Source organism: Melanotaenia boesemani, chromosome 13, assembly GCF_017639745.1.
Source record: "Melanotaenia boesemani isolate fMelBoe1 chromosome 13, fMelBoe1.pri, whole genome shotgun sequence".
Lineage (NCBI taxonomy): Eukaryota > Metazoa > Chordata > Actinopteri > Atheriniformes > Melanotaeniidae > Melanotaenia > Melanotaenia boesemani.
In genome coordinates, this window is record NC_055694.1 from 4,694,264 (window position 1) to 4,825,622 (window position 131,359).

At 38.8% G+C, this 131,359-nt stretch overlaps 5 protein-coding genes across 9 annotated transcripts; 1 reads left to right on the top strand and 4 right to left on the bottom strand.

Annotated features, from left to right (window-relative positions):
* Positions 1 to 4,686: 4,686 nt before the first annotated feature.
* Positions 4,687 to 10,928, bottom strand: cbln4 (cerebellin 4 precursor). Its single transcript, XM_042005167.1, has 3 exons — positions 9,978 to 10,928; positions 8,542 to 8,658; positions 4,687 to 6,890 (listed from the first exon to the last, which is right to left on the bottom strand). Exons 1-3 carry the CDS (start codon positions 10,242 to 10,244, stop codon positions 6,693 to 6,695), a joined length of 582 nt encoding a protein of 193 aa, XP_041861101.1. The 5' UTR covers positions 10,245 to 10,928; the 3' UTR covers positions 4,687 to 6,692.
* Positions 10,929 to 25,759: 14,831 nt separating this feature from the next.
* On the bottom strand, positions 25,760 to 73,550 carry LOC121652048 (formin-like protein 13). 2 transcript variants are annotated; one of them, XM_042004583.1, is made up of 18 exons: positions 73,349 to 73,550; positions 72,452 to 72,580; positions 70,814 to 70,942; positions 67,088 to 67,162; positions 66,711 to 66,884; positions 66,400 to 66,557; positions 64,833 to 65,015; positions 64,029 to 64,617; positions 62,943 to 63,105; positions 54,172 to 54,283; positions 52,020 to 52,110; positions 44,792 to 44,878; positions 41,350 to 41,502; positions 35,453 to 35,582; positions 35,276 to 35,308; positions 34,855 to 34,952; positions 32,795 to 32,878; positions 25,760 to 27,270 (listed from the first exon to the last, which is right to left on the bottom strand). In XM_042004583.1, the coding sequence occupies exons 1-18, from the start codon at positions 73,412 to 73,414 to the stop codon at positions 27,169 to 27,171; spliced, it is 2,556 nt and encodes an 851-aa protein (XP_041860517.1). In that variant the 5' UTR covers positions 73,415 to 73,550; the 3' UTR covers positions 25,760 to 27,168. The 2 variants fall into 2 exon arrangements, with proteins under 2 accessions (XP_041860517.1, XP_041860518.1); XM_042004584.1 differs by lacking the exon at positions 70,814 to 70,942.
* A 3,818-nt stretch (positions 73,551 to 77,368) lies between these two features.
* Positions 77,369 to 84,060, top strand: cd40 (CD40 molecule, TNF receptor superfamily member 5). Of its 2 annotated transcripts, none has more exons than XM_042004991.1 (9): positions 77,369 to 77,769; positions 78,293 to 78,374; positions 79,530 to 79,652; positions 79,735 to 79,881; positions 80,531 to 80,624; positions 81,981 to 82,039; positions 82,936 to 83,031; positions 83,117 to 83,148; positions 83,258 to 84,060. In XM_042004991.1, the coding sequence occupies exons 1-9, from the start codon at positions 77,725 to 77,727 to the stop codon at positions 83,501 to 83,503; spliced, it is 924 nt and encodes a 307-aa protein (XP_041860925.1). In that variant the 5' UTR covers positions 77,369 to 77,724; the 3' UTR covers positions 83,504 to 84,060. The 2 variants fall into 2 exon arrangements, with proteins under 2 accessions (XP_041860925.1, XP_041860924.1); XM_042004990.1 differs by having other exon boundaries at positions 77,373 to 77,769; positions 83,117 to 83,154.
* Positions 84,061 to 85,200: 1,140 nt separating this feature from the next.
* irx7 (iroquois homeobox 7) lies at positions 85,201 to 86,849 on the bottom strand. Its single transcript, XM_042004052.1, has 2 exons — positions 86,377 to 86,849; positions 85,201 to 86,190 (listed from the first exon to the last, which is right to left on the bottom strand). The coding sequence occupies exons 1-2, from the start codon at positions 86,593 to 86,595 to the stop codon at positions 85,411 to 85,413; spliced, it is 999 nt and encodes a 332-aa protein (XP_041859986.1). The 5' UTR covers positions 86,596 to 86,849; the 3' UTR covers positions 85,201 to 85,410.
* A 7,693-nt stretch (positions 86,850 to 94,542) lies between these two features.
* LOC121651155 (ankyrin repeat domain-containing protein SOWAHA) lies at positions 94,543 to 121,479 on the bottom strand. 3 transcript variants are annotated; one of them, XM_042003100.1, is made up of 14 exons: positions 121,188 to 121,479; positions 116,807 to 116,868; positions 114,007 to 114,219; positions 113,281 to 113,403; positions 106,470 to 106,526; positions 106,038 to 106,139; positions 104,203 to 104,214; positions 103,000 to 103,002; positions 100,403 to 100,489; positions 98,479 to 98,481; positions 98,114 to 98,116; positions 97,864 to 97,936; positions 97,579 to 97,674; positions 94,543 to 95,250 (listed from the first exon to the last, which is right to left on the bottom strand). In XM_042003100.1, exons 1-14 carry the CDS (start codon positions 121,318 to 121,320, stop codon positions 95,078 to 95,080), a joined length of 1,140 nt encoding a protein of 379 aa, XP_041859034.1. In that variant the 5' UTR covers positions 121,321 to 121,479; the 3' UTR covers positions 94,543 to 95,077. The 3 variants fall into 3 exon arrangements, with proteins under 3 accessions (XP_041859034.1, XP_041859033.1, XP_041859035.1); XM_042003099.1 differs by lacking the exon at positions 103,000 to 103,002 and having other exon boundaries at positions 104,191 to 104,214; positions 121,188 to 121,478; XM_042003101.1 differs by lacking the exons at positions 103,000 to 103,002; positions 113,281 to 113,403 and having other exon boundaries at positions 104,191 to 104,214; positions 121,188 to 121,477.
* Between the last annotated feature and the right edge of the window lie 9,880 nt (positions 121,480 to 131,359).

A 131,359-nucleotide genomic window follows, 5' to 3' on the forward strand; every position in this document is an offset into this window, starting at 1 on the left:
GTTTCATCTCGCTACGACCAAGATTCACCGAACCAGAGACAGAAGAAGACCCAATTTATGCTGCACGCTTGGAAAAGTCAGAAAGCATGTCTTACCTTTGCTGTCTTGCATAAATTAAAACCGTATTTATAAAAAAAAAATAATAATACATAAAAAGTTTCCCGTCCAAAAATCACGATGGACGCCATGTTTCTGTCATCAAAGCCAGCGGCCAAAAAAAAAATAAGAAAATTAACGAGCGATTAAAAAAATTAACGGCGTTAATTAAGCGTTAACATGCGATTAACGTGCCCAGCACTAATATATATATATATATATATATGATTAGTGTGTGTGTGAAACTTAACATTTTTATTAATAGATTTTACTCAGAGTATGAGTAAAAATACCAAACATTATTTCCATTAAAGTTGTGATATTTTCTAATATTCAGTCATATGTAATCTGCTCGATTTAAATACATGCAAATTATCAGTGTTTTCACTGGAAAACTTATTTAGATTTAAACAAGTTTAAAACATTTAATGCATGCAGCATAGTTATTTGTATTTGCAATTATTTATATTTGTGATTGCAGCTGTTATTGGTAAGGACTTTGGTCAACTGAAGTTTTTTAAATGTGATCTGTAAATACATTTGAAGATTAAGAAATGTTTGAATGCAGGCAAATTAATTTATGTTAATTATTATTAATTAAACAAAAAAAAACCTGAAGATTACAATGTTAAATCTGGAGATTGTTTGGTGACAGGTGAGGGTGTCAAGATTGGATTTAAAGAAGCATAAACAAACAAGTAGATCATTCCAAGTGAGAATTGGTCATCAGTGTCCATGGTGTGTGTGAAGGCACCACTACTACAAAAGCATTCACTCACCGGCCACTTTATAGGTTCACTTCGTTAGTACAGAATTAGACCCCTTTTTCCTGCAGAACTGCCTTAATTCTTGGTGTCATAGATTCAACAAGGTGGTGGAAACATCCCTCAGAGGTTTCCTCCATATTGACATGACAGCATCACACAGTTGCTGCAGGTTTGTCGGCTGCATCCATGATGAGAATCTCCCGTTCCACCACATCCCAAAGCTGCTCTACTGGACTGAGATCTGGTGGCTGTGGAGGCCGTTGGAGTCCAGTGAACTCATTGTCATGTTTTAGAAAGCAGCTGGAGATGATCTGAGCTTTGTGACATGGTGCATTATCCTGCTGGAAGTAGCATCAGAAGATGCTACACTGTGGTCATAAAGGGATGGACATGGTCAGCAACAATACTCAAGTAAGCTATGGTGCTTAAACCAGGCCACGCTGGTACTAAGGGGCTCTAAGTGGGCCAGATATCCCCCACACCTTTACGCCACTATTTTCCACCAAATTCTGAGCATCTGAATGTGGAGCTGAAATGGAGACTCATCAGACCAGCAACGTTTCTCTATCTTTAATTGTCCAGTGTTGGTGGGTGTGTGTGAATTGTAGCCTCAGTTTCCTGTTCTTAGCTGGCAGGAGGCACCCGGTGTGTCTTCTACTGCTGTAGCCCATCTGCTTCAAGGTTGGACGTGTTGTGTGTTCTGTAGACCTTGGTTGGAGCCAGTGCTGATTGGACTTCCTGTTGCCTTTTTATCATCTCCAACCAGTCTGCCCATTCTCCTCTGACCTCTGACATCAACAAGACATTTTGGTCCAGACAACTGCTGCCGTCTGAACCACTGAGACAAGAGTAGTTTTGCATCAAGGTCTCCGCACATCAGCAGTTTCTGAAATACTCAGACCAGCCATCTGCCACCAACAACCACATTCAGAGTCATTTAAAACCCAACTACTTAATTTTGACAGATGTTAATGCTTGCATCCTGTCTCTTCTATGAGCATTCTCCAGTCAGTAAAAATCAGTCAGTGTTGCTCTTGCTTTGTTACTTTCTTTTTTACTCATCCACTGATAATGTTCTCTGTTTAGCTATTTGTGTTAATAAGCCATTGAACAGTTATACCTAATAAGGTGGCCAGTATCCTGCAAACATTTCACATAATATTTATGGAAGCTGTACACTGCATAGATGTATAAGATCCAAAAAATTACTTCATGAATCCATTTTTTATAAAGCACAATTTTTATTTATCAATGAATGGAATAATTCTTCAGTACGTTAATACATTTATGTTGAACATTAACTAAAAACATTTCACAGTCAAGTTCAAACTTTCAAACCCATAAATGTACATTTTATTATTATCTAAATAAAAAATTACATTAAAAATCATTAACTGCTGAAGCTGTAGTCATTTTATTGGCACTATCCACCTTCAGCACGCATTATGATTGCACCACCGTGAGCAAACAAAAATGTAGTCTTGACACTAAAATAAAGCTTGTTTAAGATCAGCTAAATAAATACATGTGACATTGCAGGGAGATTTGATAGATGCTGCCTGTTTTTACTGATAAAACTTGAACTGTGCTTCATCAGTAAAAATATTTGCAGTTGAAATATCAGCTTTGTTTTCATGTGCAGCTGGAAATCATCAGGAGGCTTTTTGAACTGCAAGTTCACCTCACCTCCGTGTTCCCTCTCTGGTCCCAAAATGTGACAGTGATGCTGTACAAAGGAAAACTTGGTCAATAACAAAAATACTTGCAGATGCATCTGATGTGTGAAAGTGAACGCCTTCAGAGAGTCGAGCTGATGAGGAGGTGGAATATCGTTTCAGGGTGCACACTGCACCGCCAACTCTAACTGCGGTGGGGGCAGTAATTGTGCTTACAACATGAAAAGGAGGCCATCATTATATATTCTGACTACTGAGCTGAAGCTAAACAATTAGGGTATTAATTCATCATTATCCCATGTGGCCCAGAGACAACTGTGTATGCTCATCAGCTGTAACACAAATCTATGTGTTACAGGCATTTTTCACTGATTGAGGTCCTTACAAGCCCCTTAAACTTTATTTAGGTCTTCAGTAGGGGTGTAAGAAAACATGAATCTACATCGATCTAATAGTATGGATGCAAATTGATTGTACTACCTTGGTTACTATAACCAGGCTTTAAAAATATTTCATTTCAAACTCTAAATAGGAGCAGGGTTTACATTATATCCTGCTTTAATGTAGAAAAATAAAAATATATATTTTTTGTTTTTACATTATGTGACCATTTTAAAACTCGACATACAGAATCTGCTACAGTCTATTTTTGTTCAAACAACCGGTTGTTTTTCATATCTGAGCTCAGGAAGAACATGTGATTTTCCTATTTTTTTTTTTGTGATTTGATATTAGTGGAAGTGATTGTGTTAATCAGCAGATCATCTCACCATTTACTGGCACCTGGCTCCAGTCAAAATCGTATCAAGGCAGAATTTGTAATATTGGCAAACATCAAATCATCATCCACTGAATTTATTTACTATTTAATGCTCAACTTGTGATTTACAGCTATATCATCTTCTCCAGGTGTGTCCCAATTCAGGGTCTGCACACTTCATAAAGTGCAGACCACTAGACCACAATTCGAAGTCTGCTTAATGTTTGGGAAATGGGACAGCCTACCTAGCCTACAAGAATTTCCCATAGCAACAACATAGGACGTTGAATCACTTAAACCTCTGAAATTACTCATAGGACACTTCAGTGAACGTTAACACCAACCGGTAACACTAAATCCACGAATATCAAATATTACAGAATTTTAATCCCACCATTTAACAAAGATGTTTTTAATGTACTTGGTTTTGAGACATTTCTACTGAACTGTAGTTTTAAAAAGTACTCTTTTTTTTTTTTAAATAAAACTTTATTGAAACTTAAAACTTACTTGTCTGAACTTGATTGCTCATTCCCCACTGTCCCCAACTGTCTTGTGTGCAATGAATTCTGGGAGAAAAGAGGCCCAGAGGATGCATCACCAGCAGCCTTCGTTTGAGGCCAAACGAAATGCGAATTTGGTATCTTAATACCAAGTACGCTTAGAACATACTTGTGTACTTGTTAGTATGGACTTGTCAGATGTATAAACTTTTGAGGACGGGAGGAAATTTGCTCATTGTGCATTTGGTACGGAAGTGCACTTGATCAAAGACGTTGATAAAAAATAAAAATAAAAAAAAACACAAAACATTTGCTGCCAACGTTAAAAATGGACCGAGCAATTCTCGCAGTTGCTGCTGGACCTCTAGCAAAGCTGAAGAGGAAGCGCCGAGGCTGAGGAGGGATATCCAGGAGAAACGAGCAAGGATGTAGAGACGGAGGAGCAGAAGGCTTTTCCTGGTGAGATGCATGTCAACTTTGGTATGTTTTTTTTTTTTTTCCAGAATGCTCTCTTTCAACATTTAACAGTACAAACTGAATAAATATATTTTAATATGACATGATGTTCATAACAAAAAATAAACATAATATATAAAGTATGTTAAGTATATCTGAATTAGGGCCACTGTCTGAAACTGAAGTCAGAACTCCGAGGTGAAAGCTGAACTCTGCACTGCCCTCTGGGGGATGTATTGCCTAATAACCATGATAACGATGGAAAGGTGGCATAGGGGAACCAGGCAAACGGACATACCAGTCTACGTACACACAGAGAGCATTAATGAGGCTTTAGTCTTTAAACCTGTTTTCTCTAGCATCAGGTCTATTATAAACACAATGGTAGGGTTTTTATTGACGTACTACAAAGTCTTATCACCAAATGAACTTTAGAGGAAATGCAGCTCTGCCTGAATTGTGAATTACTGAACTAAAAACACATTTTTTAAATCAATGTATCCATCAATGTGCAAATTCTGTAATTTTTTGTTTAACTTAAATATCTTCTCTTTCAGTACGATATCATCTGACGTTGCAGCATCTACAGCTTCCTTAACACCATCCATGGTAATGTTGAGGCACTCATGTTAAAGCTGATGTGGTTATTGATCATCCAAAAACATATTCTTTCCTTGAAAATGCCAAATTTTGCTTTTTTTTAACCACCACAAGGCATCAAAAACACCTTAAACAGAAAACTGAGACTTTCTGATAAGTTGAGATGGTGAACTTATTAACACTTTCCTGTTCATTAGCCTGCCAATACTATGTCTCTGTACCTCAAGTGTTGCCAAGAGATATCCAAACAAAAGATATCTGAGCTAAGAATATCTCTTCAGGGGATTGTTTGAAGGCAGACAAATCCTAAGGGGTTATCAAACAGCAAAATTGTCTTCATATTATAGACAACAGATTCAAGATTCAAGTATTTCAGCAAATGTCTCCTATATCTCTTTTCATCTCCATATAATGTTTGCGTGCATGCTACCAAAGTCTACCGAAGGTGACTGGTCAATTCTTATCCAAGTACACAGAGGTTACAAAACAAACAAAAGTAAAGTATCAGAGTCAGCAGATGATAAAACATGAGATTGGATCACAGATGGATATGACACAGATCTCAGATAGTGTGGTTGCTCTTTTTGTCTCTTTGTGATCAGTTTGAGATCTTTAGTTATACTTCTTAAACATATATAGTTTTTTTTCCTATAATTTTGTGTCCATGTAAGTGAGCTGTCAGTGAGGAGCTACAGCCAGTAAGACTGCTGGAGGTAATCTCAGGGGGGCACAAGAGGTGGGATACCCGAAGGGACACAACAAACAGGCAACAACAAACGCTACGATAAGGATGGCAAAGAAACTAAGGCCCGCTCAGGAACCTACAAGAACCTACAAGAACCTACATGTGCCCTTTTATATTTCCAAACCGCTTCAGTAACAAACTGTTTCATTTGAATGAATGAATGAATTACAAGAACCATTTGATATGGATCAGTAAGACGAATCAGTGGTGAAAAAAACTTGCAGTGCTCGACTCCCTCTACCAACCAATCACCTGATTAGTGTGACCTCATAAGGACTTTAAAATCCTGAATATGAGTTAAACAGCAAAGTATGAAATTTATCTGAATTATAAAATCTTGTAGTTTGAACTTTGCTAAAGTGACATATCACGTGTGAACCCCAAAGCCCTTTATACCTCATTCAGCCATTTAGCCATACCTCTGATCCTCAAATGCCTAGCCAGGAAATGATTATTGAATGGGGGAGTGGTAGCCTAGTGGCTACAGAGGTGTGATTGAATCTGGAAAACCTGGGTTTGAATCCCTGGCGTGCCAACTGAGGTGAACTGCTGCTCTCCAGTACATGTGGAGATGGGTTAAAAGCAGAGCTGAATTTTCCAATCAGGATTAATAATGTAAATAATAAATTTCTCCTGTACACAATACTGCCCTCCTTATTTGACCAACTCCAGGAGTGGTCAGTGCTTAGCGATGGCATATATTGGTGGTAAGTAACACAGATTGCACAGGCTAATACTGTTTGCACCCAAAAGGAGATCAATGCAACAGTTGTCATTAAAAAGAAATCTGAAGGGTTCTTCTGGGATCTGTTAGCGTTCCTCTGTGGGGCTGCTTGAGTGACAAGAACATATGGCAGCAATGGGGAACATTTCAAGTCTCCTTCATTTGGACATCCTGACCTTCAGAACACAACCAGTCTCCGAAGCCTTTCTTCCTCTCTTTGCTGTGATTCATTTCAATCTATCGTTTTTCAGCCACTGGGCGAAATCCAGCAGCAGCAGCAATGTTTTGATTATACTTTGACGACATGTTATGAAGAAGTCAGTAAGCATACAGTTGTCTGTTTTCCTTTTTCTTTTTTTCTTATTTTACAGAGGGAACACAAGAAAGCCAGAGAATGTTGAGTATTGCCATCCACCAACTAAATTTCCCTTCTCCAGCTTTAGGTAGACTTTGTCCTCCTTTTCCAGATAAAGCAGAACTCCGTTGGTGGCAGCCTCGCGAGTCACATCTTTGTCGCCTGCAAATGCAGAGATGACTGGCTTCCCATTCAACATCAAGTTCACCTGCATTATCCAAAAGATGATAATTAGTAAACAGTGAAGAACTGGGAGTTCCAGACACGTTGAAGCATGACCTTATGCACCCATTAAGCTGTGTGTAACTCACCCTCATTCCCATCATCTTTCTCCATGCACAGACATTCTTAAACCTGTTTCTGTTTACTTTTGCTCTGTGTCAACTTCTAAAATAGTTCTGATGTAATGATACATCGTAAAAATACCAATAAGCTTGTCTTCGAAAGTTTCTGTAACTTTTCCCACTGTCGACCCTGTGATCGTACAACCAGTTGCATTAGTTCCTCCACTGCCCCTGCTGGTGACTTGCATATTGCAGCTTGCAAACATGCAGTGTTAATTTCTGAGAACGTGCACAAACAACGCTTTAAACAAACACAAAATAAAGAAGGCATCCATGATAAACATGCATACACACATTTAAAAGCAAATATATTCGTAGCCTAAGAGTGTATTAGGAGACAAGGGAAATGTTTGCAGGGTTGGAATCATTCATAATTCAGTTTTTGTTTCCATTTTTGTACGTTTTAGACAAGTTGTATAAAAGTAGGCAAAATCAGAGAAGTAGTCCAATTAAGAGCATTATACTAAGACTATACAGCGAGGAATGTTGTACTTTGTGTGTTTTCAGTGGAGGTAGAGTAGGGGGGGTGCTGAAACATATGCAAGTAGTCATATAAATTTGTGTCCCTGAAAATTATAAAAAAAAGATTATCACCCTTCAGCAGAATCAATCAGAATTATAATTCTTGTTGTTACTGAAAATAAGCGAAGACTTTAGCCTCTGCCAAATTTCATATCAATGAAATAAATTTGGAGCGGAAAAACTGTTCCCATGAAATCTGTTTGAGAGAAAAAACCAAAGAGATCAGCCCAAAACATAATGACACAGCAAGCTATCTTAAAATGTATCTAAATGCTTGTTTGGTTCAATGATGACAGCAGGACAAATATATTGTTTTTCTTCTCTGTCCAGATGATCCCACAGTGCTTCAACAATGTTAAGGTCCAGGCTCTTGGGAGGATCCATCCCTCTGTCAGACCTGTGGCCACCGAGTTTTAGCTCAGTTCTTCTGTCGTATGACACCTCAGCCTTTTCTCCCTGATTCCCTTCCTTAAGAAGGGCTTATTAACAGCCATCCTTACATGGAAACTATTTCTGATGAGGCTTTGGCCTACAGGAGATGCATTTGCATCTCTCAGGTCCTGTGTCAGGTTTTTCATGGATTTCCTCCTATTTCTTAAGGACTTTCAGATTCAGTTGTTCTCCACTTGTCCAGTTTCCTCTGCACTGCATGCTGAGATATGCCAAGTTTTCAGCTAATGGTTGTTTGGAAATTACTTTAGTACTGAAAAAAAAAAAAAAAAATCTGTAGATGGGACTAAAGAAATGGGAACAAATAATATCTTTGTGACAGGCATAAAACATAAAACTGGTATTTTTTCCACACAACTGGCCCTATTCATTTAATTACAACCAAATATCCATGAACAGAAGAAAAAGAAAGAAAGAAAAAAAAAAACATCTAACTCCATAGTTCCTGTTCCCACAACGCTGTGGTTGTCAAGTGCAACAACAAGATGGTTTAACCAAATCAACAGTACAAGAGTGTGAAGTGAGAAATAAAGACATAAATACCTGTATGGTTTGGCTCTGGTACACTTTAATCACATGGAAGTTAAAACTGTAGACTCCTTTTCTTGGGGACAAAAACACTGATTCAAATGTGAAGTAGTTTCCTATATTCACCAGCACCTATGGAGGGAGTAGAAGAAATAATTAAATAAATAAATAGTGCTTATATATTCAGCACTTCAATAAAGGGTTTAATTTCAAAGGGGATTTGGGATTAAATATTAAAATGGGAAATCAGCCATGCACATTCATTGCTGTGGCTACCAGACTCCCTCCACACAAACTGAGTGTGACACACTTCACAAAACATTTCATTTAACTTTTCTTACAATGGACTAGAACCCAGCACCTCATTTTTCAGTCAGGTGGGTTTTTATGTGTGCCTTTTACACATATTCTGATGTTAGGAAACAAAAAAAAATTTTTTTTTTACTTTTCACTGACAGGACTGTAGCTGAAATTAATAAAGCCATTCCTTCATAGTCCCTCCATCAGTAACACAGAATAACCTAATGAAGATTGCAGACTTGATAAATAAATCCATTTCTTGCTATTGCAGCTAAAATGGATCCGACCTGAATATGTCGCACATTCAGCATAGCACTTAGTGCTGTCTCAGGGTGTCACTAAAAGGTTTCTAGCACACTAAAGTCACATTAGAGCAACAGTATTTAAGATAAAATGGAAAGTCAACTTCTTTGGACTTTAATTGATGAAGGCAATAAAGCTGCTGCCTGCAGTCTCTTGCACGCACACACACACACACACACACACACACACACACAGAGAGAGACACCTGTTCAAGCCCATTGCACATTCAGTCAGCACCTCTGTCAAATGTTTTCATAGCAACAGCATCAATCTCATCATCCACATCAGTCAGATCACTTGCAGATGAGCATGATGGTGCCATTCAAATGAGGAGAGGATCATATCACATACACACCCAACACTGCCCCCCCTCCCCGCGCGCATGACTAATCAGATCCTTACTATTCCGGTCACTTTTTCGATTTGTTTGGGCGTCTGTGCGCGTGTACCAGGGTGCGCGCGTGCACAGCAGGGGTATAGCTGGAGGCAAGAAAAAACAAGTGCGTGTACAGGCCCTGCAGGGTGCCCGCCCTCCAACATGATCCAGTCACTTTAGGATCTGCTTGCGTGAAATCTGCGCGCATGAACAGAATTCACGCGCCAACTGCAGCCAACATCAAACTAAGCTCTGGGGATGCAGCGCCACTTAAAATTCCACTGACACTTTAAATGTTCTGCATCACAAAATAAAATTTAGCCACGGGATCAGGGTTTATAACAAAAAAAAACAAACAAAAAAAAAAAAAAGAGGCAGTAAATAATAATTTAAACATGGGACAGAATAACTGCTACTTAAATGTGCATTTAACTACTTTATGACGATGGCGTTCAGAGAAAAGAATTTTAACCTGATCGAAGTAGATTATTCTTGTTTTGTTGCTCATCTCTGATGGCTCGTGGTTGTTGCTCCGGACTGCAGAGAAAGCCACCTTGGAGTTGGCTGCGCGCACTGAGATGCCGAGCGGAGAGGATGAAGCCCTCCAGTCCGTGGCCGGGTTGGAGTCGCACACCACGAGGCATTTACCTTCCAGAACGATCGGTTCAGTGTCATTCTGAGCTCTCGCTACCTGAGAGCTCACAGCCCAGCTGAGCATCAGTATGAGGAAGTTCGCCATGGCGCTCTCTTTTCTTTTGCTCAAGCTGTGGCAGCTTCTGTTCGAAAAGAGACAGTGTTGTGCAGCGCAGCACAAGTTTGGGAGTCCCTCCACTGGTTCCCCCCAGCCACACAAGCGTCTGACGCTGTAAAATCCTCTTATTGGATCCAGAAACGAGCCATATCCGAGCGAAACAGCAACAACAGAAAGAGTCCAAATGCAGACTAATAATTAACAAATCACCGATAGTTTTCAACGCTTCTCATTTTCAGGTGTGATTTGTCGTAAAAGAGATAAAAGAAAACCACGAGGGATTCTGGGAATAGTTCAATAAACCGTCCATAGCCCTTTCTGCCACTCCACATAATGCGTCTGGTAACAGTTGTTCCCGCAGTGATGTGCTGCGTGTGCGCTCAGACATCCACTTTACGCACGCACGTGTGACAGATGTATAATTAACTGTCTCTGACTAAATTGCTCAAAGATTACATTTGTCTGGAAACCGCCGAATATGAATTTATTAACTGTTTCTTAGTTGAGACAAATAAATAGAAAGCTTATAGTTCTGGTTCTTTTGGGGAGATCCAAGAATAAATCCAGGACGAAATAATTCCCAAACGCTTTTCTGAGGTTGTCCCAGCTGGGACTGAATTTGCCTTCCACTAAGAACTTCACCTCCACAGAATCTCCCTGCATGTACACAGTCTCCCCTGTAATGTGGTGACTCATCATAATCTCACTGAACAGGTCGACTGAAAGGTTTGACTTTTGGGACTGTGTAGGAGTTGCGAGGGGACCTTTATATGGCAGTAACAATCATGCAGGCTTATCTTCGCCTTATCTGATAAAAAATAAATGAAAAAATGCAGCTAGGGATTTAAAACTTCATTCTCAAAATTCCTAACCCCATTAAAACATTTTGTCTCTTTTGACTTTGTTTCTTGCTAAGATTTTGATCACTGAATTTAGCCCCATGCAGGACATAACTCATAAAATAAGCATTTCATTTAACTCAAACAAGTCCTCTCCAATTTTAAGGTGTCAAAGATGAAAAATAAATAGATCATTAAATAAATATCAAACCCACCCCATTAATTTGGTCTGGACTTTGTAAAAACCCCAAGCGTTTGAAATACAGTCCAGTTATAAAAGCAACAGTTCACTGTTATCCATTGCAGTTCATTATGATTCTGTCCAATCCAGCTCACTTCAACTAAATTACTATTATTCCAGTACATAAATAGCTACTTAGCCCAGAGATCACACTGAATTTTCAGTTTGATTCAATCCCCCATCTTGAGCATTTGAAGGGGGGTCAGGAAGGGTAAAGAGAACCATCCAGAGAGGGCATCCATCTGCCATGACCACATGGATTGTATTTTATCTGCTCTGTCCACACCAACTTGGGTATTTTACTAAATGGAGATTTTTCCTCCTACATTCTCCAAAATACCTCTATCCATATGGAAACTCAGACACAATTGAGACGCTGTCAGGAGATAAAAAGGTCCTCAGCTTCTAAAGCCATCAAAAAGTGACTTATTCCAGCATGCCCCCAAAATTAGTGCTGCTTTATTAAGCATGTGCTTCTGTTCTTCAATATAATCGGGACTAATATGCAAACATGTATGCTCTTGTAACAAGATTATCAGCAATACAATATTGGCTATGTCTATAATTGCCATGTAGATGCAAACAATACAAATGGTGGTGCACGATCTGAAAATGCCAGCCAACAACGTTGATTATCCTGACTTCATGTAGGCAGCATAGCCAGGTTATCCAAAAATCTTTATCTTCACAAAAAAATGAGTTTGCATGTGGATAAAAGGAGCAAACAAGAAAATCAGCATTTTAGAAAAGGGTCTAAAGTTGGATGTAACCATTACAAAGTCATTTTTATATCTAACCTTGAATAAAATCTAAACACTAACAGGAAGTGATAGAAGTGTTGTGCTGTTGATCAAATTTAACTCAAAAGAGAGAGAGAGAGAGAGAAAGAGAGAGAAAAAACAAACAAACAAAAAACAAAACAGTCGCCACAATTTGGTGACTAAATTTTAGCTAGTGGACATCCTGGGTTATTAAAAAGAAGAAACAGTCGTTACATCAGTAAAAACAAGTTATTTCCTCACATTTTACTTTATTATGTCCCTCTGCAAAGAATAGTTTTTTTTCTGCGTCTCTTCATCACAGATCATTAGATATAAATAAATATTCAGGGAACATATCTTCTTTTTCCTATAAGTAAACTAACATATACTGGTAGATAATCTAAGATAATTAAAATCAAATATTACCCTTCTATATATGTTTATGTATTGATTTATTTTATATTTTTATGTGACACTGAGAATTTATTTTTCATTTTCCAGCGGCATCATTATTAATGCAAAACATAATTAAATTATGTGTTTATATAAAAACATTAAAAGGAATTTGAATCTGCTATAACCTAATTAAAAATGCAGCAGCATAAAATGTAAAATGGCAGTAAACTGACAGCATTAGTATCATCACTGGTGCCAGTATTTCACCATCATTTTACAGTTAAAGTCATTGCAGTTGTCTTTGTATGATGCGTCACATTAAAATGCAGCCTAACAAGTCATGTGAGAATATTGACGGGAGATTAGTGATGTGATCCTTGTCATGTCTGTCCTTGTCTTTTATATGGTCCATAACAAGGCCGATCAATTTTACAGTCCAGAGCGGTAACCATCCATTCTATAGTCCTTCCTCTGACTCTCAAAGTGCTGCGTGGCTCAGATTGCTGGGGTTGAAACTGCAGCTTAGGAATCAGAAACATTTCAGTCAGATTTTTTTATTTATTTAATTTTTTTTTTTTTTTTTTTTTGTTGTTTTTTTTTGAGACAGGGTATCAGTTGCTAATTTGCTTACTTGAAGTTAGTTGCATGGATAGAGTAAAAATGACTTGATTACCAGCTTTGCATTACTGTGACAAGGTGGCCTGTGTGAGCGGCTGGAAACAGTGAAGCAACCAAAGCAGAATCCAAGAAAAGATTATTTTATTTCTGAAAGCATAAATCAGACCAGGGGACTTGCACCATACTGCTGTGGAGCTGCTCAGTCTCCACCAGCAGACACCTCCAGACTAACAAACGGGCACAATATCTACACATATCTACCCTACTTACATAAAGAAGAAAATAAACAAACATTGTAAGCCAACCCTAAAGCCATTTAGCACTTAAATCTCAAGAACAACTAATCTCACCACCTATCTCACGGCCTCTCCCGGGACCTTTAAAGAGTGTTCAGGTCTCCAGTGTCAAGAAGTCGTGGACGTGAGGGCCCAAGTGCAGGCTGATGAGGCTAGAGGCAGACAGGTGCAGGTAAAAGTTTTAATAACCAAACTAAAACTTACAAAACAAAAAGACTCCAGTGGAAAAACTCTGACATGACATGGACTACAAACACTAGACGGCACTAACAGAAATGAATAGAAAGGAATGAACTGGTGAGGAGGAACTGAAACCAATGGACCTAAATACACAGAAGGACAAACTGGACAAATGGAGAGAATGAACAACCAGACCAGGTGAACTAATGGGCATGAACCAAAACACAGAGAACATGACACTAAACACCAAAAACCAAGAACAAAAACCAAAAACAAGAAACCAAAACATAAAACTGTGGCCCATGACATCCAGGGAAGCATTTGCCTGAACACCCTGGAGAGGACACCAGGTAGGTGAGTAGTACACAGACCACTTCTCCATGAACCACATTGCCGACATGTTTACACACATTTACTGTCTTAAACCATGAAAACTTTATCTTTCACAAGCATCTGGATCATTTTTACATTGTTCTAGAAACAATAAAAAATCCAACATTTGTGTTCAACTCTGCATATTTAAAGAGCAAAATGTGGATCAAAGTGCAAATATGCTTAAAAAACCACCGGTACTGCTATACAATTATTTGATTTATCCATTTTATGTAACTAACTGCTACTACTGTATTAATATTACACCACATGTTCAAGACAGCGCTGAATTTAAAGCAGCCTCAACCATAAAAGAATATTTGGTGTTTTAAATGATCTCTCATTAAATTCATGAATTCAGCTGTGTGATATTTAAATATTTAAATATGATAAAACAGGAACCAGACTGTGTGTAATTATCAGATATCAGGTGTCTGTAAAAGAAATAGGTTTATTTTTTGTTTTCACAGTTACGGCATACGTGTGGTTAAAAGAAAATAAACGTATCTCACAGGTGGTTTATTTTAGCAGGGTTAACCGAAGTTTTAAACGCATCATAGCATCACCATATAATGTTTTAGATGCAAATGGCAAAAACGTGATGTTTTATCTCTTTGATGAGATACTGTGGGTCACTTTGTTTTGGGCAGGATTCCATCCACCCAACAGAAAACAACAACCCCAGCTGAAAAGCTTCTGTTCGGTGTCATCACCAGGCTTTGTAAAATGACTGTGCCCGGTTTCATGAATGTCCGTGTGTCACCATGGAAGAGCAGTTTGCAGAGTCGGTACTTAAACAGAGTTCTGAGATTGGATAAAAGGCAGCAAATCTGTCTAAATTTAGTTTTAACTTGAGCAGGGTCTAGATTAGCAAGATTAGACGATGAAGACGCTTCACTTCCTTTCAGGGCTTCTGAACATAAAGTTTACTGAATTCTGGAGGTGCAAACCCAAACTGTGATCAGTTGTTACAGTAAAAAAGAAACAAAACTGTACGTATAAATCAAAGGCTGTCAGCTGTTTTCTTATCTTGTATATGTTCTAAAGTTAAAATTAAATCCTTATTTGCTTTTGTCAGGAATCCAACTGATTTTCAATGATTACTGCTTTTTAATCACAATACAATATGTAGGTGTTTGTATATCTTTAGTGTATTCCTAAATTTGTGCATGTGTCAGAAATTCCTATTTAAGTTCACGCAACCACAAGATTTATTTTTAAAAATCCCATGAATCTACCAGTATAAAGCATGTTTTTAATTAAAAAAATCTTTGTGCTTGTAAAGGTCTATTTAATGTAGAGTAGATCAGAGTTTGGTTAAAAACGTCATTATCGAGTTATTAATATGTCTTTTTATTGACATTATGACACGTTTTTTAATCCTTCATGGCTCTTTAATGGCAGACTCCCGTGTGAATCTTTAAAAGGACCAAATGATGTACGATGTGTGTCTGAATGTTTTTATTGTAGTTTGCTCTGGTTTTTTGTATTTCAGTTGGAAGCAGGCAGAGTCCTGATCTCTGAGTTTTCATTTAGGTTTTTGTAGTCTTGTCATGTTTAGTTCTGTTTTCCTTGTCTTATATTGTACTTCTTTACCATTCTGTTTTGCTTTCTGCTTCCTGTTCACCTGGTTTGATTTGTTCTTTCTCTTCACCTGGTCCTCATTAGTCCATCTGCGTATGTATACCCCTTGGTTTCCTTTTCAGTTTGCCAGTTCATTGTCATGTTTCGTCTGTGTCATAAACCCGTTGTGTTTCCCCTGGTTCATCGTAGGCCTCCTGCCTCATCAGCCTGCAGTTGGGTCCTCTCATCCACACTCTGTGACAGGCAGAGAGTAAGATCAATAAAAACCATCTGTATGATGCTTGGACATTATTTCTCTGGACAGCTACAAGTTAAGCTCTCTAAAGAAGAAATTCACAAGCTAAATAAATAAGAGCTACTGCAAACCTTGCTGGGCTGCATCTTCTGATCATGTCAGAACTAACAGTTCTCCTCCAGTCCATGCTTCACATTGTGTCAAATGTTCTTAATATGACTGCTTTGTGCATGTCTGAATTAAAACTATATATTCAGCTAACTTTATTTCAGACTGCTGCTGTGCTTTTAATGGAAAATCTTTTGGTGAATTTCTGGTTTTCATGTGTTTTGAAGATCTCACTGTGGCCTCTTTCCAGGTGCATTTGGCTTCCATAACTTTGGGAAGTTTGTCTTTCATGTGGGAGGTGCTTAAAAGTAAAGTACACCAGCTGGATGTAGCTTCCCTCCTGAAAGTGTCCTGATTATTCCAAATCTTCCCAAAAGGAACATACAGTATGTCTCTCACTTTAGCATCACTGGAAAAGATAAATGTTTCAGATCAATTCACTTCAGCTTTATTTATATAGTGCAAATTCATGATAAAATTTTAATTTCAATTCAGTTCATTGTAATCCAATTATAACAAATCCATTACATGATCAGAATCACTCTGGCTCATAAAAATTTTGCTCAAATAAATTAATTCATGCAAAATAATTACCTAGCCTAGGAAACCAACACGGGGTAGAATCTTCTCTTTAATTCAGTCCCCCACCCTGAGCTGTATGTGGTGACAGTGGAAATTAAAAACGACCCTTTAACAGGAAGGAAAACCTTCAGCAGAACCAGAACCTGGAAGGAAAACCTCCACCAGAACCAGAACTAGAAAGGATGGCCATCTGCCTCGACCAGTTAGGGGGGGAGAACAGAAAAGATGGGTCAAAAAGTGGCATAACTATAAGCTGGGGATACCAGCTGAGAAAGAAAAAGTTAAACACAGTTTAATGACAATGATAATGTCATATTTCTACATGGAGAAATAAAGAGTCCAGAGAGAAAAGTGCAGGCAGGAGCTCAATGCATTGTGGGATACCTCCCAGCTGTCTAAGCCTACAGTAGCAGTACTAAAAGGATGGCTAAGGGTCACCGAAGCCAGCCCTAACTTCATCAAAATGGAAAGTTTTCCTAGACCTAGAAGGAGGGCTGGTTCCTTAAGAGAAGGATAACCGAGGCTCTGCCTTCCATTCCCCTTTTAGAAATTATTTTAACTGCAAATAAACATAGAGACTGAGAGGGGAGTGCTTTGTTGAGAAAATATGGAATGATGAGGTTTTATTATGATGTGGAAAACAGTTCTAAAGTTGTCCTCTTTTCAAAATCCTTGATGCAGATAAAATGAGCAGTGCAAGCTCAAGTCTCAGCAGACTGCAGTAGTCATGCTTATTTTCTCATTTCAGCCTTGTAAATAAGCACTGTTGGCTCAAAGCATGAAGGTTCCCAGTTCAAACCTCAGATAGACTCTTTGTGGAGTTTACATGTCCTTCCTGTGGTCATGTGTGTTACCTCTGCAGTCCAAAGACCAGCATGTTAGATTAATTGATGTTTCTGAACTGGTTTTAGATTTGAATGAGACCCCAGCCTCACATGACCCTGAACTGGATCAAGCAGAGTGAGTGAAAAGATGAAAGGAGGATTGTAAATATTGCTTTTCCAACTTTCTATTCAACCAGCTTTAGGCAAAATAACCTGAAATTATTATGTTTAATAGCAGTGTAAGACTGTCTGAGATCATTTAATCACTTTCATTTCATTCTTGCCAGACACCGAAGACACAGCTCTGTCTACATCCTGTGGACAAAGCTTAAACGAGATTAAAAACCAATAAAATAACCTTAAAACTGACCGTGAAGTGGACTGGAAGCCAATGCAGAGACATTAGGATCAGTGTGATGTGGACCCGCTTTCTGGTCCCCGTCAGCAGACGTGCTGCAGAGTTCTGCAGTAGCTGCAGTGGTGTTGAGGTTTTGTTGATTTTGCATGTGGCAAATTTGACAGAAAGCAGACTTTTTGTATTGAAATACAACATTTTTTGCATCTAAGCAGGGACTCTTGGAATGCATAAGCCGAGTTTTAAGGGGGGACTGTTCAATATTTAAAGCCTACTTTTAAGTAGAAAAATAAACTCTTGATTAAAAGGCACTAAAATAGTCTCATTCTAATCTTCAGTTTGTTCACATGTTCAGCTCTTCAGGGTACCACCAAACATCCTCAACAATGGGAAATTGTCTCCATCTTTCTTATCTGTTAAGAAACTAATCACAAATTGTTTTGCCTGCTCCATTCTAGTTATTTCCTTTCAATCGTGTGCAGTCTGTCAGGGCTTTGTTTAATTTGCCAGTCAAAGAAGAAATGTCCACATGTGCTTAATGTAATGCTGAATACGTGTTGCATGATGTATCAGCAGCATCACTTACCTTCAAATATGCAGGTACATTTCTATGCAGTCACTGGATAAAGCTTTCCACTGATGAAACACATTCAAAAGTTGTGCATGTGCTTGTTTGAAAGCCAAGAAACAGGCAGAAGGCCTGAGGCAGTGAGAGATATGAGCTGCCAGTCACTGGCAGGGGTAATTGCTATCTGTCAGTGATATTTTAACATTTGTCTGAATAAAAAATTTCAGACACCAATTACTCCTACTACTACTAACTTCACCATTCAACTTATTCGTTTGTGCATTTGCAGCTAAAGTACAAAGCAGCAGCAAAGTGTTTGCAGACCTTATTGAGAAGCTGCGATCAAGCTGGAGTTAAAGTAGTTTTTATGAACACAAAGTCAAACCTGCCCTGCAGCTTTTTCTGCTGTCTGTATGCAGAGTGCAGCTTCTGTCTCAGTCCTTGGTAAACAGCTTTGTTCAGCTCATTAGCAGGCGTTTGTTTAGGGGTGCAGTTCAAGGCCCTTTTGCTCTTTTGCAGGTCAGAACGAATTCTTTAAGCAAAACAAACATCATGATGTAATGACTGTTTTCTGAATCGTGATAGAAATTCAAACCTAAGATTATTGATTTTATGGCTTCTGAGGGCATCACAACAAGCTGTAAACATGGTGCTGACATTGTATTGCAATCATGTGAAGTAGACGTTGTAGCTCATAGCTAACACAACATTTTTAGAATTTATTTGGATGTTACTTGTCATTTTTTAAATTAAGTTATTTACAATTGTTACACATTTTGTGTATTAAGTTACCTCTTATATATAAAATAGGCAATTTGATACATGATCAATGTAATAATATTGACTAGAGCGGCTTGAAAGTGTTTAGCACATAGAAAAGCTGCTGGAATGTGACCCTCTGCGAGTTTACTTTGTTTTATTCCCTCAGCTGCCAATTAAGGAGGCAGTGTACTTGTAAAAAAAAACTTGCCCAAAATAGACATAGCACCATATGCAAATGTGCCTGCAACTTTAAAACATTTTACAGTATGTCAGAGCAAAACAAACATCAGCAAGGTCACTGTCACTTTACAATTATGTCTTCAGTAAAAATAGTCAGCTGAATCTGGCTGATTAGATGCTTAAATAGAAGAATTTAGCTCGAATTTAAGTTTCAAATCAAATTTTATCTATGAGCGCTTTTCATGCACAAAGCAGCACAAAGTGCTTTACATAATAAAAACAAATTGTACATATTAAAGACTAAATTTAAATGTCTTCACACACCAAAGTATATAACAGCAAAAAAAATTTAAAGCACATCTCATAATAGTTCTCACACAATCGCACACAAACTCACACACATACAAAGTGCATGTACACTCCCCCCACCCACCCATCCCTCGTTCTGTACGAACATGAACTTCTATCACTAGTTACTGCCTCTTAACTGAGTGTAAGTATAAAAACAATAAAATGCAAACATCTGGCTCAACATTGCTTTGAGGAAATGATATCTTGAGGATCCAGTCACACCGGAAGCCAGCCCACCCGTGACCACAGAGAGCGCCACCTCAGACCCCGCCCAGGTCAGGGCAGGCCGGGGTCCACACCACAGCCACAAGGCTGCAGTGCAGGACCCCCAGCCAGACAGAGCAGGCAGAGCTACCGGGGTGAAGGGTCCCCAGGTGGAAACACTGGAGTTAAACAGTAAAAACATAAACAATAAGAACCGATAAAAGTGAAAAAAATAAAAATATAGATAAAGGCGTTAAGGAAAATAAAATAAAATAATAGAAAAATATATGATTAATAAGTGAAAATCTAAACAAAATCAAATAAATTTCAGCCATAAGCTAAACTAAAAAGAAAGTTCTTGAACCTGTTTTTAAAAACATCAACAGTCTCTGCAGCCCTGAGGTTCTTTGGCTGTTCCACAGTGGAGGCTAGTAGTGGTAGACCGAGGTCTCACCAGAAGTCTTGGTTCTGACTTTGGGAACAACTGAGAGGCCGGTACCAGAAGCTCTCAGGGTCCGCGAGGGTTCATAATCTAAAAGCAGGTCTGATATATAAGAAGGCCCAAGACCATTAAGACATTTATGAACAACTAAAAGAACCTTAAAATCCATCCTGAAATGCATGTGATTGTAAAACTGGTTTAATGTGTTCCCACCCTCCGGTCCTTGTCAGAACACGGGCTGCTGAGTTCTGGACTAATTGTGGGTTAGAACCAGACTTTTAAGAAGACCAGAGAGCAAGGTATTACAGTAATCTAAATAAAAGCATGCATCAGCACCTTGGTGCTGGCAAAAAAAAAAAAAAAAAAAAAAAAAGGGGGACTCTAGCGATGTTTTTAAGCAGGTAAAATTCTGTCTTTGTGGCATTTCTAATGTGTGGAATAAAATCCAGGCAGACTCGAAAAGGACACCCAGATTTCTCTCACACTGAGAATATTTACAGTTTTAAAGTACATTTTCTTAGTTTGAAAAATGTTTGAAACATGCCGCCAAATAGTTTTTTTTTTTTTTATCCTAAGTGGTCCAAATGGCAGAATATGATGTAAAAAAAAAAAGGAAAGCTTAAAAAAAATAAACCCACTGAACACTTCATAACGCTTATTGGTTAACCTTGTTAAAAGACACAGAGCCATGCTTTTATTCACAGTGCATTATAAGATCTGCACTTGTAACATGTTATATCAGAAAAATTTATTTAATGCATAAACACTCAAACACACTGCTAATAATAATGAATTAGATTTATATAGCGCTTTATCAAGGCACCCAAAGCACTTTACATTGTGCATCCATTATTCATTCACACACACATTCACACACTGATGCCGGAAGCTGCCATGCAAGGCGCTCAACCACGACCATTCTCCCTTCTTGGCTCGATATTGGATACCTGTCAATCAAAAGGACATGCCCCTAATTATGCCGAATTTCAAGATTAAATAACATCCAAACAGATGAGTTAGAAAGAAATTCGCCCCCCTCACAGTTGTCATGAAGGTAAACTTGACCTATTAATCCTAAAATGGAGTTTTGTACCAGGCTTTAAACATGTTTATTTCTGCTGTGAAGTTGGTCTTTTTAACATGGGAGTCCATGGGGATTTGCTCTGTTTTGGAGCCAGCCCCTAGCAGATGAGAGGTGAGCTGCAATTTTTTGCACTTCCGCATAGGCTTCACATTTCACTGCCGGAGGTTGCCGGTTGACCACAACCCATCAGGAGCTGGGGATCAAACTGGCAACCTTTGGACTGCAGGACAACCACTCTACCTACTGAGTCATGCCACCCTTGTAAGATGTTATATCAGAAAAATTTATTTCATGCATAAACACTCAAATACACTATATCACAAGATTAGGTTTAAAGACAGTTTGGCAGAGTTCATTAAAAAGTCTTTTCACTTAAACTGGAGACTCGTCACTTTTAAATGAGCAAAAAATAAAAGAAAAGAAATTCTGAATAAGTTATGCGGCAGAAACAGACTGTGTCAGTGCGGCTGGGCAAAGTTTAAAATCACACTAATGCATTCCATCCAGTTGTTAAGTATTATTTTGTAATATGTAGTAATAACAAATATTAAACTATCAAATCACACACTCTGACCACTTTATTACATGGCAGAAACTCAATACATTTGGTCATGTAGGCATGGTGAAGACAACTTGATAAAGTTCAGCATCAGAATGAGGAAGAAAGAGGATTTATGTGACTTTGAACGTTGCATGATTTGTCTTTTTTATTTCGGAAACTGCTGGTCTACTGGGATGTTCTCTAAGGTTTACAGAGAATGGTCTGAAGAAGAGAAAATATCCAGTGAGCAGCAGTTTTCTGGACCAGAATGTATGCAGAATGAAGCAGATAGGCTACAGCAGCGGAAGACCAAAGAAAAAGATGTTTCTTGGACACACTTTGAGCTCCTCAGTAATTAAGCATTGTTTACTGTAAGTCTCCATCCCTTTATGACCACAGTGCAGCATCTTCTGATGCTACTTCCAGCAGGATAATGCACCATGTCACAAAGCTCAGGTCATCTCCACCTGCTTTCTAGAACATGACGATGAGTTCACTGGACTCCAACGGCCTCCACAGCCACCAGATCTCAGTCCAGTAGAGCAGCTTTGGGATGTGGTGGAACGGGAGATTCTCATCATGGATGCAGCCGACAAACCTGCAGCAACTGTGTGATGCTGTCATGTCAGCATGGAGCAAAACCTCTGAGGAAGGTTTCCACCACCTCGTTGGATTTATGCCACCAAAATTTAAGGCAGTTCTGGAGGAAAAAGGGGATCCAACCGGATACTAGTAAGGTGGACCTGATAAAGTGGACAGTGAGTGTATATGCTTTCCAGATAAATCTTTTTGCAACTCATCAAAGCTGGTGGTGAGGCTCAGTTTTCTATATTAGAACTATATTTTCACATGTCTGTAATACTGGTAATTAGTAGAAAAATAATAAGTAAACGCATAGTAGAATAAATGGGGGGGAGAAGTGATCTGCATGTACACATACTCGCCTCGAACTGTCCTGAGTTTCTGCAGGAAGTCCGGTCAGTTGATACAGACTGAGATGAAAACATTTCATCTTTAACTGTTTTTAATTCTCTACTTTTTATTTTTGTCATGGTCAGTTTTGGTTCTGTTGAGTTATTGTTTGATCTGTTTCTAGTGTTCTAGTATTTTCTGTTCTCAGGTTTTCAGATTAGACTGTTTTTAGTTTCAGGCTGAGTTTTCTGTCAGTCAGGCTCTCTCTTTGTTATTCTGTTGTGTTTATATACAGCTCCAGTTTGTCAGTATGTACATCTAACCATTCATCCTGTGTCTTTACCTGACTTTAGTGTCTTGTTAGTTTAATTTCTGTTCCTGTCTCTGCTGCAGAATTTCTCCTTTAATCCAATCTTATAAAAGAAAAACAAACAACAATAAAAAACACTACACACTCTGCATACTAGCTACCAGGGTTCTACTTTTTATTTATTTTTTACAACAGTAGTGATGTGCATTAACACTCGTTTTCTTTCCAATTTGATACCAAGTAAAATACCAGTCAGTATCAGTGATACCGATCAGATACTGCTACTTTGTGCAGAAACTTAATGTGTGTCACATTTTTATTGAATATGTTGTAACTCAAACTGAAATTACCAATAAAATGCATAAATAAATATGTAAATACCACAATAATTGCATGTTTGTCAACACCTATATATTAAAATATTTAATTAACCATCAGTCTAAATAAATGACAGGGATTGGTGTTATTTATTTTCTATCCTATTAAATATTTTTCCTCCATATTTTTATATTTTAAACCCTACAGTGGCTGTTTTACTGAATATTTAATGACACCAGCCTCTGCAGCATCCTTACCTACTAAACCCTGGCCTGTTGAATATGAGCTGAGCTGAAAACATGCATCAATTTATTGCAGCATTAATGCTGAACATAACAAACCGAATGCAGTAGTCTTTATAACGAGGGGAGCTCCTGCTGTTTGAACAGTAACACAAAAACCTGAAACCTAGAAGACATCGGTGGTCAGCTCCACATGTTTTCCCTCTGAATAGTGGTTAGTACCTGCCAGCAGGATTAAAGGACTCCAAGAATGACGTGTCTAGTTCTTGCAGCACCTGTCCATCTCCTCTCCTCCTCTTCCTCATCATAATTTAATTATATACTGTGTTATGGTCAAGTCTCAGATGTTTATGGGGGATCATGGTGTTGCTACACCTCTGTCTTCTCACACACATCCCATATTGCTGCTACGCCCCTACGCTGTGCCATTTCACATATGATGGAAGAAAAAGTAGTTCCTGCCAAATGGGTATAATTTAGAGAAAACCCTGATATTATAGTTACTTTCCACTGTATTCCAGTTTGTAATAGACTTTTTATTAACCACAAATCAGTAAAATGTTGATATTCTAACATGAAAATCAATTCTAGAACATAAAAAGTGGTATCGGTAGTATAGATATTTGGGTATCGATCCGCACATCACTTTCCAACAGCAAATATGGCTGGTAGATTCTGGTGTAGGTGTAGCTGGAGTACAGCTCATCAGTTTGCTGTGTTAACATTGACCGCTGTGCTACATAGATGCCCAGAAGACTTGAGGCAGCAGCATGCTAACATGTCTGTTGTCAGGAAATATTTCAAAATTGAAAAAATACAAGAATTATTGAGAAAAAGGACTGCATGATTTAAAACACACACACACACACACACACACACACACACACACACACACACACACACACACACACACACACACACAAGGAAGAGCTTAAACAAAGGTCGTTCTAACTGCAGTACAGAGCAAATGCATACATGCATATACATGTAATCCATTTTAATAGCTTAATTCTGCATGTGGTGTGTAGTTTGCATGTATGTTCTGACTTAGACTGGTTAAAATCAGACAAAGAGCATAATCAAGACATCCCTGCTTCTTTTCTATATCAGTATAGTAAAGACACAATAACTACGTTTTCATGTTTTCGATTAAAATCAATCTGATCAGAGATTCTGGCTGTCGTGTTAATAAAGTCATCCAATCAGTTGTATTTACATGATCGACAGTTTAAAAATGATTACAACGCTTTCGACATGCACAATGCCTGCTAGTTTCTTTTGAACCTTTTGACCATCAAAATGCCTAATAATTCTTAACTCTTTCAGTTTCTAACAAAATTGCTGAATCCACCACAGTCCTGTTCTTTTCTGCTGCCTCCTTTTTTCAAGTCTTCTCTGAAACTCGTTCCATCATGTCGCCCCCACGTGGTTCAAGTATGCACAGCAACAACATGGACCACAGAAACCATCAGAATTTTTCCTGCTGATCCGATAAAAGTGGCTCATGAAGAGGTTCAAACCACCCCTCTCAATCAGATCGAAAAATTCTTTCTGATCGAGGCTGATAGATCAGCTGAGATGTTTACATGACGCATTTTAAATCTGATTGACATTCAATCAGATCAAAGGAGCTCCATGTAAATGCTTCTAATATGAAAAGAAAAAAGGAGTCTTACCGATCCAAATCTGCTTTAATGATGAATAATGAAAAAAAAAGAAAAGGAAAGAAAAAGATTTTTGTGTTTCTGCTAATAAAACGCCAGCTTGTGCAAAACTTTTCTGCAGAACTTTTGGTAATTGATTCAAATGTCAGACACACAAAAGGAAATAAATCACTTCTGACCAGAACTAAAATGGCCCGACTGTCTCCTTGAAGGGAAATCATGTGCTGGCCACAATTTAGTGGCTTAATCAAAGGCGGCTTTGGAGCTTCTCCTGAAGTGGGTCACAAGAGAAAATAATGACACTTAAAGTTCAGCCGTCACTGCAGGACTCTGAAGAGTCGGTTTTGTCTCTCTGCCAGTAGACAGCTGAGGGAATGAGCAGCACAATTTGGCATCAGAAGAGTGTTTCATGGTGGAGTTTTCATATCTGCATCATAAATGCATCTGCATTTCTAAAGGTCAGTAGGGGTGTAACAGTACATGGACATAGATTCAGTAAGGAATGATATAACAGTAAACACCAGCACAGATTGATACAGTTCATACAGCCGGCTCTTTATTAGAACTAAGTTCTGAGAATATCTAGTTTGAGACCGTAAATAGGAGTAAGGTTTATATTATATCCTACTTTAATGTAAAAAATAAACAACAGATTGCATTTATATTGTGGAATTTGGTGATTACAAGCACTCATAGATTAAATATACAAACACACACACACAACTTTCCGATATCGCTAGATGTAAGTTGCAAAAAGCACATTTGGGAACTGATTCTACCTTTTATAATTTATTATTACTATAAGAATAACTGTTAAATCATTATAAATGAAAATGATAATGAAACGTATGCATATATAAACTCAAGTAAAAAGCTTGGATGGGAGGGTCTGACTTGCTGTGCTGGTCTGGGGACAGTGTGTATATAAGACGATCGTTCTAAGCTGAAGCCAGTTAATTAACTGCTGACTAAGGCTGGGCTACACCGCAAATGTTGGTATCGATCTGATATCAAGTAAATCCAGGGCAAGTATCGGTGATGCTGATATTAATACCAATATATTTTTTTTCTTAAAAATTTAACGATAATTTAATGACTTTGCCTTTAATTATCTATCATTATCATCATAATCAAACACAGAATAAAGATTACTGTCAAATAAAACATCTTTTATGAATGACAGAAACAAAAAAAATAAATTGAAGCTTTTTTCAATTTGTAGAAAATGTAAAATAAGTTGGTATCGATCATCCCGCTGGTATCGATCATCCCGCTGGTATCGATCGATACCAACGGGATGAGTTTAGACTTAAGATTTGATGCAATTATATGGTTTAGCTTCAGCTTTATTTTTTATAAATTGCCTTATCCGAACACAGCTATTATATATTGGACTAATGTGGATTTGTCTTTAGTGAATTATGTTTGTAAAAGGACTTGAGATGATTTTTTTGTGAATAAACAAAAAAAGAGGAAAAGAATCGATATAGCATTGCACCGTGATTTTTACACCAAGTAACCGCACAGATGAACCAAAACAAGCTGAACTCATTAAACAACTATGTGACAAAGATTATCAATAAAGAATTAATTTCCATTGAGAGAGTCAACATGTAATCCATACTGAGTATTAAAAGTACATCTGCAATAATAAAGAAAATCATAAAACAGAACAAATCAAAAGAATTTTAACTACATTATGATTAATTTCCGTTGCACGCTGATGAAGACATAATTTCACCAGTCGTCCATTGTCTCCTATGTTTTCATGTCTTTTCAGAAATCTGCACATGTAGGCAGATTTCAAGAGTTGCTTCCACCTAATTGACTGGGAAATGGTTCTCGAGCAGCACACAGAGTAATCATGCCTGATGTGTGAGCACCACGAGACAATGGGTTCAGTTTTTCATTTTAACAAGGAGTCTCTGTGCGCGCTGTACCACTCAAACTGTTTCAGCATAGGCCCTTTTGAAGTCATGGAGGAACTGACAGATCACCCCAAAGAACTCCTGGGAGTCTTGATCCGCTGGTTCTCCAAATTTAACCTGCACATAAAAAAAAACAACAAACAAAAAAACATGAATTACTTTTTTTTAATATTTAGTAAGATATCAGTTACACGTTGTGAAATCTTTGAGTTTGCAAAAGCAGTTTAAGAATGAATAAGTGCAGTTAGTTTCATTAGTGAACTTGTGCCGGGGTCATGCATATTCTCTTTAACACTGACTTGTTTGGTGTAATCACCTCATATGCTGCCTTGGCATGCATCTGTGTCCTTGAGTGGAATCCTACAATGAGGCAGACATATACTGCCTAATTAATACTTACACCTCAGTGGCTAAGGGTCAACGGCATAGGAATGTTAGTAATTCTCCAGTCAAACATCAACAGAGAGGGTTACTGCTGCAAAGGGTATTAATAGGCTTATTGCATGCTGTTGACAGCGCAGGCTGAAATTCAGATTCAAGCCCTCACACTGCCTCTCTTCCCATTTCCACCCATCTCTCTCATTTCTGTGTGTGGTTTTAAGTCTTACAAATGAAACAAAATACTTGAGAAATTTTTCTTAATTTTGTTCATATGATTATTATTAAACAAAATACTCTAGAAATCTTATTGCATAAACATTAAAGGTTTTTTGTAAATATACACAGGCAGCATGAGCTAAATATCAAAAAGCCTTCAGCTCAGCTGGATTTCATTAGACTTGAGATGGGTTTCCATTTATTACTGATGGATTCATAAGAGATGAAAATAAACACTTTTCCTAGGACATAATCCCTAATAAATGATCAAATCGTTGCCTTTGCCTCTTTGCATTAAAATTTTTCTATGAACTGGTCAAACTGCGTTTATTTCAAGAACATTGCAAAAGCAAGCAGGCGGTTTGGTTTCCGCTGGACATGGCTAGTTTCTGCTAATTTACCCAATAGAAAAACATGTTGTAGTGATTTTAGTCACACAAAACATTCCCAGAATGTCCAGGTCTTCCTTTTAAAACCTGACTTATGAAAGATTGACCATTTTGGAGACCTCGTCTGACCTGTCTAACCTAAAACCTCTGATTTTATCAGAGTTGGCATTTGCAGAGATAATGTTTCCATATTGTACTATGACCTGATGGAGGATTCGAGCTAGCTGCATCATTCCTAAGGGATTTTTATATTCATCCTTAAAGTGTTTGTTTTTTGTTTAGTTTTTTTTTTAAGGCGAGCACAAAACTTTGTTCATTTTTGCTATGTGCCATCTTCATTTATTCTCTTTACCGTGACGCAAAAATGATTTACATAGTCCTTGTGGGTGCAGAGATATGCTTAATGACCTCCGGCAAGGTGCAGTTCATGTATACTGCATGTGGCATTGGTTTGTGTGTTAGCAACATAAATTTAAAAAGTTACGAATGGATTTTGATTAAATTTTCAGGAAATCTCAGAAATGATTAGATTTTGGGGCTGATCTGGATCACCGCCAGATCCAGGATGTTTTTTAAAGGATTCTTTACTGTGGGGAGATGGGGATCATTTTTCCATTAGAGCTTAAAAATAAAAAAGCACACAATCATCAACAAAAAAAAATGACAATTGCTTGGTGGAGATCTGTGCTCTCTGAGTGCTTCTAGTTTCATTAAAGGTTTGCAATTTTCAAGCAGAGGCCTAGAAATTTGCTCAAAGTAAAAGATTTTATCTTTTCCTACCACAACAACAATGGTTGGTTGGTCTGAGCTGATTTGGGGCTTTCAAATAAACTTTGATTATGCAGTGTACAAGTGGAGCAGGTACTGATGGGCTAAAACTATTTGACTTCTTTGTATAAAGACATCTGACTAAGCGTTAAAAATAGTGAGCTTGGCATTGAAATCACTTCATTACTGCTATTATAGCGGGAATTTGTCACAGTTAGCTGTAGTTCATGCTTGCGTTTGCTGTCTGCCATCATTTATTCCTCAAAGTTCCTGGTAAAAACATTGTTGTCTGTTATTTTATTTTAGTCGGTGATTAGTTTTTTTTTTCCAGCAGAGATCCAGCAGTTTGAATTAGTGGAGAATTTTTGACTAATCAACTTAGATTCGATGTTTTTCTTTTTTGTTTGTTTATTTTACATGTCTTTGACATGATTTTATGATGAACAAAGGAAACAGACTTAAACTTTTCCTTTAAATAGTCCTTTAAATTGATTTATAATTGGATTATAATAAACTGGGTAAAAATCAACTGTATCTTTAAAGTACCTGAAGAGAACATTTGCTGGGAACTTGCATCAATAAATAAAGTAAATTAAATTTAATTAACCGTAGGTTTCAGCCCTCTGAGAGCATAAAGAAACATGAGTTGATATCATGGCCTTGAAGCCTTGAAGCTTCTCCTGACGTATGTCATGAGAAAAAACATCTGTGGTCAAAGAATAATGGAACAATCAAAAGGATCGCACTTAGATTTGATGGACCTGGATGTCAAAGCTGCTGTTTACATCCAGCTTTGTTCAGATTTCTTATCACAGATAATATAATATTTATGCATTTGGCTTAATTATACGTGGAGAACACACAGATGATGTTTACAAAGACAACCTATAAACACCCAGATGTCCTTATATCAAAAACAAGAATTATACCAATAGTATTAGCTATGCAAGTACAAATAAAATTTGTTGTCAAAATGTTGACTACCCCCAATTATAATTTTATATCATCTTCAGGTTTCAGTTTTCTGATTAAAGAAGCACAATAAAATAACTTAATGCCCCCTTGCTTAGGTTAAATTAATTTAAAAAAAGGCTTGGTATGTGACATACATGTCAGCTTTCAGTGTAGATTTTTTTTAATACATTTAATTAAGAGAGAAAATGAGGAAGACATTGTACAGCATGTTCCATAAAAATATCCTTTTATGTGTGCTTAAACATTTTTTATCATCCCTCCAGATTACAGTTACCCAAATAAAAGACATCAGTAAAACCAACCCTCTCAAAGGTTTCATGCACCTCCTCCATGTTTAATACATGTACACTACTGAAGAGCGTCATTACGAATCCTCTCTTTCCTCCCCTGTGACAAGATTGGATTGCATATGACACCTTATCTCAACCAAATGCTCGTTTGCACAGCACAGCCCAGTCGGTCTTAATCATTTTCTCCAGTTTTTCTAGGCGGTGTACTGTATTAGCACACAGGTGACAGGAGCATGGATGCTGGTAAGAAACTAAAAACATCCTCCTATCCCAACAGTCTGATGGCGAAGGCTTGATGGCACTGTGGTTTGGTGTTTAACAAAACTAAAAATGGCCTCAGAAAAGAAGTTACAAAACAAAAAGTTGCATTTTAATTTAATAAGCAATAATAAAAAATCACCTAAATATTTCAATCAAATATTTCAGGATTCCAGCGGCCTAACTTTGATGAAACATTCAGGGACAAGGCTGCATTTTGGCAGCACCGCCTGGTGATTAAAATATAACTCCTGGCCTGAAGGGAACATTATAGCTAAAGGTCAACTTGTTAAACTTTAAAATGCCACAGCCGGCGCACAACCGTCGTTAATAATACTTTGAGGAGGGATTTATGCTAAAATTAAGGAATAATCTTGAAATATTTAAGAATTAGGACAACACTGAAACATTTTTCAGAATGCTTTGATTTGAAGGTTTAGCATTTTCATAAACAATACTTTTTTTTTTTTTTTTTTTTGCTTTAATACACGTTAAACCCACTTTTTGCACATTTAATTCAACTTCCTCCTCTCACCCAAAAGCATGAGGAGACTGCTCCCAAGCTTTGCCTTAGATTAACCTGGATCCTGGTGCAGTGACTCTACCTTGCTAACCTTCCCAACAGGACATGTTTGTATCTTTAAAAATAAATGTTTGCAGCAAAACCAAATAAAATCGTTGGTTTATGAGCTTCACTCTGAGCTTACTGAAAATCTATTGAACATTTACTAAACAGATTCTCATAACCAGATCTTTCATGAGCTATAACAGGAAACTGCAGCCAGGGGTGAGCTCTCTTCAGTCCACACAGGATGGATTTCAGTTGCATTTTTAAGTCATCCAATTCATATTCATCCAACAAGATATATTTGTTTTAGTCTAGCATGCACATAGCATAGCAAAAGCACCCAAAAGGACATTTTTGTACTTGCAGAGTCAGGTTATTCTGATTTACTGATGAAACTACCAGAAAGAAGCACTAATAAAAGCTGGTGACCTACAATACTGTTCTTGAAGGCATTTTGTGCACATGAAGGCAGACAACCAAAGCTGCTGCTGAGCTAGCGTGTCGTTTTCCATTCATAGCTTCCAATGTTAGCATCCAATTGATTGCTTTCTAATAAGTTAAAGAACTTCAAAGTAGAATCAAGAAAGTATTATTTATCTGATTAGATGGTCAAAGTGTTTGAGCCAGTTCCAGTCTTCGTGTTAAACTAAACTAAGCTGAGATAAGTGAAGCTAAGCTAAGTTTAAGCTCACCTGCTAGCAGCAGCTTCACACTTAAGATGAAAATGTTTGTAAAATGGTTCCTTTAATATGTGAGGGCTTTAGCAAAAACATTACAGCCATTGTGGTGTCTGCCTGCTCAGTGTGTGACTTTCTGAAGCGCGCACAAGTCTAACGTTCCCAGACATAAAAACATAATTCCCTTGCAGGCCCAGAGCTCACAGCTTATGCTTTCATATCTCAGCGCTGAAAAACATCAGGGAGGGTATGTGAACTCTCTATGATGATGGATTGTTCATGGACATTAGAAAGAAATGATAGAACAGGCACCATTTTTGTATTGATTGTTTTTGGTAAAAAGCTCTATTAAAACAAGACATAGCACCTGTTAAGATGTCATGACTGGGCTTGAGCTCTGTACACCTAATCTAACCAGGCTGGTGAACATAGAAAATGTTCTCTTTAATAGACAATGTGATGTAAGATTGCACAGGACCAGTGCTTCCACTAAACCTGATCGATGTGAAGGAGAGTTTTCTTTATGAGAGATTTCATGTTGAGACAATCGCTTAAAGGCAAGTGTGGTTCTCAGACAAACACATAAAAGAATATTTCCAGAGCCCAGACCGCATCAAAGGGCACTTAAATCATAAATGCTCCAGGAACGAATGAATGCACCATAACCTTGTGCAGACATTGTGAATATTTGATGTCACAAACTGAAACACAGATGCAGCATGAAGTGTTTCTTTGTGAGGTAATACATTAAGTTTTTAAACCTAAATTTCTTCCATAACAGCTTTCTTGTTCTAATCTTTAGTGGTGCAATTGTTGAAATGACATCACACACTAAAGACTTAAATTAAACTTATCCCACTTCCTCTCTCAGGCGTTTGTTCTCTAATCCTGATGATTAATGAACAAATGGAGAAAGAATATTATATATCGAAGATGTGAGTCCTTAAGGAAACCTGGTGTAAAAGAAGGAACCTTCCATTTTTAAAAATATATGTGCTATCACGGTGTAACGTGGGGAGATGAAATGACAAATAATTGAAGAGGGCAATCTAGAATGGAGGGGGCATCCATCCTTGAAGCTGTACTAAAGCGAGATTGAAATAATAACTCAAGGATTACCAGTATGGCAGAATAGAGTTTCTTCATCTCCTCACACATCTTGGTCAGCGAAGTAAGATCCAGGTTGTACTTCTCAATTACCATCTGGAAAAGAGAGAACAGAACAAGAAGCCCCTGAGTTTGGTCAGTCTCCACTCAAATCAGTAATCACAATTATTTTTATTTCTTCTCAGATTAATTAAATATTCAAAAATGTGCATAAAAGGATGGAAGTTATGCCTTTGAGTTTTTCACTTTGAGTGGCACTAGATTTTTTTCAGTTTTTTTATGAGGATGATTAGAGAACTGAAGTGAACCTTTTGTAAAAATTTACAGTATGTTTCAGACACTTCACAGTTTTATTGTTCAGTCTTATTAATTCAAGGACTGCAAATAAAATACAAGGAAATCACCGACTGAATCACAGCACAGCTGACAAGCTTTTCTGTGCAGTGGTAAAAGACGACAGAATAAAAATGAAAACTTAGCATTATATAACACCCCGTTCATTACTGCTGACATAATTCTGCTAATTTAATCTGGGAGGAAAACAAGTAAAATCTTAATCACTGATTAGGTGGCAAGCACATAGACGGGGGTTAGCTGTGAGGGAGAGAAAGGTCTGCAGCTTAGTTATAATGTTGCTTCACCACAGCTGTCTGCTACTATAACCAATCACTCCGCCCGCCCTGGGTGGCCGGTGCCCGGCTGGGTTGGCATCTGCCGATCTTGGCCCGCCGAGGCCTGTGCGCCGTAGGGTGGGTGTTACAGGGGCTTTCCTCTCCTGCCTTCTGGGCGGATGCGTGGTTATACTTCGTGGTGGGGTGGCTGGGATTTGTGATCCAGGATTGCTGCTGATTGCCTGGGTCTTGGGGCCACCCTGGTCTGCCTCTGGCCTTCACAGAGGCGAGGCGTGATTTGCATGATCACACTCAACTTTGATCACTCTTCATTTTTTATGTTTTTTATTTTCTTTTTCTTTTCACATCAATACAATACCATTAGTTTTAGGTACTTTTTCATCATACAGATATTGGTATTGATATTGACACCTTTTACGCCTTAAAGGATAATTATGTTTGTACAGTGTGCATTAATATCTTTGTGGAATTTAAATAAAACTCAAGAACATCAATATTTCTTTTTTAAAAAGCATTTAAAACAATGATAAAAAATATATTAATGAGTAAATTAAAGCAAATAAGCTAGAATAAATTTTTCAAAATGATAAAATAATTCAGCTACAGATTAATATAAGATTATTCACATTTATTAGATGAAAAAATATATCATATGTAAAAGTAATATGATGAATAACCAGAAAAATATCAAATAAAACCTCCTCATCATAACAGCAGCAGCATCAATGAGGCAGCTGTAGCTCAGGAGGAGGAGCAGTTTTCCTTCCAGCCATAAGGTTGGTGGATCGAGTCCAGGCTTTCCCTGACTACGTGTAAAAGTGTCCTTGGGCAAGACACTTAACCCCATGTTGCCTTCCAATATGTCTGTCAGGGAATGAGTGTGTGTGATGAAAGCACTTTAAGTGGTCAAGCTGACAGAAAAAGTATTATATAAGTACAAATCCATTTACCATCATGACATCTGATAGGCTACCATAACCATGTGACACGGAAGGAACACACTATAATTCGGCTTCACACACAGTTTTATTGCCTTAAACTCTCAGAAGTGAAAACAAATGGCATGTTTTGTATCGGCAGATTATCTCGATACTTAAAAGTATCAAATTCGATATTTTGACTGGCTGATTTAGACTCGCCCATCCCTAATTTCAACTATTTTCACCGGTCCACACACACAGAATTGACATACTTCCGGGTTTTTCCAAGCTTTGATCTGCTCATCTGAAGCAGATAGTCTGAAATGTCGGTGGAATTAAACTGACAAGTATTTGTCTAACATAATATTTATTGGATAACATATAGATCTACACCAGCTCCACTCAGATAACCTCTTGTATCTTCCTTGTGCCATTATGGTAGATTTATCCTGGATTTATTCGCAGGAATCCTGTGGGTCAGATAAATTCATGCAGTAAACAAAGGGATGTGCTTTTTCACCTTTAGGTCTTCAGAGAACGTTGGGTGGTGAGCGCCAGCCTTTGTCTTCTTGCAGGTTTTTCTGTACTGAATGGCTTTTTGTACTTCATTCTTCAGCACTGAAGAAACACACAAAAAATACTGGTAAACATTAATTATATCTGAGCACTGAAGCAAGTAAAATCTTTAAATCAGACAGTTTTTCTGTGGTGTTGTGGAGCTCTGCGTTGTTGCTTGTGGCAACTGCTTATACCATAAAGACAATTTACCGGATTAAGAACCTAAATTGCCCAGATAAAGAAATGATGGGATTTAAATAAAGCATACTGAAACTGAAGTTACAGACACACTGACAATTGTTATTATAACACTTTCTAGTAACTTATATTACAGTGATTTCAGCAAATTTACGAATGACTAGTAGTAAATGTGATCTACTCACCGTCCACTTCTGCGGTCAAGCCTTTGATGGAAGCTTTCCAAAGGAAAAACAACAACAAAAAAAAAAAAACAGTCACACACAACAAAAATGCGCCTTTCACTTCACAGACCTCAATTGACCAGTACCACACTAACCTCCCCCCACCCCAATTTTGATAAAATCTCGACAAGCAAGTACCTCCTGCGACAGTTTCAAATTCTGCCAACTCTTTGGTAAAAGTGGCCAAGTGTGGTTCATGCAACATGATCTGCTCCACAAGGGCATGGAGCAAGGTGAACTTCTTATTCCTCCCACGCAGCTGGGAGAGCTGAGGATGGAGAAAACACAAAACCAAAAAGGTCAAAATGACTATAAAGGAAAAAGGACAAGTGTTCAGTGGTATGTGGACCACCACATTGGGTCTCCTCCTCCCAGCTTTCATTTGTGAGACTTTCCAGAAACTTCTTCAATAAGGAGGATAAAGTGGTTTTTGGTGGATTCTGTCCTCTTTGGATCTTGTACATTTTGTACTTTGACAAAGCACCTGTTCCAAAAATGTGCTTCTCTCTACGAGATAATGCCAAATTTGGATTTTTAATATGACATGAGTAATAACTTTGTTTTTTTGTTGTTGTTGTTTTTGTTTTTGTTTATATATATATATATATATATATATATAAATTAACAATATTCCACATATTAATCTCTATGTTTTAATGCATTAAAGTATCGGTGGATCCCCAGCAAAGACATTCTCGAAACAGCTTGTCTGAATTAGTTTTAATCCATGAGTCTTATAAGACACTATATAAATAAGGGCTTTTTTCAACTGCTAGACTTTTATCAAATAGCAATGATGACTAAAATTCTAGCCATGTTGCAGCAGACATTGCCACATAATTGAAATTCAACAGGGATCCTGTAACAGCCCCTCACAGTCTTTTTCTAAGTTATGTTGTTTACCAATTTAAGCCCTTAAGGGCTACATGTACGAGACATGAACCGAGTACTGATGCTTACAAGAACCAGTAAAAAGATCTGAGATAACCTCAATGCATTTTTCTTGAAAGCAGTAAGTCATTAATTTAAGGTGAGTCTGTCTCGAGCAAAAACAGCTTACTCGTCTCAGACAGACCTGGAAACACCTCAGGGGTAACGCAAGGTCTCTGATTCATTAAATGAAGCTGAGGACTTTTGCCTCTGTGTGTCGAACATTGCCTCTCAAACCTCCCTGTAGAAAGAGTTACTCTGACTTCAGTTTTACCAACTGAAGTCAGAGGGATTCAGAAAAGTCATTCCCCCCAAGACAAAAGCAGGCCATACAGCAACTTTAAAGAAATGAGTTTAAAGAACAAATCTGTTAGCTCCTCTCCAGAGTTAGATGGAAAATTAATCTTTGTTGCATCTCTGATAGATTTACCGAATGTATTGATATGCTTAAAAAATTCTGCAAACCTCCAGTAACATTTAACATTTCTGATCCTTTGAGATCTGCACAACTTTCCCATCTATGCCATGATTCAACGGCTGGAGTGATATTTGACTCTCAGAGCAAATATTCAGACGATGTGCACTTGCAAGTGTTTGTCTTATACAAAGGAAATTTTAAGGAAGTGGTGGAGGGAGTGGACTTCATCTCACAGCCTATATTCTTATTTAAGTTGCCTGTAACAGTAAAAAAAAAAAAGATTCATATAATAGTTTTAATATTAAAACTTAGGTTTCTTTTAGCATTTAAATGTTTAGCTGAATTGATTGTTGTGTTTTTATTACTTGAAAATGAATCTTTTGTGCTGCTATAGTACAGAACAGCCGTGTTACTGCCATAAAGTATGTTAAATACTAAATAAGTTGTGAATTTGGTCTTAAAAGATGTGGAGGGTTCACAAAAACACAAAGAGGTGAGGGAATTTGGGACAGATGAAGGCAGGAAACAAAATTGGCCTTTGTTCTTCAACATTTAAACATTTCTTCAAAGTTTTTCTATCAGTAAGTTAAGATTCAGTCTTGGGCTGCACGATATATCAAAAATTTACTTTCATTGCGATGTTAGCCTGTGTGATATACATATATCTGGCTGCGCGGTGATGTGGTGGTTAGCATGGCGGCCTCACAGCGAGAAGCTCACTGGTTTGAGCCTTAGCTGATGGGAGGTTCGAATAGTGGCCTTTCTGTGGGGACTTCTCTCCGAGTACTTCGTCTTCCACCCACCATCCAAAGACATGCATGTTAGGTTAAGTCTAAAATTCTCCCTCCGAGTTAGTGTGAGTGGTTGTTTGCTTCTCTGTGTTGGCCCTAAGATGGACAGGTGACGTGTCCAGGTGACCTGCCTCTTGCCTGCTAATTACTAAGAGACTCCAGATTCCTCGCGATCCTGAATTGTACTAAAGGAAGTGATGTGACACTTTTACAAATGCTGCTGTGCATTCAAGCTCTGTGTGCATCAATGGTGGATCAATGGACTCTTCATAGATGCTCCATGTAGATGCTAAAGGCTGCGGCACTAGAGCACATGGAGTGAGTGTTGTGATAGTGGAAGATAACCAGAGAAGCGATGAATATGGGGGCGTAGAACAACTGGTGGTTAATACATCAAAAATAGAATGAACTCTGCAAAACATGTCGAATACTTGCGCCAAGCACCTGGGGAAACATTTAAATGTTAGATGTTAAATCTCCAACTGCCACCAACAGTACAACCACAAGCAGCTACAGATGAATCCTGCAGCCATTTTGAGTGTTGGGTCATCTGGCGGCACCGCCATTACTGCAAGCTCTAATTACCTCACATGATGACATGGACAGTAGCATGGATATCTGGACTGATGACTGATAAGGGTATCTATCATATCTGGTGATCTCAGTTATTCTGTTTGTTTCATATTAGTTAGACATCAGTGCATTAATGGAAACTATGATTCATCTGACAGAAGCTGCTGACAATCCACACTTGAATATAAAACACCAGTCTCGTTAATTTATCAAACATTTTAGCTTCAAGCTTTTGCAGGCTGTTCATTTTCTGTTTGATCTTTAATGCTTAAACTGAAGGACACCACTATACGTGAAGTTTTATTTATTGCAGATCATATCATCATTTTAATTTTCAACGGTGTTGTCGCATGTTTTTCTGATTTCGTGCAGCTCTAAAGCAGTCCGGGGTGGATGGCATTTAAAACAGTGTCTATCTCCAACTTGACCACTAGGTGTCAGTAATTGACACACTAATTTTACTTAGGGCTGCAGTTATTTATTTTTTATGAATTAACTTAAATTAACACAGTTATACATTGAGCTACTGTGGATCATTTAATAGATTTGTTTTAATTGGATTATATTTGCACCACAGTGAACTGGACTGAATTGGACTGTATCTTTAAAAGTGCCTTGAGATGAAATGGTGCCACACCAATGAAGGTGGTTTGAACAGAGCTGAACTGCTCCCTTCGTTGGTTATTAAGGTTTAGGTAACAAAACAGTTTGAGATACTGGCAAGACCTTTTGGTTACAGGATTAAGAAAAGATTCTAGTTTGGTCTAAGACACACCCTTCAAAGAACCTGCACACTGAAAATAAATAATTTTAAAAAAAGGTACCCATTGTAGTTGAAGGTTCCTAAAAGTGTTGTTTTAGGATGAATTGGGGAGGATCTCTCAGTTCAGTTGAAGGTTTGCAGAAATACATGACAACTTGTCAGTTTTTAGTGGCTGAAGACACAAACGGTTAACTTACTGCTATCACCTAACAAGTTGTCTGTGTTTGTTCAGAGTTTTGTACGGATCAAATAAACAATATATAACAGTCTAATTGGTTTAGAGCCAGAAATTGTGTTATAAAACTTCTAGAACAGTGGTTCTCAACCCAGGGTACCTGACCCCTCAAAGGTGTGCCCCCCAAAGAGCACAGGGGTCCGCCGAGGCTTTCACTGTACAAAGCCAGTGTGTTTGAAATTTAGGTCTTGTCATCAGAGAGAAGAGTTGAAGCATATTTCTTTTAGTTTTTATAATGTGGATGTTTTGTTATTATAAAACTAACATTTTTGAAGCCTGAAAAATCTTTTGAAACCAGGTCCCAAAGTGAATAAATGAGGGTCATTCGAATCTGATATATAATAATGTTTTAAAATATATTTATTGTTTAAAAAAATAAATAAAAACACTTATTATGGCACACCTTGTGCATCATTGTTGTATTGTTGTACTTAGTGAGGTCAGTGAGCTAGTGGAGCTATGCTGGTGGTGTAGTTCATGTCTATCCTGGTAACTTTGATTTTTCCTGCACCATTTTATCATGACACATCTGAAAAATGCCACAGTGTAGATGATTCGTCCTTCCATCCATTTTCTATACCTGCTTAATGAAATTAAACTTTGCTGCTACTGTATGCTGCTTGTTTAATCAGAAACAGGAACAAAAAAAAAAAAGCATATGTGTTTTATGTATGGATGCTCACAGCACACTACAAACGGTCCACGGTGCTGAAGGAAACAGAACGGATCACATTTGGATGATTTAATTGATTAAATTAAATAAATAAATAAAACACAAAGCTGACAAATAAATGCTATTCTTTTCAAGACACATCAGGAACCTGTCATGATCATGGGCTGTGTTTGTGTCATGATCATGTATGTTGTTTTTTAGTTGTGATTTTGGTTCATAGTTCTGGTTTTTGTCATGTTTAGTTTCTGTTTAGATCATGGTTTGGTTTCTGCTTTTGTCATGTTTAGTTCAGTTTGTAGTTTTCCCTTGTGTGCTGTGTTTTCTGTTCCTGGCTGGTTAGATCACCTGGTCTGATTTCTCATTCACTTCACCGGTTCCTCATTACTCCCTCTGTGTATATATATACCCCATGGTTTTCAGTTTGCCCTTGTCAGATCCTTATTTAGTTCATCCCTGTCGTGTGTGGTTCCCTGTCCTGAGGTTTGATAGAATAAACCTTTTAAATGCACCGATTCTGCCTCCTGCCTTGACTGCCTGCATTTGGGTCCTCACCTCCGCCGCCATTCATGACAGAACCTTTTTGAAAAATTAAATGTAACCTGAAAATGAACTAATTTTAGGGCTCCCCCTCAAAGTATCAGCTGAATGTCTTTAGGGGAGCTCCTGCGCCTTTCAGGGGAGCCGAGCTCCCCTTAGCTCCCCCGTAATTCGAACCCTGGTTACAGGGGGGCTAGATCCTGTACTAGCAATTTGCAGGCGAACGGCAGGGTACATCCAGGACAGGTCACCAGTCCATCACAGGGCCAACAGACAGACAAACAACTACTCACTCACTCCTAGGGAGCATTTAGAGTGACCAAATAGCCTCAAATAACCTAACATGCATGTCTTTGGACGGTGGGAGGAAGCCAGAGTAACCAGAGAGCCCATGCACACATGCAAACTCCACACAAAAAGGCCGGCATTAGATTAGGAGGAGAAACTGCAACACGACACCAAAACGATGTGTACCCCGTACGCTCGAGAGCGAGAGCAAACTCACCAGCGTCAGCTACGGCATAACCGACCGCACGCAGACGCTGCACAAGTATAAATCCACCTGTAGTGTGGACATACTCAGTCACATGAAGGAAATATAAAAAAAATAATTTGTATGAAAATGGTGGCGCTCAGCGTGTTTTGATGGTAGACAAGCGGGTTAATATCAGAACAAACACTTTAATCTATAAATGTTTGAACATCAGTTATGAGGAACACAACTCAATCAAGCTGACTACCATGGGATGTAGGTATATCATGCTAGTTGTTTACTGAGGTATTAAACCACATCCATACTAAATGTAACACAAAACCTTGGCTCAATCCTTAGTTTAATTTAAGGTTCATTCATTTTTGTTCAGTGTAAATAACATCAAACTAAACGCACTTAATGATGGCTCTTAATGAGCTGCACTTTGTGCAAAGTTTAATTTCTCCAGTGAATCCAGGCAGTGACACAACTGTCTGTTTGTGTCACAGACCTGAGTGAACCTGCACAGCCAACAAAAAAACAGAGAGATGCACAGAGGCCCTGCTGTGTATGTCAATGAGCAGTCTTATTAGGCTAGAGGAGAAACTCAATCAAAGGTCAGGCAGCAGTGGAGGAATCATACCTTGGTTAAGGAGGAGAGGCGGAATCCCTTGGCCTTTTCCTTTCCGGCATTCTCATTGAGGTAATTGCCAACAGTGAGCAGGTACTCCAGCACGGAAACAAATGACCTGCAGTTGTACAGCTGCGTGCACATTCTGATCTTCTGGTTAATCAGCTGGAAAACAAACACAGGAGCACAGAGCAAAGTCATTTTGTTCTATAATTCAATTTCACACATGTGCTCTTATTCATTTCCTCAGACAGCTTTGTGAAATTTAAGTGAAATACAGCTGAGACTTGGTGGGTTCAGAACTTGCTGACAAAGTCAAAAAAGATAACTTAAAGCTTTATAATTTTACATTCTCACAGCACCTCATTTGACCTCATAAAATGAATAATTAGGATCCTGTTGTGAGGCAAGATTATTATTCAGTATGCAATTGTGTCAAGTACAAATTTCCCTGTAGAATATCACACAATCTCCCTATTTAACCACCTCTGAACAGATCCTGTTGAATATGGATAGAAATCATGCTGGGAAAAAAATCAAAGTGGGATTTTAGGTTCTGCCAATGGTGTATTAGAGGAAAACAGAAGTTGGTGCTTTGGGAATTGTAGTACTTGAAAAAGAGTTATTTTTTCCAAATAAAGCCCACGCCAGCCCAGCAACAACAATCCCACCATATGTTCCTGTTTTAAGAATAACCTCCCGAAAGCCTACAAGTGGGACAGCCGCAATTAAACAGAGGAGAAAGCAGAAATCCGGTTACATCATATAAACTGGGTCTATGCAGGACCATCGGCAATGATGTGGAAAAATGTACCTGCTTTTTAAAAGGGCACACCCTTTTGGAATGGAAGTACTACTTTAGCTAAATACAAAAAATAGACTAAATATATGTAAGCTGCCACCACTTTATAAACACAACTAGTTCTAATCCTGGAATTATAAATATACCACACCACAAAGAGGTCTACTTCTATAAGGCCTCTATTTATATCAAACAACATGAATTTGGAGCTTTTTTTTCTTGCATAAATGTGATTTCCATCAGTTCATGGATCATAAGTCTATATGTTCTTTGTTTAAAGAGAATTATGATTGGAAAAGTTGTCCAGGTTTCAGTAGGCAGTGTCACGGTTTCTGGGTTTTGGTGGGTGTTTTGATTGTTTAGGATTTTGGTTTTTGTCATGATTAGTTTGGTCATGTTCTTGGTTTGTAGTTATGTTCATGCTTTAGTTTTCAGTTTTGTCATGCTTGGTTTTCCCTCTTGTGTTCCTGTGGTTTTCTGTTCCTGCCTCGTTAGTTCACCTGGTCTGATTAGTCATCCACTTCACCTGTGTCTTGTTACTCCCTCTGTGTATAAGTACTCCCGGTTTTCAGTCATTCATTGTCAGATCCTCATTTTGTCATGTTTGGTTTTTGTTCTCTGGAGTTTATCCCCGTCATCTATGGTTGCCTGTCTTGTGTTCCTGGGAAATAAACCTTTTACCTGCACCAGTTCTGCCTCCTGCCTGCATTTGGGTCCTCACCTCCGCCGCCATTCGTGACAGGCAGAGGTTTTGTTTCCTATTTTTAAAAGAGCTAGGTAGTTTTTCTAGTCTATTTTGCCCTCATTTCACTCCCCTCCTCAAGGAGGAAATCTGATTTCTTTTGTGCTTATTTGCTTTATGAATCTTGTTTGTATGATGGGATTTAAAACTATTTCAACCAAAAGGTTGATAAATGATTGCCCAGTTTATCTAGAGGAGACTTCTGCTTCTTCAGCAAAGCAGGTGACATTTATACAGCAGAAGCTTTTCACACACGACAATTTCACATCCATGTTTACCTTTGTGCACACAAATCAATGAAAGGCTACATATTCTGTCACAATGATGTTTTAGTTTCAGCTCCATTGTGACTTTACTTGGAACAGATTTGACATAAAAACTACTGAAAATGTTACATTTGTTTTTTGTCTTTGAGTGCATTGGAGAATCTGATGATGCCTCCCTCTCTACTGCATCACCAGCTGAAGCAGTAAGTGCACGCAGGCATTTAAAGAAGAGGCTGCATCCACAACGCAGAGTAATACCCGTCATCCTGGAAACACCAAAAGAAAAAAGCACACCGTAGGTGAAATGATTCTTAAGAGGCCTGCCGAGTCAGAGAATGGAAGATTTAAAGAGGACACTCAACTCTAAACAGAATACATAGTGCAGGTTGTGAAGGCTGGCATGTGGTGTATTGTCACTCAGTGTCTGCATGCAAATACCAAAGTTTAGACTGAACAACCTTTTCCAATAAATCTAAGGTGGAAGAAAGAAAACACCACCAGAAGCAAAGCCAGGAGTAAACTGAAGCTTAATTAATTGCTAATCTTTCTTGTTGAGTCATCATGCCAGCACACGATATATTAGTCTCTGTGTGTAAGACAAAGGGAAATTAGTGTCACAGTCATTGGATTACAGTGCCATCCTTCTTATCAGTTCTTTCTGTTCGTCCTCAGCCAGTCAGCAGACGAGAGATTAGGACTAAAGCAGTGATGCTGAAAGAAACAGAAGCTTTAGAGAAACACATCAAAAAATAAAAATCCAGCTGAGGACCTGCGAGGTATTTTTGTCTGCCTGCAATATCTTCGCTGCCTGCAGTCCCCAATGCCAATAAACAAACAGTCTTCTATAACACTGCTAGCTATTAGTTTTAGTAATAATAAATCTGGAATTTAGTGCACAAGACAAAACATTCTTCTGTGTATGGAGATGTTTATACAACGATGGGAACTTTTTTCTTTAACTTTACCTTTAAGAGAGTCGAGAAATGGAAAATCATTCATTTTCCTTTGCAGGGTGTGTGTGTGTGTGTGTATGAGTGTGTGATGGGGGGGTTTCATTGGTTTTAGATTAAACCAAAAAACCCTTTTACACCAGCTTTCAAGACAACTGAACATGATTTGATTAAAACCAATCTTTTCTTATAAAATAAAGTGTCTCTAAGTGTTAGCAAATAGAAGACTTCCAACTACCCTAAACTCAAAAATCTAACTCCAAGTGAAAAGCTTTCACATAATAATGTCAGTTTGTCCAAAGATGTCATCATTCATTTAATCTTTGAGCCATGATGTGTCTGAACATTAATGTTTGCAAACAGAATGAAAGTTTAATTGTGTGCTGCGGAAGCTAGCATCTCCCCAGAAAACAGCCCAATGCCTGGCTGAAACCTTGATTTGATGCTGTAGGTCAGCGGCGCCCATGTACAAGTCTTCGATAGCTACTATCCTGCAACCTACATGCATCCCTTCTCCAACACACCTGAATCAAATGGCTGAATGTGAATGTCATTCAGCTCTGCAGAGGCCTGGCAACGAGCCATTCATTTGATTCAGGAGTGCTGGAGAAGAGACGCATCTTAAAGTTGCAGGATAGTAGCTCTCAAGGTCTGGACTTGGGCATCCCTGCTGTAGATGATGATGGAAACTCACAGGCTGTAGGTCGTTCATGCTGATGGGAAGCTCCCTCAGAGTCAAAAGCAGGTCGAGTTGTGTGCTCAGGTACGGGATGTTGCACATCTGCAGCAGAGAAAACATGTGAGGCTAATGAGCACACATAAGAGAGTGCAATTATCTCACCATCACACAGCCTATTTCCATGTTATTATTCAGAATGATCTAAGGAAGCAGTGCCAGCTGAGAGGTGCAACAAGAGAAACCAGGTGGCTGAGCTGGGTGTGTTCATCCACTCTGACTTTGGTAAAATTGCTGCAGCAAAGTGCTGCAGGTCTGTCGACAGGCTGGTTTAACAGAGAAATTGAAGGCTTGACACTTTGAAACGACTGGCTGAGCCGCCAAGTCGACCTTTGTGTCTTTGCTAACCTCTAATAAATCACTCCACACTGTCAGACCATCTCACTCGTGCTCATGCACCATCTCCTGGAAGCCAAAGGGCAGCTGGTCTGACAGAGACGTAACGAGGGATATTAGGATTAGTGTTTGAAATCTAGACCACGTAATTATTTGCCTTTTTGGTTTTTTTTTTTTTTTTCTTTTTTACTTTTTGTCTTCAACAGCGTGTTTTTGTTTATATGCTGAAGCATGTGTTCCTCGTGTTGTCACATTCACTGACACGTACATTACCAGTAGGAGGTGAATAATGCTCCCAAACCAAGCTAACACTTTAATCTTTTACCATTAAAAATGTGTTCACACACCTGTCACTATTTAAAGTAATCACACTCAGAAAAAGTGATGTTGTGCTTTCACTGCAAAACACATATAATTACCAAGAAATACAAAGGTGCAGACATCTGTGACAGGATTGGATTTGTTTACGGAAATGTCAGCATTTCCACACCCCTGTTTTTTTATGTGTGTGTATTTTTATTTTACTTTACTTTTTGTTTTGTTTTGTTTAATAGCAAAAGAAGTGTTGCAAACAATTACAAGAGGAAAAAGAAGGGAATGATTTTTCAGGATTGTTAAGACGATGATGATGATGAAACCATTTTTAAGTGTCATTATGATCAAGGCTCTGCAGCTTGTTTGGAAACTCTGAGGATACATTAGACACAGCAGAGAAATTTTATTAAGCAGCTGTATTAAGCAGATAATGCACAAAGCTCAGATCATCTCCAGCTGCTTTCTTGAACATGATGACAATGAGTTCACTGGACTCCAATGGCCTCCACAGTCCCCATCATAACATCATAACATGACATGAAATGAATGAAATGAAAAATACTTTATTAATCCCAAAGGGAAATTCAATATTGTAGTAGTAGTAATTTTTTTTTTTTTTTTTTTTTTTTTAGTAAAGTAAAACAATCACATTAATTAATTAAGGGCTTTGTTCTTCAGCCTGATAGCTGCTGGAAGGAAGGATCTTCTGTATCTCTCTGTCTTGCATCGGACTTGAACAAGCCTCCCACTGAACACACTCTGTTGTTTCGTCACGGCGTGGTGTAGAGGGTGTGAAGGATCTTCCATTATCTTCGTCAGCTTGTACAGAATTCTTTTTTTGATGATCAACTCCAGCGGCTCCAGAGTTACTCCAAGCACAGAACCGGCTTTCTTGATCAGTTTGTTAATTCTTTTCAAGTCTCTGGTTCTGATGCCGCTGCCCCAGCAGATTGCTGCAAAGCTGATTGCACTTTCAACAACAGACCTGTAGAACATTTGCAACATTTTGGTGCAGACGTTAAAAGATCTCAGCTTCCTTAAGAAGTAGAGTCTGCTCTGACCTTTCTTGTAAATGTACTCAGTGTTGCTTTTCCACTCAAGTCTGTTGTCCAGCTGAACTCCAAGGTACTTGTATTCCTCCACCACCTCCACCTCCTCTCCCATGATGGAAACACTTCTATGTGTGTTCTTGTTCCTCCTGAAGTCAACAATCATCTCCTTTGTTTTCTTGGTATTCAAGATGAGATGATTGTCACCGCACCATTTCACAAACTGACCGACCAGTTCTCTGTACTCTGCTTCTTGTCCATCACTGATACACCCAACAACTGCTGAGTCATCAGAGTATTTCTGCAGATGACAGAACTCAGAGTTGTACTGGAAGTCTGAGGTGTACAGCGTGAATAGAAATGGTGAAAGTACAGTCCCTTGTGGTGTTCCAGTGCAGCTGACCACCATCTCAGACACACAACCTTTCAGTCTCACAAACTGTGGTCTGTTTGTGAGGTAGTCATAAATCCAGGTGGTTGTGGAGGGATCCACCTGGAATTTCTGCAGCTTCTCACACAGCAGAGCAGGCTGAATCGTATTAAAAGCACTTGAGAAATCAAAGAACATGACCCTCAAAGTGCTGCCTGACTGGTCCAGATGAGAGTGGGCTCTCTGAAGCAGGTATATGATGGCATCTTCAACCCCAAGCCCATTACGGTATGCAAACTGTAATGGGTCCTGAAAGGTGTTCACCTGCTTGCTGAGGTGAGCCAGTAAGAGTCTCTCCAGGACTTTCATGACGTGAGATGTCAGGGCGACTGGTCTGTAGTCTTTTGGTTCAGCTGGTTGTGGTTTTTTAGGCACTGGAACAAGGCAGGATGTTTTCCACAGCACCGGGATTCTTTTCTGGCTCAGGCTGGTGTTGAACAGGTGCTGGAGAATCGGACATAGCTGTTTTGAGCAGGTCTTGAGAACTCTGGGACTGACACCATCTGGACCTGCAGCCTTGTTCTGGTTCAGTTTCACCAGTTGTTGCATGACTTGGTTACAGGAGACAGACAGAGTGGAGGTGGAGGTAGAGGAGGTTTCAGGAAGTCCTGATGTGGAGGGAGATGAGGTTGTGTCCAGGTCCTTGACTGAGCTGCAGGGTGACAGAGTGGAGGTGTGACAGGAAAGCTGTGGGCTCATGGAGGGTGTGTGGCTAGTTGGGGTTGAAGCAGGAGGTGAGCTAAACCTATTGAAGAACATGTTCAGTTCATTCGCTCTGTCCAGACCTCCATCGGTCTGATCCTCCTTTATCCCGAAGCCAGTGATCTTCTTCATTCCTGACCACACATCCCTTACATTGTTTTTCTGAAGCTTACTTTCCAACTTCTTCCTGTAGTCCTCCTTGCACTTCTTCATTTGTGTTTTAAGTTGTTTTTGTGTGGACTTCAATAACTCCCTGTCTCCATCCCTAAAAGCTTTCTTTTTGATGTTCAGCAGCTTTTTCAGGTCACTGGTGATCCAGGGTTTGTTATTGGGGAAGCACCTCACTGTTCTTGTTGGAACGGTGCTGTCCACACAGAAGTTAATATAATCTGTCACACACTCAGTCAAGGCATTGATGTCATCTCCATGAGGTTCACATAGGACGTTCCAGTCTGTAGCCTCGAAGCATCCTCTCAGAGCATCTTCAGCTTCATTAGACCAGGTTCTAATAGCCTTTCTAATGACTGGTTGTTGCTGAACGATGGGCTTGTAGGAGGAGGAGAGAAGAACTAGGTTATGGTCTGATCTTCCTAAAGGTGGCAGGGCAAAGGAGCTGTATGCATTTTTAATATTTGCATAAAATAAGTCCAACGTTTTGTTTTCTCTGGTGGAGCAGCTGACAAACTGTTGGAAAGTTGGTAGAGTTGCAGAGAGGGAGATGTTGTTAAAATCTCCAGAGATCGCCACAAATGCGTTTGGATGTTGTGTTTGAAGCCTGGCCACTACAGAGTTAATGACATCACAGGCTGCGTCTGGAGCGGTACCAGGTAATATATATACCGCTACCAGAATAACGCATGTGAACTCTCTGGGTAAATAATACGGGCGGAGACTCACAGCTAGCAGTTCAATGTCTCTATTGCAGATTTTCTCTTTAACAGTGACATGTTCAGGATGACACCAGCGCTGGTTTACCAGCACCGCAATTCCACCTCCCTTCAGCTTCCCGCTGAGTTGTTTATTGCGGTCTGCACGGACCGTCCTGAAGCCGTGTACAGACGCATTACAGTCTGGGATGTGTTCATGCAGCCATGTCTCGGTGAAGCACATAATACTGCACTCTCTGTATTCTTTAAGAGACCTGGTTAGCACCTGAAGTTCATCAATTTTGTTAACTAGCGATCTCACGTTTCCCATAACAACCGTTGGAAGAAACGGTTTGAATCGCCACCGTTTTTCTCTCTGCCTCGCTCCTGCCCTGCATCCTCTTCTCTTTCTTTTCAACTCCGTTGGGATTTGAAGTGTTGTTTCACTGATAATCTTGAGTTTGGAGAGTTTTATCAGTTGATCCCGATGGTAAACAAGTCTCGTTGCCATGGAGACTCACAATAACAAGTCTTGCAAAAAGAAAAAATATTCAGAAAAATCTCCCGTATAGCACAGCCTCTGACCAGCGCGAAAAAATCTACCCGAACAGACACAGATTGACAGCTGATGTCTTAAAAAAAGACGGCTATATTGCAAAAAAAATCATAAGTTAAAAACAGAGCTACTACAATTGCTGCTGCCACCTAGCGGCGCATTCTAGAACATGGCATTAAAACTATTAAAGCAAATAGCATAATAAAGACATTAAAATTTTTTATACATTTAAATAAAATAATTAAAATAAACTAAAATTAGATCAAGGTAACATCAGATCAACATATTCTTCTGTCCTAAGGCCAAGGTGAACAGATGGGTTTTAAGAGGAGATTTAATATAAGGGAGGACTGTCTAATGTTTAAAAGCAGCTCATTCCACAGTTTAGCTGCTGCCACCAAATGTGTCCACAGTCACCAGATCTCAATCCAACAGAGCAGCTTTGGGATGTGGTGAAATGGGAGATTCTCATCATGGATGCAGCCGACAAACCTGCAGCAAATATATGGAGCAAAAGCTCTGAGGAATGTTTCCAACACCGTGCTGAATCTATGACAGCAAGAATTAAGGCAGGAGGAAAACCTCAGACAACCAATTTCCTATTTCCATTTTATCGAGTCCACTGATAAAGTGGCTAGCGCATGTACAGTACACTGTAGCTACCCTAAAGCAAACAGAGGATAAGTGTATAAAGTAGGAACTTAGAGGCTAAAAAACCTCTGAATAATATCTTCTTTAGTACTCTTTCAAACCCACTACTCCCATAATCTTCTTTCCTTAAAAAATTCTTCTCTTCACACAGCTGTATGCACACTCAGTGGCAAATTACTATTTTTTTTAAGTGAAAATAAGTATTTCTGTAAGGAAACTAGTTTTTCTCTAATGATGTGCTAAATTATGTGAACCTTTCTTTGTAGTCCTGAAACTTGTTTTTATTTGATTTATAAAGGAGGCTAAAACTAACCATCTGACCAATTCTGACTCTCAAATTATTCTAACACAAAACAAACAAGGAACCGTTATAGTTTCATATAAAATTGTATAGTTTTTACATTTTCTGTACTCCCTTCCCACAGCTGCTGCTTAAGTTTTGATTAGTCAGCATGTGGATGTCCTCCATCTCCATTTGTGTTCATCCCACACTTTCCACATCTTACTTGTTATTTCTTTACCACAAACAGAAGAAAAAAAGAGAAAATTCTGTCAAGCTAAACTCTGCATAATGTCATGCAAAAAATCATTGCTTTGAGACATGTCGTGCACACATGTCCCACAGTCCTTAAAATGTCTTACTTCTCTCCTACTTACAGTTCTTTATTTTCCTTTTATGTTCACAGGTGAATTATTTGGGTTAAGGGTGAAAAGTACATTAGTAGGGTCAGAAATAAATATAAAAAAATATATGGGTAGTTTGTAATCAGTGTGGATGCAGTTTAGAGATTTTGTCAGTTATGCATTATGTTTTGCTTCAATTCAAAGAAATATCATACAGAGATGGGAAATGTGAAAGACAATAAATATCCCTGGTGCACATTTTCTGGTGATTTTGGGCCAGTGCACAGACGAAAAATTAGCCTTAGCATGAGAGACCTTACCATGTGACCTCATCACAAAGGCAGTGTCTGTTAAAATTTGAGTTCTTTAGAGTCCTTTAAGTATGTTTTCAGAAAAAAACTTAAGCAGTTTTTGATGAAAAGACGACCTTGTCAACCGAAAAATGAGAGGAAAAATATTCTGTTTTAAGGTTATGGGACTGCCAATGGCTCTGTGAGCATTGCAGAGATGGCCAAAAGTAAATGTACTGGTTTCAGTACACTGAACACAAAAGCATCAATAATTCTGAAGTATACAAAGTGCAAGCTGAAGCTTTCAGAATGGCCTCCTCACTTGAATGTTGTTTAAAATTTGAAGGTGATAAATTCTTTACTCAAGAAAGGCATGCAAATGTGTTTGCAAGCACTAAGGAGGATGTTCACAATTTTGGACATGCCAAACAAGAAAACAAAGAATTTAGATTCTTAATGACTGACTCCTGCAGGAAGTGTATTTTGTCTCACTTCTTACACAAAAGGTCCAGCTGTTGGCTAGAAATGGCTTTTTATTATTATTATTATTATTATTATTATTATTATTATTATTATTATTATTATTATTATTATTCTTTTACAAAACAAATGCACATTGACAGATTGATGTGAAGTGCAGTTAAACACCAGCAGACAACATGAGTATGAAGTGAGCAGAAACGTTAATATTGAAAATTACATGTGTTGCATGGAGAAATCACTTGGCTGAGTACTAACTATGATTAATTGGATGCTAAATTTAGGGGAGAAATTGTAGAATGATGGATTTACGGATTTTTATTGACAGCATTTTGGTTTCTATTGATCAAAAATTTGAATACCTGCTTTAGTTGGCACATATGTCTACAGTTGAAGACACAAGTCTTTCGTAGATGCTAAAACAGTGTCTTCTGCATATGAAAGTCCTTATGGCTGGTGTCAAGTATTCCCGAGAGGCAGTGATCTGTTACCCTCCTGCAACCTTGAGCCACCCACATGCAGCCCAGATCACCACCTGGCTTCCTAGATGCCAAGATGAAGCTTGTAATAACACCCACAGTGTGTAAACAAGGAGAGTGAATGAAGACTAAACAGGCTCCTGCACATTTAGGGCTAAATGTGCAGATGCTACATTAGATTCTGCTTTGGTCGTGGTCTCAGAAAGTCAGTCCACTTGCTATCTTAACTACAGCAACCACAGATCTAATTAGGGCAGCGCAGTGGTTAACAGTGCTGGAAGGTTGAGGGTTTAGAGATGGGGGCCTTCCTGTGTGGATTCTGGCTGTGCCTCTTGTGTGAATACAAGAATCGAGTCAATGCTGTGACAGAAATAAGATGGTGTAAATCTTGGGATTTTAAAACTGTACCTCCATCATATACTGGTCCACAATATGCAGTTCTGTAACAGGTCCCTTGAGGGATTTGTACATTTCCGCATCGTCCATGGTGGGGACATACCTTGAAGATAAATACAAACAACATCAATGTTCTTTTTGGATGCAGTCATTTTATTTTTGTATATTTTGCATCACATCTTACTGATTTAATTCCTGGATTTAATCCCTGTAGCCATTAATAAGAAAAGTTAGGACAGTAGGGAAATGCAATTTCTTTTTAAAAAATACTTACTTTCAGTTCTATTTAGTTGCAGACAAATGAATCTAAGATACTTCATGTTTTTCTTGTCAGCTCATTTAATTTACATATCAGGCCTGAAAGTGGGAAATTTAGACTTATGAGCATAAAGATGAAATAAAATAAACTATTTAAAAATTATGATTAGGATCATAATTTAGAATAGAAAAATTAAGATGAGCAAAAGATTTTTTAAACAAAAGTCCTCAAACATAGATTGGAAGGGATTTAAAGATGCTGCATGGTACTACCAGAACAGATCACATTGTGCATGGGTGTTTACTTTTTAGCCTTGCATTTGCTTTGTAAAGCATTTTGGGTTACAACTGAGTTTAAAAGGTACTAGATAATCAAAGTTGAGTTAAACTGAGCTCCAGTGCCTTAGGCAAAGGCCATTTCTATGTCTGTGATGGCAGCATCAATGCAGAAAAGTACATTGAGGTTTCAGTGCAACATGTGTTCCCTTCAAGATAACATCTTTTCCAGGGACATGCACACATGCAGGGACATACATACATTTTTAACATAACAATGCAAAGCTGCTTCAGTTCTTGACATCCTCAATATAAGATCATCTTTTAAATGTTGTGGGAAGGAATGGCAACTTTACAAAGTGGTAAAAGCCTTTTTTTTCTTACCCACATTCTTTGGAAGATGCTGCAGTAAAATAGTTTAACCTCTATTATATTTGATTCTGCAGGCAATCTGGGATGAATAATTTTGCAAGCAAATGTATATTAAAAAAAAATAAATAAATAAGCTGCATCATGGGTATCATGGGTTCCCTTTCTTTCTGTTTGTATTTTCCATACTGTCCATTGTCTGAGTCTGGGCTGTAAATATTTAACCTCATACCTCGAGGTTTTTTGGTTTGGCCCCTCCAAGACTATTATACTGGATTTTTAATATGTTACAGTGTGTGACATTTTTACAGCACAGCACATAAAATACAACTACAAAAGAAAAGGGCAGCAGAAAAAAAATAATTTATTTAAAATGAATGATTATTGCATTGTTTTAACTTTGGCTTCATGTCACCCCCCCTCTCCCGCTCACTCTGAAGCCATTAGATTGTTTTTCAGTGGCCTGGAGGAATTATCAGAGCCAAGTGGTGCTGATGGTGCTTGTCACCTCCTATAAAGCAGTGAGACGCTGACGAGAGCCGTCATGTAACAGCTGGTACTGAATTTGAACCTTCCTCATTTTGAATGGGACTTCCTCCCTCTGTCACTCTGAGTGTTTTGACCTCTAACTGAAAGAATTCATTTCTTGATGAGCCGGCCCATGTGCCATTGGAGTAGCACTGATTAATATTGCAGCATCAGTTGGGAGTGATCTTTTCAATATTGTATTCAGCATGTGCCAAAGCACATTGAAATATGTGTCACGTTTTCATAGAATAAATAAAATCCTCCAAGCAGTACATTAGAACACTCTTGCCTTTCAGGAGTTCAACATCCAAAGCCACCAAGTAGACTGCAGGTAAGAACCAGGAGGCATTTTAACCCACTTTCAGTGTCTTATTCCTGAGGGCATGTCAATAGTTTCCATCTCCGCAAATAACCAGAGATAAAACTTTTATTAGTAAGCTGCTCTGATAAAAGCTTCTCTTTAGGATTAGAACATGGTGAACACTGTTGTGCAAACTGTGTGCCCTCTCTTTATCACCAGGCAGTGGTTTCTGCTGTTTCACATTGTCCTGGCTGCGTCACACATTCACACTTGTCTTTATGACTTGCTAAGCTGCTAGTTTTTCTCCTTCCAATGAAAACACACATCAAACACTCTCTGACTAGAACACAATAAGTCATTCAACTCTCAGCTTCAATTGTGACTCTATGAGGAATGAATACAAATCAGCATTTTTTTTGTGCAAATTCCTACCGTCTCAGAGAGGTGATGTGTTCATCAGACAGGCCTCCATCTTCCTCATTAATGATGAACAGTTTGTCCTTCAGCTCCCCCGGTTGCACTGGAAAACTTTTGAGGAAAATGTCTGGAAGAAGAATAAATTAGACAAAGTCAACACACCCAATAGTACATGAAAGCTTTTTTCTTGACAGATAGTCCTCTTATCCTCTGATGAAATTACTCAAAAAGCATTCAGAAGACAAAGGGTCCTTTGCTTAATTACTTTCTTCCAAATGCCTAAGGGAAATGGACAAATTTGCATTCTATCACGTCCAAGCTGATGGGATTTTTTTTGTTTTATAGAAAATGTCTCTGCATAATTCAGAAGCAGTGGGAAGCATTAATTAGGGGCCTTATTCCTTATGTAGGAAGCATTCATTAGGGGCCTTATTCCTTATGTAGGAAGCATTAATTAGGGGCCTTGTGCTTAAAACATGTATGTGTACATGACATAGAGTGTCTTTCTTGAACTGGTAAGATGAGTTCTCATTTAGCACAAATCACAATTGCATTGTTAGCAAATATGAGGTAAGTAAACTGAGGGACATGTCAAAGGAAGAGTTTGTTATTTAGGAAAAATTCATGTTTACTTTTGTCTAGAGAATTTGATTAGACTGGTGCCAGTCTTCTTCCATAAGAAGCTACAGTGCAGCTTAGAAGAATGACTCAAACTAACTTCTTGATATACAGTTTTTCACAATTTCTAAAGAAAAATATTCTAAAACTTCCACCGAGTTTCACAAAATCTTAAACACAAATCCAAAAATTCAGACAGTCAGTTATCCCGTTCCGATCATACACACAGCAACCAAAGATATATATTAACCTCGGAGCATTTGTCAGACATAAATAAAACAAAAATGTAAAAACTAAATAAATAATTTAGGACATAGCATCTGGGGCATGTAGTTACCAGGAAATAGTCATTGCAAATGCATTTAGGAAAAAACTAAGACAAACTAAATATAACCATCAAAGTTATGTCCATATTCAGCACTGTCATAATACAAAAACAAAAAAGAAAAGTAGTTTACTGAACAATGAAAGTCACTGAGATTATTATCATCATGATAATAATCCAGTTCAAACACTACGAAGATAAATAAAAAGGAGTTTTGTGCATTAAATGAAACAGGAAATACAGTAAATTCACTCTGGCTTTATGTACTGAACATTACAATATAGCTTACAGTGCCCAACAAAAATATCATTTTAATTCAGTTTTACATTAAGTTGATGTAATCCATTAATTTCTATAAAATCTCATTTGCATTCCATTAATAGGATTATGCTGAAATGGACTGTACTGAGTTGAAATTGAATTAACTGCACTGAACAGAATTATAATTGGATTTAATCAAACTGTATTTAACTGACTTGAATGTAACATGCCTACTTTCTTTGAAGGGAGACTCTGCCTCTCTGAGGTGCTCTTTCTATTCCCAAAAGTTTAAATTGGGGCAATAAACTGAACTGAATAGAACAGCCTATGAATCTTCCATCCTTTCCTTTCCTAAGGTTGAATGTCCATAAGTTTTGACGATCAACTTTCCCGTTCCAAACTAAAAACTAGTAAATCCAAAAGATCAAGCGGATTGAAAGAGTACTCTGGTGAAGTAGGTTATCCTGTTAAATAAGAATCATTTCTGAAGTACAAAGACAGGATAAACACGCCTCTAAATCCTTGACATTAAAGTCTTGAGACAGTAATTCCCATACCAGAACCAACACAGCCTTTTATGTCACGGTTTCAAACGAGGAGTGTCAACATCAAACATCTCAAACCATTTTGAGAACTTCTAGTAGCCTCGTGAGTCTCATCTGCCTTTAAATAAATAAATAATGAATAAAAATAAAAAATAACTCTTCACATACACACACCTAAGTGAAATTTAAGCTCTTTGTTGACTGGAAATCAGACAAACTGGGCACTGCCCTGGCAAATTAAAGTATGGAGATGGAAAGGGTAGCCCAGTGGGTGCTGGAAGCCACGGGTGTACTTTTAATTAGGTGTGCGACATTTCCAGTCATTAGATATGCAACATGCAGTGGAGCTCTCCAGGTAAATATTCACATTAGCTGAACACAATTTAAAAATAGAAATGGTATTTGAACATAAAAGTCTACAATGGATCAAATACAGAAATATTTACTCATCTTAAAAGATATTTTCATTGTTTTCTATTTGTCTCCCATTACATTTAAAAACAAACTATCATACTTTTACTCATCTTCTATTATCTGACGGTTGCTTAGATAGATTGCTTAGATTAGATTTTAATTTTATATAAATTAAAACAATTAATTTACTCAGTTGATACAATGGCTTGTTTTTGGTCTGTGATTGGTCAGAAATCAGAGTGGGGGGGGGGGTTAACATCCTCCTTCCCCCCTCAATATTTAGATATGACTGTAAATTACATAAGTAAACTATGTGAAAAAATGTAATATTCAGTCAAACAATGTGTATTAAATGCAGAGAGAAAACAAAGCTTTGTAAAACTTTGATTCTACCTCCTATTTCTCACAACGGTTTGATCTGCCATCATTCAGAGTCCGATGTGCCTCAAAGGTTATATGTTTAAATTCAGAACTGACCATTTTTTATGTACTAAATAGGGAAAATAACACCTTCCAGTTTTCATTTGTTGCCTTTTTACTAATAACTAATTACCAGCACTTATATTGTTCACTTGACAAAATAAAGAAACTAAAGCTACTTTGCTAAAGAAAAAAATGTAATTAGACCCAGAAAAACTAATTAAATCTTTCACACAAGTGTGATAAGCTGACGTATTGAAAAAATTAATGACAATTTACTAATTTGACCAAAGTTTTAGACTTGGAAACTTCCTGTGCTTTACTATTTGTTCATGTTAAAGTTTAGACAATTAGACTTCCTCAGGATCAGCAAATAAGGCAAGACAGTTTATTTATATAGCACATTTCATATACAGGACATTTTAAAGTGCTTTACATAAAACATTAAAAGCATTACAGATATTAAAAAGCAGCAACAAATAGCAAGAATCACAACAAAAAATCACATTAAAAGAAATGTTTTTAACCTGGATTTAAAAGTGTCTACATTTGGTTAAAGTTTAATCTCCGCTGGCAGTTTGTTCCACTTGTTTGCAGCGTAACAGCTAAATGCTGCTTCTCCAGGTTTAGTCTGGACTCTGGTCTGGACTCTGGTCCAGAGTCTTTGGATGTAAGAGCTCTGCTAGGTTTATATTTCTCTGAACGTATCACAGATGTATTCTGGGCCTAAACCGTTCTGGTATTTGTAAAACAGAAGGGTTTTAAAATCTATTCTGTGACTGACTGGAAGCCAGTGTAAAGGTGTCAGAACTGGTGAGATGTGTTCAGATCTTTTTAGTCCTTGTTGAAACTCTAGCTGCAATTAAATGCAGGCAATTAAATACAGCAGCTGCTTTAAGCTGAAGCACTACATTTGTCAGAGGCAAGTGAGCCCCAGTAAGTAGCTACAAAGACTGTATCAGACATGTTACTTTACTTGGCTGAATAAAATATGTTTCTAAATTTAACTTTGCTGCATTTTATTCGCTTCATTACCTCCCAGATGATACAGAGCGGCTGTGCCTCCCACGCCTGTGTTTATGGAGGCAAACAGTCTGTCCACAACTAAAATGATAACTTCCTGGTTTATTACTAATGTCTAATATTTGTTTAGGATACATTCATCAAACTAAGGTTCTCATACCCCAAAATGCTCAGTAATTTTCATTTGTTTCAGCTACAAAGCCTTCTGTTGCAACAGATGCAGTATGTGGTCTTGTACAGAGCTGAAATATGCATAAAGACGCCGTCTGGATGGGAGCACATGTTGCTCTAAAACACGTGTAGAACTTTTAGCATTGGAAGGCCCTTCCTACGGTGGCTGAGTAGTGCATTTTAAAAAGTACATGAACAAATGTGAAAACAAAATTACATTTTAGGAAACAAATTTACAAATTATTAGACACAAGCAGCGACACAAAGCTACAAGTGGCAAAACACAAGTACAAATCCTGAAACAAATTGACAAAATATGACTCTTAACGGATGTCGTAAATACCAAAAGTTATCGGTGATAAACTCATCTTGTAGTACAAAGAAATGACTTGAGGTCAGCTACAGGAAGGAGGTCAGCGGTGACTCTCTGAGGACAAACTGCACAGCGTGTTTCATGAGAAAGCTCCAGAGACCGTCCACGCGAAGAACAAAAAGGTGTAGACTGGATAAAGATGACTCCATAAAAATGCAAAACATTGTTCTGTTATCTAAAACTTCATGAAACTCGTTCCATGCAGTTCTTGTCCTCAGAGAACCGCCACTGACTTCCCACGTGCAGCTGAATACAAATCAGTTCTTTGTCCTGCAAGATGAGGTCATCGCCGCCTCACTTCCGGTATTTAAGACATTCCTTTACCGTTAAGAGCTGTGTTGTGACAATTTTGGGGTAAATTCATATTTGTGTTTTGCCACTTGTAGATTTGTCTCGCTGCTTGTGTTTAATTTTTTCTCTTTTTTTCCTCAAATGTAAATTTGTTTTAAAATTTGTGGACATGTTTTGTGAAATATAAATTTGTTTTGGACTTCTCAGCCGCCATACTTTCCAGACTTCCACAGGAACTAATGGATCTCCACACCATCAGGACAGGCTTCTGCACTGAGCACTGACAGCAAACCGAACGTGCCCTCTTCACAGGCCGGCGGACAAATTTCAAACTTCAACTCATCGGAGCAGAGAAGAGTTTTCCACTTTGCCTTGACTGGTTTTGAAAAGCTTCTTTCTGGATCCCATCCTCATATGGTTTCTTCTTTGCATGACAGGGTTTTAACCTGATTTCTGGAAGAGTTCCTGAAGTCCATGCAGTGATTTTCAGGATAAATATATCCCAAATCCCAATATATCCCACCTGACTGAAACTGGGGTTTGCTGAGAGCACAAACCTCCATCATTTGAAGCAATGATGGAGAAAAAAGTGGGGCTATAATTTATGCACAATGAGCCAGTTTACATGCACATCTAAGATTAGATGTTCAAAAAAAAAACCCTGTCTCACATTTACTAGCCCACTATCTGATTTATTTTGGAGTATGTAAAAGGTGACATAACTTCCTGTCATTTTCAAAGAATCCAGTCTAATTTGAACATGACAAGATCACAAGCATCCAGAAGTGATTTCAGCTCTTTCCCTTGTGCAAAAGAGATGTCTGCAAATTCTCTGAATCACTTGGGAAAATTATGTTCTGTATTTGATAGAATATTCAGTCATACAACTTTTCTGAAATCGCTGTATAAATTGTCGCTTGCCTGTCGTGATTTCTGAGACTCTGCTTCTCTAAGGTGCTTTTTTTTCATGTTATTGACTTGTTGCCAATTAACCTAAAAGTGCTTTACACAAAACATTAAAAGCATTACAGATGGTACAAAGAAAGCATTCAGACAAATAGCAAGAATCAAAATAAAATATTAAATTACATTAAAATGATTAAAAGCAAGATGAGTTAAAAGTTACTGTACAGAATTTATGCATAGGCACATGAAAGCAGAAATGTTTTTAACCTGGATTTAAAAATGTCTACATTTGGTTAAAGTTTAATCTCCACTGGCAGTTTGTTCCACTTGTTTGCATCATAACAGCTAAATGCTGCTTCTCCATCTTTAGTCTGGACTCTGGTCTGGACCAGCTGACCTGAGTCTTTGGATCTAAAAGCTCTGCTAGGTTTATATTTTCTGAACGTATCACAGATTTATTCTGGATCTAAACTGTTCTGGGATTTGTGAATGATCAGAAGGGTTTTAAAATCTATTCTGGAAACCAGTGTAAATATTTTATAGCTGGTGTGACAAGTTCAGATCTCTTAGTCAGTTGTTCCTTAATTGGAATATGTTCCTCCGGCTCAGACAAGTTGCTGCCATCAAATTTAAGAGGAGTTTGAAATGTCTCACTGTCAATATTAGAACTGTTTTCTATCCTTTATAGTAAGGGAAATGTTTACTTGCATGAGATTTGAATATCATTGCATGTTTAAATTCACATTTTCTACAAAGTCCTAAATGTTTTAGAATTGTGGTGTCTGACAGATTTTGTGAATGATACCTGTCACTGGTAAAGATTAGAGATTATGAGGCATAAAACAGAAATCTTGCACCACATCCCTCTACATCCCTGTGATATTGCAGGAATTCCTGAGTCACATGGTCTAGTCATAGACTAGCCAAGTTGATTTTGCAGAATGCAAAGAAAAGAAAACCAATATCAGCAACCATTTAGCTGTCAAAGGTCTCTGTTATTCCTAAAGACCACTTAAAATATTAGAAATATGCACATGGATCATTGCAGTAATATCCTATGGATGCTTGTCTATGGAGCAGCTTTACACCTGTATTAATTAGCATCTCAGCATCTGTTAGTTAATAATTGAACATATACGTGTAATATAACCCGACTGAGATGGAGTCTCTTGTCTCTGCTGAACAGTTACTCATATGTGAAAAAATAATGTGAGCTTGTATGCATCCTGGCTCCAAGTGTAATGAGATCATATGAGTAAATAGTGTGGCAAAGAATAAGATATGAGCTAAATAAACAGCACAAATTCCTGTAGGTTTGATGTGCTAAACATGAAGGCAAGAGCAGGGAGTGTTTATGTCATTGTGTCCGCAAAGGAAATGCTAGGAGAGACAAAGAGGGAGAGAAGGAGAATTACCTACCTCAAATTAAGCTTTTTTTATTAATTAAACGTACACTCCATTACGCTTTAGAGATAAAGTATATGTTTACAGTCATGACAAAAAAGTAAACTACATTTTAGTTTATAAAGATATTAACATAAAAGTTATCCGGTCTTTACCAGGTCTTACAATGAATGAGTACAGCCCATCAATCTGAGAAGGGTTATAAGGCATTTCCAAACCTCTTCTGCAGTAAGAGTAGAAATGTAGAAAACACTAAATAAAATATGCTCAAAACATCTTTCAATAAATAGACGTTCTAGCAATTTATACTCCAAGGTCAGACTTAATGAGTGAAAAACACAACACAAAGCTACATCTCTACAGGCCTCAGTTAGCATATTAAATGTTAGAGTTCAATGCCTGAACAAGTTTGGTTTGTTTGGAAAGGTTGCAGGAGAAAGCGTCTTCTCTCCAAAAAGCACATGGGAGTACGGCTTAGGCTTGCAAAGCTGTATCTGAACAAACCACAAGACTTGCAGAACAATGTCCTCTGGACTTAAAAGACCAAAGTGGAGCATATCACCAACACTTCATACCAACTGTTCAGCACGGTGGTGGAGGTCTGGTGATCTGGGCTTGGTTCACAGCCACAGGACCTGGACACTTTGCAGTCATTAAACTGACCATGAGCTCCTTGGTGTACCAAAATCTTCTAGAAACCAGAATATCCAAACTCCAGTCCCTCATATCAGGCTTGATGCTTCCTCACAGCAGCCTTTGTGTGCTTTATCAGTATGAGTCTGCAGCTGCGTTTCCATTACAGCATTTTGCAAAATAAAAGCGATATTTCTAACATTTCGACAAAGTGATTTAGTTTGAACTGACCATAAAATGAATGTTTCAATTATTATAATCCAAAAATATACTACAGAATGATAAATCCTTCACAAAAGCCATTTTCTGTATTTTAAGTTGTTTCTCTGTGCTGATATTGATCGCAGACGCCAGCTTCAATGGCAAATCTCAGTGCAGAAATCTCACTTACAGTACGTTATTTTCCAGATCTGAGATGTGTCTTTCTGTTTTTATGTTAATAGGACCAAACAGGAAGAAACAACCAAACAAACAGATTCCTTGTTTATCAAATGTCACGTTTTTCAAACCCTTGCAGCAGGAGTTGCCTGCAGGCTGTCACCACCCAGCTTCTGTTCCTGGCACAACTAAAACTTAACAAGTCAGGGTGGAGCAGCGTTTCCATATGTGGTGGTATTCTGCATAAGGGTAGAAAATCACTGCTGTTGTCACTCAGATCCCCCTATTTATATTTTATCAACATGTGAACTCTAATTATGTTGCGAGTCTGCAAATGAACTCTGACAACCAGCCGCTGCCACATCTGTATCTTTTTACAGTGACTATCCCACTTTGAAGACCTGTGAGGGAAAGCTTCTGAAATGTTCTCCTATGGGTGGAGTCTTGAAATATACAAGCCTCAGTTAATCAAAAGTGAAAAGCCATTAGATGAGGAATAGAATATGTTCCACTCCACACAATCATTCTGGAGATCCCACAAGCAGTTGGATCTGCATGCTGGTGACATACTGCCCCCTGCTGACGGAGATGCAGAACATCCATCTGCTTGTTTCTCAGCCAAAGTGTCTGAAGCATCACAGGGAAAGTGGAAAATGGAAAATATTTCTCGATCCCTCATAAAGCCATCTCAGGTAATTTGTTTTTTTATTGAATGTTTTCTGAAGATCAGAGTCTGACATCAGCTCTGCCTCTGTTGAGATGCTGGTTACTCTGTGTGGTGCTGCCCTCTAGTGGTTGTGAAAAGACACCATCAAGGAAAAAACTCCTGTATTTGACTTAATCTAGAAGAATGACTTGTAGAATAAGCCATTACCTATTCTACTAGTTTTCTAACCCCTCTCTTAAAGTGCTAGAAATGATCTGTTGTTACCAATAATAGTGATGAGAAACTCCACCTTAGAAACTCTGTTTTATTTTGTTTTTTTTTTTTTTTGTTTGTTTTTTTTTATTTTGAGGTACTCACTGAAGTTGTGTGCAATCTTCTGGTTCATCATTATGTGTTGGGTGTTATTCGGCTCAGTCACACCTAACATCCCCAGATCTTTGATAGCAAACTGCTCGTACAGACGAGATGTGTCGATTTCGATCTTCCTGCTAATTTCTAGTTTCCAAAATGATCTTGCAATCTGCCAAGAGAGATTCAGACACTTCAGTTTTTTTTTAAATTAGAAAAACATTATTATAAAAATGTCTTGAACCATCCTTTTTGTTCTTATTTTATTTTATTTTATTTTATTTTAGCATGTCATGGCAGCAGTAGTAGCAGCAAGTGTGTAGCAATGAGAAAGTGTGCTTTTGCCATGTAGCATGAGGGTTTGAGGCAGATCACATGGGAAGCAGCAGCAGCTCAAGTTGTCTGTCTGAGCCGGCTCACAGGCATTGCTTTATTAAAAACAACAGTAACCCAGTACTTGACAATCTTAACCATAACAAAGCAGGTAAACAGAAAAGTTCATAATAGTAAAAATTAAAACACAGGGTGAGATTTGAACTAGCAATCTTTAACTCAGGGATGCTTACAGGGATGAAATGCTAGTAGAGATACGGTATGCCAGATGACACAAGAACTGGACAGAAAATAAGCAGGACCAGGTCTGATGAGGGACATATCCTCCCCAGAACTTGGACCTCAACATTAATTGAAGCAATTGGTGATTATCTTGACAGAAAATCAAACAAAAGGCAGCCAACGTCCAAAGAAGAAAGAAGTCTGGAGAATGACAGTAATCCTGAAGACAACTTAAAAAACAGAAAAGACATTTTGTCTAGGAAGGTTCAGGCTGTGTTGAAGATTAAAGGCTCCCAAAAAGATTTCCAAACTCAAATTTTCAAATTAGAACAAATGTTCAAGCTGTGCATCCTCTGTTTTTATATTCTGGGTTTCCATTACACGTGTACCTGTTTAACATATATATATATATAAGGGATGGCTTAAGACTTTTCTACTGTACTGTAAATATAATTAATTCACTGTTCTTGTGTAAACTTTGTTTCCAGCAGGTTAATTTAGCATCTTATAAATGAAGTTAAAACGAAAAGTGGTGGTTACCTTGTCAGAGCCAATGACATCCCAGTGGAAAGCTTTGGTCCGTTTTTTCTTTAAACTTGTTTTCGGCTTTAAGGGTAAAGGTGGAGGAGCTGGGATACTCGGGGGTGGAAGCCCTTCCCTGACAGGGGTACCTGGTTCTGTGGAAGAGGGTGCGATGCCAGCATGACAGGGAGAGGGTGGAGGAGAGGAGGGCAACGTGGGTAAAGTAGAACAAGGAGAGGTTGGTATGGGATTCGAATTATCAGGTCCGGTAAATTGGGCTGCAGACTTGATGCGAGGTTTAGTAACAGGCTTTGTGGGATGAGACTGGCTTGTGTCACCACTGGAAACGGGATCAGCATTTTTATATTCAGCTGGAGGATAAATATTGTTTGCATCATCAGATCTGCCATTTGACTCAGGGTCTGTATCGTTGTCCTCTGTGTCTTCAGTTATGCTGGTATGTTGAAAGGTTTCCATAAACATGTGTTCACACCTGGACTTCCTTTTCCAGTCTAAACACAATCTTTGGATGGCTTGGACCCAGGCATCCCTCTCTCCCTGCTCAACACCAGGAGCTGCTGTTTCATCTGGTACAGGCACCTTAAACCTGTAACATATCAGCAAAGCCACACCCAACTTCCTTGTTTTGTTGTATTAACACAATACTGAAGCAGAGCCACATCATAACTTATAAGCACATTCATAGAAAAACATCTTAAATGTATTAAATCTGCAACTGACTGAAAGTGAACATTTGAACAAAGTTTTTAATCCGAAAATAGACACAACGAGGCATTGAGATATAAAACCATTCTCACTCACTGGTACACGTTTTTGTGGGTTGTCAAAGTGAAAGTATCAGAGTTGTGGGACTTCTGCACACTAGTGTCACCATCTGAGAGGTGAATCACGATAGACATGGGTTCCGAGGCGGTCACCTCTGTGGGGCCTCGCTGCCTGAATGGGACCAGTATTAGCTGGCCTGGGTGGAGCTGGACTTCATATCTGGAACAAAAAAGAGGAGTAACAGGTAGTGCAAGCCTCAACAGTCTGAGGATCTGGACTTCATCCCAGTTCTAAGCTATTTGCCAACTGTATTAAACGTGGTATTGTGCAAAAGTCTTTAGCCACTCCTCAGATTTTTGTTTATGTATCATCAGGAAACCATTTTATAAATGCAGTGATTTATTGAAACATATTCAAGCATCAAATTCATAAATTTCCACACTACATCAGTAATGTTGAGGTCTGGGCTCTGGGGAGGATTCATCCCTCCATCAGACTTGTTGCTATTGATTTTCAGTGCAGTTCTTGTATCATTTAGCATACCTCAGCCTTTTCTCCCTGTTTCCCATCCTGAAAAATGACAGTCTCTCTTTCTATGGAGACCATTTCTGATGAGAATTCGGCCACAAAAAGATGGATCAACTGAAGGTTCAGGTGCATCTCTCACATCCCGTGTCAGGCTTTTGCTGCATTTTTTAGTATTTTTGGATGCAGCACCTCTACAGTGGATATTTGTTTAGATCGGCCCACTACTGTTTCTGTCCTTCACTTGTCCAGTGTTTTCAGTTATATTAAGAACACCAAGCTGAGATTTGCCAAATTTTCAACTGATAGCTCTAACAGTTTGTGTCCAACTATTTTATTAGAATCTGTTACGTCAAGCTTGTTCCAAGCTAAATTGTCTGATATATGTGGACACAAAACTGGTTCATCCCTTGGATAAGGTCCCTTTTTAATCCTTGAATTATCTATGGGTCAGTGTGAAGAACAAAGAAACACATTCCTCTGAAAATTGTCAAGAATTGAACTGAAAATGTGTAAAAAACCAGCCAGTTTGAATTTATTGCACTATTTCTTCTGTTGTTTTATTTGTGCATTTAAGTTTTAGTTGAATGTGTGGATTTTATTTTATCACTCTACAACTGGGGTGAAGACATGGTTCCCCTAGCGGGACAATAAAGTTAATCCTGAAAACTTCAAAAGACCTTCAGAAAGCCTGAAAAACTATAGCTCAAGTTTACGAGAAAGTCTGGCTGCTTGGAGACAGATGAATGAAGCATTTTGCACAGTACTGTATTCAGAAATGTTTGCATATGATATGTAATGTACAGGACATCCATACACTCACCAATCAACTGCTGCAGTTTTGAGTGCAAGACTGGTAGGCAAAAAAATATAAAAAGCTAACAAATGTTGATAAATCTGCCTTACAGATTGACCAGTTTAGCTCTATATAGATGACATGAATGTAGAAATTATTTCAGTTCAACATTAATGAAAATATAATCTGTCCAGCGGTTAAAACGACTTCACATATTCATAAAGTTTGGTTTTTTATATAGCAGTGCTGTTATATGTGTGCTGTATGTGTACATGTCCGTACTTCACCCATTTAAAAGAAGCCAGGCCTCCTCGGAGCAGCAACAAGACGCCTTCCCGCTGGCTCTGTGATGCCTGCGGCTGCTGGTGCTTTTCTGCATCGTCTTCCTCAGAATCATTGTATATGTTCCCATAAATAATCTGATTCACAAGATGCATCATCTGCACAAAAAGACACAATCACAAACATGTCACAAACATGTCACAAACATGTCACAAACATGTCACAAACATGTCACAAACATGTCACAAACATGAAACACGATTTACTTTGGAAACTTTCAGTAAACGTATCAAAAAGAGGTAATAATTTACCTTATGTTTGTCTTCCAGCGATTTGGCCTCCAGTTCATAATCATCATTTCCTTTAAAGGAAATGGAGAACCTGGAACCCACTCCATCATCACAACTCTTGACAGCTAAGAAGGGAAGCTGGCGTTTGATGATGCCTTTCTCTATGCTGCACAGCATTTTGGTCTTGAAATCAAGCTAGATGTTCACAACAGGAGAGTTTGAGTGAGATTACATGAGCAAGTCCGAGGTGATGGACAGTAATTAGCAAATGTTAGCAGGCTAACCTAAGATTTGTTGATACTGCAACATCAGTCTGCTAACATGTTGACCTACTAATCATTACTCTACCTATGTAGCTTGCTTCAAAAACCTGGTGGTTAAGCCTTTTTACACCTTACCTGAAGAATCCGCTTCTGCCATCTGTAGCGACCATTCTTATGAACACTGAAGTTGTATTGTGAGACTGTTTGTTCCTAAAAAACAACAAAAGGAAATCATCTCCAAAGACAAGTTAGTTCAGCCAGCATTGTTTCCCTTTGCACTGTTTTCTTTTAAGACGTAATGATGAATGATAAAAGCTATCTATCCTTCTCATTCCTTCATAAAAACAGCCGCCCACAATCAGATTTAGATTAAAACTGATCCAGCAGGCTGAGCAGCTTATTAGCATAACAGGAGCTGATGAGTTTGCATGTGAAGTAAACACCGTGTCACGGTTTCTGGGTTTTGGTGGGTGTTTTGATTGTTTAGGATTTTGGTTTTTGTCATGATTAGTTTGGTCATGTTCTTGGTTTGTAGTTATGTTCATGCTTTAGTTTTCAGTTTTGTCATGCTTGGTTTTCCCTCTTGTGTTCCTGTGGTTTTCTGTTCCTGCCTCGTTAGTTCACCTGGTCTGATTAGTCATCCACTTCACCTGTGTCTTGTTACTCCCTCTGTGTATAAGTACTCCCGGTTTTCAGTCATTGTCAGATCCTCATTTTGTCATGTTTGGTTTTTGTTCTCTGGAGTTTATCACCGTCGTCTGTGGTTCCCTGTCGTGAGTTCCTGGGTAATAAACCTTTTTACCTGCACCAGTTCTGCCTCCTGCCTGCATTTGGGTCCTCACCTCCACCTCCATTCGTGACAGTAGGATCTGACCACAACTGGACCCAGCAGGTTTGATGGCTTGGTATCAGTTTTACGGTTCTGAGGTTGCTGACTGGTTCCCAACGGTGGAGGAGCCAGACCTGTGGTTTCCTGATCCTCCTCCCACAAGGTCCAGGAGGAGGAGGACGTCCAGGCACCAGGGGCGGCAGCCCATCGAGTACATGACGTCAAATGAACTGGTGGGAATGCTCCTTGGACTGGACACGGAGCCTGAGCCGCTGGAATATCCAGAGTGGTCGCCGTTCTGGGGAACCAGATTGGCGATTAGCCCAAAACCACTGGGGCAGGCCAGGTCTCGGAGGTCGACACCAGCTCCTCGGTCCACGTCTCGAGTAACGCCATCAGCTCCACGGTCACGGGTGTCGTCACGGGCTCCCAGGCCCACGCCTCCAGTTTCACCTCCAGCTCCAGTGGCTCAGCCTGCGGAGGTCCTGTCTGCCCAGCCTGCGGAGAACCTGTCAGCTCAGCCTGCGGAGAACCTGTCAGCTCAGCCTGCGGAGAACCTGTCTGCGCAGCCTGCGGAGGTCCTGCCTGCTCCCAGGTCTGCTCCAGTGCCCCAGCTCTCCACGCCTGCTCCCAGGTCTGCTCCAGCTCTTCAGCGTCCCACACCTGCTCCGAGGTCCTGCCCTACGCCGCAGCATCCGACGCCAGCTCCGAGGTCCTGCCCTGCGACGCGGCGTCCGACGCCAGCTCCGAGGTCCTGCCCTGCTCTTCGGCGTCCCACGCCGGTGCCCAGGTCCTGCCCAGCTCTTCGGCGTCCCACGCCGGTGCCCAGGTCCTGCCCAGCTCTTCGGCGTCCCACGCCGGTGCCCAGGTCCTGCCCGTCTCTTCTGGTCCCAGTTCCTGAGGGGGTCAACGATTGTGACGCTCCTCTTCTGGTCCCTGTCCCTGAGGGGGTCTCCAGTGGTGACGCCTCTCTTCTGGTCCCTGTCCCTGAGGGGGTCTCCAGTGGTGACGCCTCTCTTCTGGTCCCTGTCCCTGAGGGGGTCTCCAGTGGTGACGCCTCTCTTCTGGTCCCTGTCCCTGAGGGGGTCTCCAGTGGTGACGCCTCTCTTCTGATTCCTGTTTCCGAGGGGGTCTCGGGTCGAGACGCCCCTTACCCACTACTGGTGCCCGACCCAGAGCTCCAGTCTGCCCGTCCGCCGCCGGAGCTCCAGTCTGCCCGTCCGCCGCCGGAGATCCAGTCTGCCCGTCCGCCGCCGGAGATCCAGTCTGCCCGTCCGCCGCCGGAGCGCCAGTCCAAGCCTGCCCGTCTGCCTGGAAACCTGTCTGCACGGCCTCCGGGTCGTCCTCCGGAGGTTCTGCCCCGGTCCGTCCGGCCCCCTGGCCGGCCGCCTGAACTGATCCTGCTGTCTGCACGGCCTCCGGGTCGTCCTCCGGAGGTTCTGCCCCGGTCCGTCCGGCCCCCTGGCCGGCCGCCTGACCAAATCCTGCCGTCTGTTCTGCCTCCAGGTGGCTCCCCCTGAACTTTGTCCTGGGGCCTGTCTTGTTTTGGTGCATTTGGGTCCTCACCTCCACCTCCATTCGTGACACACCGTGGTTTTACAAGACAAGGTTTTTACGTTCAGAATGCAAACTGGATTAGCTGCTACTCTGATATCTGGCAGAGTAGAAGATTTTTTTTTTTTTTTTTTTAAATGTCTGCTGCTAATACATGCAGAGCTAGAGCATGAATGGAGACTTAGTGGCGGGAACACCTAGTTTAACTTGGTTCACTGACACTGTGAAATGTAGCGTTGATTTTAATAGAATATATAAGTGGATGTAACTTCATTTTAATCTAGTTGTTAGTGATACTAGCCTTAAATATGTTATATGTACTTTTAAATCAACCTATTTAATTTGAATTAGTGTAATTAAGTGCGAGAGGAATGGTCACGGTGGGGGAGCAGTGTTTCCCACAATGCTGTTCACTTCCATTAACAAATCAAAGATAATTCACTGTATGAAACATTAGACTTTTACTTTGGCAGATTAGTAATGGTTCAAATTACACAATATATTTAAAGTACTATTTATTTGATCAATAATTCAAATGACACAAAGTTTAGATTGATTTCAGAAAATTTTTAAAAATCTAAAATAGCCTGTCATGTCCATTTTTCAATCATCCAAGTTAAAATGTCTCAAATTTGCTCTTGTTTAGTTTTCTTTTATCTTGACGTTTTGTATTATTTAGGAATAATAACATATTAAAACTGGCTCTGGTCTCCATATTAACCTCATATCAGCAATAATCCCCCTTCCACCACAGTTTTACAAAACATGTTCTGCTCTGCAGTTACTGCTCATCCACGTGTTTAAACCAGTAACCCAGGCAGCTGCTGCACCGTCACAGATGTCTGTGGTCTGACATTAATTTTACTAGGAACCCGCCCACACCAAGTTCCTGCTGCAAAGCAACAACCACTTTGAATCCATCAGTTACTTTAAATAAGGTGGACTAGAAATCATTATGCGTGTTTAAAAAAAAAAACTGAAGCATCCTTATAATATATGTGAAATTTATCAAATCAAGTTTCTTCCACAATCTCATGACCTCACAGCAAAAACAAACTAATCAAGTTTGCAAACGTTGGACAAACTAAAAACATTTTAGGTAAATGTACTCAGTCACTCAAATTAACAAAAAAGTTTTGTTTTTGTTTTGAAGCAGCGAGTTTGCATATTTTTTTAAGTGAATATCTAAGTGATGTGAAGCAGCATAGTCCTTCATCTGAAGCTCTGTGTTGTTCAGCTGTTGAATTTTAGAGCTTTATGTTGGAACTAAGCAGGGAATGTGCAGCCTAACTGAAAACAGATGCCAAGAAAAACAACAGAGATAAATGAGGACCAAGAAAGGAAAGCTGTGGGTCAGAGTCAAAACCAAAACAATAACCTGAAAGACAAGATGCAATAAGATCCATTGTCTCTGCAAATATAATGCAATAAATCTATTTAACATAAATAATATGTTTGTGTAGAGATTAGAGACCTACTTCATTAGATGAGTTACTGTCTTTGAGTAGCTGCTCCCTGTCCTTTCTGGCCTGTTGCAGAGCATCATCAATGGATAATTCTCCCCTCTTTACCTTGTTCATGATTTTCAGCTGCATCTCGTTGCTTAGCTAGAAGCAAATAGAGCAATGACTCCTAACCATCTATAAACTCAGGGTGTAAAACACAATTCAGTTTATTGATTCAATGGATAACAATTCAATGTTTCCTGATATCAGAAATCCAAAACAATTTTGATTTGATTCTACGGATCATTATAAGATGAAATGACATGCTGATTTGACATAATCACTTCATATTCAACTTGTTCTTTCTTAACCATGTCTTACAAATGATTACTGTATTAGTATTTGATCATTTCAGTTTGAACAGATGATATTTGACCACTGCAATATATTGATACCCCCTCTAGTACACACAGTTATATTAACCATCATTAACATTACAGAATTTTTGAATCTCCATGCCCCCAAGCTAAAAATATATAGACTATTATTTAAGTTAGAGCCTCTGGGCTCCTGAGGCCCTGGGTCCTTTGCTCTGGCCGCCCTGGATGGCTGGTGCCGGGCGGGGGCAGCAACTGCCGATTTTAGCCTACCAGGCCTGTGCCCTGTGACCTGTGACCACCGGGGTGCTCTGGCTGGGGCTCTCCACTGCCACCCTCTGGGTGGGACTGGGGGCGTCTTCGATGTGGGGTGGCTTGGGTTTGTGCCCCAGTACTGCTGCTAATGGCCCAGGTTTCTGGGCCACCCTAGTCTGCCTCTAGCCTCTGTGGAGGCGTGATTGCATTTGCACGATCTCCCTCACCGCTCCTCATCACTCCTCGTTCCTCGTACTCTGCATGCTGACCCAGTCACCGAGTTGTTCAGTGGATTTATACACTAAGAGCTACTTTTGGGGTTTTTTTCTGTGAGGGAGTTTCTGTTACTTTGGTTGTTGTCGTGATACATTTGTGATATGTTTTTTTATTTGGTTTTTATTTAGGAACTCTTGATGACTGTCAGCTCTGTTTTTCTGTAAAAGCTGTAGGAAATTTTCTGGTGTGTTTCTGTACAAGTGTAGCAGTCGGTTGTCTGGTGATAGTTTGGATGGAAGGGTTGTTGCCTTCTATCTGTTGTGTTTTTGTCTCCCCTTTCTTCTTTCTGCTTTCCTTTTTGCTTCTTTTTGCTGTCTACCTTCTTTTTCTGTCCCCTCCGCTCAGCTCCAGCAAGATTACAAAGATTCCATGATTCAAAGTAAATAAAAAAATTAATCAGATTATCAAGAGGAGCCTTATACCCATAAAACCTCCCTTTGGCTAAGCAAATTTGTTCGGTACAACACAGCAACCAGACTATTATTTGCTTGTTATGATGCTAGACAGGACAGGTTTAACAACAAAAGAAGCAGGGAAGATGCAGCCTACATGTAACTGAAAACAGATGCCAAGAACAACATCAGAGATAAATGAGGACCAAGAAAGGAAAGCTTTGAGTCAGAGTCAAAATCAAAACAATAACCTGAAAGACAAGATGTCTTCGCTCATTACAAAAAGCAATAAGATCCATTGTCTCTGCAAATATAATGCAATAAATCTATTTAACATAAATAATATGTTTGTGTAGAGATTAGAGACCTACTTCATTAGATGAGTTACTCTCTTTGAGTAGCTGCTCCCTGTCCTTTCTGGCCTGTTGCAGAGCATCATCAATGGATAATTCTCCCCTCTTCACCTTGTTCATGAGTTCCAGCTGCATCTCGTTGCTTAGCTGGAAGCAAATAGAGCAATGAATCCTAACCATCTATAAACCCAGGGTGTAAAACACAATACAGTTTATTGATTCAATGGATAACAATTCAATGTTTCCTGATATCAGAAATCCAAAACAATTTTGATTTAATTCTACAGATCATTATAAGATGAAATGACATGCTGATTTGACATAATCACTTCATATTCATCTTGTTCTTTCTTAACCATGTCTTACAAATGATTACTGTATTGGTATTTGATCATTCCAGTTTGAACAGATGATATTTGATCACTGCAATATATTGATACCCCCTCTAGTACACACAGTTATATTAACCATCATTAACATTGCATACATCACTTTTTCTGCTTCACAGTGTGAGCAGTACATCCTATAAATCAATGTCAAGTCAGAATCATTGTGGTGTGAAGTTAATCCCCAACACATGTATTTACAGGCACAGACAGCCTTCCTCAGATCAGTCATTGTCTGTAACACTGGGGAGTAAATAAATTCTTCTACTGTGGGGAAGTTCTGAAGTTGAGGAAGTTGGGTTGAATTGAGGAAGCAAGAAATGTTTCAGGCATTACCATAAACTGAACTATGAAACTTGCCACACATAGCTGACGTCACTGAAAGCAAGAGAAGTTTTTTCTCTGGAATCAAGAATCCAGTAGGGCCGCGCCCGATCTGACTTTTAGCTTTCATTAAAAAAATAAGTTTAGAGGTTTACAGATGCTGTTAATGACCGAACAGCAAGAGCAACAAGAGCTAAAATCTTACCTGCGGCATGTTAACTCCGTTTGTATTCATCCTGGACTTAGTGGCTTTCTTCTTTGAACTTGGCATTGCAAGTGTTTAGAGTTTAAACCAAAGTCCATGCATTAACTTAATCTATGAAATTGTTCCTTTTCTGTGTTACAGAGATTAGCCTTGTTTTGTCTGTCATGCAAAACCTCTTCAGAGATATAACCAAGCAAGAAGAAAGAACTGTGATTTGTAAGTTCTTGAACCACCGCCCTCTTTCAGCTCAGGTTACACTTCTCTCAGGTAGCACTTAACCACACCCACGACGCACAGAGACTTCTTCTGCAGAACTGCAAACAGGTAGGGCAACATGTCTCCCCTTGCAACACAATGTATAAACTCTGCTCTTTCATTTTTTTAACCAACAGGTAACAGGAAACCTGTGGCTGCTTGACACACCTAAAAATAGTAATAGTAAATAAGTTTATTTATCTAAATGACAAAATATCCTTAAAAACTTTGTTGACTTTATATTTCTACTCTGGATGTCTACACCTATATGAAATATTGTACCATTTGACAGGATTTAAGGCAAATCTAGTTCAAGTAGCTAAAGAAAATGCAACAAATTACACTTTCCAACAAACATTTTTTTAACATTTTGTTAATGTCATGGGATGTGTTGCACTGAATTATGACCTTTGTTCATGTCAGTGTTAAAACTGTGTCTTTGAATTGTAACAGGATTGATGTTGCAGCCGGGATGAGGTTAGCTGTGGCTGAGCCGTGCACCTCTTACAGCTTCTATAAGGTCATTAATCTTGAGAGTTACAAATGTCAATAATTTATTAAATTTACTTTATTCTTTCACACACTTTACCACCTGCAAAAAAGTAATTAATTTGAGTAAATATATTGAGAAGCATGAGTTAAGGTGTTATTGCTGTAATGACTCACGTGCAGATTTGTCTGCAGCTGTTGCAGACTACACGTGAAGAGAAAGATGCTGCAAAGGAGAAGCTGTATGACTGCATTAAATCCCCACCACCACCACCACCACCAAAAAAAATTAATATAAATATATATTTTCTATGTAGCAACATGCATTGTAGAGATGAACTGTAACAACCCAGCTACCATTTAAAGATTGTTCTCATATTTGTGTTTTTGCTCATGTATTCAGCCCAATAAGACACAAAAACAATTAAAGATTTAAAACACAAAAGAAAAGAACCCTGGAGACTCCCCCAGAGAAAACTGATCATTGCAGCACCTACATTACAAGTAACTATTACAGGATTACAGAATTTTCCTCCTAGTAATTTTTTCCTGAACAAGTTTAGCATTCAGTACATTTTATTATTATTATTATTATTATTAACAATAATAATAATAATAATAATAAACAAAAAATATAAATAACATTGAATGATAGCGACAAATACTTGCAATACTTCCATTTTTATCAATAATTTTTTTATATATGCATATTAAGCTTTTAAAATTAACTCAGTTCTATATTTGTTTCTGTTTATTTTGCTGCAAAGCATGACAGAGGTCATGAGAACAAAATATAAAGAACAATTAAACAATGACAGAACAAACATGGAGGATAAAGTTGTGTGCAATAAGTTATGTAGTGTGACAAGTGTATATTGTAGTTCTTTGCTCATCCAGTTAGAATTATGCTGTTAATCTATAGGGTTATAATATAATATAATATCCATTTTCATTTTCTTCCGCTTATCCAGAGTCGGGTCGCGGGGGCAGCTGCCTACGCAGGTAAACCCAGACTTCCCTCTCCCCGGCCACATTCACCAGCTCATCCGAAGGGATCCCGAGGCGTTCCCAGGCCAGCCGAGAGATGTAGTCCATCCAGTGTGTCCTGGGTCTGCCCCGGGGCCTCCTTCCGGTGGGACGTGCCCGGAACACCTCACCAGGGAGGCGTCCAGGAGGCATCCTAACCAGACACCAGAGCCACCTCATCTGGCTCCTCTCAATGTGGAGGAGAAGCGGCTCTACTCTGAGCCCCTCCCGGATCACCGAGCTTCTCACCCTATCTCTAAGGGAGAGCCCGGCCACCCTGCGGAGGAAACTCATTTCGGCCGCTTGTATTCGAGATCTCGTTCTTTCGGTCACTACCCACAGCTCATGACCATAGGTGAGGGTAGGAACGTAGATTGACTGGTAAATCGAGAGCTTCGCCTTTTGGCTCAGCTCTCTCTTCACCACGACAGACCGATGCAGAGCCCGCATCACTGCGATCACACCGATCCGCCTGTCGATCTCCCGCTCCATCCTTCCCTCACTCGTGAACAAGACCCCGAGATACGTGAACTCCTCCACTTGGGGCAGGACCCCATCGCAGACCCGGAGAGAGCACTCCACCCTTTTCCGGCTGAGGACCATGGTCTCGGACTTGGAGGTGCTGATTCTCATCCCAGCCGCTTCACACTCGGCTGTGAATCGCTCCAGTGAGAGCTGAAGATCACGGCCCGATGAAGCCAACAGAACCACGTCATCCGCAAAGAGCAGAGACCCAGTCCTGAGGCCACCGAACCGGATCCCCTCCACACCTCGGCTGTATAATATAATATAATATAATATAATATAATATAATATAATATAATATAATATAATATAATATAATATTTTAATCCACAGCCACCAGATCTCAGTCCAGTAGAGCAGCTTTGGGATGTGGTGGAACGAGAGATTCTCATCATGGATGCAGCTGACAAACCTGCAGCAACTGTGTGATGCTGTCATGTCAATATGGAGCAAAACCTCAGAGAAAGGTTTCCATGTGAATCTATCACACCAAGAATTCTGAAGGGAAAAGGGGTTCAAATGGTTTTAGTGAGACATTCCTAATAAAGTGGCCTATTAGTGTACATACAGCATCATGTCACCAAACACCTTGCTGAATCTATGAAACCAAGTACTAAGGCTGTTTAATGGCAAAAAAAGGTCCAATTTGGAACTCGAAGGGTATATCTGGCAGTGTACCTAATAAAGTGACCAGTGAGTGTATCTAATGAGCTAATAAACTTCAGTTTGGACTGAAATTGCTGTCCAAGACTGCCCTGAACATGTTATTCATCCCTGAAGATAAGATAAGAACAGGGGAGGCAATTCCAAATTGAAATACAGCCATGCTGTAAAGTTTTTTACTTTTCTTTTTTAATGGTATGTTACTTTTTCTATACACTAGAATTGTTTAAAATCAATACAAAACTAAAAATAATAAAAATCTCCTGAACAGGCACACAACTAGTTATAATAATTACTAAACTTACTAAATCTAAAGCTGAACTTATTTTATCATTCACCGAACAACAAGTTATTTTTGGGCTGCGGATAAGTGGCTTTTTCTGCAGTTTCCACGGTGGCCTCATCTGTGTTTGCCAATTTGGATAACTGAAACCACATGGGAGCTGGAATATTTGCCCAGTTAAAGCCCATGCCCAGTCACTACCCTCATAGCCCAAATAAAACCAAAAACCAACTTGAAACCTGTAAGGGCAAACACAGGGGCCCACGTGGAAACTGCGGACAAACCCACTTGGGTTCCTTACCTGTGGGGGACTGTGATGAAAAAGGGAATTGTAATTTCCAACCAGTAAATACTGTGAGAAACCACTTACTGGCTTTTCCAGGTGTATGTAACGTAACTGCATGATGAAATGTACAATGTAATCAGGAATTCCCTTTTCACTTCCATTTGAGTTTAGACGGATTAAATGGTCAGTCAGAGAAGTACAGTTCAGAAGACTTGTAGCAAAAACAAGGGGAATCCTAAACAGCATGAAACCAACCATGTGGAAAAGCCCTTCATGACAATTTGATGGGGAAACCCACTGAATAGGTGTGGCTCAGAAGGAAGAAAACAACAGAATCACTGTGCTCTTCCTCAGAAGTGGTGCTGTACAGTTTGTGAGCACATTTACAGTACTTACACTATTATTATCCATGCATATAAAAAAAGTTTAATAGCATGTCAGGACATTTCCAGGAAGTGTAGCAGGTAAACTAGCCAAACCAGAATAAAGCTGGCTGTGGGCTCCATTCACATCAGGCTGTATGAGAAATAACAGCACAGGACAGAATATAGTACTTTTGTGTACATTTTGCTGAGTTTTTAGAACTGAACCTACTTTCTTCACTGGTCACAAGGCTCTGTTTTTTACATGGTGGCTTGTCACTGATGGTATTGCCTAACTTCTGAGTTATCTGAGTATTTTACAGGAAGCGGTCAAGTGAAAAGAACCAGACGGGTAAACCCCTCCGGAACTCCTCCCTCTCTCCCCATAAAAAGGGGGAGGTGAATTAGAAGGAGGGTGCTCATATGCTTATTTTTGTCCTGGCGGTCTTTAAGCTAAGAAGCTTGTACAGAAGGAAACCCGGGACACATGAAGATGCGTGTTTACCTGCTGTTTGCCGTGGGCGCCTTGACGGTGAGTGAACTCATTTCGTTATGACGCAGTTCTTAAAAGGCATAGACGTAGAACTGAAAGAAGCTCGTTGTACACAGTTTCTCGTTCATTTGTTTAATTATTATTTAATATAAATAAGGTTTCTTGGTAATAATCTTGATCTTAAGCTGTGATGTTCTTTTAAGCTCGTTTTAGTCAGATTTGCGCATTTTTTACAACAACCGCGCCCAGACAAACTTTCGCTTTCGCTTTCAATGCCGCTATTAGACTGACATGAATATGCATTGTTGGGTGATTTCCGATGTGCATACTGAAATTATTAAGAGACAGAAAACAGACAGAGACAGCAGGAAAGACGTACATCTGCTGCTTGTGGAGTTCGGGGCCCGTTGAATGTTTGGGACTTTCCAGGCCGCCCCGCACAGTCGGGTGTGAGGAAGTGAACCAACTGTCTTTCTCACAGAAACATCAGTAGTGATGTAGTTTAAATGGTCATATAAATAGATACTAAACGTGTCACGCGCTTTCCCTCTCTTCTCTGCAGGCGATGGCCGCAGCGCAGCCCCACTGTGACCCCCAAACGCAGTATGAAAAAAATGGGATGTGCTGCAACATGTGCAAACCAGGTATAAACACATCGTTGCGCATTACTGTGAATGTGGTATTACTAAAGAAGCAGGACACACGAAGATAGGATTTTTTTCAACATCAACATTTATTTTTGCTTTCACATAGACTGAATATTTATCTGCAGTAAAAAGCCCATAAATTTGCCCAGTTTGGATAAATTCCCCCACAGTTATGAGGACCCAACCTCCATTCAACTTTTACAGCTGTAAACTGTAGAACCAGTTGCACCTGCGTGATCTTACTTATTTTACATTCTTAAAAAGCCATAAATCATCTGTTTGTTGCTTCTTCTTTTATTCTTAATATTTCATTTTCTATGTGGACACACATTTAAAAGTCATTAAAAGCTTTAGGTTACTGGTTTTGGTTGATAAGTTTCAACAAATAGGGATATCAGCTCCTACAGTTTTATGTTGAGCTGGGAATAAAAGCTGTTTTCAAAACTCAGGCTCAATAAATTCCACCAAACTTAAAAAAAGCCTTTCACCTTCAGCCATGATGGGACGTATGTCTTCAGCTCTCATCTCTTTGAGATGAAGTCTGCTATTTGCTCTTTACATCTAACACAAAACTGAAGCCATTGACTTGTGATCTGTGGAAGGATCATGTGTTGGGTACTTTGCTCTCATATGACTGCTCATTGTTATTGTAGACTTGTATTATGCTAGCTTTACCTGTCAGAAGGTGCTCTGGACCTAATTTCCCCATATTTTCTTCCTCCCTATTTTTTTAGCAGCTGTTGTCTTTGGCTCTGCGTGTTTCTCAAACAGCATTTGTACACCATTTGCATTAAATCGCAATAGTGAAACATTCTTTAGTTAATATTTCATGATAGAATCATCCATCCATCCATCCATCCATCTATTGCCTCTACCCGCTTATTCCAACACAGGGTCGTGGACTCATTAAACAAACTAACTATAAAATGTTTGGAAAATGGATTGTAGTTAACTAAGTTGGTCATTTTTGGGCACATACAATTCGTGACAGCCTCCCCATTATTATGCTAAGCTAACAGTCTGGTTGTATATTTGTATTTAACAGACTGATACTCCAGCAGTGTCTTTTATAAAGCTATGTTTTCCTTTGAAGATCATTTTCCACACATCCTTGAGAAAAATAAAACATTTTAGTAACAACTTGCTTTGTAGGAACCAGAATGTTGCCCCAGAGCACCTGCCAGGATCCTGTTTGCGAAGCGTGTGGAAAAAACGAATATATGGACAAATACACAAAATCTGACAAATGCAATCTTCAGCCGTACTGCGACCCGAGTAAGAACATGTGACACTTTGCACACACTTGTTCTTTGTTTGATGACTTGCGTCTGATAACTGGAAACCCTTTTTCTGCCAGATAAAAACTTCCAGGTTGCCATCCATAATAATCATTTGGAAAAAACCATCTGTGTCTGTAAAGAGGGATTTCACTGCTCCAGCAGTGAATGTATAACCTGTGTACAACACACTAAGTGTCACCCTGGATTTGGAGTTCATTCCAAAGGTACAGCAGTTTGTTTGTTTTAATGTAAATTCACCCAGAAAGCAAAAAATGTTTGGCCCAAATTTGACCTGATCTCATGGGATTGACTAAATGTGTGTGTGGCTGCAGAAGTTCAACCACAGGACCACCACATGTGGCCCACAACGAAATCTATGTCCAGGCAGGCTTCCTGTATTGGGACCACCTCTGGCCCAGAAAATCTTTTCCATAATCCACATCCAGGCCAACAACTGACATCTGGACCACATGTGGCCCACAGGAGACTTACCATATCCAAGCCAGGCTGGAACCTGACACCTGGACCACATGTGGCCCACAGGAGACTTACCATATCCAAGCCAGGCTGGAACCTGACATCTGGACCACATGTGGCCCACAGGAGACTTACCATATCCAAGCCAGGCTGGAACCTGACATCTGGACCACATGTGGCCCACAGGAGACTTACCATATCCAAGCCAGGCTGGAACCTGACATCTGGACCACATGTGGCCCACACAACACTAGCCAGTGCCGTAACTGAGCCATAAGTGGCTTTAAGTAGCCCAGATTTGGCCCAAACATGTCTGCTATCTGGGTGTTAAGCTTTCCTTTTTCTTTGTGCTGGATTTTTTTTTTTTTTTTTTTAAAGATTGCATTTGGCTTTCAGGCAATCAAACGCATGACACAGTTTGCAAGCGATGTCCAGGTGGTACGTTTTCCAACGAGAGCTCAAGCGACGGCGCCTGTCTGGAATGGACCGAGTAAGTTCTGAAAGTCAGACATCAGCACTCAAAACACACACTCACCATGTAGCCCCGATCATTAGAACGGACTGCCTAACTCATATCTCCACACTCACCCCGACCTTAATCTAATTCTAATCCTAACTTTTGTACTGAGTTTCTTTCCTGTGCTCATGTCCTTTAGAGGCTCCTACAGTTTAATGTTGTGTTAAGAATAGAAGCTGATTCATGAGTCACTGTTACAGGAATAGTTTGAATTTGCACTTTAGTGTTTTAACAATGATTCACTCTCATTCCTGTTAAATATGAAGCTTCAGCCAAGAAATGGGCCATTATATGAACTATAATCATTCTTTTTAACACCGAGTTCCAGAGTAGGATGTGATATAGACCTGAAAAGCTCAAATGAACCAATCAGACTTTATTTGTAGAGCAGTTTTTAGATAAATTTGAATATAGCTCAGAATGCTTTACAAAAGAATGTTACTGGGTGCATAACACAGCAGAGAAAACAGTAAAACGTCAACAATCTGAAACATTAAGAAATTCTGTTTGAAATAACATTAATAAATTATTAATATCAGAAATTAAAAAGGCTTTCTGATAAAGGCAACAAGAACAGTAGGTAGGGAGGACAAGGCAGCCAGGTTAGCAACAATAGAATATGCAATATATTCATCAGACAAAACCAAAGGAGGGTTTCTAGTGATAGGTCACTATCTCTGTGGTCAGGAGGGGGGCATTTAAGGGACATTTGTAAGCAAGGGATGTTTGAATATGTGCAGGAAGATTTTGGAAACAATAAAAAATTTAACAGAAAGGCAGAAAAAGGAAACAAGTTCAGGGACCAGTTTGGTTTGAGTCTTACTGGAGGGTTTTGAATGACTTGGAGATGATGGATGAAGCCCTCACTGATACCTGAGTACAATGAATTACAGCAGTCAAGGTGAGACTAGAAAAAAGCTGCAGATCCTTTATATAAGTCAGTAGTTGAACGAAACCTCCTGATTTTAGCTGGAAATAACAAGACTGAGCTAAAAGTTTGACCTGAGCATTAAAACTTAGGTTAGAATCAAAGATTCCTCCTGGATTTCAAAGTTTTTCAGTTTTTATCTGAAAAACTGCGAAGAATAGAAACAACAGAACACAAATACAGAAAATGAATTAAAAGAAGTTTTTAGAACGGCCCATCTCTGTCCCACCTCAGCTCTGAGGCACTAAAGACCAGATATCTGAAAATCATTTAATATGAAGCGGAAGTGTGTGTGTGTAGGCGACAGTAGAGGCAATGACCTGGTAAACCAAGTCTAAAAAAGATGGAGTAAAACAAGAACACTGGAATTGTCCTTTAATGCTGCTCTATTGTTTTTTCAGATGTACGTTTGGATACGAAGAGGATAAGGCTGGAACAGCGACGTCTGACACCACATGTGGTAAGTTCAGTGTGGGCTGATGAAGGTTTCTCACTGTCATTTCTCGCGCCACCTTCAGCCGTGCGGTTACAGTCTCGGAAACGAAACTACATCTCACATGAGCTGCTGCGTCGCACACGGCTACGCTGGTCTGTGGTTTGCAGCGTAGGATCAAATGTTTTCACTCACACAGTGTTTACAATGCATGCACACTTCACAGTGTTTAACTCTTAAAATCCTGCAGTTTTCACCTACAAAGAGGTTTTTATGGAACAACTCTTTCCTGGACTACTTGTACTGGACCCTTGCTGATGTAACAGGATTGTTTTTGTTGCAGTTTGGCTTCAAAAATAAATTATATTTGTAACTGGTTTGAAAAAGTGTTTACTGGATCTAGAGTTGTGATTGCAGCCTGAAATGGTTCTCACATCTCAAGAATCTTAGCTTTCCTGTGGTGTACACCAAGGAGACTGAGTAAAAGACATATTTATTTGTCTTGTCCCCCCTTCGGGATGTCTGGTACCAACAGGTTAAATAAATAAACAATATTTTTCTATTTGCCTTTTAGCTTTATATTTTATACTTTACGTATGTGACTGGCTTGAATTTTACAGCTAAAATCCTGCTAGAGTAGTCGCTTATTTAGAGTTTCAATATAAATGACCAAGAAAAAAAGTATAATTTGACTACAATAAATATAAAAATTTTTAATTATTAAAGTTTTTTTATCTGTCTACTTTTTTTCTAATGATTTCTGTGTATAATTTGTATATTTTTTTATTGTTAGTACCTGTTTGTTGCCATTTTTATTAATGTATTAGATTGTGATTAAATAATCTTTGTATTCTTCTATATTATCTTTGAGACTTTTCTTAACCTCAGTGTGGTTTACTGTTTTTTTTTCTCTTGTCTTACAGTGAGAACATTTCGGGATCATTATATAGCGGTCATTATTGTGGTAATCATAGCTTTGTTTGTAATTTGTGCTGGAATCGCCGGGTTTGTCTATAAAAGTAAGTTGTTTTCTGTATGTTCTCATAATGTTACAGTATCAGTGCTCATTTAAATTTTACTAAAGTTGTTTTTCTTTCTGTGTAGAAAAATCAGGATACATGGAAATTAGAGCAAAGGTATATGTGAGTACCTTCAGCATAATTCACCTTTATAGTATAGTTTCATCTGTAAAGATATTTCCATGCACATTTTTTCATTTTGTTTCATTTTACTACGTTCTCCTAGGCTTGCATGGGATGCCAGGAGACTGAAAGAATTACTCAAGCTGAGCAAGGCACCCTGGCTGAGAAAGACACCCTGGCTGAGAAAGACACGCTGGCTGAGCGAAGCATACCCGTCGAGAACGAAGATGAAGAGGGCAGCCTGGACCATGGAGTTACAGAAAATGGAAACGTTCTGACCCAGGAGTATGGGAAAATGGACATTCTCTCTCGTCAGGAGTCACAAACACAGGAATCTTGTTCGATGTGAGCTGTTGTGGGCTGCATGGAAGTGTGATGGTCAGCACTACTGCCACAGAGCAGCACAGCTTCCAGTTAAAACCTCGACTGGGAGCTGTGTGTGAAGTTTGCATGTTCTCCTTGAGCCTGCATGGATTTTCTCATGTTTCTTGTCTTTATGTTACATTCCAATAAACATGCATGCAAGGCTTTTCACTGATTAGCAGGTGAAACTGTGATCATGTGGTCCCTATGAAGGATTGTTGTCTTGTAAGGGTCTACCCCATGTCATCCATTTTCAACTGGGATAGGCCCCAGTTCCCCTACAATTCTCAAGAACTAGGTACTAAAGCTATTAATGAATGTATGTTGTCGAGTGTCATACTTGCTTTAAACAGTACCAACACTTATGTATATATGTATGTATTAGTACGGAGTGCTGACAATGTCAGTCATGAATAAATACATTTTTAGGAAAAAGTGTAATATTTTATTTGATTCAGTTGTGTTAGCTTTGGGAATTTAGATGTTTTTTATGTACTTTTTAAAATCATCAACAGCTTGACTTTTGTTCATATTTTAAACTTTAAATTTGTTTTTATGTGTGTGTTTGCATTAAAAATTCATTTAAAAGGTGGGCATGTCTCTTTCCTGCTGTCGGTCACAGTCTGGCATCACAGAGCTTCAAGCTGACAAAATGGAGCTAATTCCCATCATGCTTTGAAGGATATGACCGGAAGTAAAATTTAGGATATTCATGGAGTAGGTTAAGTTCCTGTAATGCCAAATTTGTTACTGTTTCTTATATAGTCTCGGATGCAGAGACAGCTGTCGCAGATTTGCTTTCATTTTTGAAGACAACTTTAAAGCGGAATTCTTTTCAAGGAAGGAAGGAGTTAAAAAGAGCCTGACTTAATTCTATGACTTTTAAAGTAACACCGAATGAAATTATGCAAACTGTGTGTGTTCTGAACTGATACTTATTATAATGTAAGATTAAAATGCCTCTCTCTCTCTTCTCCTCGAGGAAAACTTTATTGCACATCTACCAAATACAATCGTCTCCTGATGTTGTAGTTACTCTTGATATCCTCAAGAGGGCGCCAGAGTTTCTCTGTCAGCTGATAGAAAGCTCCCGTTTTAGAATTAATGTCAATAAAAGGTCTAAACTATATAGAGATATTTGGAGTACGAATATCTTAGTTTTATTGTAATATTAAATTATGTTTTCTTGGCTGTTTGCTGTCACACAGGGTCTCAGCTTGGGGCTTATTTTCCTACCGTATGTTCCTCTTTGTAAGGAAGGTGAGAACAGAATACGGACCCTTTGTTCAGAGCTTTATTATCCACGGATTAATGGAAGTAGGCGCTTTGAATTTACATGTTAACAATTAGGATTGAACCTAACACTTTAACAGCTCTAGCCAGCTGTTACCTTATAAAGCGTCTTATTAAATAAAATGATTTTTACAAAGGAGGAGAAAACCTTTGATTTGAACTTGGATTTAAAGAGAAATGTCGGTACTAAGTAGTTGGTTTGATGTTAAATGGCAGAGATCACTCAGCAAGAGCACCGTAAACCTGCTGTGAAGGATTTAACAGACTTGGGATTGACATGTAAATGATTAATGACTTTTGTGGTTCTTGAAAACCTGACTTTTCTATGTGAAATGTGAAAGTTATCCAGCCAATTACAGAGCAGAGAACACTTTTTTTCTTGACGTCAGAGTTTATTTTATCAAAATATTTCTTCACGGTAAGACAAAGGAAACATAATTTACATCTTGCTGGTTGAAAAATACATCTACGTTTATTTACAATAACACAACATGTCTGGTCTTTGGTCTCACGAGAGTTTCATTTGAGTCCATGAGGTTTGAAGGTAATAAAGTGCAAAAGATGTTGAGAAAAGTCTATCGTTTATGTCTGAATACACGTTCAGACTATTTCATGAGTTGTATAATATGTTGGAAGTAAGAGTCCGTTTCGTGAAGCCCAGTCCGCCCAGAGTTTCCCAGCGGGGTGGTAAATACTGTCCACGGGTTTCTTCACAGTCTCTGAGGTGGCCGTCTCCGCCAAAGACCAGATTTTTGGTTTCTGGCTCACTGCGTTCTCTTTATTTTCCAAAGCTGATGGCGTTTGCTCAGAATCCCCGCTTTCAACTTTCTTGACTAGTCCAAGTTCCTTGTCCTCATGTTCGCTGCTTTGTTGCGTGGTTTCCAAGCGCGCATCCACCGGTGCGCAACTCTCCAGCGCGCTCTCGACCTGCTCACCGGTGTCTGCGCGGCCACTGCGAGGCTCTGCCTCCTCCTTCTCACGCTCATTCAAATGACATTTCTCTAATGGACTCTCCTCGTCCTCGCTCTCCCCGTCCTGCTCCTCGTCCTCCTCGTCTGATTTCCCCTTCGACGCCCAGCTGACCCTATTCTCCTTTTTCAGACGTCGCCTTGCGTTGGCGAACCAGGTGGAGACCTGGGTGAGGCTCATTTTGGTGATGATTGCGAGCATGATTTTCTCGCCCTTGGTGGGATACGGGTTCTTCAGGTGCTCGTTCAGCCAGGCCTTTAGAGCACCAGTGCTCTCCCGGGTGGCCACCTTTGCAACCCTTGAGGGATCCTCAACTGCTCCCGGACGGTAGGGAGGATAAAATGTACCCCCGCGAGCAGCTAGGAGAGCGTGGTGGTAGGGAGAGGCGGCCTTCAGGTCGAAACTGTTGCTCTATGACAAAAGAGAGAAAAAATGAAAATAAGCATGCGTAATTTGACATGCTCATTTATCAACTGCGCACGTTTTTGTGGATGCTGGTGACAGACTTTGTTTATGTGAGATAAACAACCTCAAGACAACTTAATAAAACCGGATATTCAGCTACTGCCTGACGAAGTTTCTGAATGATCAACTCACCATGTGTGTGATGTGCCTGTGGTGCGGATAGGGGATAAAGTTGTATCCCTGTAGTCCCGAGTATGTAATAGGAACTCCGGCTGCCATAGCCGCGAGATGCTGAGCCTGCTGCTGTGGAACACCCGGCGGGCATCCCAGCACCGGGATCTGATATCCAGTTGGCATGCTGATGTTCCTCTCCAAGACAAAGTTGCCAAATCCAGTTTGAGATGCGGGCATCTTCTCTGCGTCTCAGTCTATCCAGGTCTGAGTGGCAATCCAGCCTCCTGGATCTGTTTATATACACCCAGTTCCCAGCGTGTGTGCGCGCGGGGGGGAGAGGGGAGGAGGAGGAGGGCCCTGACTGACAACTACGTTCAGAAGACCTGCAGCTTTCACTGGCAGCAAATCCCATCAAAGACGCTCTCCGCTGTTCCTTTTAGTATTTGTGGTGGAGAGACTAAATATGTGCGTCTTATCGCAGTGATCTCTGGAGAGCTGAACTTTTCATTTAAATTCAGAAGTTTTCTTTTTAAGAAAAAAAAAACAAAAAACAAAAAAAGACTGAAAGGCTTTTTTTTTCTTCTTTTGTTTTTGCACAACGCACAAATAATTTTATAATCAAAATGCGCACTGAAAGTAACTATTATTATTATTATTATTATTATTATTATTATTATTATTATTATTATTATTATTATTATGTACAGCTAATCACAGTATGAAAAACCTACTAATCAAAATGATAAGTGTCAAAATTAGGAGACATCATTGTTTCCACTTTCAGCTTTAAATCGGGTTTCTCGCCCGTTTGATGTAATTTCTTCTTTTTCATGAGGATTTTAACACGTCTCATGTCTCGCAGCCATCGGTGGGGAGTTTTAAAAAATTCAGTTAACAACATCCTGCTACTTTTCTGCTGCCGCTTCTGACACTTCAGCACCTCCAGATCTGCCCTTCCGTCAATTAAATTAAGCAACTGCGCCAAATGACCAGACATACTTTCTACGCGCGCGTAAGGTATCAGAAAGAGCCCCTTATTTTGTGAAGAAGTTAATAAAATGACCAAAATGGCATCATCCCAATGCCTTCATGTTAATTCATATAATCACAATAAACTGCTGTGATGATAACAGTTTTCAGCGTTTCAATGGGCCCTAATTAAACAAGGTTAAGTGAAACAGGTGTTGACTAATGTATATGATAATTGTCAGATAACATGTGCTAATGTGTGTGTGCGTGTGTGTCGGAGATAAGAGGCCCAGGTCCCCACCCTAACACACACACACACACACACACACACACACACACACACACACACACACACACACACACACACACACACACACACACACCTCATGTCCTTCAAAAGAGGGACGGTTCAGATCGGTGTTTGTGTTCAAAGCAGCACGGCTCTCTTATCTGCATTATTTGACTGTTTTATTAACAGAATTAGAGGTGGAGTGCTGGTGGTAATTAGAGCAGGGCTTTGATGAAGAGGCAATAGATTTTTTTCTGTTTTTAAGGTAGAAGTATCTAAACTTGCAAAGCAAACTGTTCACTTTTTATTTATTAATTTATTTTACAATCCATAACATTTAAGCACGTGCAACCAAACCAAATGGCTACGCCTAACACATCAGGATAGAATAAAGGTTAATTCGCCATATTAATACATTTATTGCCTTGTTGCAGCAAATTACAGCTGCAAGTTAGTGAGATAAAAGTGTTATTAATGCTACAAGTATTAATGCTACCAGTAGTATTACTATTTTTATACTTTGATTTAGTTTCTGTCCGTTTAAACTGCAGACCTCAGAAAGAAAAGAAACATTTCTGATATCAGGAAACTTTTTGCTTCGGGTTAGGGGTGTCAAACCTATGGCCCGTAGGCCAAAAGTGGCCCACCAGAGGGTGGAATCTTGCCCGTGGGGTGAATTTGGTAAATGTTATCTGCAATTTTGTTGTAATTCTTAATTACTGTCCATTTGAAGCTGCATTATTTTATCTTTTAATATACATTTATACATCAGGGGAATAATTCTTATACATATGTTTTTATGTTTCTTTATAAATATAAATAAAGTTTTAGTGAGTCAGTTCAGTGTAAATGTGCATTGAAAATATCTTCTGGCCCTTAACAAGTTAATATAATCATCAAAATACTGTATTTTTCAGATACCTGTGATTAAATGTTTCGTGTTGTAATTTGTAAGTTGTATTGCTCGTATAATTAATAAACTGATGGGGAATATTGTTGAAATTGAACTTATGTTTAGCAAGAAATTTTAAGTTGTTCATAATTTGTTTATGATAGTTCATCAAATGTAAATGTCTTGATAACATTCTGCTTTGCTCTAAAATAAATGGAAAATAAAGAGTTTTGATCATTTATAGGTTATTATCTTACTGATCTGCCCCCTTGTGAAACGTGTGCTGAATGTATAAATATGTTTGACATCCCTGCTTTAGATGGTCACAAAGAAAAGAAAATAATCAAATTACAGCTGAGTTTAACTGCAGGTGTATTTGAAGTTTCAGTCTGAGTTTTTCTTGCTCTATAAATGTAGTTTGACTGCAGTAAAAGTCAGACGTAAAGATGTGTATTTTTTACTCTATTACATTGGTTTACATCCCTGTGTTTTTCTAATGATTCATGCCACTGTTTATTCACCACTAACTTTTCATATGCTTTAAAAATATTTTAAATAACTAAAAAGCAGGACTGTTAACTTTTCAAAGGTTAAATGATCTGTTATAAGAGATAAAAATACAGTTTTTTAAGGCATTAAAATACCTTGTTAGGTTCAGGAAATTTTTCCTCCCATAATGCTGAGCTCCTGTTTTCCCACCAAAGAGGAGCAACAACTTCAGTAAGTCTGCAAAAGAAAAGAAAACACTAAAACTGATGCAGGCTTTGAGCTGAGTGTAATAAAAAATGTACTTGAACTGGAGCTGTTTATTTAATCAGGTTTTGTTGGAGCTTTTAGTGAAGTGAAGGTTTCTTTTCATTTTCTTTAATGGAAATCTCAGCAAACAACATTTACTTTTAAACTGATTGTACAAAAACTGATTTCAAGAGTTATGCTGATTGCCAAAAGAGTTCATTGATAAACATTGGTTTCAATATTGCATGTGTTAAATGCAATTTATTTTAGATCTTATTGGTTATTTTAGAAGGAATATTGCTGATTGAGCTGAAACTGTCAGAGAAAAAAAAGATTCATTTAAAGTTTCAATAAGTTTCATGCAAAGTTTGTAGAAAAAAAATTGAGCTGTGATCAGATTTCAGCTTCTCATAAGGCAGCTTTGGATGTTTCCTTTATGATATAAGCTTGAAGTTTTAGACCTCTACCCTAAAGAAATACAAAAAAGCATCCTTCTGGGACCTGGGAAGTTTTCTTTGCTTTATTACAATTTATCAACTAATAAAATATGTATATATGAGTAGGATTTTATATATTCTCCAGGATATGTAAGGAGAAAGAGCTACAACATTTAAAAGAGAAGTGATTAAAGAGGGAAAGGAGGAATTTATTTGGGTGGGGTCCACATAGCCTAAAGCAAATTTGTACAAGAGCAACAATGAGGCGACTAAGAGAGCAAAGAGAAGACGGCTTATGGCATCAATAGTCTACATCTCTCAACACAAACAGCTCAGGGCTGCAGCTTTTGTCCTGCTTATGGGACTCTTTTCATGCTCTTCCTCTTTTGGCAGCTCTGCCACAATGCAGGTGTTGGTCCTGCTCTGACGGGTTTTGGTTGCGCTGTTTGCTGTTAGGATGTAAGTCGTTTACAGGAGAGAAAAGTGACCAAATGGAAGACGATTGTCCTCAGCACCCGAAAAGATAATACAAGATAGCAAAGAGGATGAATCTGATAACAACCCGATTCTCTTCTCTGTGTTGAAACAGTGCTCTGTGTCCTCCTTTATCTGCAAATCCTCTGCATATTCCACGAAACAGAAGGAGCTGGTTCAGGATGAAATGTTGAATGACATTGTAAGTTGTCTGATGAAGCAGATAAGAACAAAAGCTGTAGGTGTGACCTCAGTTAAAGGCCACTTCTACCATCAAACTGACAAAAGGGACTCAACATGCAGTTAGAATAGCTCAGGTGTAAGTGTGATAAAGACAACTAAAGCCTAAAGAGAATCCACAGAGTCTTTCACACCTTTTGCTTGTTAGTTTATTTTTGCTAATACTGAAGAGAGAAAGTTGGAAAAGTTTCATTGAAACTGATCCGCAGAAAGCAAACTGAGATGAAAGTGGTTTAGTTGTGACATATATGACTTTTTTAAAAGATAAAATAGCCAACAAAGTGGTATTTTTTGATGATTTTTTCTTGTTAAAAATCTCCCAGAGACAATCGACGATTATGCTGGTCTCCAACCAGCTTCCATGTTCCTCCTAATGGGATTTTCTTGGTGCACCAACACAAATGGGAGATGTAAGCAAAGTGTGAATGTTATCAAGCTCTCCCACCTCTTTACTATGTGACCCCCCCCCTTTCTTCTCAGACCCCCTTCCACTCTTTGTCCTTTGTTATTACTCTTATCAGGGCCACTCTATCATTCTCTCAAAATAGTAGTGGCGCAGAAACCGCTTGCAAATGTAAGTATGTCTTTGTTTAAGGCCGGGCAGTGGCCCGCCTCCCAGCTCCCTCCTGGGTGCAGCCTGATTGACGGCCCTCTGCTGGGTGAGTGACAGGCGGCGTTGGGCAGGTCTATGATGGCTGCTGTGACAGTTGGGGCTGCTGCTGGTATCTTCATGTATAGGGGCCCCCAGGTATCCCCAGCTAGGGGCCTGGGCTGGTTTGCTGGAGCCCAGTCAGAGCAGTTTCCCCCCAGTGTGCTCGTTGTTGCACATCAGCTTGTTAGCGCTCTGCTGCTTGTTTATCCACCTCAGCTGCAGGTTTCTGCTGCACATATGTGCAACATAAAACAGGCAGAGATGCCTTTTATTATTACAACCTTATGCAGACTGTTTTCGTCATGAAATTTAATGAAAGATTTTCTGATTTATTGTGATACAGTTAAGTTTTAGGGTTTTTTGCCTTGCAACACTGTCATCCCAGCAGTGTTTCTACTAATCAGCTGCAGATGCAAAACGTAGTGTTTTACTATTCCATCATTTACATCTGCTTCCAGCTGCAGTGCCAGAGTCCTTTAAACTGCCCATTTAAACTCTTTTTTATCATATTTCACCAAACAGTAACAGATATTCAAGATCGAGGTCTTAGTTGAAACCATTTTTCACCAAATAATGTCAGCTTATAAAGTTTACTTTTTTAAATGATAGTTTTTTTTGTGAGAGAATTTCTGTTTTCCATTGATCAAAATCAACTGAGCAAGTACAGTTTTGGCAAATGACAACCTGTAGGTAACATGTCTTTTTGAATAATTTTCTTTAAATAAAAGAGTAAGTTTTTAGTTGATATTTCCAAAGGGAAAAAAAATCCATCTAAATTATGAAGCAGTGATCAATAATGTGAGTGTAAAATGTTCATGTTACACTAAAATTACAACATGAATGTAGGACATTTAAGTAGAATCATAAGATGGAAATTCCTTCATTTCAAACAATAAACTGTAACACAAAACATTAATGTCTAAATTATAACTCATCGTGTTCAGTGTCGTTTTGGTCTGATGAAACCAAAATGTGAATATTATTTAGAAGTTGCTATGTTTTTTTTTTTTTTTTTTTTGGGTTAATCACCTTGTTAGAGAACATCATGTTGTGCAATTCCATCTATCTACACACACACACACACACACACACACACACATATATATATATATATATATATATATATATATATATATATATATATATATATATATATATATATATATATATATATATATATATATATATTGTATATAGAGGGTTGGAGATACTGTTGGCATGGATTGGTAACCATGTTACTTTCAGTTGGACCCAGAGTAGCTGCTGCTACACATGTAGCTTACTAATGGACTGAATAAATAATGAATTCACTGTGCTTTGGTTTTTTTTAAAGCACTATATAAATCCAATCCTATTTTACTACAAAATTTATAGTTTCTTATCATATATATCAGCTCCTTTCTTAGATTCGTCTTTAAATCTGTAATTGTTGATTTTGCCAAATATAGCATTAAATCATTGAAGTATAAGACTTTTTTATTAGAAGATTATTTGTGAAAATTGCACACATGAGTGGCCCAAGGCAGATTCCTTGAGGCACTCCATGTTTTGCAAATTTACCATCACACTGACTTCCATTATAATGCACCGCTTGAAGCAAATGCATCTATAATTTAGCAAAAAAAAGTCTGTTTTGTAGCACAAACTGTAAATAATGGTGTAAATGTGGCACAAATAAACTAAAATGAACAGAGGAGCAACAAATCATTCTTTTCATTCCTCATTAATTTAGCGGGAAAACAAAAGCTTTTAAAAGTATTGTTACTATAACTCTGTCCATTGAACAAAGTGAAGTTTATACATGTATTATTTTCTTTGTAAAGCCCCCACACAGAGAGGGCTAATGAGGTTATTGGGCATCTGTGACGTGACATCTACATTTTGGCCTATTTGTGAAACAATGGTAACAAGGAAACTGGGGACATTGGCCTCTGTGTTTTGCAACTCAAAATAACAAAGCCAAGCAGCCGCTGGTGGGAGGCTGTGCTCTCATGGAAATGAGCAACCGCACCAACAATGTAGCGCCTAATCTCTTCAGAGAGAGGAATCAGTTACACAGCAGTATGCACCCCTCAATGCTTTTCATTAGAGTCAGCGTGCTATTGAAACAGTCACTCCACCCCCCCAACTCACACACAAACACACATGCATGCACACACACTCAACCCTTATGTGTAGCCACAGGCCTTACACATACATGCACTGGATACAAGCCCCCCCCCCAAAACAACAGAAGGGTTGAAATAAGTGGGGCAGGAGGGTGGTATGGGGGTGCAAGGCCTCAAAGCATGGGATTAGAGTTAATGTGCCCTCCCTGGGTTATAATCTCTTCAGAGGGGGACTTTGTTTGAGGGGCTTGAGGGCAGTAAGATAAGTATCTATTACAGAAACTCCCTCTTATCCTTCCAACATCCCCGCTTCAAAAATGAAGCACAAAAACACTTGCCTCTGTTCCCCTCTGTGTTGTCTGATACCCAAGACCCGAAAGCAAGTGCTGCCCTTTTCAGCTAATCAGGAATTAAGGCCTAAAGCCGTATGGAGAGTTGGCAGGGCCCATATTTGCTCCATCTGTAGCCCACAAAGTCAGGTAGTTAAAGTGAGATCAAAGGCAGCTTAAAAAACTTGAGTTATTGTGTAGAAAGAAGAAAAACAGACTTATCACAAGTTGGAGAAGCAGTTGATTCCTGTGAACCACTGATGTATAAAAACAGTGTATTACGTTGTTTGATATGAATAGAAACAGAAAATATCACCACACTTTTATATAAAAGGAAGTTTAATCCCAAAATATCTTCATTATATAAATACTGTGCAAAAATTATATAGTTTAGATTTTACAATAGCATAAAAAATTAACTAAAATGACATTGAATTCTTAACACGACTGAGCTTCCTTAGCAAATTATAAGTAATGAGCAGAAGCAAAGCTTTAAACCAGCTGGCAGATTATTTCAGGCACTTTGATGGACAGCAGGGGAACCAATCACAAACAACCATCTCGACTCAACTGTTTCTTTTGGCACCAAGCAACAGAAAAGCAAAGAAAGAAAACTGCAGCTAACAAAGAAAAATAATGAAAATCTGCTGGTTTTGGCCTCAAATATTCATATCAGCAAATGCAAAATGTTTGCAGTGTAATTTATACCCATAACCCACAGTTGCTGATTTATGTCATGTTATTCATTGATTTACAAATCAAACAAATCATGTTATTGGCAGACCCGATGTGCTGAATTCATGCTCAAAATGTGATATGTTTGTGCATTTTAATAATTTTCTTTGTAAGACTAAGGCAGCATAAAATGAGGAAATAAAATCAAAGTATAATAAATGTTAAATGCTAACATTTTGCCTCACAAGATTAAATGGTGAAATATTTTTTGCCAGTACCATTTTAAGCTCTTAGGTGAAAGGTCTTAGCATTTTTATCCAGCTTAAATACTGTACTGTAAAAGATGAAATGAGAAAAGAGTGTGCATCATTTTTCATGAAAGACTACCACTTCTAGTTTTCCAAATATTGTGAAAATATCAAAAAACATTTTCTCATTTTTATAAAAGCAACAGGTCCCATAATTACTGTTTTATAGTTTAGTATTATATGATTTCTGCTGTGGAAGGAAAGAAGGTAGGAAGGAAGGATAGAAAGGAAGGAAGGAAGAAAGAAAAAGAAAGAAAGAAAGAGGCTGATCATCACCAACAGTGATATTCTGTCTGTTCCAGTTGTCTCCAACTAGTCATGTGACCTATATGTGACTAACTATAACTCATGCAACATCACGCTAAACACTGAACAGCAATTGTTAAGACTCAACTTTTATAAAATAACAGTTAAAAAAAAAGAAAACTCTCATGGTAAACATAAATACTGATAAATCACCAAGCAAAACATCACTTGCAACACTATTTATTAAAAGTTGCACCATATTTGCTCTACTTGTTTGAGCTGTTTAGGTGTTTATAAGCACAAGTGAGTGTGTGTACGCATATATACATGTGTATATGCATGTGTGATTGTGAGTATGCGTTTCCTCAGCGGGAGAATTTCCGAGGTCTAAAAGCAGGAATGACCAGCTGATGCGATGCTGTCCTCTCTTCTTCGATTGGGGCCAGGTCCTCTGCTGAGCCCCACTTCTTCTTGGAGTGGAATAATGACACCAGCTTCCTGTTCTTATTTCGCTCCCTGGCCTGGGTAACTTGAAACTCTGTAACCAGAAGAAGCTAAATTGTGTAAGCGGGTTGGGGCGTGCTTCCATTATTAATAGAATTGCGCAAAACCTGAATATCGCAATAAAAAACTGGTAATGGAAACACCTATATTTAGAAAAACCTCTCAAATATTGCTAAAAAGTTTTTATGCTCTCATGAGGTGGTTTTCCGGACGTGTCAGTATGGAATTATTATCACAAAAGTGTAATGGAAACAGTTTACTAGCACTTACACGTCCCCAGATGTGACATAAGGGGTCACGTGAACAGCTCATTTCAAGTAAAGATGGCGCAGTATGACCAAACACAGGATGAGACAGAAACTTTTTACAAATAATGAAAGTAAAAATATATAACTGCCATCCTTGATAGCAAACAACAGCGAAATGCAGAGTTTTATAAAGAACTACAATTCTCCATTGTCCTCAAAGTGGAGTCTCGCAGGACATGATTTAATGAGAATAACAGCTAATGTGCTATCCACCATTCAATGGAAAAACCTGCAAATCACAATTGCACTTTGTCAAAATTTTATTCATATTGCTTTTATTTTGTGAAAAACTATAATGGAAACACATGAAATTCAGCAAACTGCTGATTTTATAGAGAATCATAAAACTTAAAGTACAGGAGCACATTTGTGTCAGTATGGATTTACAATTTATTTCAGTCTGTTTCTCCACAGACTAGAGCTAAATCCTCCTGAATTAAAAATCTGTCGCAAATTCATTTAGTAACCACTCCATATTCTCTACAGGTCTCTGTTTACATCACTTTAGATAAAAGCTTCAGCCAAACACACGCTAAGGGAAACTATCTCTACTTGTTTAGTAAAATGAAGCATGGTAGAGTTCACTACGTTGAGCTGAAATTCACTTAACTGCACAATGTAATGAAAAAATGCCATTGGATCCTTTAGACTTGCAGGATTGTGTCTGTTGTGTCATAGTAGAAGATTTAAGATGGTTTGTATGGCTTTTACATTCAGAGAAAAAAGATCTAATAGGTAGCTTTAAGTTTGTGTTTTTATAGTTTTTAGATCAACCAAACAGGAGATACTTAAAAAAATAAAAGTGGCCAAATAAATATGTAATGTTTATCATTTTCATCACTGATAATAACTAATTGGCCACATTGAAATGACTTTAGATAAACTCAACTGTAGCCTACATGTGCTTAGCTTAGCTTAGCTTAGCTTAGCTTAGTTTAGCTTAGCTTAGCTTAGCTTAGCTTAGTTTAGCTTAGCTTAGCTTGGAAAACTGTTTGTTTGCACTGATTGCTCCAGTTTTATGCTAAGCTAGGCTAACTATTTAGTCCTTAGCTTAGAGCTAAGATATTAAAGTTCTTTAGTTCTCCTTATCTTTTCCAAAATACAGCAAAAAAGAAGCAAGTTCTACAAACAGGTTCTATTCCACAGCAAACAAAATAATATTGAATCTGGATTTGTTCAATTAGCAACACTGAATGATGCAAAAATAAATGTTCAGAACTGTCTTAATTTTTTTATGGCTGATTTTGTTGGTGTCTGTGTACTGCTTCACTTTATGACTATCTCCAAATTACAATGACTTAATCATCACAGTAAACTTAACACTTCATTTTTATTGACATCAAGTCTGTTAAAAGACAGAAAATCTATGTCTCTCATGAAATACTAACAAATATTTCTTGCAAGTCACTGTAGCATCATTAGCTAGATTTGCTCCTTCTAATGAGTGGATCAAGTCTTTAAATTATTCCAGAAGTACCACTACACTATTTGTCAAAATACAATACGGTCACTTCAGGCTCCACAACAGACCACGAAGGCAACCGAAAAACTCTGAACCTTAGCTTAAAAACAGAAGTTCACCAACCAGAGACTGATGTCAGAATTACCTCGAACTTTATTCACATTATATGGTTATATATATACTAATAATCATTTGTATATTGCAGCAAAAATATGTTTAACTTTGAGTAAAAATGAGACTGCATTATGATATACAGTATTCAGAAAACTTGAGACTTAAAGCAACATTTCCTTCAAATCCAAATATATCATGGCTGAGTTTATTTTTAAAAGAAGCTTCTTAACAGTTTTATAATAGTTTTGTAAAACAAATCAAACAAACCAAAATAAAACAAATAAGACCAAACAGTAGAATTATTAAAAAGTGCTTCATGAGAAAACATTAAACACAATAAGAATGCCTGGGAATGACCAAATATAGTATATAATATTAACTTAACACCAAATGGATGCATTTTAAATTTTGACTTTACAAATTTTAAAATTGCTTACTTATAGGATTTTTAAAAAATGCAAAAGTATAAGGCACTCACGTAGCTCATAGTCCTCCCCTGGTCCTTCTGGGTCTTTCATATTCAAATAATGGCAGGCAAGATGGCCGCTGTAGTCCCGTACGTTTTCTTTTGCCCCTGATGAGACAAAAATAAATCGTTTCTAAACATAGTTTTACTGATACCACTGTGAAGGAGGCTTATGATTTAAAACAGAGCTCAGTTGAAGTATTTTTCCCAAGAATTTGCTGTACATTTTTATGAACAATACAACGCTGTTAGGTAGCTTGTGTGTGGAACATCAGATATAAAGAAAACACATTTTACCATAGGTCCCTACAAGCAGGTCAAGCATATGTTGATGACCGTGCAACGCTGCGATGTGTAACGGTGTGTATCCCTGCAGAACAAGAAGAAATCATGTTAAACAAAACTGTGCATACAGAAGTTCTACAAATACATATTTTGAGGCATAAATATTTTTTAACCCATTTTCAACACTGACACATACAAAGCTGGTTTAGGTTCATACTTTCACTCTGAGTGCTCCAAAGAGATGGAAGGTTTAAGCACCTACCCCCTTGATTTTCCCAGGTTCCAGCACAGCCAATAAAAACAGCATGGAAAAAATATACAAATTAGCAAAGGTTATGGAAACATCAGATAATGATAAAAGCATAATTGCTTGGTAATTCACTGAAAATTGCATGGCCATGAACTTGCATGTTGGCACATAGACGCACTGTTTTGGGAAACAATTAACATGACATGACATGATTTATTAGCCGTGTTCTCCTGCAGCTTCACAGCACATGCTGCTGTAATACATTTGCACAGCTGGACCTTCACAGAGATCTTAAAGGAGCATTACATCACAGAGGGGCACGGCCATGTTTTTACAGTACATACCCATCACTGCCAGATTAAAGCCCAGCTACTCACGTGCTGCAAGAGACACAAGTAACACAATTCAATCAGTGAATGAAGTAAATGAAACATACAGTAGCATTAAAGGGGCACTCCACCATGTTACACACACTCAAAGGCCACTTTATTAGGTCCACCTTGCTAGTACCCGGTGGACCCCGTTTTGCCTTCAAACTGCCTTAATTCTTGGTGTTATAGATTCTACAAAGTGTTGGAAACATTCCTCAGAGGTTTTGCTCCATATTAACATGACAGCATCACACAGTTGCTGCAGGTTTGTCGGCTGCATCCATGATGAGAATCTCCCGTTCCACCACATCCCAAAGCTGCTCTACTGGACTGAGATCTGGTGACTGTGGAGGTCGTTGGAGTCCAGTGAACTCATTGGTTTGTTCTAGAAAGCAGGTGGAGATGATCTGAGCTTTGTGACATGGTGCATTATCCTGCTGGAAGTAGTGGTCATAAAGGGACCTGTGGCATTTAAACCACGCCCAGTTGGTACTAAGGTTACGTTTACACTGTAGGCAAATGTGGTTCAAATTAAACTTTTTTGTGCATATGTGACCCATATCTGTCATGTTTTGTTTTTATAGTCTGAACAGCACAAATCCAGTTGTTTCAAATCCGACCCAGGCCACTTTCATATGTGGTACTAAATGTGATACAAAACAACCTCAGTCTGAGCAGTAATCATGCATTTCATCCAACTTTTAGGTCACTGAATGAGACAGGCATCCAGAATCTGTGCTGAAGGAAACGGGATGCAGCCAGATTGATGTAAACCATGCACAAAACAACACTGGAATTTTGTCAGCTCTAACTGCACAACAGCTTCGAAGCTGACACACACACACAGACGTGTAGCATCCATTTTACCTGTAAACACAGCGTGTGGCGTGTGACAGCTCATATTCTGCTGCACATGCAGGTCACTTCAGGACCGTAGACTGTTCACACTGGAGTGTGATTAAATAATAATGTGAACAAACCTGTGAAAAAATTCTAATCTCAGCAAAAAAAATTGTGATTGAATCTAGAGATGGTTGACAGTGAAAATCCCAGCAGATCAACAGCAACATTCAAAGTCACTAAAATCCCAGTTGTTCCTCATTCTGATGATCAGTTTGAACTTCATCGAGTCGTCTTCACCATAACGAGTTGCTGCCCTGTGATTGGCTGGTTAGATATTTGTGTTAATAAGCAGATGAGCAAACGTAGCTAATAAAGTGGTCAGTGAGTAAATATGTTGGCTAGTATAAAAACTATGAGTTAACTGGTTAGGTTTTATGGCGATTCTGTCATGATTCCTGGTTTATGTTCCTTGGTTTACTTATGTTGTTTCATTTTCTGGGTATTTGTCATGTTTTTGGTTTATATTTTTGGTGTTTAGGGTCATGTTTAGTTCTGTGTTTTTTGGTTCCTGCTTATTAGTTTACCCGGTCTGATTAGCTCATTCCCGTCACCTGTGTCTAGTTAGTCCTTCAGTGTATTTAAGTCCATTGGTTTCTGTTCTCCTTTGCCCTTCCTTGCTTACTGTTTCTTGGGTCTGTTTGTTACAGTTAGATGTCGTCCATGTCAGAGTTTTGCCCAGGAGACATTTGTTTTGTCATTAAAACCTTTTCCTTGCACCGGTCTGCCTTGTCTGTCTGCACTTAGGTCCTCACGTCCACAGTTTCCTGACAGATTCAAGCTTAGAAAAAACTTTGAAAAACTTTAGAAAACTGTGATTTGGGAAAACTAAAGCTTCTTCTGTTGTTAAAAAAAGAAAAAAAAACCCTCCCCATAGACACATATGAGGGGTTCAAAAGTCAGGGCATCTCATTGTTTCTAATTAAATTCATGTTTTAATCCATTTTACTAAAATCATCCGCTTTATTGGTGTGTAGCATGAAGTTGGTGGAGCACCCCTTTAAATGATTGTAATAAAAGCTGCACTCACTGATTTAGTGTTGACATCGGCACCAGCGTTCACCACCAGAGAGGCCATGTCCTCATTGCCATGCTTGGCGGCCCAGTGCAGAGCTGTCTGTTTGCAACAAGAAAAGAGGTTCAACTCCAGAAATTAGAGCTGCAGCATTATTACAAGTTGTTGACGCAGAGCAGGTCAGCCTCTGATTGGCTGTCTGTGGGCTGAGGGCCAGCTGTGCAATGAGGGGAGTGGACGGATGGAGGGATGGGAAGAAGGAGGGATGGTTTCCTGCCATCTAACGGAGCCTAATTACAAAACAACACAGCACTGTGCCCACAGTCGGGGGGGCCCGGCCGCCTGTCACCAGGGGGAAAGATTGATGATGTTAGTGTGACCCACAGAGGGGAGACCCACCCAGACATCACCACACTACTGTCAGCACACATCAAGGAGGGAAACCTGAGCCCCCACCACTCAACAGAGACACCCATATGTCCTCATGCAAAGACACTCAAATGTGTGTCACATGAAAACCATGATCTCTGCACACGTTGGGCTGAGTAATTATGGGCTGTCAACAGGTGAGAGCAGCATAGGTGCAGATGTCAGCTAAGTAAGCACATCCATGCCCTCTGCCATCTGACCCTAAACACAGCAAATCAAACAGCAACCATTTCAGAATTACATATTAACTGTGGCTGGATGAAGAACCTGTCAGGTCGGGCTGAGGGAATACATGCTCCTGAGAACAGAAACAGGCTGGAACAGAAAAAAAAACATTTCAAATTCCAATTAAAATAAAATTTTATTTACATTTTCATTTGAAATTTTATTAAATATATTTATTTATTGGAAAAAATTATTAAAATCAAATATCACTGATTTTATTAAATATTTATTTAAAAATAAAATACTAAAATATTCATTTAAAAATGTTCAAATAAAAATAAACATTAATATAAAATATTAATTATATAATTATTTTTATTAAATATTTTATTAAAATATTAATAAAACATTTAAAATATTAATTTTTACATTAATATTTTTTACCTTTTTTTATTTAGTAATGAAAGTATTTCTTTTAACGTTTTTCTGTCTAATATAGTGATTAAATATGAGCTTCTCATTGCATTCCATTTAAATTAACATTTTATAGAGCATTTAAACTGCATCTAAACTGGGATTGTATTTTTTCAAATTACAAATGTTTCATTCAGATTAATTTGCTGGCAACGTTTTTCAAACATGCCATGATACACAGCATCTTTCTATGTATCCTTTAATTTCATACGGATGGGAAACACTGTGGGCTTTTAACTGAGAAATTAGTTTGTTTTTGTTTGTTTTTTGTGCAGATCAAGTATATATCTTTTCCTAAAAAATGTTTAAAAAAGACTTTGAGAGATTTGAAATACCTTGAACTGCTCTTTATTTTCCAAAGAAGGGCTCACATCAGTAGCATGTTGGCTCATGTGAACATAGCAGTTTATGTTAACACAAATAAGGACCATTTAGCACCACTTTCTATCCAGATCCCAGCTAAGGTCTGGAACACTCGCCTTCCCCACAGTTCCCATGTTCAACTCCACAAACTATCTCCAGTTCAACAGCATTGCAACCCAGTTAGTGTTTTCTGTTACATATTTATTTCCAATTTTTTCTGTTTTTAAGATTTTACTATGTATTTATTGCTGTACCAGTCATGAAAATAATAAATGGGGACGTAACAATTAATCCGACTATATCGACTGTGCGGTCTTAGTTATTGTAACAAACCATCCATCCATCCATCCATCCATCCATTATCTTGACCGCTTATTCCATTTCGGGTCGCGGGTGAACTGGAGCCTATCCCAGCATTTTAACAGGTGAGAGGCAGGGTACACCCTGGACAGGTCACCAGTCTGTCGCAGGGCCAACACAGATAGACAAACAACCATTCACACACACACTCTCTCCTAGGGAGAATTTTAGAGTGTCCAATTAACCTAACATGCATGTCTTTAGTTTGAGATTTAAAAGGAGTAAGGTTCATGCTTACGGTTACTGGTGCATGCCTTTGGATCATCTCTGTCTACAGCGAGCATATATTAGTCACTTTGGTTCTGAAAGGCCTAAAACTTTCAGGTCATACAAAGAAAAAAACTGCCTCTTGTGTTGCTGATGCTAATAGCGAACAACAGGCTGGTCCAGCAGCTGGCACCGGAACAAATAATCTCCTTCTATCTACTGAAGGGAATAAGGAGGTAACATGCAGCTACATCTCTCTCATCAGGGAGACAGATTTTGATAGATGCTGTCTGGCTGGAGTATCTCCATCTCCTTGGTCTGATCGCTGTCACATCTGAAGACAGATTGGCCAAAGGGCGGTTTGACAGGCGGCTCAGCGGGTTTCCCAGTGGGCAGGAGTGATGGACGAGGCTGAACAGGAAGCCATACCTTATCCTCCTGCTCCTACACTTTCTGTTCCTGGCCCCCCGCCTGCCTGATCACTCGCCTCTGTCCCCACCATACGCTCCCCAGTGAGGGAAGCAGAGGTATGACACTGACAGCAGACACAAAGGCCTGTGTGGTCTGGATGTGGAGGAAGACTGAGAGGAGTGATGAGAAAATGATGTACTTACAAACTGTGTGGCAGAGGAAGTCCGTCGAAGCGGGACAGCAGGCATACGTCATGAGGAGAACAGGAAGAAAAGCAGAACGTGAGACTTTGATGGGAGAAGTGCAAGATTTAGATCAGATGACCTGCATTATGTCTTCACTTTTAAGTCGATCCACCTTAAGGCCACTGCTTGAAGATCATATCTATGAATCCACCTGATCCTCACAAACATTTGGTCAGAACAGGAAACACTTCAGTCCTCCAAGGATGAGGAGTAATCCCTTCAGTGCAGGTCAAACATGTGATTTAAAAGCTGCTGTGGGACACAGCTGGCTAAACTTCAATGAGCAAAATCAAGCAATGACAAAGAGGGATCATTTGATGGCTTCTGGTTTTAAAGGCTGCAGTTCACAAGACTTTTTGTCTAAATTTTTGTAGCCATGTATGTTATTTCTGAGAAGGCATCCAACCCCTCCCAAAACAGGGACAGGTTGATGGCTAAAACATCAAAGAGGCCTGAGGGCGACTTAGCACCTTCCCAGGAACACAACCAGCATTGTTCTACAATTAATCCCAGCCTGCTCTATTACTTTCAGATTATCTTTAAGTGGGTGAAGTCTTTGTGGCACATTAAGACTCTCCTTAATCTCCACCCCACCCCTCCCCATCTCCCTGCTCTTCAATGACAGCCGTGCTATCTTGTCCGGGTTGGAGACGGCAGAGGCTTAGGGCAACTCTTAGAAGGTGGTCCGCCATGGCCACAGGACAGTGTGAGAACTGTGACACAGGGGAGGGACAACAAACATGAGCTCAAATCTCTTAAGCGCACAGGGAGACAAATAAAAGGATTTAGGTTGTCAGGGGGGCACAGGAGCTAAAAAGCTATCTTTCATAATCCTTTTGATAGTGGACCTTTGAAATGCATGATCTGGATGTTTTAACACGGGTTTCTCAGAACACCATTAAGGGGAAAATCACAGTAGAGTGAGCTTGTGGAGGCTACAAAAGCAAAATCTAGGTCTGAGGGTGAGGAATTAGTTGGTATTTGGAGATATCTTGGAAAAAAAAAACTCTTTTTTTCAATTAGAAGAATTATGGATGGAACTTACCCCCTAAGAAGGATGGCGATGGTCACAGCCAGAAACAGAACAAGAATGTGAAAAGGTTCAGGTTAGACAAAGAGAATGCATAAAATACACAAATAAATAAATACAAAAATACTCACCGAGGTGAAGTCCTAGTCACCCCCCAAAACAAAAAAATGAAAGACAGAAATCACACATTAGTGAAATCATACGTTCAAGATGATGCAGAAATCTGAAACACGTAAATATTTTTCTTTCTTTAAAACGTCTGTTAGCTTCGTGTTCATGTGACATTTCCAGGTTATTACAAATAAACTTTCACCTTTTGGTTCAGATCTCATGAAAGAAGTTAGTGGATGCACTTAGAAGAGTATTAATGATGACAATATAATGTGTTATTTAAATGTATAACAATAATTTCATTACATTATAATAATTTTTGATAAATAAATAAAGAAAACTTTAAATAATACTGGTGAAATGTCCCCAAGGTAAAATGTTTCTGGTTTTAAAACCATTAGATTATAAAAAATAAGATCAATTTTCCACACTCACAGACCACTTTATCAGGTCAACTTTGTTCGGACCTGGTTGGACCCATTTTCCTCCAGAACTGCCTTGATTCTTGGTGTGATAGACTCAAAAAAGTGGTGTAAACTTCCTCATAAATGTTCCTCCATATTGACATGACAGCATCACACAGTTGCTGCAGGTTTGTCGGCTGCATCCATGATGAGAATCTCCCGTTCCACCACAAAGCTGCTCTACTGGACTGAGACCTGGTGGCTGTGGACACACACATATGGTGGCAGCACCTAAACTGGTGAATGAGCTGCTTTTATACATTGGACAAGCCTCCTCTATATTTGTTTTTAAATCACTCCTTAACACCCATCTCTTCACCTTGGCCTTAGCACAGAAGGATATGTTGATGTTCTGATCTGTTTTAAGTTTATTCTAATTATTTTATTTAAATGTATTAAAAATTTTAATATCTTTATTATGGTATTTGCTTTATTAGTATTTAATGTTATGTGCACATTGTAGTACTTTGTTTAACTTTGTTGTTTTATTTGTTATAAATAAAGTTGCAGTTACAGTTACAGTATACCACCATTGTTACAAGGCAGGATGGATTCATGTTTTCATGTATTTTACACCAAATTCTGATACAACAATGATGTGGGGGATATTTTCTTGGCCCACTTTGGGCCCCGTAGTACCACTGTGGCCTGGTTTAACCACCACAGTCTACCTGAGTATTGTTGCTGACCATGTCCATCCTTTTACGACCACAGTGGAGCATCTTCTGATGCTACTTCCAGCAGGATAATGCACCGTGTCACAAAGCTCAGATCGTCTCCACCTGCTTTCTAGAACATGACAATGAGTTCACTGGACTCTAATAGGAGATTCTCATCGTGGATGCAGCCTACAAATCTGCAGCAAATATGGAGCAAAACCTCTGACGAATGTTTCCAATACCTTGTTGAATCTATGATAGTAAAATATAGAAGTGGCTTGGAGGATCCGGAGGACCCAGGTACAAAAGCCCGGACTGGTGGACCACTGTGGACCCCTGAGCAAGGCCCTTAACCCTCATCTGCTCCCCTGGTGTTGGAATCCTAGTACCACTGATCCTAGTGCAACTAGAATGGGTTGAATGCAGAGAAGAGATTTCCCTGCTGTGATTAATACAGTATAATAATGGTTTTTTTTTTTTTTTTAAAACACAAAAAAAGATGAAGTCCGTTCAACCCAGTAATTGCAGGGTGGACCTAATAAAGTGGCCATTGAGTATATTGGTATCTATTTCCTGTTACACTGTTATACACACACTTGACTGTGTAAACAGCAACATTTCTGATGGGTATTATTGAGATTTTCCATGAGTGTGTAACATTAAATAACTGTTGTTTAAAGGCGACTCTTTAAAAAGACACATAAAGTGGAACTGTTCTTTTGAAGAAGCTACCTTCTTATTTGCCAGCGAGGGGTCCTGTCTGAGCAGCTGCGAGAGGTCAGGAACTCGAGCACAGGCAGCAGAATAGATCCACTCCTTCTCTAAAGGATCCAGCTAGAACAGAAACACACATCCTGTTGTGGACTCTTTTGATAATGCTGAGGCCACAAACCTCTAATCCATTTCCTACAAGCGACTGAGTCAAAGCCAACGGACACATAATGGGAAACACCCATGATGACGCTCCACTGAGTTCAAAAGTTTTACTTCTGCTATTTGATTAACGGGGACTGACACCACAGGCAATGTGGACTTTATTTACAAGACCAAACCCACAAAGGTCATTCTGTATGTTAGAAGAGAAAAAAGGTTTGAATTATTGACCTCCTTGTTAAACATTAAGAGATGGAAAACGATAGAAAATAGGTTTAAAAAAGGACTTACAGCAACAGCAGCAGAGCCCATACTGCCCGTACACTCCTCGTCATGCTCCGATTCAGACTGAAACACAGACACAAGACTATTACTCAGTGGTGACCAAAAGCTGAGCCATGACACGAGATAACTTTACTGTATGAGTCCCAATATTCTCACAGCAGGACCTGATAACACAGGGTGCACACACACTCACTTTCACACACTGGTTACACTGCTGTGATGTTTTCCAGCTTACGTGGCGCGACCAAAGGGTGTCGAACCACAGCTAATGAGACAGCAAGACAGAGGTGACGGCCTCACACGTAAGAGGGGACGAATAACAATCCAATTAACAATTAACCCAAAAAAGTGCAGCTTAGAAAAGTGTCGTTCGGCTGATTTATGAGGATTTTTTTTCTCTTTTCTCTTGACTCTTTTGAGGAAAATTTGATTTGCAAATTGTTCTCAGATCACACAGAGACATGATGTTTAAACACTCGGCCCTTTCAGGTCACTTGCCCAAAGCTGTCACACGTCAGCATGCTGAACACGAAAAGTGGAGGCTCGGTATTTACGCAGCTTTATTCCTGTCCAACGTGTCCTTTTTCACCTCTTTTAGTAGAGAATAATAACATGCACAGAAAAAATAACATTGCTGGGCATGAGAGGAAAGACCAGAGAGAGCTTGAGAACTGCAGAGAAGGTCCTGCTGTTCTTAGACCTGCAGTTTTAAGGGTCATTCATCTTTTTTGTGATTTGCCAGAAAATTCTAATAATGCTCATGGTGAAAGTTTGATATTTTGAGTTACAGTTCAAAACTCAAAATATATATAAATTACAGTAGAACAGTGACATATAAAACCAACAAATGTCAGACATTTTGCACAATAGATGGATTTAACTAATCATACTCAAAGGCCACCCCGGTTCTGATTGGTAGCTCATCAAGTTAACTAACATGGGAACTAAAAGTAACCAAACATACGTCTTCCTGCTTTTATCACAATCTATATTATTATTATTTATTATTAGTTATTAGTTATATTCTTTATTTTTAATCTATCCTGTTTTTAATTGTTTCTGTTGTTTTGTTTCCTTTCGTGTTCTTTTTTGCCCTGTAAAGCATTTTTAGTAGCTCTTATACATTTGGTAAATAGATTATTAAAGTTGAGTTGAATATTGTAATGAATATTTTTTTTTCTCACTTTGATCTTTATTTTTTTTGTATACAAAAGAAAAAGAAAAAGAAAACACACACGGGCGATGCCTCTACAGAACAAACAAAAAAACAAACAAGATATGAACAAGAGGAGGTAGCAAATATTATGAGAGACACATCAGCATAGATTGATCTAGTCAGTGTTCATGTGTGATTCTTTGTAGGCAATCCATTTGTCCCAGTTTTCCTAAAACACCGATTCCTTGAATCTGAGGGTGAAAGTAATTTTTCCACTATAAAAATCTCTTGGACAATATCAACTCATTGGTTAAAAGAGGGTGGGTCTGGTTTTAGCAATTTCCTACTTACTGCTTTTCTTGCTGCAGTCAGGAGTATTTTAACCAGGTACTGGTCTTCTTTCCTGATCATTTTAGAAATGTTGCCCAAATATAGGGTTATACGTGTCATGGGAACAGAGGATTGCAATAAGGACAAATAGATGGAATCCCAAAATGTTGTAATCTTTAAACAGCTCCAAAGGACATGGGCATGACTGGCATCTGCAGAACCAACACAACACATTTGTTGTATTGCCAGTTGTTTGCTCTTAATAGATGGGGTAATGAAAAAGTGAATAATATTTTTCCAATTGAATTCCCTTTATTTTAATGAACAAGTGGAGGTTTGCGACATCAAACGCATCTGAAACCATTCTTCATCAGAGAATTTGACAAGCATTTCTTTTTCCCATTTCTCTTTGACAAACACAGTGGTATATTTTGGACAGACCATTATGCTAACATACAATTTGGAAATAATTTTTTAATTTTTTTAATTTTTTTGATTAAATGCAGCCAGCAATATTTCCAGAACTACATTAGATGCTCTTGCTCCATCACATTTTACTTCTTTGTTATAGTACCCTCTTAGCTGCAGATATCTAAATAAGTCCTGATTACAAAGCCCAAATTTTTCATTTCAACAATTCATCATTTCAGAATTTTTCACTACATTACAAAAGGCTGTAAGACCCTTATAAATCCGTGTCCAAAGCAATCCACTTTAATATTTTTCTTTCCCTCTTCAGTTTTAATTGTTTGGCTACCCTAAACCAGGTTTCTAATGTGAATATAGTAACTGGGTTAAGTACTTTTTTTAAAATGATCAGGTATACTGTCCTCCCCCAAAAGTGACTGTACATGGTGGCCAGGAATACCTCAACCTCTCAACCTCTTTCCATCTGGCATAATAACTAGGGTCACACCAACAACACAGATAACGAAGCTGAGCTGCTTAGAAATACAGTTTTAAGTTAGGAAGGGCCATACTGTCTTTATCTTTTGGCCACCGTAATGTTGAATACCTAACTCCGGCTGTGATGAATTTTTAATCTGTTTTTTTAATGTATGGCAACATAAGTACATATGTTATAAATGTAAGTATTCAAAAGAGGCAACATTACAAGTGAGACTAACTAACTTGTGTGTGAAATATTGGCAGAAATGGGATGAGAGTGGTGGGATTTGGTGGGTAAGACCTTGTTAGCATTAAAAAAAGAACCATATTTTAGTCAATGGAGTTCAGCTTCTACAAAAACAGCTAAACTTTGATTGGTTTATCTGTGTGTTTATTCTGCAACGTAAGTGATGTTAAAGCCTTTCTTTCCTTTGGAAAATAAAAGTATTTTTATGTTTCCATCCATCCATCCCTCCGTCCGTCCATCCATCATCCATCCATCATCCATCCAACCATCCATCCGTCCGTCCGTCCATCCATCCATCCATCCATCCCTCCATCCATCCATCCATCCATCCATCCGTCCATCCATCATCCATCCCTCCATCCATCCATCCATCATCCATCCCTCCATCCATCCATCCATTCATCCATCCGTCCATCCATCATCCATCCAACCATCCATCTGTCCGTCCATCCATCCATCCATCCATTCATCCATCCGTCCATCCATCATCCATCCAACCATCCATCTGTCCGTCCATCCATCCATCCATCCATCATCCATCCAACCATCCATCCGTCCGTCCGTCCATCCATCCATCATCCATCCCTCCATCCATCCATCCGTCCATCCATCATCCATCCAACCATCCATCCGTCCCTCCGTCCGTCCATCCATCATCCATCCAACCATCCATCCGTCCGTCCGTCCATCCATCCATCCATCCATCCATCCATCATCCATCCCTCCATCCATCCATCCATTCATCCATTTGTCCATCCATCATCCACCCCTCCATCCCTCCATCCGTCCGTCCATCCATCCATCCATCATCCGTCTGTCCGTCCGTCCGTCCATCCATCATCCATCCGTCCATCCGTCCATCTGTCCATCAAATCCATCCATCCATCCATCCGTCCATCCATCCATTTTCTATACCACCATAGTTTTGTCTGTCTCCTGCATCGGTTATGTGTGTGATTTGGTCCGGAGTTAAGCTATCTGTAGCTTGATGCAGAAGACGGAGTAATACCACCAGAAATTACAGGGGCAGTGTTGAGCAGAAGAGAAGACATGCAAACAAACCACATAAGAAGAAGAGGCTCAGGAAGGGAATAAAAAAAAAAAGCAGAAGAAGAATGAAAACGAGGAAATTTAAATTTAAGCTTTTAAAGAACGGATATGCGAGTGTTTTAGGGCGTGTTGGCCGGTTGAAAACAACTTCATAGGCAGATAGATCCTGGACAGGTTGCCAGGCCATCGCAGGGCCAACACAGAGAAACAAACAACCAATCAGACTCACTCCAAGGGAGAATTTAGAGTGATAACCTAACATGCATGTCTTTGGACGGTGGGGGGAAGCCGGAGTACCCAGAGAGAACCCACTCATTCATGGGGAGAACATGCAAACTCCATATAACTGTATAATATTTTTTAAAATATATATACACTGTTGTGGTGTTGACATTGAAATGGAAGAAAGTTGTTATTTTCCAGAGACCCGAGAATCCCACATTTCGCATACTGATTCTAAGCAAAGATAAAAGTGACCCTGCTGGAGACTGTGGGTTGTCATATCTATTGATTGGCCACTATACACCAACTAGTGTCTTATCTTGGTCACCCCATAAAAAAAGAATTATGTAACATTACTGATCCAAAGTTGGAACATGATGATGGTCACCATCGTGATGCAGCCACTCTTCTTTAACAGCTGAGTCATTTTGAGTCACTTCCAATGAGTGTGTTCAGAGGTACGATTTACACAACACCTTCCATGAAGCACTGCAAACAGCCTCAGGAGGGCTAAAAAACAGTGTGTGACCTCACGGTGAACCTGCCAGGTAGCTTAATATTAAATATTTGTCACTGCTAAACATTGTGTCTTAAACAAAAAGTTCAGTGTAGTGACTGATATCTTAAATAAACACAATTAATCCAACATAAGCGTTAGATTAACAAATTCCAGCATATTTCATCTATCCACTGTCCAGCCCATCACGGACAGACGTGTCTCCTTTTCTGGGGTGAATCACCCATCTCTTAAATGGGCACAAATGGTTATTATCTTTCTAATGAGGTCCAACATGTTACTATTTAGCATAACAACTGGCAGCTTCATTTAAATGCAGTTTCTCCCCAAGTTTGTCCTCATTCTAAGAAGCAGCATGCTTAGGTTACAGATCCAGGTAATTTACTTGGCACCACCTGGTGGGGAAAAGGAGGAACCACTGGAACTGGGAGTCAGTTTTTTTCCTTACAGTTTTCCATATTGTAGATTCATTCACTTTCAGGCTGAAACTGAAAAGTTGACATTTAAACCCATATCACATGTCAGACAAGCCTTATTTAGCCAGTGCTCAAATAGAAATGAACCAATCTAGTTGTTTTACACATGCACTGCAGTGCAGATGCTCAGGGGGTTTGCATCTTTAAATATCTGCAATATTTACTATGAAACCTTTAAAGATTACTAGCCAGACTGACCAAGTGAGATCAAATGTGAATAAACGTGATGATCCTGCTGAGCATTTTACAGCAAATACAGGCTAGTAATTTGTTCTGCCTTGTACAATCTTCTCTGATGAGATGGCATAGATACATGCAGCAAACACAAAAACAGTCTGAGATATGGACGTGTTTGGAGCCTCGTGTGCCATCCTCCATGTGTTGTAACCAAAACACTCAATTTTTCTCAATTTACTTCAAGCTTTTTATGCAATCTACCCAATATACACCAGGTATTTTGTAAGAGCAGACAAAGAAACCCACACTTTAAAGTGCATGTGTTCACATAGTTTCCTATTTTTCTAAAAGTATTCTTGTCCCTGCTGCCAATGCCCTCCTGAACAAGTAGCTATATTTTCTGTTTTTATTTATTTATTATTGTCTTTTTGTTATTTATTGACTGTTTCACTGCTTGCTGCACAGCAAATTACCCCACAGGGATAATAAAGACTCCTTAAACCCTGAAAAGAGGACTTGCAGGTTTACCTGCAGTTCCTAGAGTCTAAAAGTGGAATGAGAGGCAGAACCTTCAGTAGTCAGGTTCCTCTCTGTGGAACCAGCTCCCAGTAAGCTCAGGCTTCAAGGTTAAATTTTTTATGAAACTTATAACTAGGACTGATTTGGGTGACCCATATCCATCTCTTTAATTATGCTGCTGTAGGTTTAGACTGCTGGATGCTTCATAATCTCTTTACACTTTATTAACCATGTATATAACATTGTTGTTGTCATTAACTTGTGCCTATCTTTTTCTTTCTCAGCAGATTTTCATTTTTCCGTTTGCATATGAGGCGTTGTTTGGTAACTCTCTACTGGATTATGTGGACGCATGTAATCTCTGCATCTTTGCTGGCAGCAGAAATATTGTATGAGAAGCAGGTTTTGTTTTAAGAGACAGAATAACTTTAAAGGTTCAGCAGCACAAATGGAATACGGAGGTCCGCCAATGCTGTCTGCAGGTGTAAACAGCTCACAGTTCATTTTACAAAGACAAGGTTTGTCTTGCATTTCAAGAACATTTCCCTCTGGAGCCTGTTCTCAAACCTTTGTAGTTTCATTCCCCCAAAATTCTACTGCTGTGTAAATGAGAGGCCAAACCTCAACAAAACCTTTCTGATTATTGTCTCAGCATCATCGTGTAAATGGGGCCTTAGAGTTATAGTACTTGGCCCTTCTTTCCTGTCCTCTCCACCCCTAACTGGTTGAGGTAGATGGCCACCCTTCCCAAGTCTGGTTTCACTGTTTTTCGTAGCTGTTAAAAGGGAGTTTTTCCTCTTATATGAACTCAGTTATGGGACAACTTTCGATCATATGATGGATTTGTTTAACTGGATTATAAGTGAACTATAATGAATTGTATTGAATTGGACTTTGTTTGTAAAGTGACTTGAGATGACTTTGTGTAAACTGGCCATCCAAAAAAAAAAAAAAGAAAGAAAAGAAAAAGCTTAATTAAATTGAACTGAATGTGTGAACAAGCAACAGCAGAAAAGGTTTTGACACAATTCTTTGAACTTCTTTATGTTCCACATGTAAAAATGTCTTGAAGCTCAAACATTTATTTTTTAGACTTGATGTTCAGACTTGGCTTCTTTCATCTGAACAATGCTCAGGTTTAAAAAGAGTTTTACCCCTTGATCCAGCAGACCACCACAGTTTCAGTGTGTCTCAGTGCAGTGAGATTTAAAAATGAAGCTCTATCAAATGGTCACCTTTGATCCAGAATCTCTGTCCAGCTTATAATCCCTGTTACTTTGCGCTGAAGACTCCTGGGTTTTGATGACAGGAGGTGACTGTGGATTGTGCTGCATACAGACTGTTCCTGTCTGCTGATCCTACACAAGCACAGACATAAATGTGCTGTTAACTCAATGTGTTGTGATGCCACTGTGTGATCACAGTCAGCTATGTCAAGTGCCGGTTAACAACCAACATTAGGACTTTATTTGCTCGTTTCCACCATCACCATCTGGGCGAGGACAGAAAAATCATGTGTGAGCGACACTTACCCAGCAGCATACCATGCATTAAATCACCTACATCTATGGTTACTTGCTAAAGTTTATTGCATGAACATTATAAAAGTACTTTTAGAGGATTACCGTGCATTAAACAAGCACTCTAAACAGCTCGGCTCTTCATGTAAAAACATAAACCCTTTGACCTTCTCTCTTGTTTTTCATCGTGGCTGACTTCTATTCATTGCAGCAAAATAGCTTTTATTTCTTATACAGTGGTTCTCTGTGTCAACCTCCATTCAGTAAATGCTGACACATGCTAGAGAGGCAGAATGCACTAACAAAACGGGCTCTGTGCATAAATAAATGCAAGACTTTGCGTGAAAACTACAATGTGTTGATGGCGGATTTTAGCTGGATCCTTCCAGACTATCAACAGTTTTTGCTTTTTAAGAGGAGAACATTCAATCTTAAATTCACCTCGACATCAGGATCTCCACATGACATGAGCTCATCGTGCTGTTCCTTGTGGTTGGAAGAAGTCTGGGTGTCTGCAGCCTCCCACTGCACAGCAGCTGTGCTCCCGGTCGGGTTCAGATGTTTCACTTGGTCTCCATCTGTCCTCTGACGTTTGTCATCTCTCTCATGCAACAAGTGCCTGTACTTCTTCTTTAAGAAGAGATACTTCTCACCCTGTGACAGATAAAAACAACATGCATCTTAAAAAAAGGACATAAACTGCAGTATCACCCACAGTCATAACATCAGATAATAACCAAGACAACTGGTAGCAATGATTAGCTGTGATTAAATTTAACAAACTTTCTGGCCTATGTTTACATGTTTGATCAGTAGTCTTCTATCACTGGCCACTTTATTAGGTAAACCCCATTTTGCTGTCAAAACTTTCTTAATTCTTGGGATTCATAGACTCAACAAGTTGTTGGAAACATTCCCAGATATTTTAGTCCATATTGACATGATGCAGCTGTTGCTATTTTTTCTGTTTCTAGTTGAATCCAGTAACCTCCTGCTGAGGTGGCGAGTCCTAATTTCCTCATATCTGCTACCGCCTGCACAGACAGCAGGACTGACACAGTTATTGATGAGGGTTTCTCATCTGGAAATCTCAAAGTTATTCTGTTTATCATATTAGTTAGACATCAGTGGAATAAAGAAAACTCTGCTTCATCTGTCAGAAACCGACAAGCCACACTTGCATATAAAACACAACTTAGCTGATAAAGCAATAGCTTCAAACTTTAGCAAAGGCTGTTCATTTTCTATCTTACCTTTAGTTTTTAGGTTCTGCATGACACCACTGTAAACAATCATTTTTATTTTCTGAGCATGTTGCGCTAATAAGAGCAAAGAATACCACATTTCACAAAATCTCTCAAATTAGTCATTTACTCTCAGCTACACCACAGCCCTTTGTATTTTAGTCCTTTAACATTAACTAGTGTAACAAATGTTACGAGTTGTGTCACTTTAAGCTTTAAGCCAGCAACGTGGATCTGTGGAATTATGTGTCCGACTGACAACTGTTTGATAAAAATTACCATGCTGTTGTTTTTTTGACAGTGAATGTCCCATGAAGGGCCATTTGATTTGCAGCTGGCATCATTCACACACTTCATACTTGATAAACCATTTAAAGGAAGGACATAAAAACACAGCGCATGAGCAGCATAACGTATGAGGTGCGTAAGAGTTGGCATTTTAAGGTTGGTACTGTCTCAGAAACGGATTCAAACAGCCAGATATTTATTTCTAACATGCAGTCTTGTCAATGTGCAGCCTTTGTCACAGCTGGTGATTTTTAGCTGCATGATTTTAGCAGTTTCCTGTGTAATCAACTGGAAAAGTCAATATTTTTATAGGTGGAAGGTGAGCCGCTGCAGGTAGGTGAGCAGTGGAGATACAGATGGGGTGGTTAGGTAAAATCTCAAAGCGTGAAATTTACATCTAAGGAATCATTATTTATATTAAATAAAATTTAATACTTTGACCTTAAAAAAGTCAAGATTATGGATAAAAATTGGCAAAGTCCCAATTCATACGCCTGAATTAGCTCATTTTTTAATGCCAAATGTGTTGATTAAATGTGAAAAGCCATCCTTATCATTTATCTTTATTTTTTTTAATTGATTTAATATTAGTTGTATTTTATTTTATCCCAGTTTTTTTCATTTTTCATTATTTTTTTCTCTAGTTTTTATATCAATGAAAATAAACTCAGGCAGATAATAATGCACAAAAAGGTTTATTCACTCACTTTATTAAGCATGTTAAGAAGATATGTTTGTAATTACATGTATGTTTACGATGTCCACTTCACGTATAGTGTATTTGTTTGGTGTCACATGTGCACATCCGCTATGTGTTGCTTTAAGCAGGTGACCAGTAGAGCCACTATATCCAAATGTAAACTGATATCCAAGAAAAAAACAAGCATCTGCAGTGTCACAGCTCCTTCTTTTTCAGCCGCCATCTTAACGTGAACCCAACACGGAACTCCTGTATTGTCTCCAAATTTCTTGTTAACATCCTGCAAATCCTGAAGTTCAGTACAATCTGTCCACTGCAGTCATTTATTTCTTTCTGTACTGAGGTTTAATTCCAGTTAGAACAACTACTGCATCTACAATTACAACAAACATCAGGTTAATAAAGAAAAGAAGTAATGTGTATTAGATTTTTTTTGCAGCTTTTGAAAGTATAATTTTAGATGTGCTTTACAAGAGATTGGAAACCCGACTAGTGATGCCACCTGCAGAAGACATGTGGCTGTGGTCTCATCTAGTTTCAGTATTAAAAGGCTGAAACTTCACTAAAGGGGAACCATGTGCTTTAAAATGTAATGCCAAGAGATTTTAACCAAGCATTTGTACCTGATGAGAGGAAAGGGAAGAAAAAGTTGTTAAAGCACAAAAAAAGCACTCTGAGGATCATTACATAACAAGTAAACCTAGCTTGAGTCTTCAATCTTTCAAAATCTCCTCAAATTGTGAAAATATTTCATAACTAAAAATAGATTCCTGAAAACATTAAAATTGCAGCTGCAGTCTCTTGGGGAAACCAGTGGGTACAACTAGTTCTGTTTTAAAACAGGTTTGAACCACTCCCCTGTTTAGTCAAAACAGTTTACATGAACCACCGGCAGCGATGACCTATTCACCTGCTCATGCCTCGGTGTGGTGCAGAGATAAGACCAGCAAGTCCACATGACCACAACTTTTCCCCACAAAAGGTAAAAGTATTTCAGAAGTTCACTTACATCCTCTGACTTCACCAAAGCGATGCGGTCGATGATGAGCTTGAATTCCTCTCTGTATTTAGCTGCAAGGGAAAATATTTGAGTTAAAAAACTGGAAACTAAATATAGACTGTGTGCTTAATCATGCAGTGATACTTCAATGGTTCAATTACACAAAATGTCAAATAAGAAAAAAATGCTTAAGAATTAAAGTATTTTTTTTAACTTGGACTGTCCGATGCTGTTGTACGTTGGTTATTTGTGTCACAAGTGCTCGATATAAAAATAAAATGATGATAGTCAAAGGGGCTTCATATAAAACACAATATAAAATCATTAAAACCAAAGAGCTTTGACTGCGAGTGCAGCTATGATAGAAGATTCCTCACTAGATGTGTTTGTGAGCTACTTTCTGTTTGAAAAGTTTTCAACCTCTTTTCATCTCTTTGTATTTTGCTTCCAAGCAGTTTTAATGTGTTAAAGTAGTCTTGAACAACATCTACAGGCTTTCTGGAAGTTTTTCTCCTATGGTCATTTTCTGTTTAGTCATCTATTTTCAGTCCAGTTCCTAAACCAAACCATGTTCAGAGTATGTTGGATTTTTTTTTATTGTTATTGTTGGTTAAGCTACCTACTGATTCATGAATTATTAAGGCTAAAAAAGGTTCCAAACTCAAGAAATAAAATTTTGTTGTGTTGATACATGTACATAACATAGTAAAGGATCTTTGGGCACATTTCTATTTACCAGTAGCCTGTTGTAAAGACATTTGTTTTACAGTTTGACATAAACTAGTATTTCTCGACCACTGAGGTAATACTCAACTAGTCCTGTGATGCCATATTTATCCTATCTGATACACACAGTTTCTGAGACCTTTTGCATCACTTTAAGGTAAAAACTCAGCTCAAAACCCAGTTGTACACAATCTAGTGCTTGTCTTCTGCCCCCTGGTGGACATAATAATAATACAATATTTTTGTCCATTTTGTCCTGATTTGGGATTTAAAGGGTTAGCTGAAACTTGGCATTTCTCAGCATTGTGGAAAACAAAAGTGTAAAACAAAAGAAGAATATCAGGCCTAAAAGGCTGTCTACAGCAGATGATCAGGATGTGAAAATGATGTCCTCAAGAAATAGGAAAAAGAGATCCAGCAACGACCTGACACAGAACATCTGAATCTTCAGCTGATCTATGTTCTCTGAAGCCACCCCAGAAATGGTCTCCATGGAAGGATGGATGTTAAGAAGCCATTATTAATGAAGGGAAACTGGGAGAAAAGGCTGAAGTAATACACAAGAACTGAACTGTCTGTCTGATGGAGGGATGGATCCTCATCAGAGCCTGAACCTCAACATTATTGAAGCAGTGATGGATCATCTGATAGAAAACAGAACAAATCAACATCCAACACCTGTGACTATCCCTGAAGACTACTTAAAGGAATGACAAGAAAGTTTGTCTAAAAAGATTCAGTCTGTGTTGAACAATAAAGCTGCTCAGATCAAATACTCACTTCCAAGATTGTTAAAACTGTACAAACTGTTTTTGCTTATTGCTCTGTTTTCCTGGCAAAATATAGAGAAGATATGGCAGAGCACTATATTTCAAGAAGAAGTTTCTATCCATATGTATTTGACTAAATAAGCTACACTCAGTTCTAACTGCAAAGACGCCTCGCAGAGTCTTAATCTTAAATCTAAACAGCGAGGAAGCATTTCCCTCTAACATGAGCAAATCTCCAAACAGATCTTCAGTGCATCCTCAAAGGAGAAAAACCAGAAGCAGTTAAAGACCTACTGCAAGTCTCTCCCATGAAAGCACAAGCTGATTGTTTACACCTTTAAGCAGATATTCAGACTCATGCAGAATGTGTAATAAAGAGCAGACTTTGGTTATGGGGAAGCAGGAACGCCTGCACAACATTTTCCAGGCGCAGGTATTCCATACATGCCTGTGATGTACCAGAGTGTTCAGCTCTATACAAATGAAGCATTTCCTTTTCCTGATGCACATGGAAAGAATGCTTGCGGTGACACGGCTGCAGAGCTCACATGAAAACAGCAGGAAATCTAAAGGAAACAGCCGCTTACATCTGTCTCAACAAAACAGTTCCTTGCTTGGCACAGTGAACAACACAGCATACATGCTAGTTATTTATTAGCTAAAAAATCTGTACAAACAGGCAACTCACACCAACACAACCTCCCACCCACCCTCTTTCCAGCCATGTCCCAGTTTTGTGATGTGATGAAAAAGCCACCCCTGCTTTCCCCATTAGAGGTCTACATCCAGTCGTGCATGTGGACTTAATTATGATTAAAACACTATCATCACAATTACACCGTGACAAGCCGCAGCCACATGCTACAACAGACTTGAAATGTGTGGGAAGCACTTTTCTAATTGGACAGAAATGTCAGATGGCAGAGTATGAAGGCAGCTCTCTAAACCTCTGTCAACAACTGGACTGCTGACATGGCATCTGGACTGTACATGCTGTCCACACAAGGTCACTTTGGATAATCATTTGAGGGGGTTAAAACACACAATGTTTGCATTTCAGCAGGTGCCAAAGGTGAAAGCCCGGCTGCATCTCCTCACTTATATTTACTCCAGTAAAACTGTCACTAAACAGTCACTATTTAACTGTTAAGTCTTTTATAGATGTTGTTTACTATGAGAGGATTAATTTAACATATTTTTACTCTCTGCTTTATAAATTGCACTTCACTAAACTGCTGCAGAAAAATCTTTCTGTTGTTAAATCACCTAAGAGAGCACTGTGCCACTTTTAAAAGAACAAGTGCAAAATTAAAAAATAAATACTAAATTGCTAGGTTAATAAAATGCTATATTACCACATAGTTCAACAGGCTAATGCATGTAGAGACAACTTCAAATGCTCAGATGCATTTACATTTAGTCATTTAGCAGATAAACATTCAGGCTTCAGTTTAATGAGAAATGCTGCTGAAAGCTTGGAGTGCTTTTTATGTATTTAAAGCAACACTACATATGTTTCTGGCCTTAAAAGTTTGTGTTTCTGACTTGTTTTGGTGACATACTGACAATCATTATGCACATTCCTGGAGCTGTTGTAGCCCTGCAGCATCCCCAGACTAAGAAACCCCATTTCCTACTATTTCTATTCAGCCCGGGGCGTCACACGACAGCTGAATTTAGCTTTACATGACACACCAGCAAGAGGATATTTACACACTGGCTGTTTTGCACGTCCACCATGGCTGGTTAAGCAAAGAAACGTAAGAAGACATGATCAGAGGAAGCAAGGAAAAGAATAAGAAAGAGCGTGACGGATGTTAAATTAGCCTTCATTAGGGGGCGCCAAAGTGCAAAAGTCTGGCAACGTTTAGTAGTGCAGCTTTAAAAGGAGCATTAAAAGTTATGGTGTGTAAGAAATACTGATGTACATTGGGCATAGAAACTGTTTCAAAAGCAAAGCACAGAGAGGAATGTACGGTGGCCATCAGTAGACAAAATTCTTCCAGACAAACATATTTTCATCTACAAGTGGATCAAGTGGCCTCAGGTGCAGTGATGACTGGACTACAGGTAACTACTTCACAAAAGAATCAAGTACCGTCTTCATGTGACACTAATTAGTTATAGTATATGCCTAAGGGATTTTTTTTATCCCAAAGGTGCTCAATCACCTATCAAACAAAGCCAGGATTATACTTTTAAAGCTCAGAGGGTTCTTCACACACGTTGGTGTTTGTCCATTCAGAGACACTGTAGTGAAATATTATATCATGTTATATTATATTATATTATTAAAAAAATAACTACTTCTGAAACTGTTGCAGTATGGCAAAAAAAAAATGTTGCACAACATCACTCCCATTTGTGAGTTGAAGCCAAATATGAGAAGAAGTGCAGACTTAGCAGAGGTTCAGGACGTGATTGCGTAATCCTGCAGGAGTTGGTGGGTGGACACGAGCAGGAAGATGATCCTGGACTCAGATGGCACAAAACAGTCGCATCAGAATTATCCCTGTGTTTGTTGTGCCCTGTCAGGCTTCTTGTGACACTGCCTGCTGACATGTTTGGGTGATGGCTTGGTTGGTTACCAAATGGCTCGCGGGAGGAAATGGCACAATTCCCCCCTTAAGTCTTTGGAGGGGGTTTTTAATGCGAACCAGATGTGAGCTTTACATCAGAAAACAATGGAAGGACATACGCACCTTCGGTTAAATTAGCTTGCATCAGCTGCAGTAAAAAAATAAATCTCAATATTCCTCAAAATACAAGCAGCACGCGGACAGTTTGGTATTTTCATCCCCCTCTCGGACTACAGAGCGCCTCGCGACCACATTTTACCCCATTTCCACGTTTTCGCCCAAATATTTTCACTGAGCTAAATCCACTTTACTTACCACGTAACTGCAAGTCACTGTGGCCAATAAAAGGCTTAAATGTCTTCAGTATATCTGCATTTCTGACTCTGCCGGATTCGCCTCCGGCCGAGCAGAAATAATCCAGCAGCGCCTCTTCACTCACATCACTCATCTCAGCTTCGGGGTCAGCAGCGTCTCCTCACGTCTCTGCGCCTTTTTTTAAATTTATTTTTATCCGATCTTCTGCAGTTTCTCGATGTTTGTTTTTACTCTTCCATAGTGATCACCAGCAGGCTAATTAGTTCTAGTATATGTGTAAACTTCACTCCACCCAGACGAGCTGCCCGCTGCTGCGCCTCCTCCTGTTTAACCCTTTAAAGACACAACTTCATCCACCCCCAAACTCTGCGTTTTCTGCAGAGGCTTTGTATGAAATGTGAGAGGAGAGAAAAAAATGACCGTCATTGTGTAAAATATTAAGTAAAAGTGTAAAAGACAGCATCTGTCAAATGTAGATATAGACTAATGCAATCCTTAATATGAGGAAAGTTGGTTTTTGGATAGTATGGGAAAACGAAAATGTATCAAGCAATGATATTAATAACAATAAAAAGAAACTCAATAAAACTTTGTGGTGGGTTTAAAGTTTATATTTAAATGTTTATATTTAAACATAGATCCTTAAAATATTGATAAGTGATTAATATTTTTGCCAACAGGTGGTTTTTAAGAGTTGGATATTCAATTATTTGTTTAAGTTTTCAGTTCAGTTTTCAGTTTCAGTGAAGGGTGGGCCCAAATCAGCAGCCTGGGGGAAATGAACCACCCGAATCTAACTGCTCCCCCTCCAGGTGTCACTCATTTATACAGATTTTCATATTTTTATAAAACTTCAGTGTAAACTGACTTTTATGCTTGTCAACAAGACACCCATGCACAGCCGAATGCAGCATGTAATGTACTGTGTTCTGCATCAGCACTACCATGATTTTGATCATAATGCAGGATTCACGCGTGTCTGAAGAAGATGGAAAGGTCATTTCATATATGTCCAAATGATTGGGTTTTTTTTAATCTAAAGAACTTTGTGCTGCTTTTGTATGAAAAGTGCTTTATAAACAAAGTTTAATTTGATTTGATTTTACCACCAGATCAGTTAACTGACCAATAATTCTGCAAAAACGCTGATAAAACTTGGGACAAACTTGTAATGTATAATCTTTGTGCAACAATGATGAAAGCCAGACAAAGCAGGATCATCCTGAGTAAACAATGACTGATGGAAAATATTCATTCTGCTTCACTTTTTTTTTTTACATCAAATGGCAACTATAAGTGTAATAACAAGATAATTATTTTCTAAACTCTAAAGTCTTTTTAGGGTCTTAGACCTTATTAAGGTGGGCTACTCTTCCGAGTTTATGGTTTGGAATAGATCTGTAAATTCCCTGCCCCAGTGAATATTATTAACCCTTAAGGCCTGATCAGCCTTTATAAGGGCAGAAACCCTTACAGACATAATCAACTGCTACATTAAATAATAAAACAGGATGATGGTGTTTATTTTCTACTGTTGCTCAAAGCTTAGACCCTAAAGTTCACAAAGGCATGTGAACAGTTTATTTCAGTGCAAAAAATTGTTTAGAAATGATTTTGTAGCTGAAGATGATCAGCATCAGTCTTATCTGTCAGTAAGAGGGTGCAGGAGGGCTGATGAGGATACAGATGTCTCATTTCTCCCTGTTTTACTGGAATTTACCCAGACATAATAACTAAAAGAACATTTTTTACACTAGAAATACATCCTAAGGTCCTTGGCTGTTCCCAGACACCAAGAACATGAATATGAACCTTAATATTATAGGGCACTTCTTTATTGACTTTGGGTTTTTTCTGAAATTATGACTCAGGTTTAAGTAGGGGATTAAACAATTTGAAGAATCTGGAGGATTTTCAGTGCATAAGAGCAAGTGGGTCACCTGTGACCTTTAACCCCCGAGATGTGTCTTCACCAAGAGATTAAAGAAGCACAAGGACACTTGTCAAGTACAAAATACTGAGTTACTTCAAACTTTATTAGACAACTATATATATATACATATATATATATATATATATATATATATATTTGTACAGAGGTAAATCAGAACCTACAGAAAAGCTCATTTAAACTTCTCTGATGTCAGAATTAATGCAAAACAAAACATGAGGTTTACAGAGCAACACATGCTGCCTTCAAGACTTTTCCTTCCCTCTTCAACAAGTCAGTGCAAAACCACATTCTGTACACGTTACAAAGACATGGCTTCATCTGATCGGGATATCTGCAATAATAAGAATGAAGGTATGTTTTCCCATGCGGATTTTCCATTTTTCTCTTTTCTGATTTTGGAATCACATCTGCATAACAAATAAAACCGTTCTTGATTTTTTAATTTCTAACAAATATATTTCAAACAAATAAATAAAAACAGGAGGAAAATAGAAGATAAACACAGGAAATTTAAAAAATAGCAAATTCAGGAGGATTTAAATTGACTTTTTATGTTTGAGAAGAGAGTAATAAGAAATTTGTCACTTATTGCGATCTAACCCTTATACCATCATTAGAATAAAAAAATAATAATTAAAAAATCAGCAGAAATGTTTACAGTTATACGATAATAATAGCAATATATGCTCAAAGTTAATTAAATGAACTTGGTAAAACAGTTTGGTTAATGGGGCGATTCTCTATTCGTCTCTTAACTGAATAGTTTTAAACAGATGCTTGATGAACATTTTTTTAATTCTTCTCATTTTTTCCACAAGCTAATTGCTTTTACTGTAAAACAAGCAGCTTTAAAAGCTAAAAGTTTTTATTTGCGTTGGTGCAGGTCCTTCTTCATGCGAGGCATTTGGGTCAAAAGTCGTAAACCGGTGGTGCACACACTGCTAAAGCTGCAGGGCCAGTCAGCTCAGGTATTAAACACAGAACACATTGTCAGATTAATTGTGTGATTGTAAATATTAAATGTGCCGGACTTACACGTTAATCCCTATGTCCCCCTCTCATATTGCTCCTCTTCCAACCATTTAATTTAGAAAAAGACTGATTTGTATTTCATGTTCCGGCCCGCTGCCCTAAGAAGACAATATTGTAATTACAGTAAGCTTCTTATACTCTGATACAATTATTGAGGTGAGGAGTTTACACTGTCGCGTGAAGGTGGCACCTTATGCTCTTTCAATTTGGAAAACAACCCAACTTTTCTGAGGATAAAGACATTTGATCCTCTAGCATATGCTGCGTCTTTGGGGAATGAATTTGCACCAGCTGGCATTACATTTATCACCTTGCTTCTGCAGAGGGATTGTGTGGACAGTAAAACAAAGACAGACAGATCAGTGTTCAGCAAAGTACTCAAAGCCTTTATCTGAGCCGGAGCATCAATACCACAATAAAAGATGTTCAGTTAGAAGAAAAAGTCCTGCACTTAGTAACATTATTCCAGTTAAGCACAATGGCTGCTGATGCTTTTTCATGATAAAGTTGAGGATCATGAAACTATTCTAAAAAGTAAAAGTAAAAACTATTATAAAAAGTAAATGTAAAACCCACATTCTGCACACATTACAAAGGCATGGCTGCAGAGAGGAGGGTACAGGTGCTGGATGGGCCTGCCTGAAGTACTGAGAAAAGATGAAGGATTTCAAACTAGAAATGCAACACCGTACTTGGACATACATCTATAAGTATCAACAAATAAGACTCATTTTAATGGAACACTGATATTTATTGTGTATATTCCCGGAGCCATCATTGCCCTGCAGTGTCCTGAGGCTGAGAAACCACAACTCTCTTTTTCCATCCAGGGTCATCGCTTCACAGAGCAGCATCACACACTTTCAACTGGATGTCGTCACACTGGCCATTGTGAACATTCACTATGGCTGATGGACAAGAAGAAGGACAAGAAGAAAAGAAAGTGACAAAGCAACAGATAAGACGAGCGTGAACACTTGGCTGACTTTAACTGGCTGGAGAGCTCAGAGAGGAGACGGGATGCACGACAGAAGCTGAATTATTTATTATAAGGAGCACCTCAGTGTGAAAATCTGCCACAGTTCCGTAGTCGCTTTAACATTATCACATCCATTCATGTCAAATCAAAAAAGCAAAACTTTATTATTAATCTTATTATTAAATAATAATTTAGAGCAGGATATAGTGTAAACCTTCGTCCTATTTAGAGTCTGAAATGAAATATTTTTACAACTTAGTTTAAATATCAGCTCAATCAGATTAAAATAAAACATTTTGGTTGTTAGAACAAAGAAAATGGAGTCAAATCAAAATGTTCTTTATGACTAAAGGCCCAGAAATGATTATTGCATTGATGTTTGATCAGTATTTTTAATCAAGCTTGATGTTGTTAGATCGTTGAATAATGATGTAGATTGGTGTGTTGTTACACCATCCGTACTGTAGTAGACATTGAAATAAATGTAAGAATCTTTACTTTTTTGTTGTTTTCCGGTCAGAATCAGAATCAGATTTTATTGCCAAGTAAAATTAGACATTTAAAAAATTGTGTTGGGATGGAGCAGCTAAAAACAAAGGTAATAAACTAAGGAAGATAAAAAAAAATAAAGAGAATAAAGTATATGTACAAAAACGAGTACAGATATGAGTTTAAACATAAAGTGTGTATAGTGCAATGTGTGGAGGAGGTAATGATGGTTCAAGGGAAAAACAAATGATGTGCATTAATGTGACGCAGTACGATATAGTATTATAATGTAATGCTGACTGTTGGACGACAGCAAACAAAGAGAGAAGAATAGAAAACTGAGAAATGTGGAAAGAATGAATAAAATAATGCAGAATCTTCTCTGCAGTGGCTTCCATAAGGACTCTACATCAATAAACAGGTTACTGTAATAATATTTCATCACTGTTGCGCTGGGGAGACAGAACTTTGTCTCCATTTGTCTGGTTGATGTGGTCCATGAGTGGAAAAGGAGGCAGATGTTTCTGCGCCTCATATGAAGGTCAAAGTCAGCCATGTAAAGGCGGATCGCAGCCGTGATCGACGGCAGATGTTCTCAGGGTTATCCATTCCATATGGCTGCCACTCGTGTACGGGCCTTTTCACAGCACAGCGCTTGTAAACACGCCTCAGTTTGCTGTTCTCTTTTCTCCGCCCCTGTAAAACATGTCCTAAATCCAATCACCTAGACCCTTTAGAGGGGATGATGTTGATGAATGGGAATGTGTAGTGGTAGTAGTGACCTATAAGCTTGTACTGAGATTACAGGCAGCCAGCCAGCCAGCCTGGCCTGGTCAGGGCACCAGGAAACAGCTAGAGCTTAAAGAGGGATTGTTTAGATAGACAATGGTGTCTACCTGGTTTTAATCCCTGCTCAGAAAGAGTACAGGAGGGATTGGCAGAGTTTAATAAATGAAAGTGCTCCTATAATCAGGATTTGACAAAGTGCCCCTTTGTGTTAATCAGACATTTTTACAGCATGGTTTTTGACATCTGCCACAGCAAGTGGTGTTAACCCTCCAGTGTCCCAGCTGCACATTTCCACTAGACGTCATGCAGAGGACAGCAAAACTGAAACAGTCTAATATTTTCTGTTTATTTTCCACCTGGAAGCTTGATCTTATAGTAGTAGTTAAATGCAGTATGTATGCAAAGCAGCAGACTGGTGAGTACCTCTTGCAGCGCATGATTGTGTACCTGTAAATGATCTATAGGATGCAGCTGGCCAGCATCCATCGCTGGGCCTCAGGTCACTGTGGCACAACCTCATTACTTACTAAGCAAAGGCTAATAGAATGTGGATGTGTAATTACTTCACAGCTAAAATAGAAAGCTGCATTTTAATAATTAAAGTCCAGGATATCAGCAGTGAAGCATGATAAAATAGTTTTAAAATGAAGGATTACAAGAGTTAATCCCGGTGGGCCAGATGTGAAAACGGGAGGGGCGCTGCATTCTGGGGCCAGATTAAACTGAAAATCCCACGGGAGCACTCTGTCTTTTCTCTGCAGCTTAGAGGCTTGTGTGGACTCAACATGCTGTAATCCACCGATTAGCTGATATAATCACCTGTAAATACACCTTGGTGATGACGTTACTCGGGGCCAACAGGCCCTGCTCCGATGCCCCAAATGTGTCCAGACTCTTTGCTACAGAGAGGAGTCAGATTTGAGGCAGATAAACTTTCTGGGAACCAGACGGTCGGTCCAGATGGACAGCTGCACTGGATGTGTGATCTGACTGAGTTCCCAGAAACCCAACTGAACAGATGAGCGCCACTGCAAAAAACCCTAAATTACTCCACCGTAAGGGCCTTAAACAGCTCTTTGGTAACGCTTTAGCTCTTTTAACCAGATTCGTTTTTTTCTAAAGACTGATGAAATGTATTTTTTTTAAATGAAACAATGACACTTAAAATTAAAGGAAGAACACTGAATTACTTTAATTTGTCAGATAAACGAGTGCAGCAAGCATTAAACTTTTCTGTATGCTTTTTGTTTTACAAAACTCTAAAAAGTTGGGATCTCTACTTTGACTTTGACATCATTACAGGCAGTAAAACCCAAAGATATTTCATCAGCTTCATTTTCTTTATAAATATTTTGCCATTTATGTATCTAAAAGCTGCAACTCTGTCAAGAAAATGTAATAAAAAGAATGAAAAACTTGTACTATCTGGTCTTTGAGGAGCAAAGATGAGCGGAGTGACTCCAGTTTGTGAACAAATGTTAAAGAAACAAGTGACACATTAAAAAAAATTCTTCAAGCAATGACTGGAATTAGCATATTTATTCCTCATAACTCTCCTAATATTAAACAATTAAAGAATGATTAAAAGAATCTGCAGGCCATCCATGACCTTTAATCCCTCAGATGCTATTATAACTGTCATTCAGTAACAGGTAGAAACACACAAACAAGGGATTACTGTGGAAAACCTTTGTCAAGTTATATTTAGTTTATATTTACTATTTATATTTACGAAAGCCACCTGAAACTTATGTTAACCTCCAGGGGCACCATCCACTTCTCTGGGCTCAGAGGCTTCGGGGATGAAGCGTTGCACAGCGGTGAACGTGTTCTGTGGTCAGACAAGCCCGTTTCCAGCATCTTACCTTGGAAAAAATACAGTAGATGTTTTCTGTTAAAGACCAAAGACAAATAGTAGCATCCCGACTGTTACAAGCTACAAGTCCAAAAGTCAGGCTCTGTGACAGCATCAGAGCTCTTTGCAAAACTCATTGGTGGCAGCTTTAATGCAGAAAAGTACCATATGCTGTCTTTAAGGCCCTGTTTTTTCAAGGGACGTCTGTGCAGTAAAGAATAGAAGAATTTTGAAACAAAAGAGAGACAACAACCCTTTAAATACTGATGTGTTTGCAGGGAAATTATAAATGTGCAGAAAGAAGTCTGCCAATGTCCTGATGAAATAACCACAGACCTCACAGGAGAAGACTTTAGCTGGTAGACCTCATGATCCACCAAGCATAGCAGGCATCTCTGGCCCAGCGTTGAGGTGTTTGATGATGTCTGCGTCCTCCCCTCTCGCCTTGTTGAGGCAGATGGACGCCCTTTCTGAGTCTGGTTCTGCTGGAGGTCTCTTCCTGTGAGTTCTCCTCTCCGTCGTCATGCCTCCCTCGTTCTCTCGGGACAAAGAGCTCAAGATCTGATTTAATCTGATGGGTTTTCTTAACAAGATAAGCGTTTATGAATTGGCACTCGATGAATATAATTATAATGAAACAGCCATAACAAGGTTAGAACTGGATAACTAACTGGATTGAAATGGGCTAAATCTAATTGGATTTGAGCTCCAGGATGACTATTGTAGGGAAATGTTTCTTAATAAACTTAACTATATTCCTCTCTGTATTTAGCTAAATAAACTGAATAAGATGTGGCTGGGTGTTGCTTTTACTGACGTGCATGAGTTAAAATCTCTAATCTGTAGAGAGGTTTTTACCCGCAAGCTGTACTTTGTTGGCATCATGATCAGCGAAACTCTGAACCAAAGTGATACATTAAATATTTTCTTTGTGTCTCTAACTTTAGTAAATAAACAGTTAAAATGGCCAAACTTAATCTTTTTCAGAACATTTCACACTTGGTTGTTTGGCTGCACACTTGTAGCACTTTTTGGGCAGCCGTCTTTATTACTGCATTAAGTTCGTGTACGCTCATCAGCCACTTTATTAGGTACATGCAATCAATCACATGGCAGCAACTCAATACATTTAGACATGCAGACACTGTTCAGTCAGTTTGATGACGCTTTGGATATAAAAAGTTTTATAAAAAGTTTGCACAACCTTCATTAAGGTAAATTTTAGTTATGTTCAAATAATGAAACCATAATAAATGATTTCCAAACTTTTCTCGCCTTCGGTGTGACCTATAACCTGAGTTCAACTAAAGACAACAAAAAAACCCTTTAGTGGAGAAAATAAAATAGAAATTATACAACAATGTGGTTTGCATAATGCTCTGTTAAAGCAAAGTTTGATTTAACAGCATTCCGTATGCTTGAGTAGGAGTCTACCACCGTAGCACATCTTGACCTTGCTAGTATTTATCTACTCTTCCTTGGAAATGTACTATTAAATCATCTGTCAGATTGCAAAGACGTTGCTGGTGCACCGCCCTGTTCAGGGTCTTCTGACTGGACTCTGGCTTTTCCAACATATTTCATCACCTTCTGGTGATTTGGATGCATGTTCGGGGTCATTGTCACGTTGAAAGGTAAATTCCTCTTCAGCTTCAGTTTTCAAGCAGACGCCTGAAGGTTTTGGGCCAAAATTTATTTAATAATTTCCTCCACCTAGCTACAACCCCAGTTCCAGCTGAGGAGAATACAACCTCAAACCTCATGATCCTGCAAACCATCATGCTTCATCATGGTATGGTGATCAACCTTGGTCTCATCAGACCAGAACAAATGTTCCTCACATGCTTTTGAGAGGTCTGATGTATTATTCAATAAACTGTAACCAGGCTCAGATGTTTTTATCTGAAAAGGTTTCTGTCTTTCAACCCTACCCCACAGCCCAGACATATGGAGAATATGAGATAGCTGCATGTAGTAGAAAACCAGTACTTATCAGAACTTCCTGCAGTTTTTTACAGTGTTGTGTTCTGAACAGTTCGTCTGATTACTATCTTCACTGTATTCCAATGCTGGGAAAATCTTTTTGTACTCTTCTCCTGACTGATACCTTTCAACAATGAGATTGCTTTGATGCTTTGGAAGCTCTGCGAACCTTCTGCTGCAGCAAAACCCTACGAGGACAGCTGAACAGCTGAACCTTATTTGGGGTTAATGATCGTCTCTTTAATTGATGACACGTGTGAACCCAAGAAGATGGATGCTGTGATTAAATCTAAAAGTATTTAAGGGTGTCCAGATTTATTAAACCAGCTTATAGCATGGTTTTAATTTTGATGGTTTTTACTGATTAGTTCACCTTATGGTATTAAAGGTTTAATTATTTATTGCAGTCTTAATTTTTTAAATACCACAAAACCTTGGCATTTAATCAGGTGTTGTGAATACTGTTTGTATATCAACTGGGCATTATTTTGTCTCACTCTGCAGGATCATTTTAAGTGACTTTTATGTGATGTAATGACGCATACTTGCATATACTATGGGGTGGACAGTGGCTGAGGTGTAGAGCGGGTCATCCAATTGTCAATCTGTCATGTCTTTTGGCAAAGCGCCGTCCTTGCCTGCAGTTCGGTGGTGGTCAGAGGTGGACTGGCTGCCATGTGGGCTGCTGTGGCAACACATCCCTGTTAAGTGCTTTGGGTGCCTATAGAGCTATAGAAATCTAATCCATTATTATTTTACATTATTTTTTAAGCTAAAGATCGAGTTCCAGGTAAGAGGTTGGCTTCATCCAGAAATAAAAACCTCCAAACCTGCTGTGATTCATTACCATCGATTCCGACCCGACCTCTGCTGTAACTCACCTTCACCTCCTTAAATGTTCTGTCGCCACCTGCTGCCTGTCTGACAGCAGTTCCCCGGCTCGTGTCTCGCTCCATCACACAGAATTACACCGTTAAATAAACAGGGATTGGAAAGTGTTTAATTTTTTTATTATCATTTTGTAAGACACTTTGAAGTCATTCCTGAAAGAGGAGACACATGATTTTGGTTCATAGCACATTAATGCCTGA

Bases quoted from the DNA above. Each gene is read 5' to 3' on its own strand.
- cbln4 (XM_042005167.1), bottom strand. From the start codon at position 10,244: ATGGCGAACTTCCTCATACTGATGCTCAGCTGGGCTGTGAGCTCTCAG. The intron at 8,659-9,977 runs GTTAAAATTCTT...CTCCCTCCATAG, and splicing joins GAATAATCTACTTCGATCAG to GTGCTGGTGAATATAGGAAA. The intron at 6,891-8,541 runs GTATTTATGTCT...TGGATAATGCAG, and splicing joins ACCAGAGCCAAACCATACAG to GTGAACTTGATGTTGAATGG.
- LOC121652048 (XM_042004583.1), bottom strand. From the start codon at position 73,414: ATGCCAAGTTCAAAGAAGAAAGCCACTAAGTCCAGGATGAATACAAAC. The intron at 72,581-73,348 runs GTAAGATTTTAG...ATTTGCTTCCAG, and splicing joins ACGGAGTTAACATGCCGCAG to CTAAGCAACGAGATGCAGCT. The intron at 35,309-35,452 runs GTACTTGCTTGT...TCCTTTGGAAAG, and splicing joins ATTTGAAACTGTCGCAGGAG to CTTCCATCAAAGGCTTGACC.
- cd40 (XM_042004990.1), top strand. From the start codon at position 77,725: ATGAAGATGCGTGTTTACCTGCTGTTTGCCGTGGGCGCCTTGACG. The intron at 79,882-80,530 runs GTACAGCAGTTT...TTTGGCTTTCAG, and splicing joins ATTTGGAGTTCATTCCAAAG to GCAATCAAACGCATGACACA. The intron at 80,625-81,980 runs GTAAGTTCTGAA...TTGTTTTTTCAG, and splicing joins GCCTGTCTGGAATGGACCGA to ATGTACGTTTGGATACGAAG.
- irx7 (XM_042004052.1), bottom strand. From the start codon at position 86,595: ATGCCCGCATCTCAAACTGGATTTGGCAACTTTGTCTTGGAGAGGAAC. The intron at 86,191-86,376 runs GTGAGTTGATCA...CTTTTGTCATAG, and splicing joins ACAGGCACATCACACACATG to AGCAACAGTTTCGACCTGAA.
- LOC121651155 (XM_042003099.1), bottom strand. From the start codon at position 121,320: ATGAGTGATGTGAGTGAAGAGGCGCTGCTGGATTATTTCTGCTCGGCC. The intron at 114,220-116,806 runs GTAAGTGAACTT...TATCTGTCACAG, and splicing joins CTTTGGTGAAGTCAGAGGAT to GGTGAGAAGTATCTCTTCTT. The intron at 100,490-104,190 runs GTATTTATTTAT...TGTTGCAAACAG, and splicing joins TCACCTCGGTGAGTATTTTT to ACAGCTCTGCACTGGGCCGC.